The sequence below is a fragment of the Patiria miniata genome, unplaced genomic scaffold (assembly GCF_015706575.1).
Source record: "Patiria miniata isolate m_02_andy unplaced genomic scaffold, ASM1570657v1 HiC_scaffold_29, whole genome shotgun sequence".
In the NCBI taxonomy this organism is placed as follows: Eukaryota; Metazoa; Echinodermata; class Asteroidea; order Valvatida; family Asterinidae; genus Patiria; species Patiria miniata.
The window spans coordinates 7,183,004-7,327,182 of NW_024037068.1; the positions used below are offsets into that span (position 1 = coordinate 7,183,004).

Here is a 144,179-nt window from a genome sequence, read left to right on the forward strand (position 1 = left end):
AATGACAAACATAAAGCCTTGGTCCCGACTGTGCATTTGTATGTGCACAAGAATGGGACCAGCACTCCACCCAATTCAAACTTCTGATTAACGAACATTTTGGCGAGGTCCGGCTGAGTTTATATTAACGAGAGTCGACTTAAAAATCACTTCTCTGTTCGTTCTTTATTCACACTGTAACTGCGAGTGTTTATGTAAATTGATGTAAAATTTAGCATTCTACCTTGAAATTAAAAAATAAATATATTATAGCAGTGATGACTTGTCTCTGTGTTTATTTCCATATCAGAAATACAAAAATTGCATATCGGTAACATATGTGACCCGCTCTGCAAAAATGAGTCACATGTCTCCAAAGCCACTTTTGAGCTAAAGGTATTTGAAAGAATGTTGCACAGTGTTTAAGCAATTGGAATCCTCAACATTTTAAATTCTACACAATGTCCATTTTCATCAAACCAAACTGTTGAGGATTCCAATTGCTTAAACACTGTGCAACATTCTTTCAAAGATCTTTAGCTCAAAAGTGGCTTTGGAGACATGTGACTCATTTTTGCAGAGCGGGTCACATATTTTGCAAGATAAAGTTTATAGGTACACATAATCATCATAATTGAGTGTTTTTGAAGGATTACTACATCATACATTTACGTCAAATGTCTAGGCCACAAGTAACAAGTCCATATACATCAGTATTAGGTTTTGTGCCCTCCACTGACGTATAAACATTGTATACAAACATACTGGAATTTTTATCCTTGTGGAGTCATTTCTTTGTTCTCGTGTACTAAAATTTTAGAGTTTGAAAGTGTAATTTCAAAATGCTCTTATTTTAACCAGAATTAATTTCCTAGGCTGAAATTCGGACTTGATATCTCTTACATAAAATACTTCAATGCGCGACGGATCAACACACCTTATTAGAAATGCCTAGTTTTTGAGTAAAATCTATTTTGTGATAACCTTGTGGAGACGTATTCACCTATAGAAATTGCCCTGTGGAGACGTATACAATCTTTTGTTCCCTATTATGAACATGTCTCCACAGGGTACCGTGTACCAGATCTCAGTGTGTTACCTCCCAAGTGAAAGTTGGAGATAAAAGTCGGTGAAGGGCAAAACCTAATATTGATTTACATCACCCGGACGCAAATTCACAATATGAATAGTTTAATTGCGGTACCCGCTGCTATGTACATCAGATTCAAACCAGTCAACCAATCCCGCAAGCTCGGTGGTCGGGTGGCAAGACGTATGCATTACAAAGCAGGAGGTTGTGGGTTCGAGTCCCACCCGAGTGATTTTTTCCAACTTTCACTCGCGAGGTAACACACTGAGTATACAGAGCTTATGTGTCGGTGAAAGGCAAAACCTATTATTAATGTTGATTTAAATGCACATACACTTAGTGGGGAAAATGTTCCGAAGACCCTGTTCGTTTTACGTTGGACTCTGATTATCAGTGGTTATGCCTAACCCCCATGTAAAGCATAATCAGTTTACTAGTGCAGTACTTATCCTAACAGATTCCAACAAACCCTGGTGTTGGAGTTTGACTGGATGGGGATCGTTGGGGCTTATAACCAATGTTGTTTTTTAGGTGTTTGTACCCTTAGGCCAAAAAAAAAAAGTCTCCGGTTTCTGGTATGGAGCTTGCCCAAAAAGTGGTGCGGCGACGCGGCTTTTTTTTTTTTTTTACCTGATTTTTTTGCTTCATATGTCGGCTGATGACTGCAAATGGTGCCTGACTAAATTTAGTGCAAATACATGGGAGTCCAGAGAGGCCACATAAAGCTTATTCTCGACCATAACCCAATCTAAAAACACGTTAAAAATTGTGCAGCAGCAGGATTCCAGTCAAACCAGTGAGTTTGGCAGTTTTGAGACATCATCTTTCATTGAAAAAAAAACCTTTTTCATTTTGCCAACGCGCATGGCTACGGCGACGCGCGTTCATACCAGAAACCGGAGACTGTTTTTTTTTTGGCCTTAAAGTGACATTGTTACTTTCTCGCAAAAATATGGCCTTTTCACACAAGGAGAAATTAGGTCCAGCAAAAGAGCATGCATGTTATGTATGAAGCAACTTTTTGAAAAGGAAAAATATGTGACTTGAATCAAGGTTAGCATTCTAACTGCTCGATACTGAGGACTAAAAGTTTGTAACCCAAAGTTCCTTCACTTGATACAGCTGTAATTTATACAAAAACAAACGAAACCAACACATTTTTAAGGTATACATGTAGTTGTGTGCATGTTTACAGTCTACTTTTTCATGATCTTTCCAACAATTATCACTTGGTGGGAACTGCAGTACTCAAAAACAAAATATCAAATTTATAAAACTATTTAAAAACACCATACATGTAGTTGCACAGGATGAAAAACACCAACCAAAATGTACACACAATTTTCTCACATAGTTCCACATTCCAAAAACACATTAAAACATCCCATTCATAAAAAAAAAGTCACAAATTCTGAGATTTTCTTCATTGGATCCTTCCAATAAATTCATTTTTGATATCGTTTCATATTTAAGGCCCGTCTACATTCATATCTGGGACGAGTTCCGGACAAGTTGTGGGCAGAATCATTCACTTTGTTCGGAACAAGCTCAGCATTTGTCCTGGATGTGTTGCGGGAAATTTTCATCAGCAACTGCTCGACTCACAAATACTGATAACTTCATTACAGGAAGATTGCGGGGAAGTTGTTCAGAATCCTACAACTTATACCCGATTCAACGTCCACAACTGGTCCAGGACTACAGTCGAGTCTCGTTATAACAAACTCGTTCGGACCTAGCCAAATTGTTTGTTATATCAGAATTTTGTATTAAGAGGAACATCAGTCCCATTCATTGTGCACATAAACGCACAGTCGGGACCAAGGCTTTATATTTGTTATAACCAGAATTTTGTGTTACAGAGTTTGTACTAACGAGAGTCGACTGTATATGAATTGCTATGAATTGAGATGGGTCTTTCAGAAAAACAATCAACACCGCTACAAAAAAAAATCCAAACTCATTTGAGGGGTCATAATTTTGAATCTGATCGTCTTATGAGTGTTCATTCGTTTTGAACGTACGCAAGACGGGCATTTACGTTTCAGCCAATGGAGAGCTTTGCTTGCCACGCTCCACCCACAGTTACCGCCCACCGTGACCGTCCACAGCCTTACTTTTATTATTCAAATTGTTTGCTGCATGCAAGAGGATTCCAACTCGTTGAGCGGTACAAAAATCTAATTAACAAACGAGGATCTCTTACAAAGAAAGCTGTCTGACACAATACCTGCTGAATCTCTCTATCGAAGCAATTTTGCAAGTACATGTACGTTGTACATGATGTGTTTTGAACAAAATCTAGTCGGTAAAGCAAACAGAATTACGCACGTAATTAGTTTAGTGCAGGTATATGAATTCAAACTGCAGGGAGTCCTCTCAGCATTTAAGCCTACTATACATACTGCCTTTAGTCATGGATCCCGTGGCCACAATCATGTTCCTTTCTATGTTATTACTTTCTGATATTGATAAGTGTACCCCCTGTTGAATTTTTTCTCGACGAAGAGCTGGCTTTTCTTTGGAATTATTTCAACACTCTGTTTATGGGTTTTCTCTGCACGGGCATATTTTGTTTGCCTGCACCTTTACCAAGATTGCGCTACAATAGAAACTATTCTGAAGGCTTACGTAGGGTACAGCATACAGTCAGTATTCAGATTAACAATACACTTGGAATGTAAGGAAAGAAAAGGGCTAAGGCAGAGTACGAGTGCTATAGACACCATTATAAAGGCTTACGTAGGGTACAGTCAGTATTCAGATTAACAATACACTTGGAACGTAAGGAAATAATAAGGCTAAGGGTACGAGCGCTACAATAGAAACTATGTAGGATTAAAAAGGCTTACGCCGGGAACAGTCAGTATTCAGATTAACAATACACTCGGAACGCGAGGAAATAATAAGGCTAAGGCAGGGTACGAGCGCTACTTAGAAAAACAATAAAAACGGTACATAGGATTATAAATGTTACGCAGGGTACAGTCAGTATTCAGATTAACAAGACATATACATTCTATGCCTGTTAAAGCTAAAGGCCACGTACCTTCGGGTACTGTCACTCTGAAAGCAAGACGAAAGTGAGGCACGAAATGGGGGACGTTCGACAAATGTGCCCTTGTGAATATCAATGATGAGGAGAGGGCACCTGTTTTAAATGCATATCGCCATAAGTTTATAAACAAAGAAGAGGTTTAGGGAGTAAATCATTAGTTTATAGAGTCACAAATGTTTAACGACGCTGAAAAAAAAGTTTGGCTCATTACGTTTAAAATTAACCTTAACTGAATCTCCAATAAAAAGAAATATTTGTATGTACCGTATTTTTATCATATTCTTTTCATGACTAAAAACTAATAAAACTGCTTCAAACTGTTTAAAGAGTACATTGACCTGAAACTACAATCAACAAACTAAGCTGACCCATGTTTCGGCAAGTCCTTCAAATTTTTATTTATAATTATTTATTTATAATACATGTGATATAATTGATAACAAGTGTTTTATTTTGTTAATTTCAGTTTTTATTTATCGGAGATTATACGATAGAGCTTCAAAGAAGCAGAGATTTGTTTGTGTTTACTTTTATTGACAGGAAAAAGGGTTGACAAACTTTGTCGAAAGATTTCAACATGAGTTTGAGTTGTTCGTGCACTATAGTATCCTATATACGTATACGCGTACATGTACAACATTTCCAGTGCATTTCTTCATCACGTCATATGTCGCCTATAGGTACAGCACTATACAACTCCACTTTATGGTTCCCGATCCTGCCACTTAGAATGTTCTTTTGTTATGTTGAAATTTGTACCGCTCAACGACTTGGAATCCTCTTGCATTGTTATCGTGATTAATAGAAGCAGCGAACAATTTGAATAATAAAAGTAAGGCAGTGGACGGTCACGGTGGGCGGTAACTGTGGGTGGAGCGTGGCAAGCAAAGCTTTTCATTGGCTGAGACGTCAATGCCCGTCCTGCGTACGTTCAAAACGAATGAACACTAGTATGACGTCATTTATAGAAACCTTTGGGGAATGTTGTTAGCTACATTTTGATACCCCATTTCCTACCAAAGACTGTAAATCGTCCAACATTGACAACAGTTTATAAAAAAATGATGCAGTTCGAAATGTTGCAAATTTAAAGAGTATACGCGAGTAGAACTTGCTGCTTGACAATGTCACACTGCCCGAAACGAACGGCAGGGAATACTGATCGCACAGTGCTTGCACACATGGGAGCACGCAAAATTGAATTACCTGCGCTTTGTTCGGGCACTGTGCAGTCGATAGGAGCCAATTACGGGTGTGTGTGTTTGCGCTTAGCAATTTCTCCTCGCGTAATCTTTAAATTTACAACTTTTCAAGCTACATGTACATCGTTTTTTTATAAACCACTGAAAATCTTTGACAATTTACAGTCTTTGGTAGCAAACGGGGTATCAAAATGTAAGCTTACAAACTTCCTCAAAGTTCTATATAATGACGTCATCATAATACGATCAGATTCAAAATTATGACCCCTCTAATGAAAGTGGACCTTCTATTTGTTGCTGGCTTATCAAGGAATGCAATTAAATAACCTTTTAAGAAAACCCTCAGGCCAAAAAAAAAAATAGTTCTGCTTCCGGTTTCCCCTACCTACCCTATTCTGACAGCCCCTACCCTAAATTTGTTATTGGAAAAATGAGAAAAACCCCCAAACCATGATTTTCTACCTTTTACCTTTGACTACCCACAGACGCCTCCATATGATCGTACACAACAAAAATTTGCCCAAAAAAATTATTTACCTACCTACTTACCCTATGTTTAAATGCCATGTAATCGGAAGTAGAATTATTATTTTTTGTTGGCCTTACTTAGCCACGTTGTAATTGTGTCATTGTCAATCACAAGTGCAATCACATGTCAATCAAACAGTCAGTTGCAACAAGTCGAGTAACAAGTGATAGGGGATGCTCGATGACAAAGGCATGCTTTTGTCACAGTTCATTTGCATAACTTGTCACATGACTTGGGACTCTGCATGAGGTAAGCTGAAAGATCAAATTTTTCATCTTTAAAAGATTGTATTATATCCACGGCGCGGTATTTGTGTGCAAATGCATGCAGGTGTGCCTGTTGCGCGTAGAGCGTATTGTTCCAAAGAGAGCGCGCCGCAGAGTTGGGTTCAAACATTTTGTGAAGGGGTAGTTTGGAAGAGAGAAATATATTTTCCACCAATTTTGTATTGAATTGAAGTTTATTTCAACTGTGTTCAGATTTAAATAATTTAAAATATTAAAACCAAGCAGAATCTGTGGGTGAAATGTTATAAAACAAATATTGAATGCTTTATCTCGTGGTGAAGTAAATCTATGGTGATCCATGGACATTTTTTCGCCGAGGGAAAATAGAATGCTCCATGGATCACCGAGGGAGGCTAATTTTACTACACCACTCGAAGCATTCTATATTTGTATAAAACTTCACAATGCATTGTTTAATGAATGACTTGTGATGGACTTTTAATTGAACCTTGATTACAACTCAAAATGTGATTACCCTCAGAGAAAATTACTTTGTTTACTTCAGTCTCTCTCAAATTTTCTGGCTCCTGATTAAAGCCGGACAACGTGGCAAATCGGCAAACTCCTGGAGAGCCGCGATTGGTCTATTCTACAAACCTGCTCATTTTATGTCTTGCGTGTCTTGGGCTTCTTCTTGGGTCTGGTGTCTTGGTCGCCGGCCCCGCCCATGTCGCGCCCCTCCGCGCTGCCCGGGGAACGCAGGCCTTTCAAGTTTTGGCCCAGTTGTTGAAGTATGGGCAAAAGCTAGGAGACAACAAGAGAATCAAGACCATGTTACTCACTTTGGAATAAGATAGCGAATGACACAATATATCCACAGTTAGAATGTGGAATGGATACTCTGAAATTTGGAATTATGCGAGTCACAACAATAATTTAGTTCTATCTGCATCGATAACGTAGGCACCAAGAACCAGTCTACCCACAAGGCAGATCTATATGAGCGGAAAAATCAAACCAAAATAAAGGCCATTTTCAGAGGGTTGCAGATACCCCAGAATAGATTTTAAAAAATGGATGTTTGTGAAGCATTCACTGAACCTATTTTGGACATTCCACTGTACAATTTTAGGGGTGTCCTGGTACATCAGACACTTCCCCTGACTGTCACACCCATTGCCTAACCCCTCTCACACTTCATAAATCACACCTACCTTTGCGTGGTTCAGTCCAATGGCTATCAGTGCAGCTATGAGGGGTAATGCTAGATGTGAACCGCTGGAGACCTCCTGATCGACGGAACGTCTCTGTTAGGGAAAAAAAAAAAACACCCAAAAAACACTCATCACTACATTGCGAAGCCGAACAATCTCAGACAGTAAAAATGTTGAAATTGTCTCGCGTAAAACCAATAGGTCACAGGCCGTGCCTGCGTTGCCAAGTGTACACCAGGGTTCGACCTTAACTTTCATTTTTTCACTAGCCAGCCGGGCTATTGAAACAGACTCTTCACTAGCCCGCGGGCATTTTCACTAGGCCGCATGTTTTTCTTTTATAGAGTGTCTCATCAACAACAATGTGCAGCTATCCAAAACGTGTATCCTGAGGCAATCTTGTCAGTGTTTTTAATAAAACAAATCTAATAATTAAACCTTTACGGTCAATTAAATTAGACGCAGATTGATACAGGATTGCTTTCTAAATTTAATGATTTATTTCTTCCTGTCCTTTCATCTTTGCCGTATCCCAATAATTTTTGACTCGCCAGCTGGGCTACTTAAGGAAAAGTTTGACTAGCCCGCCACTGTTTTGACTGGCATTTGGCTAGCGGGCAACTGAGCTACAGTCCATCATTTGCAGCTATCCAAAATGTGACTGACGTAATTATTGTTGAAAAACACACTTGGTTGAAAGATAGTAAGGGGACTAAACTCCCTGTGAAATTATTCTTTCTGGCATGCTGTCATTTTGAAGAAATCAAGAAAAGAAGGCCTTTCCAACGGTGCGTCTTAAGACGCACCGTTGGAAATTCCGTTAGTAGTTCCTTGTTTTTTTATACGGCGAATGGCGCGCAAGCGCTGACACGGCGCACACGCGCCCTCTATAATTCATCGAATCAGTGCGCGACATCGCGTAGCTGCATTCAGCTCAGTGCGAATGTGTCTTGGACGCTGAATTCAGGCCCAATTCAAAACTTGATTCAGCAACTTTTGATTTGAAATCGAGATCCTAGAATGTTGTTTTTCTCGAAAAATACAGCTGAAGCTGAGCTGAAACTTCATCAGCTTGGTTGTTTATCACCCTTCTTTAGATTTTGAGAACGCTTGTTGCTTCAAAGGAACAAAATGCCCAAATTACAAATGATGGACTTTACCTTTAAGTCAAACCTTGGTACACACAGCTTAGGTAAATAGCTGGTTTGAACCCATTTTTCTCAGTTATGGTTTGTCCAAACAATCATTAGTATTGGCACAAAATTCCTGTCTTTATTGCAAATGACAGCATACTGGAGACTCGGGATACAAACCTCTGGGTTGAATTGTAAGGTGATATGCTTGAAGTAGCCCTCCGTGCTAAAGCTAGCTTCTGGTAGAGTGTATTCCCAACTGGATTTTAATAACGACGATTCTAGACGCATGACGTACCTCTGTTTTGGAAAAAGAACAATAGCAAATGGTAATAAAAGTTAATTATTTACAATAATGCGCATTTATAAAGCGTAGGTGTCCACCCTTATTGGTGCTCAAGTCGCTACATTATTATTACCCCTGCTCACTGGGCCAATGAAACATTCCAAATACCATCTCAGCTCCCTGGGGAGTATACAGCTCGATGCTGCCATTTTGGTGCAAAGCAGCTAAATCAACCACAATAACCATCTCAGCCCTGACCCATTTACTCCTGGGTGGGGAAAAACAATGAGTGACAAAGTGCCTTGCCCAAGGGCACACGCACCATAACCCCAGGCAGGACTGGAACCCACAACCTGCAGAATTATGTATAACACCCAAGCAAATTCTTGTCATTTGATTGGAGGATTGGCGGTCATGCGGCACTCATTAATCAAACCATTGCATGGCTATGTCATAAACCATGCATTTTTGGTTCCATTAACCGTGCGTTTTCGTTCCATCCCCTTGATTTATTGCACGTGCATGCTAGACCAAAGATCGCATAGTGCTGCGCATATGATCTTTGCCCATGACCCCATTCGTTATGCATTTTATACAGCAGTACAAAACTTAACTATAGAAGTGGATGCAGTTAACATACTGAAGTAGCCTTGCAGATATTTTTTTGCATTGTTTTATTAAAGAACTTACAGTGTTTTACTTTCATATTAATATTTTTTTTTCTTTAAACCTTTGCTAGCTTGAACCAAGGCCATGCTTAAACTCTGAACAAGCTGGGGAAAAAAAGTGGATGCTTTCAATTTTGTGTGAAGTACAACCTGCCTTAAGAGTGTAATGAGGTCAAATACAAGGGGGGGGGGGGCACATGCTAGTGAAACTCTCAACAGTTATTTATTAATCCTAACCCCCTAGAGCGATATATTATGAACCTGATCCCTCCTGCAAATTCCAACACCATATGGTAAACTGCACACAAAAACTGTTGGACACTGATTTTGAATTACTTGAGGCCCAACAATGTTTCCATCTCTTAGGATAGGCTGGTTCCGGCCCCACCATCAGTATCGATAATGTATACAGACTGGGAGCCAGTCTGCTCGCAAGGCGTATATTTTTGTGCCCTTAACCCTAACCCCCATCGGGTATTCTTGAGGTACCCTGCTAAATGCAATGATATCCAACACAACTGAAGTGAGAACCACGCTAAATGCAACAAACTGCAACAGTGGATTCCGTTGCATTGTGTAGTGAACCCAGTGCATACCAGCCTTGGCACCAAGTAGTTACCCTGCTAAATGCAACCAAATGCAACAGTGGATTCTGTTGTATTGCCTTGGCACTAAGAGCAGTAACCCTGCTAAATGCAACAAGATGCAACAAAGCATGGGGACTTGAGTTGCCTGCTAAATGCAACAGTGTGCAACAACTTTTTACCATTGTTGCTTTCTGTTGCATTTAGCATGGTCAGGGATAATATACAGCTTTTTTTGCCCCAGATGGTTGCAGACGCCCAATAGAGAACAAAAAGGACTTATTTTTGTGGTTGGAATAAAACATACAAGATGAAAATTTATCCAGGAGAAAAAATAATTCGAATTTCTTGAAGAGCATAGGGAAAGCAAATTTAACCGTAACTCCACAGGCAATTTTTGCTCGTTTCCAATACTCATTGTTTTCATCATCATTAACATTTTCACTCCTTACCGCTCCGTCGTTTGGTAGCGAGGGGAACTGGAAGAAACAGCTACTGCCTAGTGATAACGTATGCACTGGAGATACTAGATTATCTTCGCTGTATAATAGTACCTACAAAAAAAAAGTTGCAGAAAAAATATTAAAAAGAAAATATAAGTGCATGGTCAGCTGTGTTTCAGGCAAATTCAGATATACAGTATTTCATCTTCAAGCAAAGTTGACTTCTCAATAATGAATGTAGTACTGTGTATTTTTGAATAATTTACCGTTCCATTATTGTAACTTGGACTTGACTGAATATTTGAATATTCCATATTCGCTGATCAAGTTTTACATTGTATTGATTCAGACAATTACCTAGAATTTAAAGCATTTGTCATACCAAAAACAGACGCACTCAGTCAAATTGTGTACTGTAAATTGATGTACATTTTAATTAAATGCCATTGCACACCTCCTTGATCGTGTGTTGCACCAAACGATCGAGGAGGTGTGCAATGACATCAGGGGTGATCCTGCATTCCTTCAGAAGCTTTCAGCTGCAGCATGCGCCTTCTGCCAATTGGAGGAAGCCAAGTCGAAAGTGCTAGATTCTGAAAGTGAGTATTTTTTTTTCGTATGTTTAAATCTCACCCTCTTGCACAAAGCTGATGAAACTCGCTCCATAAAATTTGTAATGCCTTGTTTACATGATCTGAATTTTTGGTTTAATTCCATTGGTAAACCACAGAGTTATTGAGGATCAAAAGTAGGACATGTATTTTTTTGGAGCTGTAGTACTCCATCCAAAGTAACTGTGAAAGTTGTACGGAAGAGAAGATGTCGTAACTGATCAGTCAACAACTTTATCAATTTTTGTTGTGCCCTAATTGATGACTAGCAGCTCTGAATAATGACAAGCTGCAGCACTTACCTTAAGCGTTGCTAAATGTTCACTGGGCGTTATCACGTTCCCGCCTATCTCAAACTGGTTGAGGCGACGGAAGACAATGATATGAAGATCAGCTATGTCCTTCCCTTGCACCTAGGGAATAAAAAGAAGAATCAAACCAACGCAACTTGCATTTTTCAAAAAAGACCGTCAACATATTTCAATCGGTGCTCCAGCCGCACGGTTATCTGTGTCTTGGGAAACAGGTAAAAATTAGGGTGAAGTAGCTTGCTCAAGGACACAAACTACATGAACTATTGGCCAGCAGCTGGATACAAACCACTGACCTTTTGATCATGATTCACAAACCTTATCATAAGGACATACTCCACCAAAAATCTCCACCAAAAATAGAATAAGATTTGTACGCTAGCAATGAAAAATTTTTGAAACAAATAACATCGGAAACTGACTTGTTCTTCCAGTTCTTGAAAACAAACAGATAGTTTAAATTTAGAATAAAAAGATGAAAAGAGGCAAACTTAGTGAATCGCACGAATTCCATTCAACTGATTCAGAACAGCTATTGACTGGGAGTCCTTTCATGCATCTAAGATTGTGTACACAATGGGACAGCATGAGCCTATTCACAGGCGTTACGGATAATCAGATACAATAGCACTGCCCGGCTTACGGTGAGACTTAGACTGTTAGAGGGTACTGGGTTGGCCCTCTGAGACTAGCAAAAACAATAACACAAATTAAAGTTTGTGTTTAAACGCTACAGTGGAACGAGGCTATACCGAACACAGCTATACCAAACATTTGGCTATGCCGAACATCGTGATTGGCTCCCGATTTTTGTGTACAAAAGGTACCGAACATTGTTGTTCAAATTTGTCAACAGAAGAGCGACAAGTGGCTATTACTTCCCGAAGGAATAGAAGGGGAAAGCCCCCTATCGCTGTAGGTAGTAAGCTAAAAAACTGTGTAATGACATAAATCAATAGTCAGCACGTGTTCAAGTCGTCTTTCAGTAACTACCAGAGCATGCAGGGTGAAGTTCTAAAGGGCACTATTTATTGAAAAGTGAGTACCGGAGCACTTTGGCTATACCGAACGATCGCTACTACGAACAATTACTGTGGATCCCGCAATATTCGTTATAGCCGCATTCCACCATATCTACAAAATGGATTGATAAGATTTCATTTATATGAAAGAAATATATAATAATCTCATGCTGGAGTGTAATTACATTCCTCACCTTTATGATCTGTGTTTTGGGAGCGGCCCTCTCAATGTGACCGTTGGCCTCACCAGACTTCAGTCTCAGCTCGTAGGAGCATTCCGGCTGTAGATGGAAATCACACAATCTATTTAACCCCAAACTTCACAAAGATCCGTGACGATTATTTGATTATTAGATTAATCATTTATTGTGTCGTTTATTATTCAATCCCATTTTGGGCTTTTATTGACGGAAAAACTTGTAGGCCTCCTTTTAGACAATAGTGCACACGCCAAACAATTCTCGAGCCAAAACCACAAAATTCCAATATGGAAACTCTGTTCAAAAGCAGGTTTTACAACTGATAATGTAGCAACCAACGGATAATGTATCACCAACTGATAATGTCACACAAGTTGACCAATACTGTATCACTTACCGATAATGTAACAAAAATTGACCGATAGTGAAGTAAATGTTACTACACTATCGGTCAACATTTGCTACATTATCGGTTGAGACCGATAATGTAACAACAATCGACTGATAGTGTAGGACATTTTACTACACAATCGGTAAATTTTGGACGACTTTTTTCGATAAGAAAGTACCCCCTGCTGCTCACCATAGGCAACTTTAGTCGACCAGGAAACCACACACAGAACACCCTCAACACAGATATATTCACTACTTTTCAGAAAGGCGTCATGTTGATATGTTTGGCCGCCCATACATCATGCACATACCAGCTGAAAGAGTGTTTTCGGATCGTTCTAATGGTGTAGTTTATTCATCAGTGTACAATGTAGCCATTACAAAAAAATTAAGAAAAGTGCTTCAGAAGTATCCACGCACAGTTTGAGGTATGGAGTGCCATCTGGTGAAATGGCTTGCAGTTTGATAAATGGGACCAGACGAACAAACAGGAATAACATTCTTATATTTGCACATATTGACTTCCTTTGTACATCACATAAAAGAGTACGGTTCAAGAAACACACTTTACACACAACACCTATGATTTTAATCACTCCTTGGCAGTGAAAATCTTGGTTGAAAAGAGTGAGTTTCGACTTGTGGTAATTTTTTTCAGGCTTTAGTGATTTCCGCAAAACTGAGCAAACAATTTGGTCCTGGGGAGAGCCAAGTCAATAAACAATGTGGTAATGAAAGGGTTCAATACGTTGCGTTATAAAACAAAAGCCTCGACTCTGGTTGAGTAGTGGCGGGTGAACCTTTGAAGTTGGGGATTACACATACGCCTCTGGGAATCCAGGGCGAAAATGCCCTCCTTTGCTCCACAGTTGGACTGGTTGGCAAGAGGCCTATCATTTTAGAGGGCCCTAAATGCTAGAAAGAAAGTCCAAAACCATTTGGCTAATCGTTCATGGTAATTGGTGGCGAGCCGTTTGTATTGTCACCTCCGCCCTTCAGGGGTGTGAGAGACCACCGATAAAAATAGCTGAAAACAGCTGGAAAAGGTGTAAAAAAAAAGCTGAACTTTGGAAATCTCCTATACTTTTGTACACAGCAAGTGAGGGAAAAAAGCTGAAATCCAAAACAAAAAAAGCTGAAATCAGGTTCAAAGCTGAGATTTCACACCCCTGGCCCTTACCTGAAGTCCTCGGATCCTGAACTTTCCCTCCTGATCTGAGATGCCTTCCTCCACCACCTGACCGCAATCGCCCACCCCCTGGGCCTCCAGGGCTATGTCCTGCTCGGGCTCTCCGTTCAGTGATGCTACCACACCAAAGCAACTGCAATAGAATACCAAGAACCAAATACAAATAAAAAACAGCTCAAGAGTCCAAATTTGCTATTTTGACCCATTGATCGTAAAGTCGTCAGTGTTGTAGTCAAGTCCATCACAAGTCCAGTCACAAGTCAATAAGCCTTTTCGGAGTTCCAACTGCGCGCATTCGTAACCTGTGACAACGCACATTGTTTGTCTCAAATGCCCTTTGACAGTACCCACAATGCACAAACAGCCTTTTTGTAAAGTCAGTGGCGCGATGTTGTCAAAGGCCATTTGAGACAAATAATGCGCGTTGTCACAGGTTACGAATGCGCAGTTGGAACTCTGAAAAGGCTTATTACAAGTCCAGCCATGAGTCCATTCACCAGTCAATTCACAGGTCCATTCACAAGTAGCAGGGGATGAACGATAACAAAGAATGCCTTAGTCACAGTTCATTGGAATAGCTTGTGACTGGACTTGGGACTGGATGGCTTTCAAGGACTTGTGGAGACTTGGGATGGACTTGTGATGACTTGTGATGACTTGGGGGTGGACTTGTGATAGACTTGTGATGGACTTGTGATGGCTTGTGAGGACTTGTGAGGACTTGTGATGGACTTGTGATGGACTTGTGAGGACTTGTGATGACTTGTGAGGACTTGTGATGGACTTGTGAGGACTTGTGATGGACTTGTGATGGACTTGTGATGGACTTGTGATGGATTTGTGAGGACTTGTGATCGACTTGTGAAGACTTGTGAGGACTTGTGAGGACTTGTGATGACTTGTGAGGACTCGTGATGGACTTGTGATGGACTCGACTACAACACTAAGAAGGACAATCACCTGCATTATCTGTCCAGTTGGGATCAGTCCGACAGAATGTACATGCAAAAAGGCAACGATGTAAAATCCATGCAGCGCAGGTGGCGAAATACCCCTTAGATGGTGTCATGAATGGCAATGTGTGACAAGCTGCCCTGTACTGCATGGAGTGTGAGCCCTTGTATTGTCAATGGACTCCATCCACGAGTACCCTGTCAACGGTCACAAAAAGCTGGGGCAGACTGCCGGGAGGGGCACTCATCACACGTAGATGATGCAGATTCAGTATGCTAAAGTTGCGCGTACTTAGCGCCACTCTCACGCAATCCAGTACGCACATGCAGCGTGCCCCTCCAACTGCGGGTCTCGAAAGCAGTCACCAAATTCTATCTACTGTCCATGCATGTGGCCAATACACTCTGTTCTCACAGATTCCCATGATGGCCGAGTGCAAAGAGTTCAGGAATTAGTTGACATATCTTCTTTGGTGTCATAAGTAACAATACAAAATAATTTGTCAAGTCTTACCTAAATGCGACCCTGGAGCCCTTGATTTTGAGTTTGATGACCGAACCCTCCTCAACACTGATCATCTGTGAAACGCAAAAGTAAAAAATTCATTATCTGTTGGACAACAATAGACGGATTCAATGTATACTTAAATGTGCATGGCGTGTACTGCGCGATGTGGCGAAGAACGTGGCGGTGCCAGTGTAGTGTGAATGTAGGACTCTATAAAATAAAGACTCGCTGGTAGCATTGCGCATGCCTAAGTGAAGATTTTGAACGTCCAAGCAATAAAAGGGTAAAAGCAAGCAGATTTCATAGGAGTCCACATTTCCTTTGGGGAGTGTGTGGCCTAGTGGTTAGGATTCGTGACTCATGATCAGAGGGTCCGGGGTTTGAATCCAGCCGCTGGCCATATATTGTGTCCTTGGGCAAGGCACTTCACCCCCACTTGCCCCTCTCCACCCAGGAGTATAAATGGGTACCGGCATTAGCTGGGGAGTAACCTGTGATGGACTGGCATCCCATTCAGGGGGAGTAGAAATATTCTCAGTTGTTTCATGCCAAGGAAACCGGAGATAAACACCGGCCTGATGAGCCACATTGGCTCAGGACAGACTTTACTTTACTTTTTACCACATTTCATCTAACACCGGATTTCATGTAAAACCAGCCAGTCGGTGTTTTATCAACTGTTGAAAACCACCCACGAGACAGGCTTTCGACCAATAAGAATGGGTAAACTGTCTCAGGTATTTATGATTGTAATTAATTTGTATATACCCTTATAAAAAAAGGTGCAGCATAATGGGCCTCATATCATTGCGTCAGTGCAACTATGGCCAAGTTCGCGCAAGGACTATAGTTGACCAATGGTTAACTAACGTTTGCCCGAACTCTGTCTAGTCAACGGTGGTTGACTACGCTAGTCGACTATTTGGAACCAGCCTACTGGGGTTGGTTGCTTCGCTGGTAACCAATAGCCGCGCGCATTCATAACGCTAGCAGAGAGCCAGGATCCAGAAGTTTTGCGATGACATTTTGACCAGCGTTTGACTAGAGACGTTCGCACGTTGCTATCAGTGCGCAGGCATAAGGTACGTCACAAATCAACCACTAGTCGACTAATGGTCCTTGCCCGAACTTGGCCAAGGTCGTAACTCCATTCTGCAACAAAGTCGTATCTCGCACGAATACGCTCCGCGCAACAAGGTCGTATCTCGACGTCCATTGACTTTGCGTGTACATCCGGGTTATTTTAAGCGAGATACGTCCTTTTGACATTCCAAAACTCGCATTTTGCATCGTTCATGCCATTTTAGGAGATACGACCTTGTTGCACTTACGTGACGATATGTTCATATACTTCATTTACCCGTCTTTGGTTGCATTCTCCCCCAGCCGCTTTGCATCCTTTGCAAAAGGTGCTTTATAAATACGGTTATGCTACCAAATGGTACCTTTGGGAAAACACGTTATCGTAATTTTTTTGAACGGAGGGAGACACCGGTATTTTCATGTCTCCCTAATGTCACAGCCCCATTTTAGAGGCAAATTTTTACTATCACAATTAGGTTATATTTGTTGCTAATTAGTAAAAATATCCAAATTCGTGGAAAATGGATAAGGGAATATTGGGTTGGGCACATTTAAGTTTGAAAAATGTTGTGCACAAGTCTATGGGAATGTCTAACAAATGTCCAATCCAAGGTAATATTATTATTTTTATTGTTATTATTATTAACCATCAGTGTACTTTATAACGTTTGCGCGTTATAATAACTTTTTAAAGTTAATACCTGTGATCCTGGTTCAAATTTGTACTCCTTCATCAGAGCACGCAGGAAGTACTGGTCCGGGCCCAGACCCGTGAAGACCAGACTGCCACTGGCCTGCGTCAAGTTATTGCTGCGGAAGGTCCCGCCGCTGAGTGAGAGTAGCACCCCCTGGAGGGGGACATCCTCCTCATCTACAACCTGGAAAACAAAAATAATAAATATTTGTATAGTTTGTGCTTTACCATTAGTTTGCATGAGTGGCAAACAGCTGGAGGTCCAATGGTTACGGTGTTCGACTCGCATGTCGTCGTACGCGGGTTTGAATCCTGATGACGGGAACACGGTGCTTGCAAGCACCTTGTTCTTGGGCAAGACACTTTACTACAATTGCCTCTCTCCACCCAGGAGTATAAATGGGTACCTGTGAAGGTAGAGACTAGAATGCGCTGATCTTGAGCTGCTGCAAAAACTGGTCTCATGGCCTGACGAACAGGGGTAATAATTGTGAAGTAATAACTGTGGGTACCTGTGAGGGCAGAGATGGTTATTGTGATTGAATTAGCTTCCTTGCGCCTAACAGGCTGCATCGAGCTGTATACTCCCCAGGGAGCTGAGATGGTATTTGGAATGTTTCATGTGCCCAATGAGCAGGGGTAATAATGATGTAGCGCCTTGAGCACCAGTCCTGGTGGATACGTGCGCTTTATTAATATCCACTATTATTATTATTACTAAGCGCTTTGAGACCGTTGGTATAAAGCACTATACAAGTCTTAAGCTACTTGACAACAACTGTGATAAGAATGTTTTACCTGGATTGTAATTTCACCGAGTTTGGACGCCTTGAAATCGCCGACCGTCCCCTCAACTTTGGTTAGTACATACCCCTCCAGGGATGCTTGAACATCATATTCAGCTGTGTCTGGTAACGGACCAATCCTGTTGAATAAACAGAAAACGTCTGGTATTAAGAATTTACTAAGTCAAAGTTGGCCTTTAAAGTGGCCTTCAAATGAATATAAAAAGCTGTAGGGCAAAAGCCAGCTTAACCCATTAGCACCTGTAGTACATTCTATTACATTGTGTTTATCATTGATGAATCCATCAGAACCATTGAGAGCTTGGGCGATTTTTAGGCGTAATAGACAGGGCGGTTTGGGTGGTACAATGATGGGTTAATGGCCTATCTTTTACAAAAGACAGGCTGAGTATTGGAACTTTACTAAGTCAAAGTGGCCCCCAAAGTGGCTTTTTACTAACATAAAACGTTGTACAGCAAAAGCCAGAGTACTGGCCAAATGTATACAAAAGACAGGCTGAGCATCGGCTATTTGCTAAATTCAAAGTGAGCAAAAGCAAGATTACTGGCCACATTTATACAAAAGACAGGCTGAGCATCGGCTATTTGCTAAATTCAAAGTGAGCAAAAGCAAGATTACTGGCCACATTTTTACAAAAGACTGGCTGAGCATCGGCTATTTGCTAAATTCAAAGTGAGCAAAAGCAAGATTACTGGCCACATTTATACAAAAGACAGGCTGAGCATGGGCTATTTGCTAAATTCAAAGTGAGCAAAAGCAAGATTACTGGCCACATTTATACAAAAGACAGGCTGAGCATGGGCTATTTGCTAAATTCAAAGTGAGCAAAAGCAAGATTACTGGCCACATTTTTACAAAAGACAGGCTGAGCATGGGCTATTTGCTAAATTCAAAGTGAGCAAAAGCAAGATTACTGGCCACATTTATACAAAAGACAGGCTGAGCATCGGCTATTTGCTAAATTCAAAGTGAGCAAAAGCAAGATTACTGGCCACATTTTTACAAAAGACTGGCTGAGCATCGGCTATTTGCTAAATTCAAAGTGAGCAAAAGCAAGATTACTGGCCACATTTTTACAAAAGACAGGCTGAGCATCGGCTATTTGCTAAATTCTAAGTGGCCTTCATAGTGGCTTTTAACTGCCATAAAATGATGTAGAGCAAAAACCAGATCACTTGCCACATTTTTACAAAAGCCAGGCTGAGCATCGGCTATTTGCTAAATTCAAAGTGGCCTTCACAGTGGCTTGTAAATTAACATAAAGTGCTGTAGAACAAAAAACAGCTTTAATACTGACCACATTTGTGCAAAAGCAAGAGCATTGGCAATTTAGTAAATTCAAACTGGCCTCCAAAGTGGCTTTTAACTAACATAAAATGCAGTACAGCAAAAGCCAGATTACTGGCCACATTATTACAAAAGACAGGCGGAGAAGCGTGAAACAATCACCTGTATCGTCTGTCCTTCGCCTCCAAAGTGGCTTTTTACAAACATAAAATGCTGTAGAGCAAAAGTAAGCTAACTGGCCACATTTTTACAAAAGTCAGAATGAGTGGCGTGAAAAGTCACCTGTATCGTCCGTCCTTCGCCGTGTCAATGTTGATCGCCGGCCTGACCTCTTTGTCTTCTAGTGACCTCGAGGTCACCGATATCTTGACCCCTCCCAGACCCGGCTTGACCTGACCCGAGATGAAGACCCCGGCGCGACCCTCGAACTCTACGACCTTTCCAAGGCAGTCGTCACCTGCACAAAGCATACAAGTGTTGTGGATTGGTATTTTACTTGACAGTGCTGTAGTAAAGTCCTCACAAGTCTGCCAGTCTATGGGCTTCGTGCGCAGACAAAAGAGGGCGCCCTTTTACATAGCAATGACGTCCCATGGGCGGGACATTTCGCTGGTTGACGCGCACCATTCCTTGTGAGTGACACACGTACACCAGGGAATTTGTACTATGTACACGCAGTGGCCGCGCTTCGCAGCAAATGAATACTTGCAGTCAGGCAAGATGGCGTTGGTCGGTAATCCCCAACTGTACTCTCTTTGCCAGTGAGGGGGTACTTGTGAACAGAGCGGATAGTCACAAGCTATTGAAATGATCTGTGAGAAAAACAGTCTAATCATTCCCTGATACATGTGACTGGACTTGTGAAAGGACATGTGATTTTCTTTTGAACCGGGCTTGTAATGGACTTGACTACATTATACAAACATAACATGCTTTGGGGGTGGACAGTCGATATTAGCTCCCCGAGGTATTGGAAGTTGACAAACTAGTTCCTGAGGCGAAGCCAAGAAAACTAGTTTGTCAACTTCCAATAGCAAAGACGTTACGGGTTTCTGCATGTGCAGAATTACATTTGTTGTGCAGGCCAAACCAGTGCGCATGTGGTGTGTCTCTCCCATTGGAGATCAAGTGAGCATGTTGTTCAAAAAGCCAATAGGGAACTGATAACAACGGGGATGTATTAGAGGTTTTTGACATTTTTGCCTGAAATCTGAGGTATAAACTAATCTTGCAACAGCCATTTTCCGAGGGGGCACCAGGCTCATGCGAGTTGCACTCTTTTGACCAATACGGTTACCAAAATGCACACGTGCCTTATTTCTAAGAACGTGTGCAGCATGCGCGTGAGCATTGCACCACCGCAGTAATGGCTTCTAATTCTGGTCGCCGGATTTTGCTACAAAGGCAAAGTACACACATGTGTAAGGTACCTACCGTATATGTTATATACAATTTGAAGGGGGGGGGGGAAACCCTTAAAATCTGGCAATTGCCGGACTCACATCCCTGTAACAATTTCACAAATCATCAAACTCACCAGCCTGTATCGTGACCTGTGCCTTCGCTGGGTAGAAGAGGATGACTTTAGAGGAAGGAGTGATTTCAAGCCGCTCTCCGTTTCTTGACCCAAAAAAAAAAAACATCACAACAAAGAACTTATTCAACAAACAGCAGTAGCGGAGACGTCACACGCATAGCTTGTACATGTACAACAGAACCTCACTTTTAAATGAAGTCCAATTTACATGAAGGAAAGATTTTCAATACTGTAGCTCTAAACATAAACAAGAAATTCACTTATTTTTTGAGATAAAGTAGGATTTAAAATAAAAAGTTTAAGGAAAAAAGGATCTCAAAAGATCTTGGTGAGACCCCGACTTTGACAAAACTAAAAACAATTTTTACATTAAGTTGAATGTTGACTTGAAAATAAAGCATCAATATTATACAGGTATCATCAAATACTGACAATCTACAGGGTAATTATTACATTTAGACTCTCAAAATTCAAACAGTTGATGAAAAATACTGAGGACTCAAAATTTCTGGGAACAGTCTTGACAACAACAAAGAAGGATTTAAAGTACACAGAAAATCAAATTTTATCTGAAATCTCACCTGGCCCAATAGGTGAACTCATACACAGAGGGGCCTGTGTCCTCCACCACCTTAGTCTCTTCTTCAGCCGCTGTTGCTTTTCCTTTCTTTGTGGGTTTGGCCTTTGGTTTAGCCTCCTCCTCCAGCTCCTTCTGTGACTTCAGCGGTCCCAAGTGAACTAACGGTTCTGCTTCAATGGATGACCTGTGGTATATTATTGAGAAGATTGGCAATGGTTGCCTGATTAGCTTGCAAACTGTATACATGTACTGTGTAACTGGTGTTGTTCGAGGCTACTGAGAAAAAAATGCTCAAAGTTGCATGGGTGAAACTCAAGCCCATGACCTTAAAAGTGCAACCATCTAAAAAAATTGATGCATTAATCTTGGAGAGTGCATTTACGGGCAGTTCAGGAACCACGTACGCGATAGACAAAAACATGGGTACCCGTTAAAGAAACCCAATCCCAAAATTCAAATTTCAGAAGTTGCTACTGAGAATGTTCATAAAGGTCCGCACGATAATACTACCACATCGTGCATCAATACAGCAAGATACAAGTGTGTACAGTTGGCATTATAGCTTTACGGTTTAAATTAAACTGCAGCTTTGGCGAGCGTGAAATATGTTTTGTGTTCCAATGTAGCCTGGTTTTTATTTTTGAAAATTCCCAACAAATGACATTCAAAACCCTTTTTTTTTCATTGTTGGAGAAGGTAGCTAGTAATATGTGAAGTTGGTTACAGGTACCCCATCCCATAATCTGGAACCGGTAACTGACATCAGCAGTCCGATGCTCCGGTACCCGGTGTCGTGCCAAAAACCGTCCGGTGCCAAATAGTGTCCGCTGAGCATGCGCAATAGGCGCCAGACACTATTTGGCATGTAATACATGCCAAATAGTGTCCGGTGCCAAATAGTGTCCGGGCGCCGTCGATCGAGCGAGAACAAGGGCGCACGTACGTACGTCCTGCCGGACAGTATTTTGCAGAAAAAATCGGACAGTATTTTGCAGAAAAATCGGACAGTATTTTGCAAGGGGGAATCGGACAATATTTGGCAGGGCGGGGAATCGGACAGTATTTGTTGGCAGGAAAAATCGGACAATATTCAGTAGCAGGGGAATCAGACAATATTTGGCAGGGGGAATCGGACAGTATTTAGCAGGAAAAATCTGACATTTTTTTTCGCAGGGAAATCGGACACTATTTGGCAGGGGGAATCTGACACTGTTTAGCAGGAAAAATCGGACAGTATTCGGCTGGAAAAATTGGACAGTATTTGGCAGGGCGGAATCGGACAATATTTGGCAGGAGGAATCGGACAGTTTGGCAGGAAAAATCGGACAATATTTGGCAGGAAAAGTCGGACAGTATTAGGTGGGAAAAACCGTAAAATATAACGTTGGTTATAATGCTACACACAGCACAGTACGTACTACACACACTTCACACGGCGTTAGGCCAACGTACGTACTGCATGCCAAACAGGTGAACTGACGCGAAAAAAACACACAAACATTTTGCACAAATATAATATTAGGGAAACCAAGTCAGATAGTTATCACAGATAACAAGGAAAACGTTAAAACAGATTGTAAAAAGCAAATTCAGGTGAAAAGAGATCTTTTCTATACGAGTATTGACAGCTCGACAAGGCACGCAATAGGATGCACGCTAAGCGCGGACACTATTTGGCAAGCGTCCGTAAACAATGTGACGTCATAGACGCATGACCAATCAGATCGCATTATGCTAATTAGCGGACACTATTTGGCACCGGACGGTTTTTGGCACGACACCGGTTCCAATGCAAATCAGAGGTTGCACAATATACAAATATTGACTGCTTCAAGTGGTGTAGTAAAACTAGCCTCCCGAGGTGATCCATGAAGCATTCTATTTTTCCCGAGGTTAAAAATAGAATGCTCCATGGATCACCGAGGGAGGCTAGTTTTATACCACGAGACAAAGCAGTCAATATTTGTTGGATAACGCCTGTACCACAGATTCTGCTTGAGTAACTGATTAATTTAATCTAAATACAATAAAAGAGAGTATTTCAATTTGAATACAAAATTAGTTGAAAATTTACTTTGCCAAACTACCCCTTCACAAAATGTTTGAGCCCAGTTATGTAGCGTTAGCGCTTGGGAACAATACGCGCAAGGTGCAACGCGCACACCTGTATGCATTTGCACATAATACTGGTTCTTATGCATAGTACTCTGGTTGCTACGGGTAGAGTACTTTGATTGCTACGGGTATAGTACTTTGATTGCTACGGGTATGGTACTTTGGTTTCTACCAGTATAATACTTTTGGCCGTGCACTGCAAGATACATGTAGCAAATATAGCGAATGCCATGTGACTCGCTCGCGGCCAATCAAGATACAGAATCTGTGAGAGAGGCATTATAAAAACAGGAATGCCTGGCGTAATGCCCAGTATCTGAATTTTAAGCCCATTTAAGAATTCTGTCTCAAGTATGCACTTAGATGAGTGCAGGGCTTTGCTACTTTATGTTGTACTTTTGAAAGGGATGGTTACCAGACCTACATTCTGTAAGCAGTTGCCTGGGGATCAGGTCAGGGAACCAGACCGTTAAAACAAGTTTGCATGTTGCACTAAATCAGCCAGGTTTTTTTTAGTATGAAACTCATGCATTTGTTTCCGCAGAGTTATCTCTGTACCTGATGGAGACCGTGATGTCAGAGGACGGTTGCTTAGCAACGATGGCGCCAGTCATCAGGTGCTTGGTAGCCGTCAAAGCCAGCATGGCTGGAGATGAGCTATGACAAACAAACGAACAACAGCAAATGATTTAATTCAGAGAGCAAGTATTAGATTGTTTCCCAATATCGTTTTCTGTCTCTAGTTTTTGCTTCATCTTGGGTTCCAGAACAACAACAAAACATGGTTGAAGGAAAACAAATCATCACCGACACCACGAACTGACACTCATGCGCTAGGGGATGTCAGTTCGTGAAAACAGCCCAATCAACAATTTCAGTTCCTGGAACTGACGCAGATCTGTGTGTGCGCGCATGCATATCGGACACTGAAGCTTTTGATTTTCATTTTTACAAACTGATAGGCAAGCATGCTGCGGCAATACAATTCGGAGAAAAACACTTTGAAAGGTTTGACACGAATTTAATCCATCAGCGTACTCGTGGGATTACACAGAAATTTTATCGAAACCTTTTTTCACTGGTGAAATTAAGATCAGTGTCAGTTCGTGAAAACGAAAATGTACGGAGTGCGCGCAAGCAGTGCCGCACTGTGCTGGGTGTCAGTTCATGAAAACGAAAATGACGTGGCTCTGTAAAATACGCGCATGTGCCAGGCACTCACGCACAACTGAGTGTCAGTTGGTGGTGTGGGTGATGAAATATATGGGCAATACCACAGAATAATAAACCTCAATGCCAGAATTTCAAAATGGTCCCAATGCCACAAATGTGAGGCGTTCTGGCAAAAAGAGACAGAACTGGGAAAAATGAGGAGTTGAGGGTATCAGAAAAGAGAATAAAATTCTCCTCAAATTACTGTTTTTTTTTGTACCTCAAAAGGACATTCTGTTGACAAGTTATAGCTGTTTAAAGTTTGCACTTGTCATGCTTGTCAGGAACTTGTTGTTCAACTTGTCAAAAACGTAAAATACTGAGAAAATGAAAGATACCAATTTGTTTTATCCTGAAAACTCTTCTATTCCACAGATTTTATACTATTTCTGAAAAATATTGTGGTAGACGTATCAAAGATTACAAATATGAATAAATCTGAAAATCAAAAAAAAAAATCACCCCATTTGGTTTTTTGCATTTTTCTCCACTCTGGCCTGTGCCCAGTTCTGTCTCATTTTGCCAAAACGCCTCACAAATGAAACATGTACCGGTACATGTATATAATTTTGAAGCTTAAAGGGAAAATACAGCATTTGCAAACATCAGAAAATAAAACTACCAAATCATTTTGAAATACCTTGCTGGACTGTTAGTGAATGACAGTGTAAAGCATCCTGTAAAATCATTGCACCTGGTATACTGTCATTTTCAAGAAAAGTGGTATTTTTGTGTCAATTTCCAACGCTGATCGGCCGATCAGCGTTGGAAAAAACTGGCTTTTTTCAAATACTGGCCCCAATTGACCATCGCACTTGTTTGCAATCGATTACAAACCTATGAACGGGTACGAGCCAGCTAGACTGGTTCCCTGACCTTACAATTCCCCAATGTATGTAAACTGCTCTGTTTCTTCTTATATGGAGTCAGGGAACCAGACTACAGGAAAATGATTGTTTTTCTTGATTTTATAGCATTTTCGAACCCAAAACCTCAAAAAAGTCAGTGTAACTATATTTGCTATATATTTCCACACCCCAATTCCATCCATTTCTGAAAATTACAGTAAAAGCAAATGATGTATATTCCCTTTAATATCTGTATTTTATTGAAATATAGTTTATTTTTAACAATTTTCAACGGCTGTTAAACGTACTTGCAACTGAAAGTAAATTAATGGGTACACACAAAAAATCAATTTGTCTGAGTACGTCTGACACCATGGTGTTTCGCGCCGATTCCTACTGCAGCATTAAAGTCGCATGAACAATTTCTTTATTAAATCATTGTACTAACTGATACGTTTTTTACAGAATTGAAATCCACTTTATGAATATAACTATAATACACACACTCGTGAATTGCACAAAATGTGCGTTGGACACCGTGGAACTGCCAATATTCAGGAATCAGGCATGCAACTGGGAGGTCACAAAAACAACAGGATATTTTAAGTTTTACAAGACACCCTGCAATTTTATTTAAATTTAAAAGACAAACAAGAGAAGTAATATGGCTTCTGACCAGCACCCCTTGAACAAAGATATTGACTAAATGGGGAACCACCAACATAGAAATATGTTGGATAGCTCAGTTGGTAGAGCACTGGAACGGTAATCTGGAGGTCGCAGGTTTAAACCCCTCTCCAGTCAATTTCTTTATTCAACTTTTCAAATCGGAGAAGAAATAGAAGGAAACTTGCACGCCTGTTGATTTAAGTTCAACACAAGAAATCACTCCGCCAAAGAACGCTACCAGCAACAGTGCTTACGTGTCAAAGTTGTACGACTCTTGGTCAAACTTATGGCAGGATAGCGGCGTCAGCTGGTACGATCCGGATCTCTCCAGACAGAACTGGTTCAGTCCCTTGGCGAGATCTATCTCCTTGGACTGCTTGGGCGACTTGGTGTGATGGTACAACTATTGAGTGTAAGGAAACGGCAAACATTTTATTGGAATTTATGATAAACTATTATCTTTCTGGCCTACTGAGTTGCATTCCTAAACTTATGCTACCTGGCAACAGTGTATGCCTATCCCTTTCTAGTATTCATCGGTGCTTCCATTGCAGTGGTTAATCCATTCCTTACCATGGACGACATTTGTGACCTACTGAGGCAATATGAGGAATGTCCCCCAAAACCTTGTTTTGAGTTATCGACGCCTGAAGTCGGATATACTAGAAAAATGATGTGAAAATCGCTTATTATTGTTTTGGATTTTTAAGTAGCCAAGGTATCAAAGATTCACACTATGCATTTTTGTTGGGAAAAAATACCCACAAAAGTGGAAAAACTCAAAATTTTGAGATTCAAAAAAAAAAAAAAAGCACAAATAAATAATTATGTACTCTACCTTTTAAAGACCCCTTAAAATACCAATTTCTTTAGTTCTTCACAAACCTTTGTAGTTTAATGACACACCTTTGTGGTAAACTCTCAGGAATTCCAGATTTCAAAAAAGCCTCTTTTTTTTTTAATCCTGAAATCAAGAGAAAATTCCGACAATTCTCATCCCTGTTTCTTACCATAGCAATGGGATGGGAGACGTGGCACTGCAGCAGGTACCCAGTCTGGGTGAATTCTAAGGACGTCACGTCGCTGTCTGTCACCTGAATGTCCAGGGAGGGAGTCTCCCAGCACCAATGATTCTGAATCACGGACACTGCAACCACAAAAAACAACAAAATGAACATGACTTCATTCCATTTTCATGTCCATTTCCAAGAATGTTTCCGGCTTTTTTTCTTCTTAAAATTTTATTCCATGTATACTTTTGGAAGTAAAAAGACCCCCCCCAAAAAAAATTTAAATCTGGAATACTTGTATGTATGCAATAAAGTACCTTTTTTTCAAGTATGTATGTGTACATGTGTACATGTTCTACATAACCCCAAGGACCGACACACAAAGGGAGGACAACAGATCCTTTCAGTCCTCGGGAGTTGGGTCTTTTGTTGGAAACAGTCCTCTGTAGTAAGTTGTGTGCTTAGTCTATGGGAGAGTGTAATATTACAGGGACAAAGGGAAACACAAAGCATTGTCCTCGCGAGTATAGTAAATCAAGAGTATATGTGATCTGATATACCGTGCCCTCTAGAGACGTGCACACAATAGGGAACAAAAGATTGTATACGTCTCCACAGGGCAATTTCTATAGATGAATACGTCTCTACAAGGTTTTCACAAAATAGATATATGGATTTTACTCAAAAGCTAGGAATTTCCAAGGTTGGTTGATAAGTCGCAAATGGAAGAGTTTTAGGAAAGGGATATTAAGTCCGAATTTTAGCCAAGGAAATTAATTCTAATTGAAATAAGAACTTTTTAAAACTTCACTTTCAAACTCGAAAACTTTACTGCACGAGAACAAAGAAATGTCTCCACAAGGATACATATTTCAGTATGGGTGTGTAAGTACAGTGTACGTACGTGCATATGTAAACAAAAAACAAAACAAAAACCCAAAACCAAAAAAAAGTACCTGCCGACGACACTCCTTTGTTTTGACAATGTTACCAAAACCACAGCCTTAGGTTTTTGTTTTTTGGTCATATGATAATTTGAATACCTTTGTATTTTCCAGGCAGGACATCTTTGAGTTTGAAGGAGGCTTGTTTAGTCTGCTGGGATATCTGGGCCGGCGATCTCTCCTCCATCCCAGCCTCCGAATGAAGGGTGATCTGTAGCGTTCCGCAAACATCTGTAAAAAAAAACGCGTTTGTTCGGTCATGAATAGGGCTGTCATTTTACAAAATACAGTACTCAGTATGTTCAATTTTGCTATTAAATGTTTGAACAAAACCTTTAGGGAAAGGCACCTTTTACACTTAGTTCAGTGGAAAAGTACAAAAAAAGTGCAAGCACATATGGGGAGAACATGCTAAAACTTATTTAAGGGGTGATCAACCTAAAGAGAAGCGCTGTGCTGCAATGGTTTCAGTGACTCGCGTGCCACGGTACATTGATTCAAACCCTGATGGGAACATGGTGCTTGTGTTCTTGGGCAAGACACTTTAGTACGATTGCCTCTCTCCACCCAGGAGTGTAACTGGGTTACCTGAGAGGGGGATACCAGATTGTGCTGATCTCAAGCTGCTGCAAAAACTGGTCTCATGGCCTAGTGAACAGGGGTAATAATTGTAAAGCGCTTTGAAATTTTTGGTATAAAGCGTTATATTAGCACCACATTAGTATTATTATTTTATTAACTCAAGGTTTACATCAAGGTTTAACAGGGTTTAATGGGTTACCTCAGAATCGACCACGAGTTTACAGCTAGTTCAAGGGAAAATACAACATTTGCAAACATCAAAAAATAAAACAACCAAATCATTTTGAAATACCTTGCTGGACTGTTAGTGAATGACAGTGTAAAGCACCCTGTAAAATCATAGCACCAGGTATACTGTCATTTTCAAGAAAAGTGGTTTTTTGTATCAATTTCCAACGCTGATCGGCCGATCAGCGTTGGAAAAAACTGGCTTTTTTTTCAAATACTGGCCCCAGTTGACCATCGCACTTGTTTGCAATCGATTACACACCTATGAACGGGTACAAGCCAGCTAGACTGGTTCCCTGACCTTACAATTCCCCAATGTATGTAAACTGATCTGTTTCTTCTTATATGGAGTCAGGGAACCAGACTACAGGAAAATGATTGTTTTTCTTGGTTTTTATAGCATTTTCGAACCCAAAACCTCAAAAAAGTCAGTGTAACTATATTTGCTATATATTTCCAACCCCCCAATTCCATCCATTTCTGAAAATTACAGCAAAAGCAAATGATGTATATTCCCTTTAAATTTTGCATTCTCCCCTAAATATAGTCCAACATGATACATAAACCATATTGTAATCAACATTCTGTCATTCCACTGCATGCAACTAATAAATTGTTTTAGGTAACCCTAACCCTGCCAGACGCAACACAGTGCATCAGGTGGAAAAGTCTGGTGCACTTTGATGCATTCAGCTATCAACACCAGTGCATAAACGGCCGCTTCTGAGACAATGAGAGCTAGTCCCATAGAACAATGCCACAGTTGTATCCTGCTGCATTCGGTGACAACTGAAGCAGTTGTGGCCTTGAGACTTTTGACCTGATGGATCTTGCTACACTGGGCAGGCTTGTAACTTTAGACAAGTGTTGCATGTTGCTGCGTTTGGCAGGGTTTCTAGCCAAAATAGCCTGGAGGGTTAGGATTAAGGGGAGGAAATTGGTTGCCTGTTTATGGAGAAAAGAGTCCAATCAGAAGTTCAAAAATTTACAAATTTCACTCACCAATGCATTTAATGACTCCCCGTACGTCTGCTTTGAATTGCGAGAAGTTGATGCCGAAGACTGGCGCATTTTTCACCTGGACCTTCTGCTCTGACGGGATAATCTTCAGACCGGCCGCCATTTCCTCACTGCTGAGGGTCGGCTGAAACAGGCAAGAATACAAAGTATGAACATTGGATTTTTTTTTGACATCCTCTGGGTATGGAAAGAAACCAATCTGCAGTGTTTTAGTCAAGTCCACTAACCCCAACCCTGCAGGACGTCAGACGCCAATGTGGGATAATGTGGCCTAGTGGTTAGGGTTTGTTACTCATGATCAGAGGGTCAGGGGTTCGAATCCAGCAGATGGCCATATGTTGTGTCCTTGGGCCAGCCACTTTACCCTACTTGCCTCTCTCCGGGGGGGGGGGGGGGGGCATTCTGCCGCCCCCCCCCCAAGATCTCGGCCATCGAGTGACGAAAAATTCTGAAACTCGGTACATGCATAGAGCAACTCTTCATAAACATACCCAAGAAATTTCATGACCAAAGGTCAGAGAGTTTTGGAATTATGGCTAATTAATTATTCATATGTATGAATGGCAATTCTGGTCTGTGTACACGACGTATATGGGCAAATTCAGTTTTCACGGCGCATAGCGCCGGAAAACTTTTCGCTGCGCGACAACCCCTTGTCCGATTTTTATGTTTTTGGTGTCAAAAGATGCGTAAGGCTCGAGGCTAAAAAGTCATAAAAGCTTGGGTCGTGAAACATTTCTTTTAAAGGCTATCGCGGAAAAAGTCGAGGGGGGGGCGGATTACCCCCCCCCCCCCCCGGCCCTTTTAGGGTTAACTGCCAGATGCCACATGATGCATCAGGTGTAAAAGTCATCTGCATAAACTGCATAGACCTTATTCAGAATAAAAAAAAGAAACAGAAACAGAGAAACAGAAACAGAAATTGAAATTGAAATCGAAAACCAAATCAAAATCAAAATCAAATTGAATCGAATTACTATTATGCAAGGTATAGCTATTACACACCATAACACAATGCATCCTCACAAATCAAACGGGCACTTTACAGGTACAAAGGCTCAATCCTCCAAAATCGTCCAAAAGTGCCTGGTTGAATTTTGGAGAATTGAGGGGTAGGGTTAAAAATGCAGTCCCAAGCAAATCAAAAAATCTGTTCTAAGTCAAAAATTCCTTTGCAACTTTTTTTTTTTTTTTAAAGTAGTTATTTGACAGTGTTTCAACAACCAAAAAACGTACCTGCATGACATAACTGCCCGGTTTCACTTTAAAGCAGAAAGCGCCTTCACTATCCGTCGCTATGGAGACGGTGTCCTTAGCCGAGCCTCCTTCGGGTACGAGACTGACCCTCCTCTTGCCTCCAGAGGGCAGTGTTGGTGGCATCTTATCGATGACTAGGCGTCCACAGAGGCTAAATCTATGGAAGTCAAGATTAAAGGGAAAATACAACATTTGCAAACATCAAAAAATAAAACTACCAAATCATTTTGAAATACCTTGCTAGACTGTTAGTGAATGACAGTGTAAAGCATCCTGTAAAATCATGGCACATGGTATACTGTCATTTTCAAGAAAAGTGGTATTTTTGTATCAATTTCCAACGCTGATCGGCCGATCAGCGTTGGAAACAACTGGTTTTTTTTCTTCAAATACTGGCCCCAATTGACCATCGCACTTGTTTGCAATCGATTACAAACCTATGAACGGGTACGAGCCAGCTAGACTGGTTCCCTGACCTTACAATTCCCCAATGTATGTAAACTGCTCTGTTTCTTCTTATATGGAGTCAGGGAACCAGACTACAGGAAAATGATTGTTTTTCTTGGTTTTTAAAGCATTTTCGAACCCAAAACCTCAAAAAAGTCAGTGTAACTATATTTGCTATATATTTCCAACCCCCCCAATTCCATCCATTTCTGAAAATTACAGCAAAAGCAAATGATGTATATTCCCTTTAAACGGGATGTTTTTTGTAATGAAGGATTTGTCTGACAATATGAATCCAAAATATCTGAAATCTCTTTGTTTGGGGTGAATTGTTCAAACTTCGTACATGAAAGAGGCTACTGGCATTAGGAAGACCGAGACCATGAATAAGGACAAGGGGGGGGGGGTGATACATGCTTAGTCACGTGTAAGACCATTGTCTGGCTTGCACCACCTAACGACAAGACTATAACTTCTGATGAAGAGCAACAATATTGTTCAATACGTCAGGAAAAACCAGTAAAGTTTGATTTGTGTAAAAATAACGTACTTCTCACCAGTTATACTATCGTTCACAATAAAAAAAAAAGGTCACCAATACTGCCTGAGACTTTCTCTCTTTCTGGAAACTTTCTAATTTTGATGTGCCTGTATGAACATTGGATTATTCAGAACTCCCTGATCAACTTCAACACATGCCTGCTGCAACTGTTTGCCGCGCTGGTCAAAAATTGCATGCAAAGCGTTCCAGCTCAAATTTGTGTGCGGCAATTGATATATTACGGACAGCTCAAGTGTATTACAGTAAGTACCTTGTAAGTGTCTAGGGCTTTAAAGGGAATATATATCATTTGCTTTTGCTGTAATTTTCAGAAATGGATGGAATTGGGGGTCGGAAATATAAAAGCAAATATAGTTACACTGACTTTTTTGAGGTTTTGGGTTCGAAAATTGCTATAAAAACAAAGAAAAACAATCATTTTCCTGTAGTCTGGTTCCCTGACTCCATATAAGAAGAAACAGAGCAGTTTACATACATTGGGGAATTGTAAGGTCAGGGAACCAGTCTAGCTGGCTTGTACCCATTCATAGGTGTGTAATCGATTGCAAACAAGTGCGATGGTCAATTGGGATCATCTGATTGGTGGATCGTTGATCACATGTCATTGAATTATTCGTACCAATGCACGGCGCGCGCGTGGCGCGCAGCGCACAGTGCAATGGAAGTACTATTGCACTGTGATTAGAAGTACCATTGCACTGTCACTGCACATGTTGCCGATGGTGGCGCTGTGGTGTTTAAATTGGCAATACAAGTTCTGGACTTATTAAACTGTTTAAGTTCTAAACTTATGGAAAAGTTTTAAATTAAGATCAATTGAATATGATAGATCTCAACCTGTTGAACAGTTTGCATAAATTAAATATGATAACTCTGAACTTGTCAAACTTGTAAACAATTTTTAACTTGAATAAATTGGCTATTAAAAGTCAACCAATCAGATGACGAGGATTTATTCAGGTGTTATATAAAACAAATAATGAATGTTTCACGTTCGCGCAATAGAAAGAATAATTTCATGAGGTGACAGATGAGATGTTCCATTCCACTCGACTTCGCCTCGTGGAATGGAACATTTCATCAGTCACCTCATGAAATTATTCTTACCATTGCACTCACAAACATTCATTATTTGTATAATATCGAATGTACCTTGAAGCTATAATATCAGGCAGTCTGGGTGTATTGGGATTGATTTTCATCGTTTCCGGCTCGAAGAAGATATTGTCTTTGCTGGCCGTCAGCACATAGGTCCCCGACGTAATCTTGACCAGTTGGTACGTTCCGTCGACTTTGCTGGTGACCTCTGACCTGTCTTGAACTTTGACCTTGACTCCTGGTATGCCTTTCCCCTTTGTTCACAGAAATTACAAAGGCAAACGTATGCAAGATTAAGGAGAGAATTGTGATTTCAGTCAATCTCGTAGCGAATTGACCTCAACTCCCTAGGCACTTTTGCTCAGATGCTACCTCAATCCTGCAAACTCCTCCAACTGCCTCCATGTAAAAATTGCATACAGCCTCAATCCTTTAATCCTCCGATATTTTGTGAAAGTGGTCCTTAAAGGGGTGACCACTGCCTCAATCCTGCAAAATCCCCTAGCAATCACTGTCAATATGTTAAGACAGAGCCAGTGACATCCTGGAGCAGTGCGGAGGATTTCAAGTTTAATCTAGGCCTAAAGGTCAGAACTGCTAAGCATATACAACACAGAGTCTGACCTAAGACCTGGACACAGTGCATCCTCCAAAATCAGCCACACATTTTTGCCGTATAGCCTCAATCCTGCAAAATTCCTTCATTTTGTAAAGTTGATTTTTGAGGGTTTGGAAAGGTATCGGGTTAATATTATGAACAAAATCTCACCCCTTCAGAGTCCAAGACTTGTCCTGAGACAGAGAATCCTTCCACTTTGAACGTCGTCTGTTGACATAAATATCATTTCATTTCATTTCATTGATTTTTTATCGAACTCTTGCAGTCAAAAGACCGAATTGCGGTTCAATGTATAAAGATTAAAAGTTATCACTTATATAAAAACACCATTAAAACATTATTAATTAAAATTACACACACACAAATTTTGACCAAAAAGATGAACAATACATTTAAAAGCATACTTAACATTAAAATCACATTAACATTTTCAGATTGTGAAAACAAGAAAAAGAAAGAAAAAAAACAAACGGCACTATACAATAATAAAATAAAAATGGTCCAGCCTTTTTCAAAATCCAACCGGCAGTTGAAATTTAGGGGTGGTATATATCCTGGAGAGTTGTTTTTATATAATCATCATAAGAAGAAGTCAGTAATTTATATTTCTTTAGGTTTAAGAATGGTAGTCAACCAGCTATAATAATATTGTAAATGCATGCTTTTGGAGATAATATTTTCTTTAAACTGGTCGTAATTTGCAAAGTCTGAATGTGAATGTCTATTTTATCTGGGAAAATCGCATCTAAAGGTACGAGGGTGCATTTTAATATACATGTACTTTGCAACCAAACATTGACAGGTCTCATTTCAGTCTCTATCATTTGTCTTAAGGGGAATATACATCATTTGCTTTTGCTGTAATTTTCAGAAATGGATGGAATTGGGGGGTTGGAAATATATAGCAAATATAGTTACACTGACTTTTTGGAGGTTTTGGGTTCGAAAATGCTATAAAAACCAACAAAAAAACAATCATTTTCCTGTAGTCTGGTTCCCTGACTCCATATAAAAAGAAACAGAGACATTGTTGTAGTTCCTGCGTCATATCTTTGGAATAAATTAAGCTACAGGAATAAATGGTATCATGGGAAAGCCAATGATTTGCGCTGTAACATTATGTACATAACGTGAAAATTCAAAGGTGGGGGTTATTCCTCATTATGCTATGGCAGGTCACAAATGTCACAGATGTCACAAATGCCCCCATGCCCCCTCCAACTCAACTCAAATGAGAACCCTTCTAAATGCAACAAATTGGAAGGGTGGATTCTGTTGCATTGTGTAGTTACCCTGCTAAATGCAACCAAATGCAACAGAGGATTCTGTGTATTGCCTTGGCACCAAGCAGTTACCCTGCTAAATGCAACCAAATGCAACAGAGGATTCTGTGTATTGCCTTGGCACCAAGCAGTTACCCTGCTAAATGCAACCAAATGCAACAGAGGACTATGTTGTATTGCCTTGGCACTAAGAGCAGTGACCCTGCTAAATGCAACAAACTGCAACAGTGAATACTCTTGTATCGCCTTGGGTACTATGAGCAGTTACCCTGCTAAATGCAACAAACTGCAACAGTGAATACTCTTGTATCGCCTTAGGTACTATGAGCAGTTACCCTGCTAAATGCAACAAACTGCAACAGTGAATACTCTTGTATCGCCTTGGGTACTATGAGAAGTTACCCTGCTAAATGCAACAAACTGCAACAGTGAATACTCTTGTATCGCCTTGGGCACTATGAGCAGTTACCCTGCTAAATGCAACAAACTGCAACAGTGAATACTCTTGTATCGCCTTAGGTACTATGAGAAGTTACCCTGCTAAATGCAACCAACTGCAACAGCGGATACTCTTGTATCGCCTTGGGCACTATGAGCAGTTACCCTGCTAAATGCAACAAACTGCAACAGTGAATACTCTTGTATCGCCTTAGGTACTATGAGAAGTTACCCTGCTAAATGCAACAAACTGCAACAGTGAATACTCTTGTATCGCCTTGGGTACTATGAGCAGTTACCCTGCTAAATGCAACAAACTGCAACAGTGAATACTCTTGTATCGCCTTGGGTACTATGAGAAGTTACCCTGCTAAATGCAACAAACTGCAACAGTGAATACTCTTGTATCGCCTTGGGTACTATGAGCAGTTACCCTGCTAAATGCAACAAGATGCAACATCTTTTTACTGCTGTTGCATTCGTTGCATTTAGCAGGGTTAGGTGAACGTACCGGTAAAGTGACGCTGTCGTGAGCTACACTGAAATCCATGGATGTTGGCATGACATCAAAGGTGATGTGTTGACCCTGGTAGAATGGAACCTTCGACAAGATAAAAATGTTTTACATTGGATTAATTTGTATCTACACAATTCTATTGTGTACAGAACAACAAATGGCAAAAGTCTTCAGACTGGGTTGTACAGTTTTAAGTTCAAAGATGGTTGACATCTGTTTTTGCGGATCTGTGCCAAATTTTATGGCTTTGCTTACTATTAATGAAAAATACCCACTTACTGTAGCAGACAACTACGGGCTTACGGTAAGCATATTTCGCAGGTTAACAAGGAATTTTGGCCTGTGCACATGCCTGTGTCCCGTAACCAAAGATTTTGTGCCGTCAAGGGGCAAATTTCACGGCGCTGCTAAGCACAAAAATTTGCTTAGCACTAAAAAAGTCTGGCTTATAAAAGCAGGTTACCAGCCAAAACTCCATGTGATTTTCATGCTAAGCAAACAACAGCTTATTACCAATCACAAACAATATACATCACATGGAAATTTATAAGCCAACCTTTTTTTGTGCTAAGCAAATGTTTGTGCTGAGCAGCCCTGTGAAATTAGCACAGAATTTCTGCGCTGTTTAGCACAGAATGTTGATCCTAAGCTCGGAATTCTGCAGTTATTGCGGTTTATGAAACTGGGCCCTAGTTTGCTCTTGAAGCTTATAGTAAACAAAATTTGAAGGCGTTTTTGAGGTGAAGTTACGATTGCACAACTGTCACATGCATTCTTTAACCACTTCAGGCCGGAGGCTGATTCCACGCACTGGCTGTTTTTTGTATCCAGGCATGGTTGATGGATTAAGACGTCGAGATTACCTCGACTCGCCTCCGGGTGAGGCTAAACCCGGTTATCCCTCGTGCCTTTTGTACACCAAGTCTGTGCTTCGAAAAAAAAATGATGCCTTGTGGAGACCTGGGTATATGGCGGAACAAAAGATTGTAAAGGTCTCCACGAGGCAATTTCTAAAGGTGAATAGGTTTCACAAAATAGATTATATGGATTTTACTCAAAAATAGGAATTTCCAAGGTATACCTATCTGTCACAAATTAAAGTATTTTTGTAAGGTATGTTTGGTGGGAATTTCAACCCAGGAAAGTAAATCTGGTTAAAATAGGAGCATTTTGAAAATAGCTTTCGACCCTCTCACGACCAATTTTGTAAACAAGAACAAAGATATCTTTCAACGAGGACACAAATATGAGTGTGTAGTCTGTGCAGGCGTGTGCTGATCGTTGTGTGGGCCGTTGTTGTACAATTTATGCTCCAGTGCACACCCCGGAGTACTGAAACATATGAGATTTCAGCAGGAAATAGCTTACAAATACTGTTGAAACCACTCTTGTGAATCAGTATTAGTGGCGTTTGGCTGTATATCAGAAGTTTCCTTGAAAATTTTGCCTTTTGAAAATTTTGAAATTTTCTGCAAAAATAAAGCTGGCGCGAAGTGGTTAAGTCGAGGCGTGACTGCAGTCTGGTAACCCAATTGGTCGAAGGAACACCTGCACACGAGCCTGGTTCCATCTCAAAATGGATTCAAATTTTGACTTGCTCAATAAGCCTACCGTATACGCACTCCTAACTGACTACTTCAAGGTTTAACACAATTATCAATTCAAAATTTGATTGTTAGTACTACCATCGTATATTGGCCGCTGGGCAGACTTGGAAACGATATCTTCCCTTCCTCGGTGGATGTTACGCTGCACAGCGGCGTCTTGCCCTGCGCGTTGGTGTAGCCTTTAACTGGGGTTGTGTCGCACTGGGTAACATCCTTGAAGAAAGCAAACATTGGGAGTTAAAAAAGTTGATCTGGTCTGGGAAAATAATGAAAACAGATAGGTCTTACAGGCACGTGTCAGCCAACGTCGAAGTTAAATTCTTTTACATTTCTTGCATCTCTTGCTAAAAATATCTGTCCAAACACTCAAATAAAGAACCGGTACCAATTCACAGGCAACACATCCTTGGGAGTTACATTTGATTCAGGAATAAGCTTAACCCTCCTGCTGTCTGAACAGTCACAGACAGTCAAACAAATCAATCCTCTTTTTCTTCCATGCCTTCTACACAGACTTGTCACCAACAGTCAGATCAGATTTCAAGCAAGCACTGTGAACGGACAAAGTCAGTCAACAGACAAAAGCAAGCAACTGGTAAGCACAGCTATCTTATCAATCGTCTGTATGGTCAAAACATAGCTGGATCAAGTTGCATAAACAGTCACAGCCAGTCAATCCTGCTTTGTGTAGGCTGGGAGCTCGTAACTAATAAAACAGTCACTTGATTGATTTTGACTGAAAGGACAAAGTTGTACCGGATGCTTGCTTGCATTGGAGGGTTAAATTTATTATTATCAATACTGTTATAAAAATTGTATAGGCCCAATGATCATGGGTAATAGTAATGTAGCTCTTGGTATTGGTTTGAAGCATTCAATGGATCTTTACTTCACTCACTTCCTTAGATACAGTATCCGAGAACAGGAGGAAATGCACGTCCTTGATTGGCTCTCCCTCGCTCATCACATGACCTGTGACATCATAGCCGGAGATGATAATGGGCGGAGCCGGCAAACTACTGTCCCTGGCTATGGTGATTGGTATACTGGCCTGCAGAACAAGAACACATAATTGAAACGTATGATTGGCTTTCGCAATGCATCATGAATATGCATGGCCTGTGACATCATAGCCTGATATGGTGTGCTGAACTGACAAACTACTTTTGTCACTGACTATGGTGATAGGTACATTAACTGGCTTGTAGAACAACAAAACAGGATTAAGACATTTGATTTGATACCTATTTCTCTTAAAGTTGATGGTTCGGAGGAAAAACCTCTTTTGTCATTAATTGGGCCATCCTATTCAGCACAATTGATCCACTTGTGTTGAATTTAGACAAATAAACCAATGTTTTTCCTTTGGGTAAATTTTTTACTAGAATGTAGCCTCAATCCTGCAAATCATCCAATTATTGGCCTCATGCAAAAATAGCATATAGCCTCAATGGAGGAATTTGCAGGATTGAGGCTACATGGCAAACCATCGTTACTGATTTCGCAGGATACACTTGTGTCAAGGTCTTAGGCCATATTGTGTTGTTTTTGCTCAGCTGTGAAAAAAATTAGGCCCAGATTATACTTGAATTCCTCCGTACTGCTCCAGGATCTCACTGGCTCAGCCTCAACATATTGACTGTTATTACTGGAGGATTTTGCAGGATTGAGGCAGTGGTCACCCCTCCAAGGACCACAATCTAGAAATAAAGACGTATTTTGCAGGTTTGAGGCTTCATGCATTCATGGTGGCAGTTGGAGGATTTTGCAGGATTGAGGTTACATCCTAGCAAAAGGGTCTAGGAAGTTGGGGTTAAATGATTAGATTATTTTCTGAGGGCAGAATGGGCTGGTTTAAGGGATTAACCTTGACCGAACTCAACCCATCAAAGTTCAACAGCAGGTTTTGTTTGAATCTGTTGGGATAGGTACAGTACCCCTAAACTGATGGTATTTTACACTGGTGTTGGCATACCTCCAGAAACTAAGTCCAACCTTGTGGTGTTGGAATTTGCCAGAATGGGTATGGTTCCTAGTAAATTAGGCTGGGGAGTTAGGGTTAAGCGACTTCAGTAAGATCCATGTACAATACTGACCTTAACAAATGTCCATTTGGGATGGGTGGCTTCTAGGGTGTACTCTCCCGGCAAAACCTGCTTGAAGGTGTAGCTGCTCAAACAAATGAGAGGGAATTTGATAGTGACACATAAACCTTGCATATCAATAAGGAACACTGTAACATTGTAGTCTGAGGATACATCAGACATTCATGTGTGAAGAGCCAAACGATGAACGTCTAATTATATTCTAACATGCATATTTCATGCGACCCCGCGCACCAGCCAATCTGAGTCGAGTTTGAGAAACTGTGACGTCATTTCATTAAAAAATGTGGACTATTAAAGCTGTTGATTGGTTACATTAATTTACATGTTTTGTAATACAACAACGAGTTTCCATTAGAAGACCCGATAGATGGCGCCCGCTGAATGGTCAGAATCTCCAGATCAAGATGCAGTTTTGCATAATTAATCGCCGAATCTGCTCGCATATTATAGACTCTTGCTGTGCAAGGGATATTCAATTGACTAGAAACATTGGTGATATCCTCATAATCAAACATACTGGGTTAACGGGAAAATAGCATTGCTTAAAGTGCGGATAGGAACTGGTACATGTACCAAATACCCTGTGAAATTATTTGGCCTGATATGGTATCATTTGGAAGAAACCAATCATTGAAGGTGATTTTTTTAAAAGTGGGCCCACAGTACGTTCAAACTTTTGTATTTCAAGAATTTTTTTCAGATAAAACTCGGACGGAAAGGACATCTTTAAAATTGAGCCTGCATGCAATCAGTTTCCATCTATCATTTCTTTTATAAGAAGAGCACCGTTTGAACCCTGATGGGGATCATGGTGCTTGTGTTCTTGGGCAGGACACTTTACTACAACTGCCTCTCTCCATCGAGGAGTATAAATGGGTACCTGTGAAGGTACATGTACATATGTACAGACCAGAATGCGTGTATCTCGAGCTGCTGCAAAAACTGGTCTAATGGCCTGATGAACAGGGGTAATAATGAAGAACTTTGAGACCTTTGGTATAAAGTATACATGTAAGCACCACATACATGTACTTTTATTAAAAAAATGGGAGGGCAATGTAAAATATTCCTGAAAAAGTCACTAATTACCCTCCTCCTGCCGACGTCTGTGATTGGACCACGGCCGCGTCACCTCCCTTCCTTTGTAATGACACTGACACACCAGCCGGCCCCTCTGATTGGCCCTTGCTCAGCACCTGTTATGCAAATGAGATGCAGACAAAACAAGGTTGGTTAATCAAATACAAAATCAAGAAACCAGCGCAGACATAGGAATACCGCAAATCTCTGTTTCGAAAGTCTGCAATATAATAGGGGTGTATCGAATATCCGAAATAGTCAATCATTCACTGATAATCTGAGTAGCATTTTACCAAACAGAATTTTTGAAACATGTAAACTGTGCGGAGTGCTGTGGCCTCATGGTTAAGGGCATTGGATTCGTGGTCTGCGGGTAAAGCTGCAGGTTGTGGGTTTGAGTCCAGCCTGGGGTCATGGTGCGAGTGCCCTTGGGCAAGGCACTTTGTCACTCATTGCTTCTCTCCACCCAGGAGTAAATGGGTACCTGTGAGGGCAGAGATGGTTATTGTGATTGAATTAGCTTCATTGCGCCTAACAGGCTGCATTGAGCTGTATACTCCCCAGGGAGCTGAGATGGTATTTGGAATGTTTCATGTGCCCAATGAGCAGGGGTAATAATGATGTAGCGCCTTGAGCACCAGTCCTGGTGGATACATGCGCTTTACAAATACCCACTATTATTATTATTATTATTATTGAGAAGATATCGTATAAATCGTATAAGGCCAGCAATCCGCTTGGGTACCGGGCCCGGTAGGCCAATCCCTTTCACCCCGATCGGTATGAAGCCAGAAGCCACACGGTTACTGAAGCCTGATGCCCCCATCGGTCCAAACTGGTGACTCAGGGTTTGAACAATAGGCAACACAGATTGAAGTCTGGCCATTGTTGGAGGATTATAGTATTAGTAAACATTTTATTAGTACACAAAGGCAATGATATGCTGGATTACCAGCGGCAAACTCTTTGAAGCTCACAGTCACTGAGAGGATTAGCAAATTGGTTCCTTTGTGATGAGCCAGAGCAGGTGCAGAAGCCTGGTGGAGTTAATCCAGGCCAGATCTGTTCCATCCTTAGTCCCAATCCCTTCGACATACTGGGCGGGCTCAACCCCGAACGGTCCGGGGAGTGATTCTAATTTGAGGGCTGGCCTAAGTTACGCCTAAATCGTAAAGGTTGGCATCTCTGAACGGAGCCGTCTCTGACGCTTACCTTTCCGCTGAGCATGAAGCCCGTGAACTTGAAATTGATGTCTTCGCCCCGACTGCACTTGTCCGTTTCGCCGTCGATGTGCAGATCAACGCTGGTGGGCTCTGTACAAAATGAAAGGTCAAACGTCAAAACTGGCCGACAGTTTTACTTGGTGTGAGAGTTAATTTCTCAGGATGTTGTGGTGAGTTCGTCCGTTGGGAGAGACACAAAGGGAACAATCACTCAGATTAATCACCTTAGTGCAACTTTTGCATCACCGCTAATCGGACACAGGCCCGACCGCTTCAAAATCAGAACAGCAACTCACGAGTTCCTATCTTGTAAGGTGCATCTTTTTTTAAAACAGTATTTATAAATGGCATAAAAGAAAAAAAAAATAATTCTATCATAATAACTACAACATAATTCTGTAAATTAACCCTAACTGAACTCAACCCATCAAACCCCAACAGCATGTATTGTTGGAATCTGTCTGGATGGGTACAGTATCCCTAAACTGAGAGTCTTTTACATTGGGTTGGCACACCTCCAGAAACTAAGTCAGAAATATGTGTGTGCAGTTTCCCATGTGGGTGTTGGAATTTGCCAGGATGGGTGTGGTTCCTAGTAGATCATGCTGGGGAGTTATGGTTAAGGACGCTGGGATACTCTGATGAATTCACGCTCTAATTGGTTGGATTCTGCGTGACAAGTGACCTGCGCGTCATAAAGGTCATGACTCTGCAAGGTTTGAAACAGCCGTTAAGAACTGATTCATTACTCTTTTATTCCAGTTTAGAGATGTTTTTTTCCTCGTTGAAAAGCGTTAGACCTATAATGTAGGAAATTCTGTAAAACTTATCTGTGTTGTAAATTTACAATTCCCGTCACTCGCCTAGGCTCCGTTTCGAATCACGAACGGTCAGATTGCATTATGCGACGCTCAAAATGTTGTCCACATGGTCCGCAATGAAACCGAAATCACATCCGGTATGGAATGTGCGCGATTCTATGGGAAGTTTTCGGATAGCATTTGCGCACATTGTCTAACTGCGGTTTTGAACAGCTGCTGCTAGATGCTTATAGGTCATAGGCCACTTCCTTCACAAGATTCTGTGAAGCTCATCAGAGTATCCCAGCGTCCTGTTTGCAGGGCAAGGGGTACGAGCAAACATGTAGCGTGGCAAAGCATGTACGCTTCGCCAAAAGAGGGCGCTAGCATAATTAAACATGCTCGTGCGGTTGGCATGGCATTCTAAATCATGCACAGCATGTACATGTACGTTTGCGCACATCGTCGGTGCAGGTGCGCTGTGCTCAAAGCGCGCACGCACAAGTCATCGCTGCGTGCATGCATGTAATGTACACGTATAGAAGATTACAATAATCAATTAGCAATTAATCAATAATCGATAAGCAATATTAGGTCTGTGTAATTTCGCAACAATAGAAAAAAATCCACAATATAAATATGCAAAGAAAAGTTCTCACGGCAATATTACTAGCTTGCTACACTTGTGAACATTAATTTTATAAGCTTCTTGTCACATTCAAACATTTGCAACTCTGCCACTGGATCAATCTGCCATGTAGTGACCGCAGGTGTACAAAAATGTATTTTACAAATATTGACTGCTTATTTGGTCAAACTAGCCGGCCGAGGTGATCCATGGAGCGTTCTGTTGCGCAGCTGAGAGAATTGGAATGTTCCATGGATCACTGAGGAAGGCTACATGTAGTTTTACTACATTATTTTCAGTTAAAGCACTCAATATTTGTTTTATAATTGGGGGATGAACCTGTGTTCACAGGAACGGAGTGCCCATCTCTCATTGGTAGCGATTGGGCCAGACTCGAGTCCATGAAATGCTGCTGTGGGGGGATCGCCACACCTCCTCCACAGCGACGAGTCTGTTACCTTCCCAGCATTGAATAATGCCGGTACCCATTTAACAGCTGGGTCGAGAGGAGTAATTGAGGTAAAGCGCCTTACTCAAGGGCACAACACCCATGGCCACGGCGGGGCTTGTACCCACAATGTCCCGATCATGCATCCTGTGCCCTACCGCTAGACCACACGTGCCCACAAAATTGTACAATGCCTCACCCACAGATAGTGAAATCGGTTGTCGTTTTTTTTGAGAGAGAGAGAGGAAAAATAATTAATTAACACAAGGCAAGGCAAGGCTGTAATGCATTCAACACATAGTTAGAAAAAGGGGATTTCCATATTTTTTTGGGCAAAAGGCACCCCCCCCCTCCCGGTTTCTTACCAAAGCTCCACCCCTGCGGTGGTTCCACCTTCAGTGTGAAGTCTCCCTTGTCATAGATTGGGATCATGAAGTAGCCATTGTTGGGGGCGCAGTCCGTCTGATACTTCAGCGCTCCAGCTCGTGTGTACAGCTTGATCTGTTGCAAGCAATTATAGAAAGAAAACTGATTTTGTCTTGTTAGTTAGACTCGACAAAAGTTGCTCCTTTAGGCATACTTATGTCGTGCAAACCCGACCCAAAATTGCATTTGCGATTTACGGGTTGGGTCAGGTCAGTTAAGCCATCTTGCGGGGAAAAAAACCCTGAAAAAAAAAAAGCATCAAACCAAAACAGTTCAGAAAATCATGCGGTGCAATATTGGTAATCCTTACTTTTAGGACCCTGTTCCATATAAGAGAACGAAGGAGACACTTTATGTTTCAGGCCTTACCTCAATATTTTACAATGATACAAGCAGGAAAAGTCACTCTGTGTGCTGAAAATCATCTACATAGTTCGCTAAAATACCATGTTGAATATGAACAAGCTTAATTTGTGGAAAGAGGGCAGGGTTTTGATTTATGAGGGAAATTATGGGGTAAAACGGCAACGAAGACTACCCGCACGAGACGAAAACAACAAAATGGCGACCAATGCCACCAATGATTCTGATTGGCTAATTTTTGCTATGGAAAAATTGCTTGGCTTCGGATTGGCCATAACAGGGGGAGTAGGGTTTTGAGATGGAATAGCCGAAGCGCCAAAAAATGGATAGTTACATGTATGAATATTCATAAGTGTTGTATGAAAGAAGATTTTTGATCGGAGGATAAGAGTTTAAGTGTTTAAAGGGAATGTACATCATTGGCTTTTGCTGTAATTTTCAGAAATGAACTACTTGAAGGGTTAGTATAATAGATAAAAATATTGTAACACTGCCATGTTTGAAGTTTTGTGTTCGAAAATGCTGGAAAAACCAAGAAAAACGAAAAATGTTCAAGTAGTCTGGTTCCCTGACTCCACTAAGGATAAAATGGATCAATTTATAGATGCCGGAAAATTGTAAGGTAAGGGAACCAGTGTAGCTGGCCTGCACCCGTTCATGAACATGTTCCAATAGCAAACAAAATTTGGACTGAAAAATGGTAAATTTGAAGCAGAAGTTGAACAATAGTTAGGTTTTTCCAACGGTGATCGGCCGACCACTGTTGGAAATGTATACAAAAATACCAATTTCTTGAAAATGACTTCACACCAGGAGCCGTAATTTTACAGGATGCTTTTGACTGTCATTTACCAACATCCAAGTAAGGTATTTCGTAAAAACTTGATAGTTTTATTTTTCGATGTTAACAAATGTTGTATATTCCCTTTAAAGAGACGGTTTGTGATTGGTTTAAAGACCAATTCACCTGTAGCATAGGCCTACAGATCTATACTGACTGTAGCAAAGGGGGTGAGTCCACAACTGGGAACACCAGCCTCGCTATCGCGCACTCATCACAGCAGACGTCAAAGTGCAACGCGACAGTCACGGCACATTTCCCATGTTTTCGACTGCCAAAAAAGGTAGGAAAGTCACCTTTTCTGTGAAAGTGTGTTTCAAAAATTACAACAAACATGAGTTTATCTGTAGAAACAAGACTGCTTTAGTCTGGGAGAGTCATTTTGGTACTGAAAAGTCAACTCCAAAAGTTAGTTTCCAACGGAGCTCGTAATGTAAATAGAGGTGTTCTAAAAGTAAGGATTACCAAATATTAATGCACAGTTACTGTGCTCGGTACGACCAATGTCAATCCACAGCAAGAATACGCTTGTGGTTTGCTGTCCATCACGCACAGTCTATAATGTGTAGGCCAACCAGCAGGCCACGTGACGAGCCTGCACAGCACCAGACAGGGCCCGGATGCTCTGAAACGTGCAAAACCAAATCAGACCAACTTTACTCACTCTTTTCTATTTTTCGTGAAATTTCCAGATTTGTTTGCACACATTTGCGTATCAAAATTTCAACAAGAAATTTCACAAAAAATAGACATCTGAAAAAGGCAGCACTTTCTGATTAGCCTATAAAGAGGATGGGTATGCTTTTAAAGCAAAAATAAACTTTAAACAAAGCCTAAATGTGAAAATCAAAATTTGACAAAGTTCGACATGTTTTTGTACATGGTGAAAGTGTGGTCTTTATTTACGGAGGTAGTCCAGTAAATTGGCCACATTTATGGGGCTAACACGTGATGCATCTCATTTGCATACTTAGCAAAACAAGATGGACGACAGCCGTTGGAACTGGACGTTTTTTAAGGACACACCGCCGAAATCGTCAACATTTTCACATTTTACTTTAGGTTTTTTTTGGTTCTGTTTCAAGTCGATCATTAGCTTCGTGAACATGGTGACTGACTAACTGCTGAATCATGGTGTGAGGTATGTTTAATTCAATTCAATTCAAGAAAACATTTATTCCATACTCCTTTAGACATGTTAGAGAATACATCCATCAATAAAAAAGAAATCTGGTAAACAACAAGATAACAAAATCAATAAATATGTCTCAAAAAAAAGAAAATTAATACCAGTAAGATACGCTATGACGAAATGTTAAACTTATTTCGATTTATGTACAAAAGAACTAAGGAGTACGGGGCTGTTTAAGTTAGCCGAGGCTTGTAGGAAACAGCCCTTACAGACAACAATAACAACAGAAAAACAACATGATAACGACACACGGACGCGTGCGACAGACAAGACAAAAGACTTACACCACGATAGCTAACGGCAAAAAGAACCAAAAAAATAAGAACAAAAATTATCAATTCAAAAACCGATGACGACTTCAAATGTGAATAAACAAGGAGAGAAATAAAGGAGAGATATAAAGGAGAGAAATAAAACTATGTTACATAATGGGAGAGGAGGACTCGTTTAATAAGGGATCTTAAATCGACCCACGGACGACTCCATTCTTATATCATTGGGGATGGCATTCCATAAACGAGGACCGTAAAACCGAAGGGTGTTGATAGAATACAAGGTGCGAGTGAAGGGAACAAACAGATTGCGGGATCTTGTTGAATAATCATGAATTTCATGAACTGAGGTGAAGTATGAGGAGAATGTGCGAGGGAGAAGATTGTTAGTAAATTTGTACATAAAGATCCCAGTGTGCAATTTGTTGATGTCAGTAAGAGTGAGGATGCGTAGGTGTGCAAAGAGAGGTGCAGAGTGGTCCCGAGGATGTGATAGAGTGCAAATGCGAATGGCCCTTTTTTTGTGCGACAGCCAAAGCGTTCAGTTTCTTATTGCTGGTACGCGCCCACATTATATTACCGTAATTTAGATACGGGAGAATAAGTGTGTTAGAAAGTAAGATCAGAGAGGTGGCTGGAAGAAAGAAACGAAGTTTAGAAAGAACGCCAGTGTTTCGAGAGATGATTTTGGTGATTGAAGAAATGTATTCGGACCAGGAAAGGTTTTGATCGATGATGACACCCAGATTACAGAAACTTGGCTGAAGTCTTCAGTGAAGAGACCCTGTTGATTGGAATATTGTCAATTACATGTTGAGACAAGTTGATATCATGAGGACGAGCCGACTTGTAAATGGAATCTGGGGAGGTGAAAAAGGACAATTTTGGGGGGTCATTCTGGAAGGGTCTCTTAAGTCTTAAGTTAAGATCACACTCTCACGCCGTAGTTATGTCTCCCGGTCATACTAAACAGCGTCAACACAGCGTCAACACACTCCAAAGCGTCAACACAGCGTCAACACAGCGTCAACACATCCAAAATGCATTAAAATTGACAAAAGCAGTATGTAACCCATACAGTATGGACAGAAACAAGATTTGTGCTTAAAATCAATAGGTTAAACGTCTGAAAATCGCGATTTTTAGTTCAAAAAAATTGGCTCTCCGTGCCGCTCCGAAATCGGCTGCCGAACACCCGCCATGTTGCCTCAGTGGCAGCGCGGACCATACCATTATTCTAAAGGGTGATAGCGTTGTACAATAAACCAACAGAGAGGGATGCGGCCGGGGTCGCCAGTGTTAAAAATATCTGCAAAGACCAAAACATAAACACAACTCACAAAATAATGATCTACCACTCCTCCGATCCTTAGTCCTCACACAGATCTGGTATCCCTCTGTCTAGTCTGCATCAAGGCGCCCTCTGTTGTTTATGACAAGATAATGTCATTACCTACACACCCCTACTTGAAATGGTGTAGTCCAAGCTTTGTGCGAAGTCAAGATGGCGGACAACGGCCGTGCAAGTTAAGGTCATTTTTTTCGCGTGAAAATACGATATTTTTAACAACGAAATGGAAACTCAATCCAATGGAAATTCTCTTTTATTGTATGTTTCACAATTATATGCCCTTTTTGTCAATTCAGAATGTGTTTTGGATGTGTTGACGGTGTGTTGACGCTTCTGTCATGTGTTGACGCTGTGTTGACGCTGTGTTGACGCTGTTTAGTGCGACCCATGTCTCCAGCGTTCATGGCGGGTCGCACTAAACAGCGTCAACACAGCGTCAACACAGCGTCAACACATGACAGAAGCGTCAACACACCGTCAACACATCCAAAACACATTCTGAATTGACAAAAAGGGCATATAATTGTGAAACATACAATAAAAGAGAATTTCCATTGGATTGAGTTTCCATTTCGTTGTTAAAAATATCGTATTTTCACGCGAAAAAAATGACCTTAACTTGCACGGCCGTTGTCCGCCATCTTGACTTCGCACAAAGCTTGGACTACACCATTTCAAGTAGGGGTGTGAAGGTAATGACATTATCTTGTCATAAACAACAGAGGGCGCCTTGCTGCAGACTAGACAGAGGGATACCAGATCTGTGTGAGGACTAAGGATCGGAGGAGTGGTAGATCATTATTTTGTGAGTTGTGTTTATGTTTTGGTCTTTGCAGATATTTTTAACACTGGCGACCCCGGCCGCGTCCCTCTCTGTTGGTTTATTGTACAACGCTATCACCCTTTAGAATAATGGTATGGTCCGCGCTGCCACTGAGGCAACATGGCGGGTGTTCGGTAGCCGATTTCGGAGCGGCACGGAGAGCCAATTTTCTTGAACTAAAAATCGCGATTTTCAGACGTTTAACCTATTGATTTTAAGCAAAAATCTTGTTTCTGTCCATACTGTATGGGTTACATACTGCTTTTGTCAATTTTAATGCATTTTGGATGTGTTGACGCTGTGTTGACGCTTTGGAGTGTGTTGACGCTGTGTTGACGCTGTTTAGTATGACCGTTCATGGCGTTAGCTGGAGTTACTCAAACTTAGCCCGACTGCGTCTGGCCGTACAGTACTATCGCAAGCTCTGTAGTACGGCCAGACGCCCGATGCTTCCACAGAGACTGAATTTTGTTGGCCGCCGATGTAGCGATTTTGCTACATCTTTCGATCGCGATTATCTTTTCATCCAGGACACAAATTTCCAAAGTTAAGGTTCGTAGTCGTAGAGCAACTCATACCTTTTCGAAAAAACGTTGTTTGGTCTCAATATTTTCATCCATCTGGCCACAAGACGAATTTCAGTCATCAGATTCCACAAATATCGTCCCCCATGCGATCCCCCATGCGATTTCAAAATGGCGGCCGTGCTGTAATGTATGCAATATGCAGGCGCGCCCGCACAAACTCATGAATATGCATAAACAGTCTGTGACGTATGACCTCGTGTCTTTGGATGTACGGCCCCGCCGCAAACACGTCCAAAAACAGAGGTCATACGTCACAGACTGTTTATGCATATTCATGAGTTTGCGCGGGCGCGCCTGCATATTGCATACATTACAGCACGGCCGCCATTTTGAAATCGCATGGGGGATCGCATGGGGGACGATATTTGTGGAATCTGATGACTGAAATTCGTCTTGTGGCCAGATGGATGAAAATATTGAGACCAAACAACGTTTTTTCGAAAAGGTATGAGTTGCTCTACCACTACGAACCTCAACTTTGGAAATTTGTGTCCTGGATGAAAAGATAATCGCGATCGAAAGATGTAGCAAAATCGCTACATCGGCGGCCAACAAAATTCAGTCTCTGTGGAAGCATCGGGCGTCTGGCCGTACTACAGAGCTTGCGATAGTACTGTACGGCCAGACGCAGTCGGGCTAACTCAAACTATGCTCCCAGTCCCAGTACGGAAATTTTTCCCTCGTTCAACAACCTACCTCAATGCGGGAGAAATTTATCTCTACGTCCGATTTTACGAAGCCACCGCACCCAAGAAAGTCATCTGCCTTAGTGACTGAGCAGAAAGTGTAGATCGCCAAACAAAAAAGAGTGATTTCGTGCAAAAACCCCATGTTCTCGGCCCTGAATTACTGACTGTACAACAGAATCAGTACCCGTACATTTTACACAAACGAATTTTGTAGTCAGTTCACTCAGTTGAGAAATCGGTCCTGAATATCGAGTACGTAAATCGAGTTGTAGTATCGAAATACGCCCCAACCAAAATTTCATATCTATGAAGTAAAAAGAATCGATTTTAAGTACGACCGCTTTCATCACACAGAATCGCTTCAACCATATTTGTTGGTGAAAATGTCTAGTTCCCTGTAGACACTTCCACGATATACAACATTGATCACCAGGCTGATCTTGGCACGATTTTCGGCTAGGCACTATTTTTACGGCGGCGCACCGCCGTGAGGATTAATTGCCACTACGGTGGCCCTAAACAGTCATTGCAAATGCACATTAGGAGAAAACGAATTATAAAGGAAGTTCAACTTCTTATCACGGTGGATTACCTTAAATAACTGAAAATGTTGTTTATTCGACTCTAAAGTAAATCGTAATGAAGACTGTGGCAATTGTTTTTCACAATTGGGAATGTTAATGTTATAAATGTTAACGTTACTGAACTAAGGTTCTGCCTTATAGCCGATGAGAGGGCGCTATATCCGCCAGACTACTCCTTGAGCAGTGTTGCGTTGCGGGAAGGACCGGGTCACATGCATGAGTCCGGGGGGGGGGGGGTTGCCTGATTTCATATCTTTCTTTCCTGTTTTTGCAAAACTTTCCATTTTTTTCATAGAAATTAATACTCATAAGGCCTGGCCGTGATCATCTTTTCCCAAAATACATGGTTGTTTAGTGCCCTCTACGATACTTTTATGACACGTACGTACGCAGGTATTATAATAAATGTAAAATGATTTTGTACCCTCCTAAATGCCGGAAATTTCCCGTTCCAATTGCTTACACGGGTTCAGGGACATCCAAAGTGTATTCTATTCGCGCCCGGAATAAATCGGTATTGAAACAGAGTCAGCCCGATTGAATTAATCCAACGATTGATAATTAACGTACAAAACAGCCGTTTTCCAAAGAAAATACGGATATCCCATTTTGAAATGATTTTGTACCATCCTAAATGTCCGAAATGTCCCGTTCCAATTGCATACACGGGTTAAGGGACATCCAAAATGTATTCTATTCGCGCCCCGAATAAACCAGTATTGAAACAGAGTCAGCCCAATGAAATTAATCCGACAATTAATAATTACGATACAAAAGACCGGTTTTCCAAAGAAAATACGGATGTCCCATTTTGAAATGATTTTGTACCATCCTAAATGTCCGAAATGGCCCGTTCCAATTGCATACACGGGTTAAGGGACATCCCAAGTGTATTCTATTTTGCGCCCCGAATAAATCAGTATTGAAACAGAGTCATCCCAATTAAATTAATCCAACGATTGATAATTACGAAACAAAACAGCCGTTTTCCAAAGAAAATACGGATATCCCATTTTGAAATGATTTTGTACCATCCTAAATGTCCGAAATGTCCCGTTCCAATTGCATACACGGGTTAAGGGACATCCAAAGTGTTTTCTATTTGCGCCCGGAATAAATCAGTATTGAAACAGAGTCATCCCAATTAAATTAATCAGACGATTGATAATTAACGTACAAAACATTCGTTTTCCAAAGAAAATACGGATATCCCATTTTGAAATGATTTTGTACCATCCTAAATGTCCGAAATGTCCCGTTCCAATTGCATACACGGGTTAAGGGACTCTCAAATTGTATTCTATTCGCGCTTGGAATAAATCGGTATTGAAACAGAGTCAGCCCAATTAAATTAATCCGACGATTGATAATTAACGAACAAAACATTCGTTTTCCAAAGAAAATACGGATATCCCATTTTGAAATGATTTTGTACCATCCTAAATGTCCGAAATGTCCCGTTCCAATTGCATACACGGGTTAAGGGACATCCAAAGTGTTTTCTATTTGCGCCCAAAATAAATCAGTATTGAAACAGAGTCAGCCCAATTAAATTAATCAGACGATTGATAATTAACGTACAAAACATTCGTCTTCGAAAGAAAATACGGATATCCCATTTTGAAATGATTTTGTACCATCCTAAATGTCCGAATTGTGCCGTTCCAATGGCATACACGGGTTAAGGGACATCCAAAGTGTATTCTATTTGCGCCCCGAATAAATCGGTATTGAAACAGAGTCAGCCCAATTAAATTAATCCGATGATTGATAATTAACTTGCAAAACAGTCGTTTTCAAACGAAAATACGGGTATCCCATTTTGAAATGATTTTGTATTATCGTAAATGTCCGAAATGTCCCGTTCCAATTGCATACATGGGTTAAGGGACTCTCAAAGTGTATTCTATTTGCGCCCCGAATAAATCAGTATTGAAACAGAGTCAGCCCAATTAAATTAATCCGACGATTGATAATTAACTTGCAAAACAGTCGTTTTCAAACGAAAATACGGGTATCCCATTTTGAAATGATTTTGTATTATCGTAAATGTCCGAAATGTCCCGTTCCAATTGCATACATGGGTTAAGGGACTCTCAAAGTGTATTCTATTTGCGCCCCGAATAAATCAGTATTGAAACAGAGTCAGCCCAATTAAATTAATCCGACGATTGATAATTAACTTACAAAACAGTCGTTTTCCAACGAAAATACGGGTATCCCATTTTGAAATGATTTTGTACCATCGTAAATGTCCGAAATGTCCCGTTCCAATTGCATACATGGGTTAAGGGACTCTCAAAGCGTATTCTATTAGCGCCCAGAATAAATCAGTATTGAAACAGAGTCAGCCCAATCAAATTAATCCGACGATTGATAATTACGATACAAAACAGCCGTTTTCCAACGAAAATACGGATATCCCATTTTGAAATGATTTTGTACCATCCTAAATGTCCGCAATGTCCCGTTCCAATTACACACACGGGTTAAGGGACATCCAAAATGTATTCTATTCGCGCCCCGAATAAATCCGAACTGAAACAGTGTCAGCTCAATTAAATTAATCCGACGGTTGATAATTACGAAACAAAACAGCCGTTTTCCAAAGAAAATGCAGATATCCCATTTTGAAATGATTTCTGTACCATCCTAAATGTCCGAAATGTCCCGTTCCAATTACATACACGGGTTGAGGGACATCCAAAATGTATTCTATTCGCGCCCCGAATAAATTGGTATTAAAACTGAGTCAGCCCAGTTAAATTAATCCGACGATTGACAAATAATGTACAAAACAGCAGTTTTCCAAAGAAAATACGGATATCCCATTTTGAAATGATTTTGTACCATCCTAAATGTCTGTAATGTCCCGTTCCAATGGCGTACACGGGTTAAAGGACATCCAAAGTGTATTCTATTTGCGCCCCGAATAAATTGGTATTGAAACAGTGTCAACCCAGTTAAATTAATCCGACGATTGAATAACCTGGGCAGTTCTGCACAAACTATACCTTGTTCGGAAGCTTGCGATGAGGCCCACAAGCTGGCAAAAGGACAAGTCCTGAAACCCAGCAGTTGCGGAGAAAATTCAAGATTTAGCGCATCAATTCCAGTAGTACCCCTATGTGCAGTCAGTCTATACAGCAATGCCTGCAAGCGCCCGCGACACGAACTTCGTATATCGCGGTCTAAAGGAACCTTAACCTGGGCAGTTCTGTACAAACTATACCTTGTTCGGAAGGTTGTGATGACTCCAACAAGCTGGCAAAAGGACAGGTCCTGAAACCCAGCAGTTGCGGAGAAAATTCAAGATTTAGCGCATGAATGCCAGTAGTACCCCTATGTGCAGTCAGTCTATACAGCAATACCTGCAAGCGCCCGCGACACAAACTTCGTATATCGCGGTCTAAAGGAACCTTAACCTGGGCAGTTCTGTACAAACTATACCTTGTTCGGAAGGTTGTGATGACTCCAACAAGCTGGCAAAAGGACAGGTCCTGAAACCCAGCAGTTGCGAAGAAAATTTAAGATTTAGCGCATCAATGCCAGTAGTATCCCTATGTGCAGTCAGTCTATACAGCAATGCCTGCAAGCGCCAGCGACACGAACTTCGTATATCGCGGTCTAAAGGTACTTTAACCTGGGCAGTTCTGCACAAACTATACCTTGTTCGGAAGCTTGTGATGAGGCCCACAAGCAAGCAAAAGAACAGGTCCTGAAACCCAGCAGTTGCGGAGAAAATTTAAGATTGAGAGCATCAATGCCAGTAGTATCCCTATGTGCAGTCAGTCTATACAGCAATGCCTGCAAGCGCCCGCGACACGAACTTCGTATATCGCGGTCTAAAGGTACCTTTACCTGGGCAGTTCTGCACAAACTATAACTTGTTCGGAAGCTTGTGATGAGTCCCACAAGCTGGCAAAAGGACAGGTCCTGAAACCCAGCAGTTGCGGAGAAAATTCAAGATTTAGCGCATCAATGCCAGTAGTACCCCTATGTGCAGTCAGTCTATACAACAATGCCTGCAAGCGCCCGAGACACGAACTTCGTATATCGCGGTCTAAAGGTACCTTAACCTGGGCAGTTCTGCACTATACCTTGTTCGAAAGCTTGTGATGAGTCCCACAAGCTGGTGAAAGGACAGGTCCTGAAACAAAGCAGTTGCGGAGAACATTCAAGATTTAGCGCATCAATGCCAGTAGTACCCCTATGTGCAGCCAGTCTATACAGTAATGCCTGCAAGCGCCCGCGACACGAACTTCGTAAATCGCGGTCTAAAGGTACCTTAACCTGGGCAATTCTGCACAAACTCTACCTTGTTCGGAAGCTTGTGATGAGGCCCACAAGCTGGCAAAAGGACAGGTCCTGAAACCCAGCAGTTGCGGAGAAAATTTAAGATTTAGCGCATCAATGCCAGTAGTACCCCTATGTGGAGTCAGTCCATACAGCAATGCCTGCAAGCGCCCGCGATACGAACTTCGTAATTATACCTTGTTCGGAAGCTTTTGATGAGGCCCACATGCTGGCCAAAGGACAGGTCCTGAAACCCAGCAGTTGCGGAGAAAATTCAAGATTTAGCGCATGAATGCCAGTAGTACCCCTATATGCAGTCAGTCTATGCAGCAATGCCTGCAAGCGCCCGCGACACGAACTTCGTATATCGCGGTCTAAAGGTACCGTAACCTGGGCAGTTCTGCACAAACTATACCTTGTTCGGAAGCTTGTGATGAAGCCCACAAGCTGGCAAAAGGACAGGTCCTGAATCCCAGCAGTTGCGGAGAAAATTCAAGATTTAGCGCATCAATGCCTATAGTACCCCTATGTGCAGTCAGTCTATACAGCAATGCCTGCAAGCGCCCGCGACACAAACTTCGTTTATCGCGGTCTAAAGGTACCTTAACCTGGGCAGTTCTGCACAAACTATACCTTGTTCGGAAGCTTGTGATGAGGCCTACAAGCTGGCAAAAGGACAGGTCCTGAAACGCAGCAGTTGCGGAGAAAATTCAAGATTTAGCGCATCAATGCCAGTAGTACCCCTATGAGCAGTCAGTCTATACAGCAATGCCTGCAAGCGCCAGCGACACGAACTTCGTATATTGCGGTCTAAAGGTACCTTAACCTGGGCAGTTCTGCACAAACTATGCCTTGTTCGGAAGCTTGTGATGAGGCCCACAAGCTGGCAAAAGGACAGGTCCTGAAACCAAGCAGTTGCGGAGAAAATTCAAGATTTAGCGCATCAATGCCAGTAGTACCCCTATGTGCACTCAGTCTATACAGCAATACCTGCAAGCGCCAGCGACACGAACGTCGTATATCGCGGTTTAAAGGTACCTTTACCTAAGCAGTTCTGCACAAACTATACCTTGTTCGGAAGCTTGTGATGAGGCCCACAAGCTGGCAAAAGGACAGGTCCTGAAACCCAGCAGTTGCGAAGAAAATTTAAGATTTAGCGCATCAATGCCTATAGTACCCCTATGTGCAGTCAGTCTATAAAGCAATACCTGCAAGCGCCTGCGACACGAACTTCGTATATCGCGGTTTAAAGGTATCTTTAGCTGTGCAGTTCTGCACAAACTATACCTTGTTCGGAAGCTTGTGATAAGGCCCACAAGCTGGCAAAAGGACAGGTCCTGAAACCCAGCAGTTGCGGAGAAAATTTAAGATTTAGCGCATCAATGCCAGTAGTACCCCTATGTGCAGTCAGTCTATACAGCAATACCTGCAAGCGCCCGCGACACGAACTTCGTATATCGCGGTTTAAAGGTATCTTTACCTGTGCAGTTCTGCACAACTATACCTTGTTCGGAAGCTTGTGATGAGGCCCACAAGCTGGCAAAAGGAGAGGTCCTGAAACGCAGCAGTTGCGGAGAAAATTCAAGATTTAGCGCATCAATGCCAGTAGTACCCCTATGTGCAGTCAGTCTATACAGCAATGCCTGCAAGCGCCCGCGACACGAACTTCGTATATCGCGGTCTAAAGGAACCTTAACCTGGGCAGTTCTGTACAAACTATACCTTGTTCCGAAGGTTGTGATGACTCCAACAAGCTGGCAAAAGGACAGGTCCTGAAACCCAGCAGTTGCGGAGAAAATTCAAGATTTAGCGCATGAATGCCAGTAGTACCCCTATGTGCAGTCAGTCTATACAGCAATACCTGCAAGCGCCCGCGACACGAACTTCGTATATCGCGGTCTAAAGGAACCTTAACCTGGGCAGTTCTGTACAAACTATACCTTGTTCGGAAGGTTGTGATGACTCCAACAAGCTGGCAAAAGGACAGGTCCTGAAACCCAGCAGTTGCGAAGAAAATTTAAGATTTAGCGCATCAATGCCAGTAGTATCCCTATGTGCAGTCAGTCTATACAGCAATGCCTGCAAGCGCCAGCGACACGAACTTCGTATATCGCGGTCTAAAGGTACTTTAACCTGGGCAGTTCTGCACAAACTATACCTTGTTCGGAAGCTTGTGATGAGGCCCACAAGCAAGCAAAAGAACAGGTCCTGAAACCCAGCAGTTGCGGAGAAAATTTAAGATTGAGAGCATCAATGCCAGTAGTATCCCTATGTGCAGTCAGTCTATACAGCAATGCCTGCAAGCGCCCGCGACACGAACTTCGTATATCGCGGTCTAAAGGTACCTTAACCTGGGCAGTTCTGCACAAACTATAACTTGTTCGGAAGCTTGTGATGAGGCCCACAAGCTGGCAAAAGGACAGGTCCTGAAACCCAGCAGTTGCGGAGAAAATTCAAGATTTAGCGCATCAATGCCAGTAGTACCCCTATGTGCAGTCAGTCTATACAACAATGCCTGCAAGCGCCCGAGACACGAACTTCGTATATCGCGGTCTAAAGGTACCTTAACCTGGGCAGTTCTGCACTATACCTTGTTCGAAAGCTTGTGATGAGTCCCACAAGCTGGTGAAAGGACAGGTCCTGAAACAAAGCAGTTGCGGAGAACATTCAAGATTTAGCGCATCAATGCCAGTAGTACCCCTATGTGCAGCCAGTCTATACAGTAATGCCTGCAAGCGCCCGCGACACGAACTTCGTAAATCGCGGTCTAAAGGTACCTTAACCTGGGCAATTCTGCACAAACTCTACCTTGTTCGGAAGCTTGTGATGAGGCCCACAAGCTGGCAAAAGGACAGGTCCTGAAACCCAGCAGTTGCGGAGAAAATTTAAGATTTAGCGCATCAATGCCAGTAGTACCCCTATGTGGAGTCAGTCCATACAGCAATGCCTGCAAGCGCCCGCGATACGAACTTCGTAATTATACCTTGTTCGGAAGCTTTTGATGAGGCCCACATGCTGGCCAAAGGACAGGTCCTGAAACCCAGCAGTTGCGGAGAAAATTCAAGATTTAGCGCATGAATGCCAGTAGTACCCCTATATGCAGTCAGTCTATGCAGCAATGCCTGCAAGCGCCCGCGACACGAACTTCGTATATCGCGGTCTAAAGGTACCGTAACCTGGGCAGTTCTGCACAAACTATACCTTGTTCGGAAGCTTGTGATGAAGCCCACAAGCTGGCAAAAGAACAGGTCCTGAATCCCAGCAGTTGCGGAGAAAATTCAAGATTTAGCGCATCAATGCCTATAGTACCCCTATGTGCAGTCAGTCTATACAGCAATGCCTGCAAGCGCCCGCGACACAAACTTCGTTTATCGCGGTCTAAAGGTACCTTAACCTGGGCAGTTCTGCACAAACTATACCTTGTTCGGAAGCTTGTGATGAGGCCTACAAGCTGGCAAAAGGACAGGTCCTGAAACGCAGCAGTTGCGGAGAAAATTCAAGATTTAGCGCATCAATGCCTATAGTACCCCTATGTGCAGTCAGTCTATACAGCAATGCCTGCAAGCGCCCGCGACACAAACTTCGTTTATCGCGGTCTAAAGGTACCTTAACCTGGGCAGTTCTGCACAAACTATACCTTGTTCGGAAGCTTGTGATGAGGCCTACAAGCTGGCAAAAGGACAGGTCCTGAAACGCAGCAGTTGCGGAGAAAATTCAAGATTTAGCGCATCAATGCCAGTAGTACCCCTATGAGCAGTCAGTCTATACAGCAATGCCTGCAAGCGCCAGCGACACGAACTTCGTATATTGCGGTCTAAAGGTACCTTAACCTGGGCAGTTCTGCACAAACTATGCCTTGTTCGGAAGCTTGTGATGAGGCCCACAAGCTGGCAAAAGGACAGGTCCTGAAACCAAGCAGTTGCGGAAAAAATTCAAGATTTAGCGCATCAATGCCAGTAGTACCCCTATGTGCAGTCAGTCTATACAGCAATACCTGCAAGCGCCAGCGACACGAACGTCGTATATCGCGGTTTAAAGGTACCTTTACCTAAGCAGTTCTGCACAACCTATACCTTGTTCGGAAGCTTGTGATGAGGCCCACAAGCTGGCAAAAGGACAGGTCCTGAAACCCAGCAGTTGCGAAGAAAATTTAAGATTTAGCGCATCAATGCCTATAGTACCCCTATGTGCAGTCAGTCTATAAAGCAATACCTGCAAGCGCCTGCGACACGAACTTCGTATATCGCGGTTTAAAGGTATCTTTAGCTGTGCAGTTCTGCACAAACTATACCTTGTTCGGAAGCTTGTGATAAGGCCCACAAGCTGGCAAAAGGACAGGTCCTGAAACCCAGCAGTTGCGAAGAAAATTCAAGATTTAGCGCATCAATGCCAGTAGTATCCCTATGTGCAGTCAGTCTATACAGCAATGCCTGCAAGCGCCCGCGACACGAACTTCGTATATCGCGGTTTAAAGGTACGTTAACCTGGGCAGTTCTGCACAAACTATATCTTGTTCGGAAGCTTGTGATAAGGCCCACAAGCTGGCAAAAGGACAGGTCCTGAAACCCAGCAGTTGCGGAGAAAATTTAAGATTTAGCGCATCAATGCCAGTAGTACCCCTATGTGCAGTCAGTCTATACAGCAATACCTGCAAGCGCCCGCGACACGAACTTCGTATATCGCGGTTTAAAGGTATCTTTACCTGTGCAGTTCTGCACAAACTATACCTTGTTCGGAAGCTTGTGATGAGGCCCACAAGCTGGCAAAAGGACAGGTCCTGAAACGCAGCAGTTGCGGAGAAAATTCAAGATTTAGCGCATCAATTCCAGTAGTACCCCTATGTGCAGTCAGTCTATACAGCAATGCCTGCAAGCGCCCGCGACACGAACTTCGTATATCGCGGTCTAAAGGAACCTTAACCTGGGCAGTTCTGTACAAACTATACCTTGTTCGGAAGGTTGTGATGACTCCAACAAGCTGGCAAAAGGACAGGTCCTGAAACCCAGCAGTTGCGGAGAAAATTCAAGATTTAGCGCATGAATGCCAGTAGTACCCCTATGTGCAGTCAGTCTATACAGCAATGCCTGCAAGCGCCCGCGACACGAACTTCGTATATCGCGGTTTAAAGGTACGTTAACCTGGGCAGTTCTGCACAAACTATATCTTGTTCGGAAGCTTGTGATAAGGCCCACAAGCTGGCAAAAGGACAGGTCCTGAAACCCAGCAGTTGCGGAGAAAATTTAAGATTTAGCGCATCAATGCCAGTAGTACCCCTATGTGCAGTCAGTCTATACAGCAATACCTGCAAGCGCCTGCGACACGAACTTCGTATATCGCGGTTTAAAGGTATCTTTACCTGTGCAGTTCTGCACAACTATACCTTGTTCGGAAGCTTGTGATGAGGCCCACAAGCTGGCAAAAGGAGAGGTCCTGAAACGCAGCAGTTGCGGAGAAAATTCAAGATTTAGCGCATCAATGCCAGTAGTACCCCTATGTGCAGTCAGTCTATACAGCAATGCCTGCAAGCGCCCGCGACACGAACTTCGTATATCGCGGTCTAAAGGAACCTTAACCTGGGCAGTTCTGTACAAACTATACCTTGTTCGGAAGGTTGTGATGACTCCACAAGCTGGCAAAAGGACAGGTCCTGAAACCCAGCAGTTGCGGAGAAAATTCAAGATTTAGCGCATGAATGCCAGTAGTACCCCTATGTGCAGTCAGTCTATACAGCAATACCTGCAAGCGCCCGCGACACGAACTTCGTATATCGCGGTCTAAAGGTACCTTAACCTGGGCAGTTCTGTACAAACTATACCTTGTTCGGAAGGTTGTGATGACTCCAACAAGCTGGCAAAAGGACAGGTCCTGAAACCCAGCAGTTGCGAAGAAAATTTAAGATTTAGCGCATCAATGCCAGTAGTATCCCTATGTGCAGTCAGTCTATACAGCAATGCCTGCAAGCGCCAGCGACACGAACTTCGTATATCGCGGTCTAAAGGTACTTTAACCTGGGCAGTTCTGCACAAACTATACCTTGTTCGGAAGCTTGTGATGAGGCCCACAAGCAAGCAAAAGAACAGGTCCTGAAACCCAGCAGTTGCGGAGAAAATTTAAGATTGAGAGCATCAATGCCAGTAGTATCCCTATGTGCAGTCAGTCTATACAGCAATGCCTGCAAGCGCCCGCGACACGAACTTCGTATATCGCGGTCTAAAGGTACCTTTACCTGGGCAGTTCTGCACAAACTATAACTTGTTCGGAAGCTTGTGATGAGGCCCACAAGCTGGCAAAAGGACAGGTCCTGAAACCCAGCAGTTGCGGAGAAAATTCAAGATTTAGCGCATCAATGCCAGTAGTACCCCTATGTGCAGTCAGTCTATACAACAATGCCTGCAAGCGCCCGAGACACGAACTTCGTATATCGCGGTCTAAAGGTACCTTAACCTGGGCAGTTCTGCACTATACCTTGTTCGAAAGCTTGTGATGAGTCCCACAAGCTGGTGAAAGGACAGGTCCTGAAACAAAGCAGTTGCGGAGAACATTCAAGATTTAGCGCATCAATGCCAGTAGTACCCCTATGTGCAGTCAGTCTATACAGTAATGCCTGCAAGCGCCCGCGACACGAACTTCGTAAATCGCGGTCTAAAGGTACCTTAACCTGGGCAATTCTGCACAAACTCTACCTTGTTCGGAAGCTTGTGATGAGGCCCACAAGCTGGCAAAAGGACAGGTCCTGAAACCCAGCAGTTGCGGAGAAAATTTAAGATTTAGCGCATCAATGCCAGTAGTACCCCTATGTGGAGTCAGTCCATACAGCAATGCCTGCAAGCGCCCGCGATACGAACTTCGTAATTATACCTTGTTCGGAAGCTTTTGATGAGGCCCACATGCTGGCCAAAGGACAGGTCCTGAAACCCAGCAGTTGCGGAGAAAATTCAAGATTTAGCGCATGAATGCCAGTAGTACCCCTATATGCAGTCAGTCTATGCAGCAATGCCTGCAAGCGCCCGCGACACGAACTTCGTATATCGCGGTCTAAAGGTACCTTAACCTGGGCAGTTCTGCACAAACTATACCTTGTTCGGAAGCTTGTGATGAAGCCCACAAGCTGGCAAAAGGACAGGTCCTGAACCCAGCAGTTGCGGAGAAAATTCAAGATTTAGCGCATCAATGCCATAGTACCCCTATGTGCAGTCAGTCTATACAGCAATGCCTGCAAGCGCCCGCGACACGAACTTCGTTTATCGCGGTCTAAAGGTACCTTAACCTGGGCAGTTCTGCACAAACTATACCTTGTTCGGAAGCTTGTGATGAGGCCTACAAGCTGGCAAAAGGACAGGTCCTGAAACGCAGCAGTTGCGGAGAAAATTCAAGATTTAGCGCATCAATGCCAGTAGTACCCCTATGTGCAGTCAGTCTATACAGCAATGCCTGCAAGCGCCAGCGACACGAACTTCGTATATTGCGGTCTAAAGGTACCTTAACCTGGGCAGTTCTGCACAAACTATGCCTTGTTCGGAAGCTTGTGATGAGGCCCACAAGCTGGCAAAAGGACAGGTCCTGAAACCAAGCAGTTGCGGAGAAAATTCAAGATTTAGCGCATCAATGCCAGTAGTACCCCTATGTGCAGTCAGTCTATACAGCAATACCTGCAAGCGCCAGCGACACGAACGTCGTATATCGCGGTTTAAAGGTACCTTTACCTAAGCAGTTCTGCACAAACTATACCTTGTTCGGAAGCTTGTGATGAGGCCCACAAGCTGGCAAAAGGACAGGTCCTGAAACCCAGCAGTTGCGGAGAAAATTTAAGATTTAGCGCATCAATGCCAGTAGTACCCCTATGTGCAGTCAGTCTATAAAGCAATACCTGCAAGCGCCTGCGACACGAACTTCGTATATCGCGGTTTAAAGGTATCTTTAGCTGTGCAGTTCTGCACAAACTATACCTTGTTCGGAAGCTTGTGATAAGGCCCACAAGCTGGCAAAAGGACAGGTCCTGAAACCCAGCAGTTGCGAAGAAAATTCAAGATTTAGCGCATCAATGCCAGTAGTATCCCTATGTGCAGTCAGTCTATACAGCAATGCCTGCAAGCGCCCGCGACACGAACTTCGTATATCGCGGTTTAAAGGTACGTTAACCTGGGCAGTTCTGCACAAACTATACCTTGTTCGGAAGCTTGTGATAAGGCCCACAAGCTGGCAAAAGGACAGGTCCTGAAACCCAGCAGTTGCGGAGAAAATTTAAGATTTAGCGCATCAATGCCAGTAGTACCCCTATGTGCAGTCAGTCTATACAGCAATACCTGCAAGCGCCCGCGACACGAACTTCGTATATCGCGGTTTAAAGGTACCTTTACCTGTGCAGTTCTGCACAACTATACCTTGTTCGGAAGCTTGTGATGAGGCCCACAAGCTGGCAAAAGGACAGGTCCTGAAACGCAGCAGTTGCGGAGAAAATTCAAGATTTAGCGCATCAATGCCAGTAGTACCCCTATGTTCAGTCAGTCTATACAGCAATGCCTGCAAGCGCCCGCGACACGAACTTCGTATATTGCGGTCTAAAGGTACCTTAACCTGGGCAGTTCTGCACAAACTATGCCTTGTTCGGAAGCTTGTGATGAGGCCCACAAGCTGGCAAAAGGACAGGTCCTGAAACCCAGCAGTTGCGGAGAAAATTTAAGATTTAGCGCATCAATGCCAGTAGTACACCTATGTGCAGACAGTCTATACAGCAATACCTGCAAGCGCCCGCGACACGAAATTCGTATATCGCGGTCTAAAGGTACCTTTACCTGGGCAGTTCTGCACAAACTATACCTTTTTCGGAAGCTTGTGATGAGGCCCACAAGCTGGCAAAAGGACAGGTCCTGAAACCAGCAGCAGTTGCGGAGAAAATTTAAGATTTAGCGCATCAATGCCAGTAGTACCCCTATGTGCAGTCAGTCTATACAGCAATGCCTGCAAGCGCCCGCGATACGAACTTCGTAATTATACCTTGTTCGGAAGCTTTTGATGAGGCCCACATGCTGGCCAAAGGACAGGTCCTGAAACCCAGCAGTTGCGGAGAAAATTCAAGATTTAGCGCATCAATGCCAGTAGTACCCCTATGTGCAGTCAGTCTATACAGCAATGCCTGCAAGCGCCCGCGACACGAACTTCGTATATCGCGGTCTAAAGGTACCTTAACCTGGGCAGTTCTGCACAAACTATACCTTGTTCGGAAGCTTGTGATGAGCCCACAAGCTGGCAAAAGGACAGGTCCTGAATCCCAGCAGTTGCGGAGAAAATTCAAGATTTAGCGCATCAATGCCAGTAGTACCCCTATGTGCAGTCAGTCTATACAGCAATGCCTGCAAGCGCCCGCGACACGAACTTCGTATATCGCGGTCTAAAGGTACCTTAACCTGGGCAGTTCTGCACAAACTATACCTTGTTCGGAAGCTTGTGATGAGGCCCACAAGCTGGCAAAAGGACAGGTCCTGAAACCCAGCAGTTGCGGAGAAAATTTAAGATTTAGCGCATCAATGCCAGTAGTACCCCTATGTGCAGTCAGTCTATACAGCAATACCTGCAAGCGCCCGCGACACGAAATTCGTATATCGCGGTCTAAAGGTACCTTTACCTGGGCAGTTCTGCACAAACTATACCTTGTTCGGAAGCTTGTGATGAGGCCCACAAGCTGGCAAAAGGACAGGTCCTGAAACCCAGCAGTTGCGGAGAAAATTCAAGATTTAGCGCATCAATGCCAGTAGTACCCCTATGTGCAGTCAGTCTATACAGCAATACCTGCAAGCGCCCGCGACACGAACTTCGTATATCGCGGTTTAAAGGTACCTTTACCTGGGCAGTTCTGCACAAACTATACCTTGTTCGGAAGCTTGTGATGAGGCCCACAAGCTGGCAAAAGGACAGGTCCTGAAACCCAGCAGTTGCGGAGAAAATTCAAGATTTAGCGCATCAATGCCAGTAGTACCCCTATGTGCAGTCAGTCTATACAGCAATGCCTGCAAGCGCCCGCGACACGAACTTCGTATATCGCGGTTAAAGGTACCTTACCTGGGCAGTTCTGCACAAACTATACCTTGTTCGGAAGCTTGTGATGAGGCCCACAAGCTGGCAAAAGGACAGGTCCTGAAACCCAGCAGTTGCGAAGAAAATTCAAGATTTAGCGCATCAATGCCAGTAGTACCCCTATGTGCAGTCAGTCTATACAGCAATGCCTGCAAGCGCCCGCGACACGAACTTCGTATATCGCGGTTTAAAGGTACGTTAACCTGGGCAGTTCTGCACAAACTATACCTTGTTCGGAAGCTTGTGATGAGGCCCACAAGCTGGCAAAAGGACAGGTCCTGAAACCCAGCAGTTGCGGAGAAAATTTAAGATTTAGCGCATCAATGCCAGTAGTACCCCTATGTGCAGTCAGTCTATACAGCAATACCTGCAAGCGCCCGCGACACGAACTTCGTATATCGCGGTTTAAAGGTACCTTTACCTGTGCAGTTCTGCACAAACTATACCTTGTTCGGAAGCTTGTGATGAGGCCCACAAGCTGGCAAAAGGACAGGTCCTGAAACCCAGCAGTTGCGGAGAAAATTCAAGATTTAGCGCATCAATGCCAGTAGTACCCCTATGTGCAGTCAGTCTATACAGCAATGCCTGCAAGCGCCAGCGACACGAACTTCGTATATTGCGGTCTAAAGGTACCTTAACCTGGGCAGTTCTGCACAAACTATACCTTGTTCGGAAGCTTGTGATGAGGCCCACAAGCTGGCAAAAGGACAGGTCCTGAAACCCAGCAGTTGCGGAGAAAATTTAAGATTTAGCGCATCAATGCCAGTAGTACACCTATGTGCAGACAGTCTATACAGCAATACCTGCAAGCGCCCGCGACACGAAATTCGTATATCGCGGTCTAAAGGTACCTTTACCTGGGCAGTTCTGCACAAACTATACCTTGTTCGGAAGCTTGTGATGAGGCCCACAAGCTGGCAAAAGGACAGGTCCTGAAACCCAGCAGCAGTTGCGGAGAAAATTTAAGATTTAGCGCATCAATGCCAGTAGTACCCCTATGTGCAGTCAGTCTATACAGCAATGCCTGCAAGCGCCCGCGATACGAACTTCGTAATTATACCTTGTTCGGAAGCTTTGATGAGGCCCACAAGCTGGCAAAAGGACAGGTCCTGAAACCCAGCAGTTGCGGAGAAAATTCAAGATTTAGCGCATCAATGCCAGTAGTACCCCTATGTGCAGTCAGTCTATACAGCAATGCCTGCAAGCGCCCGCGACACGAACTTCGTATATCGCGGTCTAAAGGTACCTTAACCTGGGCAGTTCTGCACAAACTATACCTTGTTCGGAAGCTTGTGATGAGGCCCACAAGCTGGCAAAAGGACAGGTCCTGAATCCCAGCAGTTGCGGAGAAAATTCAAGATTTAGCGCATCAATGCCAGTAGTACCCCTATGTGCAGTCAGTCTATACAGCAATGCCTGCAAGCGCCCGCGACACGAACTTCGTATATCGCGGTCTAAAGGTACCTTAACCTGGGCAGTTCTGCACAAACTATACCTTGTTCGGAAGCTTGTGATGAGGCCCACAAGCTGGCAAAAGGACAGGTCCTGAAACCCAGCAGTTGCGGAGAAAATTAAGATTTAGCGCATCAATGCCAGTAGTACCCCTATGTGCAGTCAGTCTATACAGCAATACCTGCAAGCGCCCGCGACACGAAATTCGTATATCGCGGTCTAAAGGTACCTTTACCTGGGCAGTTCTGCACAAACTATACCTTGTTCGGAAGCTTGTGATGAGGCCCACAAGCTGGCAAAAGGACAGGTCCTGAAACCAGCAGTTGCGGAGAAAATTCAAGATTTAGCGCATCAATGCCAGTAGTACCCCTATGTGCAGTCAGTCTATACAGCAATACCTGCAAGCGCCCGCGACACGAACTTCGTATATCGCGGTTTAAAGGTACCTTTACCTGGGCAGTTCTGCACAAACTATACCTTGTTCGGAAGCTTGTGATGAGGCCCACAAGCTGGCAAAAGGACAGGTCCTGAAACCCAGCAGTTGCGGAGAAAATTCAAGATTTAGCGCATCAATGCCAGTAGTACCCCTATGTGCAGTCAGTCTATACAGCAATGCCTGCAAGCGCCCGCGACACGAACTTCGTATATCGCGGTCTAAAGGTACCTTAACCTGGGCAGTTCTGCACAAACTATACCTTGTTCGGAAGCTTGTGATGAGGCCCACAAGCTGGCAAAAGGACAGGTCCTGAAACGCAGCAGTTGCGGAGAAAATTTAAGATTTAGCGCATCAATGCCAGTAGTACCCCTATGTGCAGTCAGTCTATACAGCAATACCTGCAAGCGCCCGCGACACGAACTTCGTATATCGCGGTTTAAAGGTACCTTTACCTAGGCAGTTCTGCACAAACTATACCTTGTTCGGAAGCTTGTGATGAGGCCCACAAGCTGGCAAAAGGACAGGTCCTGAAACCCAGCAGTTGCGGAGAAAATTCAAGATTTAGCGCATCAATGCCAGTAGTACCCCTATGTGCAGTCAGTCTATACAGCAATACCTGCAAGCGCCCGCGACACGAAATTCGTATATCGCGGTCTAAAGGTACCTTTACCTGGGCAGTTCTGCACAAACTATACCTTTTTCGGAAGCTTGTGATGAGGCCCACAAGCTGGCAAAAGGACAGGTCCTGAAACCAAGCAGTTGCGGAGAAAATTCAAGATTTAGCGCATCAATGCCAGTAGTACCCCTATGTGCAGTCAGTCTATACAGCAATACCTGCAAGCGCCCGCGACACGAACTTCGTATATCGCGGTTAAAGGTACCTTTACCTAGGCAGTTCTGCACAAACTATACCTTGTTCGGAAGCTTGTGATGAGGCCCACAAGCTGGCAAAAGGACAGGTCCTGAAACCCAGCAGTTGCGGAGAAAATTCAAGATTTAGCGCATCAATGCCAGTAGTACCCCTATGTGCAGTCAGTCTATACAGCAATGCCTGCAAGCGCCCGCGACACGAACTTCGTATATCGCGGTCTAAAGGTACCTTAACCTGGGCAGTTCTGCACAAACTATACCTTGTTCGGAAGCTTGTGATGAGGCCCACAAGCTGGCAAAAGGACAGGTCCTGAAACCAGCAGTTGCGGAGAAAATTTAAGATTTAGCGCATCAATGCCAGTAGTACCCCTATGTGCAGTCAGTCTATACAGCAATACCTGCAAGCGCCCGCGACACGAACTTCGTATATCGCGGTTTAAAGGTACCTTTACCTGGCAGTTCTGCACAAACTATACCTTGTTCGGAAGCTTGTGATGAGGCCCACAAGCTGGCAAAAGGACAGGTCCTGAACCCAGCAGTTGCGAGAAAATTCAAGATTTAGCGCATCAATGCCAGTAGTACCCCTATGTGCAGTCAGTCTATACAGCAATGCCTGCAAGCGCCCGCGACACGAACTTCGTATATCGCGGTCTAAAGGTACCTTAACCTGGGCAGTTCTGCACAAACTATACCTTGTTCGGAAGCTTGTGATGAGGCCCACAAGCTGGCAAAAGGACAGGTCCTGAAACCCAGCAGTTGCGGAGAAAAATTTAAGATTTAGCGCATCAATGCCAGTAGTACACCTATGTGCAGTCAGTCCATACAGCAATGCCTGCAAGCGCCCGCGATACGAACTTCGTAATTATACCTTGTTCGGAAGCTTTTGATGAGGCCCACATGCTGGCCAAAGGACAGGTCCTGAAACCAAGCAGTTGCGGAGAAAATTCAAGATTTAGCGCATCAATGCCAGTAGTACCCCTATATGCAGTCAGTCTATGCAGCAATGCCTGCAAGCGCCCGCGACACGAACTTCGTGTATTGCGGTCTAAAGGTACCTTAACCTGGGCAGTTCTGCACAAACTATACCTTGTTCGGAAGCTTGTGATGAGGCCCACAAGCTGGCAAAAGGACAGGTCCTGAAACCCAGCAGTTGCAGAGAAAATTTAAGATTTAGCGCATCAGTGCCAGTAGTACCCCTATGTGCAGTCAGTCTATACAGCAATACCTGCAAGCGCCCGCGACACGAACTTCGTATATCGCGGTTTAAAGGTACCTTTACCTGGGCAGTTCTGCACAAACTATACCTTGTTCGGAAGCTTGTGATGAGGCCCACAAGCTGGCAAAAGGACAGGTCCTGAAACTCAGCAGTTGCGGAGAAAATTTAAGATTTAGCGCATCAATGCCAGTAGTACCCCTATGTGCAGTCAGTCTATACAGCAATACCTGCAAGCGTCCGCGACACGAACTTCGTATATCGCGGTTTAAGGTACCTTTACCTGGCAGTTCTGCACAAACTATACCTTGTTCGGAAGCTTGTGATGAGGCCCACAAGCTGGCAAAAGGAGAGGTCCTGAAACCCTGCAGTTGCGGAGAAAATTCAAGATTTAGCGCATCAATGCCATAGTACCCCTATGTGCAGTCAGTCTATACAGCAATACCTGCAAGCGCCCGCGACACGAACTTCGTATATCGCGGTTTATAGGTACCTTTACCTGGGCAGTTCTGCACAAACTATACCTTGTTCGGAAGCTTGTGATGAGGCCCACAAGCTGGCAAAAGGTGAGGTCCTGAATCTCAGCAGTTGCGGAGAAAATTCAAGATTTAGTGCATCAATGCCAGTAGTACCCCTTTGTGCAGTCAGTCTATACAGCAATACCTGCAAGCGCCCGCGACACGAACTTCGTATATCGCGGTCTAAAGGTACCTTACCATGGGTATTTCTACAAACTATACCTTGTTCGGAGGCATGTGATGAGGCCCACAAGCTGGCAAAAGGACAGGTCCTGAAACCCAGCAGCAGTTGCGGAGAAAATTTAAGATTTAGAGCATCAGTGCCAGTGGTACCCTATGTGCAATCAGTCTATACAGCAATGCCTGCAAGCGCCCGCGATACGAACTTCGTAATTATACCTTGTTCGGAAGCTTTTGATGAGGCCCACATGCTGGCCAAAGTACAGGTCCTGAAACCCAGCAGTTGCGGAGAAAATTCAAGATTTAGCGCATGAATGCCAGTAGTACCCCTATATGCAGTCAGTCTATGCAGCAATGCCTGCAAGCGCCCGCGACACGAACTTCGTATATCGCGGTCTAAAGGTACCGTAACCTGGGCAGTTCTGCACAAACTATACCTTGTTCGGAAGCTTGTGATGAAGCCCACAAGCTGGCAAAAGGACAGGTCCTGAATCCCAGCAGTTGCGGAGAAAATTCAAGATTTAGCGCATCAATGCCAGTAGTACCCCTATGTGCAGTCAGTCTATACAGCATTGCCTGCAAGCGCCCGCGACACAAACTTCGTTTGTCGCGGTCTAAAGGTACCTTAACCTGGGCAGTTCTGCACAAACTATACCTTGTTCGGAAGCTTGTGATGAGGCCCACAAGCTGGCAAAAGGACAGGTCCTGAAACCCAGCAGTTGCGGAGAAAATTTAAGATTTAGCGCATCAATGCCAGTAGTCCCTATGTGCAGTCAGTCTATACACAATGCCTGCAAGCGCCCGCGACACGAACTTCGTATATCGCGGTCTAAAGGTACCTTAACCTGGGCAGTTCTGCACAAACTCTACCTTGTTCGGAAGCTTGTGATGAGGCCCACAAGCTGGCAAAAGGACAGGTCCTGAAACCCAGCAGTTGCGGAGAAAATTTAAGATTTAGCGCATCAATGCCAGTAGTACACCTATGTGTAGTCAGTCATACAGCAATGCCTGCAAGCGCCCGCGATACGAACTTCGTAATTATACCTTGTTCGGAAGCTTTTGATGACGCCCACATGCTGGCCAAAGGACAGGTCCTGAAACCCAGCAGTTGCGGAGAAAATTCAAGATTTAGCGCATCAATGCCAGTAGTACCCCTATGTGCAGTCAGTCTATACAGCAATGCCTGCAAGCGCCCGCGACACGAACTTCGTGTATTGCGGTCTAAAGGTACCTTAACCTGGGCAGTTCTGCACAAACTATACCTTGTTCGGAAGCTTGTGATGAGGCCCACAAGCTGGCAAAAGGACAGGTCCTGAAACCCAGCAGTTGCGGAGAAAATTTAAGATTTAGCGCATCAGTGCCAGTAGTACCCCTATGTGCAGTCAGTCTATACAGCAATACCTGAAAGCTCCAGCGACACGAACTTCGTATATCGCGGTTTAAAGGTACCTTTACCTGGGTAGTTCTGCACAAACTATACCTTGTTCGGAAGCTTGTGATGAGGCCCACAAGCTGGCAAAAGGACAGGTCCTGAAACTCAGCAGTTGCGGAGAAAATTTAAGATTTAACGCATCAATGCCAGTAGTACCCCTATGTGCAGTCAGTCTATACAGCAATACCTGCAAGCGTCCGCGACACGAACTTCGTATATCGCGGTTTAAGGTACCTTTACCTGTGCAGTTCTGCACAAACTATACCTTGTTCGGAAGCTTGTGATGAGGCCCACAAGCTGGCAAAAGGACAGGTCCTGAAACCCAGCAGTTGCGGAGAAAATACAAGATTTAGCGCATCAATGCCAGTAGTACCCCTATGTGCAGTCAGTCTATACAGCAATACCTGCAAGCGCCCGCGACACGAACTTCGTATATCGCGGTCTAAAGGTACCTTAACCTGGGCAGTTCTGCACAAACTATACCTTGTTCGGAGGCATGTGATGAGGCCCACAAGCTGGCAAAAGGACAGGTCCTGAAACCAGCAGCAGTTGCGGAGAAAATTTAAGATTTAGAGCATCAGTGCCAGTGTACACCTATGTGCAATCAGTCTATACAGCAATGCCTGCAAGCGCCCGCGATACGAACTTCGTAATTATACCTTGTTCGGAAGCTTGTGATGAGGCCCACAAGCTGGCAAAAGGACAGGTCCTGAAACCCAGCAGTTGCGGAGAAAATTCAAGATTTAGCGCATCAATGCCTATAGTACCCCTATGTGCAGTCAGTCTATACAGCAATACCTGCAAGCGCCCGCGACACGAACTTCGTATATCGCGGTTTATAGGTACCTTTACCTGGGCAGTTCTGCACAAACTATACCTTGTTCGGAAGCTTGTGATGAGGCCCACAAGCTGGCAAAAGGACAGGTCCTGAAACTCAGCAGTTGCGGAGAAAATTCAAGATTTAGCGCATCAATGCCAGTAGTACCCCTATGTGCAGTCAGTCTATACAGCAATACCTGCAAGCGCCCGCGACACGAACTTCGTATATCGCGGTCTAAAGGTACCTTAACATGGGTATTTCTACACAAACTATACCTTGTTCGGAAGCTTGTGATGAGGCCCACAAGCTGGCAAAAGGACAGGTCCTGAAACCCAGCAGAGTTGCGGAGAAATTTAAGATTTAGCGCATCAATGCCAGTAGTACACCTATGTGCAGTCAGTCTATACAGCAATGCCTGCAAGCGCCCGCGATCGAACTTCGTAATTATACCTTGTTCGGAAGCTTTTGATGAGGCCCACAAGCTGGCCAAAGACAGGTCCTGAAACCCAGCAGTTGCGGAGAAAATTCAAGATTTAGCGCATCAATGCCAGTAGTACCCCTATGTGCAGTCAGTCTATACAGCAATGCCTGCAAGCGCCCGCGACACGAACTTCGTATATCGCGGTCTAAAGGTACCGTTAACCTGGGCAGTTCTGCACAAAACTATACCTTGTTCGGAAGCTTGTGATGAAGCCCACAAGCTGGCAAAAGGACAGGTCCTGAATCCCAGCAGTTGCGGAGAAAATTTCAACATTTAGCGCATCAATGCCAGTAGTACCCCTATGTGCAGTCAGTCTATAAAGCATTGCCTGCAAGCGCCCGCGACACAAACTTCGTATATCGCGGTCTAAAGGTACCTTAACCTGGGCAGTTCTGCACAAACTATACCTTGTTCGGAAGCTTGTGATGAGGCCCACAAGCTGGCAAAAGGACAGGTCCTGAAACCCAGCAGTTGCGGAGAAAATTTAAGATTCAGCGCATCAATGCCAGTAGTACCCCTATGTGCAGTCAGTCTATACCAACAATGCCTGCAAGCGCCCGCGACACGAACTTCGTATATCGCGGTCTAAAGGTACCTTAACCTGGGCAGTTCTGCACGAACTCTACCTTGTTCGGAAGCTTGTGATGAGGCCCACAAGCTGGCAAAAGGACAGGTCCTGAAACCCAGCAGTTGCGGAGAGAAAATTTAAGATTTAGCGCATCAATGCCAGTAGTACCCCTATGTGTAGTCAGTCCATACAGCAATGCCTGCAAGCGCCCGCGATACGAACTTCGTAATTATACCTTGTTCGGAAGCTTTTGATGAGGCCCACATGCTGGCCAAAGGACAGGTCCTGAAACCAAGCAGTTGCGGAGAAAATTCAAGATTTAGCGCATCAATGCCAGTAGTACCCCTATATGCAGTCAGTCTATGCAGCAATGCCTGCAAGCGCCCGCGACACAACTTCGTGTATTGCGGTCTAAAGGTACCTTAACCTGGGCAGTTCTGCACAAACCATACCTTGTTCGGAAGCTTGTGATGAGGCCCACAAGCTGGCAAAAGGACAGGTCCTGAAACCCAGCAGTTGCAGAGAAAATTAAGATTTAGCGCATCAGTGCCAGTAGTACCCCTATGTGCAGTCAGTCTATACAGCAATACTGCAAGCTCCAGCGACACGAACTTCGTATATCGCGGTTTAAAGGTACCTTTACCTGGGCAGTTCTGCACAAACTATACCTTGTTCGGAAGCTTGTGATGAGGCCCACAAGCTGGCAAAAGGACAGGTCCTGAAACTCAGCAGTTGCGGAGAAAATTTAAGATTTAACGCATCAATGCCAAGTAGTACCCCTATGTGCAGTCAGTCTATACAGCAATACCTGCAAGCGCCCGCGACACGAACTTCGTATATCGCGGTTTAAGGTACCTTTACCTGCGCAGTTCTGCACAAACTATACCTTGTTCGGAAGCTTGTGATGAGGCCCACAAGCTGGCAAAAGGACAGGTCCTGAAACCTGCAGTTGCGGAGAAAATACAAGATTTAGCGCATCAATGCCTATAGTACCCCTATGTGCAGTCAGTCTATACAGCAATACCTGCAAGCGCCCGCGACACGAACTTCGTATATCGCGGTCTAAAGGTACCTTAACATGGGTATTCTGCACAAACTATACCTTGTTCGGAAGCATGTGATGAGGCCCACAAGCTGGCAAAAGGACAGGTCCTGAAACCAGCAGTTGCGGAGAAAATTTAAGATTTAGCGCATCAGTGCCAGTAGTACCCTATGTGCAATCAGTCTATACAGCAATGCCTGCAAGCGCGCGCGATACGAACTTCGTAATTATACTTGTTCGGAAGCTTTGATGAGGACCCACAAGCTGGCCAAAGGACAGGTCCTGAAACCCAGCAGTTGCGGAGAAAATTCAAGATTGAGCGCATCAATGCCAGTAGTACCCCTATGTGCAGTCAGTCTATACAGCAATGCCTGCAAGCGCCCGCGACACGAACTTCGTATATCGCGGTCTAAAGGTACCTTAACCTGGGCAGTTCTGCACAAACTATACCTTGTTCGGAAGCTTGTGATGAGGCCCACAAGCTGGCAAAAGGACAGGTCCTGAAAACCCAGCAGTTGCGGAGAAAATTTAAGATTAGCGCATCAATGCCAGTAGTACCCCTATGTGCAGTCAGTCTATACAGCAATGCCTGCAAAGCGCCCGCGACACGAACTTCGTATATCGCGGTCTAAAGGTACCTTAACCTGGGCAGTTCTGCACAAACTATACCTTGTTCGGAAGCTTGTGATGAGGCCACAAGCTGGCAAAAGGACAGGTCCTGAAACCCAGCAGTTGCGGAGAAAATTCAAGATTTAGCGCATCAATGCCAGTAGTACCCCTATGTGCAGTCAGTCTATACAGCAATGCCTGCAAGCGCCCGCGACACGAACTTCGTATATCGCGGTCTAAAGGTACCTTAACCTGGGCAGTTCTGCACAAACTATACCTTGTTCGGAAGCTTGTGATGAGGCCCACAAGCTGGCAAAAGGACAGGTCCTGAAACCCAGCAGTTGCGGAGAAAATTCAAGATTTAGCGCATCAATGCAGTAGTACCCCTATGTGCAGTCAGTCTATACAGCAATGCCTGCAAGCGCCCGCGACACGAACTTCGTATATCGCGGTCTAAAGGTACCTTAACCTGGGCAGTTCTGCACAAACTATACCTTGTTCGGAAGCTTGTGATGAGGGCCACAAGCTGGCAAAAGGACAGGTCCAAACCCAGCAGTTGCGGAGAAAATTCAAGATTTAGCGCATCAATGCCAGTAGTACCCCTATGTGCAGTCAGTCTATACAGCAATGCCTGCAAGCGCCCGCGACACGAACTTCGTATATCGCGGTCTAAAGGTACCTTAACCTGGGCAGTTCTGCACAAACTATACCTTGTTCGGAAGCTTGTGATGAGGCCCACAAGCTGGCAAAAGGACAGGTCCTGAGAAACCAAGCAGTTGCGGAGAAAATTAAGATTTAGCGCATCAATGCCAGTAGTACCCCTATGTGCAGTCAGTCTATACAGCAATGCCTGCAAGCGCCCGCGACACGAACTTCGTATATCGCGGTCTAAAGGTACCTTAACCTGGGCAGTTCTGCACAAACTATACCTTGTTCGGAAGCTTGTGATGAGGCCCACAAGCTGGCAAAAGGACAGGTCCTGAAACCCAGCAGTTGCGGAGAAAATTCAAGATTAGCGCATCAATGCCAGTAGTACCCCTATGTGCAGTCAGTCTATACAGCAATGCCTGCAAGCGCCCGCGACACGAACTTCGTATATCGCGGTCTAAAGGTACCTTACCTGGGCAGTTCTGCACAAACTATACCTTGTTCGGAAGCTTGTGATGAGGCCCACAAGCTGGCAAAAGGACAGGTCCTGAAACCCAGCAGTTGCGGAGAAAATTCAAGATTTAGCGCATCAATGCCAGTAGTACCCTATGTGCAGTCAGTCTATACAGCAATGCCTGCAAGCGCCCGCGACACGAACTTCGTATATCGCGGTCTTAAGGTACCTTAACCTGGGCAGTTCTGCACAAACTATACCTTGTTCGGAAGCTTGTGATGAGGCCACAAGCTGGCAAAAGGACAGGTCCTGAAACCAGCAGTTGCGGAGAAAATTCAAGATTTAGCGCATCAATGCCAGTAGTACCCCTATGTGCAGTCAGTCTATACAGCAATGCCTGCAAGCGCCCGCGACACGAACTTCGTATATCGCGGTCTAAAGGTACCTTAACCTGGGCAGTTCTGCACAAACTATACCTTGTTCGGAAGCTTGTGATGAGGGCCACAAGCTGGCAAAAGGACAGGTCCTGAAACCCAGCAGTTGCGGAGAAAATTCAAGATTTAGCGCATCAATGCCAGTAGTACCCCTATGTGCAGTCAGTCTATACAGCAATGCCTGCAAGCGCCCGCGACACGAACTTCGTATATCGCGGTCTAAAGGTACCTTAACCTGGGCAGTTCTGCACAAACTATACCTTGTTCGGAAGCTTGTGATGAGGCCCACAAGCTGGCAAAAGGACAGGTCCTGAAAACCAGCAGTTGCGGAGAAAATCAAGATTAGCGCATCAATGCCAGTAGTACCCCTATGTGCAGTCAGTCTATACAGCAATGCCTGCAAGCGCCCGCGACACGAACTTCGTATATCGCGGTCTAAAGGTACCTTAACCTGGGCAGTTCTGCACAAACTATACCTTGTTCGGAAGCTTGTGATGAGGCCCACAAGCTGGCAAAAGGACAGGTCCTGAAACCCAGCAGTTGCGGAGAAAATTTAAGATTTAGCGCATCAATGCCAGTAGTACCCCTATGTGCAGTCAGTCTATACAGCAATGCCTGCAAGCGCCCGCGACACGAACTTCGTATATCGCGGTCTAAAGGTACCTTAACCTGGGCAGTTCTGCACAAACTATACCTTGTTCGGAAGCTTGTGATGAGGCCACAAGCTGGCAAAAGGACAGGTCCTGAAACCCAGCAGTTGCGGAGAAAATTCAAGATTTAGCGCATCAATGCCAGTAGTACCCCTATGTGCAGTCAGTCTATACAGCAATGCCTGCAAGCGCCCGCGACACGAACTTCGTATATCGCGGTCTAAAGGTACCTTAACCTGGGCAGTTCTGCACAAACTATACCTTGTTCGGAAGCTTGTGATGAGGCCCACAAGCTGGCAAAAGGACAGGTCCTGAAACCAGCAGTTGCGGAGAAATTCAAGATTAGCGCATCAATGCCAGTAGTACCCCTATGTGCAGTCAGTCTATACAGCAATGCCTGCAAGCGCCCGCGACACGAACTTCGTATATCGCGGTCTAAAGGTACCTTACCTGGGCAGTTCTGCACAAACTATACCTTGTTCGGAAGCTTGTGATGAGGCCCACAAGCTGGCAAAAGGACAGGTCCTGAAAACCAGCAGTTGCGGAGAAAATTCAAGATTTAGCGCATCAATGCCAGTAGTACCCCTATGTGCAGTCAGTCTATACAGCAATGCCTGCAAGCGCCCGCGACACGAACTTCGTATATCGCGGTCTAAAGGTACCTTAACCTGGGCAGTTCTGCACAAACTATACCTTGTTCGGAAGCTTGTGATGAGGCCCACAAGCTGGCAAAAGGACAGGTCCTGAAACCCAGCAGTTGCGGAGAAAATTTAAGATTTAGCGCATCAATGCCAGTAGTACCCCTATGTGCAGTCAGTCTATACAGCAATGCCTGCAAGCGCCCGCGACACGAACTTCGTATATCGCGGTCTAAAGGTACCTTAACCTGGGCAGTTCTGCACAAACTATACCTTGTTCGGAAGCTTGTGATGAGGCCCACAAGCTGGCAAAAGGACAGGTCCTGAAACCAGCAGTTGCGGAGAAAATCAAGATTTAGCGCATCAATGCCAGTAGTACCCCTATGTGCAGTCAGTCTATACAGCAATGCCTGCAAGCGCCCGCGACACGAACTTCGTATATCGCGGTCTAAAGGTACCTTAACCTGGGCAGTTCTGCACAAACTATACCTTGTTCGGAAGCTTGTGATGAGGCCCACAAGCTGGCAAAAGGACAGGTCCTGAAACCCAGCAGTTGCGGAAAAAAATTAAGATTTAGCGCATCAATGCCAGTAGTACCCCTATGTGCAGTCAGTCTATACAGCAATGCCTGCAAGCGCCCGCGACACGAACTTCGTATATCGCGGTCTAAAGGTACCTTAACCTGGGCAGTTCTGCACAAACTATACCTTGTTCGGAAGCTTGTGATGAGGCCCACAAGCTGGCAAAAGGACAGGTCCTGAAAACCAGCAGTTGCGGAGAAAATTCAAGATTTAGCGCATCAATGCCAGTAGTACCCCTATGTGCAGTCAGTCTATACAGCAATGGCTGCAAGCGCCCGCGACACGAACTTCGTATATTGCGGTCTAAAGGTACCTTAACCTGGGCAGTTCTGGACAAAACTATACCTTGTTCGGAAGCTTGTGATAAGCGCCACAAGCTGGCAAAAGGACAGGTCCTGAAACCCAGCAGTTGCGGAGAAAATTCAAGATTTAGCGCATCAATGCCAGTAGTACACCTATGTGCAGTCAGTCTATACAGCAATGCCTGCAAGCGCCCGCGACACGAACTTCGTATATTGCGGTCTAAAGGTACCTTAACCTGGGCAGTTCTGCACAAACTATACCTTGTTCGGAAGCTTGTGATGAGGCCCACAAGCTGGCAAAAGGACAGGTCCTGAAACCCAGCAGTTGCGGAGAAAATTTAAGATTTAGCGCATCAATGCCAGTAGTACCCCTATGTGCAGTCAGTCTATACAGCAATGCCTGCAAGCGCCCGCGACACGAACTTCGTATATCGCGGTCTAAAGGTACCTTAACCTGGGCAGTTCTGCACAAACTATACCTTGTTCGGAAGCTTGTGATGAGGCCCACAAGCTGGCAAAAGGACAGGTCCTGAAACCCAGCAGTTGCGGAGAAAATTCAAGATTTAGCGCATCAATGCCAGTAGTACCCCTATGTGCAGTCAGTCTATACAGCAATGCCTGCAAGCGCCCGAACACGAACTTCGTATATCGCGGTCTAAAGGTACCTTAACCTGGGCAGTTCTGCACAAACTATACCTTGTTCGGAAGCTTGTGATGAGGCCCACAAGCTGGCAAAAGGACAGGTCCTGAAACCAGCAGTTGCGGAGAAAATTTAAGATTTAGCGCATCAATGCCAGTAGTACCCCTATGTGCAGTCAGTCTATACAGCAATGCCTGCAAGCGCCCGCGACACGAACTTCGTATATCGCGGTCTAAAGGTACCTTAACCTGGGCAGTTCTGCACAAACTATACCTTGTTCGGAAGCTTGTGATGAGGCCCACAAGCTGGCAAAAGGACAGGTCCTGAAACCCAGCAGTTGCGGAGAAAATTAAGATTTAGCGCATCAATGCCAGTAGTAGTACCCTATGTGCAGTCAGTCTATACAGCAATGCCTGCAAGCGCCCGCGACACGAACTTCGTATATCGCGGTCTAAAGGTACTTAACCTTGGCAGTTCTGCACAAACTATACCTTGTTCGGAAGCTTGTGATGAGGCCCACAAGCTGGCAAAAGGACAGGTCCTGAAACCCAGCAGTTGCGGAGAAAATTCAAGATTTAGCGCATCAATGCCAGTAGTACCCCTATGTGCAGTCAGTCTATACAGCAATGCCTGCAAGCGCCCGCGACACGAACTTCGTATATCGCGGTCTAAAGGTACCTTAACTGGGCAGTTCTGCACAAACTATACCTTGTTCGGAAGCTTGTGATAAGGGCCACAAGCTGGCAAAAGGACAGGTCCTGAACCCAGCAGTTGCGGAGAAAATTCAAGATTTAGCGCATCAATGCCAGTAGTACCCCTATGTGCAGTCAGTCTATACAGCAATGCCTGCAAGCGCCCGCGACACGAACTTCGTATATCGCGGTCTAAAGGTACCTTAACCTGGGCAGTTCTGCACAAACTATACCTTGTTCGGAAGCTTGTGATGAGGCCCACAAGCTGGCAAAAGGACAGGTCCTGAAACCCAGCAGTTGCGGAGAAAATTAAAGATTTAGCACATCAATGCCAGTAGTACCCCTATGTGCAGTCAGTCTATAGCCTGCAAGCGCCCGCGACACGAACTTCGTATATCGCGGTCTAAAGGCACTTAACCTGGGCAGTTCTGCACAAACTATACCTCGGAAGCTTGTGATGAGGCCCAAGAGCTGGCAAAAGGACAGGTCCTGAAACCCAGCAGTTGCGGAGAAAATTCAAGATTTAGCGCATCAATGCCAGTAGTACCCCTATGTGCAGTCAGTCTATACAGCAATGCCTGCAAGCGCCCGCGACACGAACTTCGTATATCGCGGTCTAAAGGTACCTTACCTGGGCAGTTCTGCACAAACTATACCTTGTTCGGAAGCTTGTGATGAGGCCCACAAGCTGGCAAAAGGACAGGTCCTGAAACCAGCAGCAGTTGCGGAGAAAATTTAAGATTTAGCGCATCAATGCCAGTAGTACCCCTATGTGCAGTCAGTCTATACAGCAATGCCTGCAAGCGCCCGCGACACGAACTTCGTATATCGCGGTCTAAAGGTACCTTAACCTGGGCAGTTCTGCACAAACTATACCTTGTTTGAAGCTTGTGATGAGGCCACAAGCTGGCAAAAGGACAGGTCCTGAAACCCAGCAGTTGCGGAGAAAATTCAAGATTTAGCGCATCAATGCCAGTAGTACCCCTATGTGCAGTCAGTCTATACAGCAATGCCTGCAAGCGCCCGCGACACGAACTTCGTATATCGCGGTCTAAAGGTACCTTAACCTGGCAGTTCTGCACAAACTATACCTTGTTCGGAAGCTTGTGATGAGGCCCACAAGCTGGCAAAAGGACAGGTCCTAAACCCAGCAGTTGCGGAGAAAATTCAAGATTTAGCGCATCAATGCCAGTAGTACCACTATGTGCAGTCAGTCTATACAGCAATGCCTGCAAGCGCCCGCGACACGAACTTCGTATATCGCGGTCTAAAGGTACCTTAACCTGGGCAGTTCTGCACAAACTATACCTTGTTCGGAAGCTTGTGATAAGGCCCACAAGCTGGCAAAAGGACAGGTCCTGAAACCTAGCAGTTGCGGAGAAAATTCAAGATTTAGCGCATCAATGCCAGTAGTACCCCTATGTGCAGTCAGTCTAAACAGCAATGCCTGCAAGCGCCCGCGACACGAACTTCGTATATCGCGGTCTAAAGGTACCTTTACCTGGGCAGTTCTGCACAAACTATACCTTGTTCGGAAGCTTGTGATGAGGCCACAAGCTGGCAAAAGGACAGGTCCTGAAACCAAGCAGTTGCGGAGAAAATTCAAGATTTAGCGCATCAATGCCAGTAGTACCCCTATGTGCAGTCAGTCTAACAGCAATGCCTGCAAGCGCCCGCGACACGAACTTCGTATATCGCGGTCTAAAGGTACCTTAACTGGGCAGTTCTGCACAAACTATACCTTGTTCGGAAGCTTGTGATGAGGCCACAAGCTGGCAAAAGGACAGGTCCTGAAACCCAGCAGTTGCGGAGAAAATTCAAGATTTAGCGCATCAATGCCAGTAGTACCCCTATGTGCAGTCAGTCTATACAGCAATGCCTGCAAGCGCCCGCGACACGAACTTCGTATATCGCGGTCTAAAGGTACCTTAACCTGGGCAGTTCTGCACAAACTATACCTTGTTCGGAAGCTTGTGATGAGGCCCACAAGCTGGCAAAAGGACAGGTCCTGAAACCCAGCAGTTGCGGAGAAAATTTAAGATTTAGCGCATCAATGCCAGTAGTACCCCTATGTGCAGTCAGTCTATACAGCAATGCCTGCAAGCGCCCGCGACACGAACTTCGTATATCGCGGTCTAAAGGTACCTTAACCTGGGCAGTTCTGCACAAACTATACCTTGTTCGGAAGCTTGTGATGAGGCCCCAAGCTGGCAAAAGGACAGGTCCTGAAACCCAGCAGTTGCGGAGACAATTCAAGATTTAGCGCATCAATGCCAGTAGTACCCCTATGTGCAGTCAGTCTATACAGCAATGCCTGCAAGCGCCGCGACACGAACTTCGTATATCGCGTATTGGGCAAAAGGACAGGTCCTGATACCCAGTAAGTTGCGGAGAAAATTTAAGATTTAGCGCATCAATGCCAGTAGTACCCCTATGTGCAGTCAGTCTAACAGCAATGCCTGCAAGCGCCCGCGACACGAACTTCGTATATCGCGGTCTAAAGGTACCTTAACCTGGGCAGTTCTGCACAAACTATACCTTGTTCGGAAGCTTGTGATAAGGCCCACAAGCTGGCAAAAGGACAGGTCCTGAAACCAGCAGTTGCGGAGAAAATTCAAGATTTAGCGCATCAATGCCAGTAGTACCCTATGTGCAGTCAGTCTTAACAGCAATGCCTGCAAGCGCCCGCGACACGAACTTCGTATATCGCGGTCTAAAGGTACCTTAACCTGGGCAGTTCTGCACAAACTATACCTTGTTCGGAAGCTTGTGATGAGGCCCACAAGCTGGCAAAAGGACAGGTCCTGAAACCCAGCAGTTGCGGAGACAATTCAAGATTTAGCGCATCAATGCCAGTAGTACCCCTATGTGCAGTCAGTCTATACAGCAATGCCTGCAAGCGCCGCGACACGAACTTCGTATATCGCGGTCTAAAGGTACCTTAACCTGGGCAGTTCTGCACAAACTATACCTTGTTCGGAAGCTTGTGATGAGGCCCACAAGCTGGCAAAAGGACAGGTCCTAAAAACCAGCAGTTGCGGAGAAAATTCAAGATTTAGCGCATCAATGCCAGTAGTACCCCTATGTGCAGTCAGTCTATACAGCAATGCCTGCAAGCGCCCGCGACACGAACTTCGTATATCGCGGTCTAAAGGTACCTTAACCTGGGCAGTTCTGCACAAACTATACCTTGTTCGGAAGCTTGTGATGAGGCCCACAAGCTGGCAAAAGGACAGTCCTGAAACCCAGCAGTTGCGGAGAAAATTCAAGATTTAGCGCATCAATGCCAGTAGTACCCCTATGTGCAGTCAGTCTATACAGCAATGCCTGCAAGCGCCCGCGACACGAACTTCGTATATCGCGGTCTAAAGGTACCTTAACCTGGGCAGTTCTGCACAAACTATACCTTGTTCGGAAGCTTGTGATGAGGCCCACAAGCTGGCAAAAGGACAGGTCCTGAAACCCAGCAGTTGCGGAGAAAATTTAAGATTTAGCGCATCAATGCCAGTAGTACCCCTATGTGCAGTCAGTCTATACAGCAATGCCTGCAAGCGCCCGCGACACGAACTTCGTATATCGCGGTCTAAAGGTACCTTAACCTGGGCAGTTCTGCACAAACTATACCTTGTTCGGAAGCTTGTGATGAGGCCCACAAGCTGGCAAAAGGACAGGTCCTGATACCCAGCAGTTGCGGAGAAAATTCAAGATTTAGCGCATCAATCCAGTAGTACCCCTATGTGCAGTCAGTCTATACAGCAATGCCTGCAAGCGCCCGCGACACGAACTTCGTATATCGCGGTCTAAAGGTACCTTAACCTGGGCAGTTCTGCACAAACTATACCTTGTTCGGAAGCTTGTGATGAGGCCCACAAGCTGGCAAAAGGACAGGTCCTGAAACCCAGCAGTTGCGGAGAAAATTCAAGATTTAGCGCATCAATGCCAGTAGTACCCCTATGTGCAGTCAGTCTATACAGCAATGCCTGCAAGCGCCCGCGACACGAACTTCGTATATCGCGGTCTAAAGGTACCTTAACCTGGGCAGTTCTGCAAAAACTATACCTTGTTCGGAAGCTTGTGATAAGGCCCACAAGCTGGCAAAAGGACAGGTCCTGAAACCCAGCAGTTGCGGAGAAAATTTAAGATTTAGCGCATCAATGCCAGTAGTACCCCTATGTGCAGTCAGTCTATACAGCAACTATACTTTGTTCGGAAGCGTGTCATGAGGCCCACAAGCTCGCAAAAGGACAGGTCCTGAAACCAGCAGTTGCGGAGAAAATTCAAGATTTAGCGCATCAATGCCAGTAGTACCCCTATGTGCAGTCAGTCTATACAGCAATGCCTGCAAGCGCCCGCGACACGAACTTCGTATATCGCGGTCTAAAGGTACCTTAACCTGGGCAGTTCTGCACAAACTATACCTTGTTCGGAAGCTTGTGATGAGGCCCACAAGCTGGCAAAAGGACAGGTCCTGAAACCCAGCAGTTGCGGAGAAAATTCAAGATTTAGCGCATCAATGCAGTAGTACCCCTATGTGCAGTCAGTCTATACAGCAATGCCTGCAAGCGCCCGCGACACGAACTTCGTATATCGCGGTCTAAAGGTACCTTAACCTGGGCAGTTCTGCAAAAACTATACCTTGTTCGGAAGCTTGTGTAGTTGCGGAGAAAAATTTAAGATTTAGCGCATCAATGCCAGTAGTACCCCTATGTGCAGTCAGTCTATACAGCAATGCCTGCAAGCGCCCGCGACACGAACTTCGTATATCGCGGTCTAAAGGTACCTTAACCTGGGCAGTTCTGCACAAACTATACCTTGTTCGGAAGCTTGTGATGAGGCCCACAAGCTGGCAAAAGGACAGGTCCTGAAACCAGCAGTTGCGGAGACAATTTAAGATTTAGCGCATCAATGCCAGTAGTACACCTATGTGCAGTCAGTCTATACAGCAATGCCTGCAAGCGCCCGCGACACGAACTTCGTATATCGCGGTCTAAAGGTACCTTAACCTGGGCAGTTCTGCACAAACTATACCTTGTTCGGAAGCTTGTGATGAGGCCCACAAGCTGGCAAAAGGACAGGTCCTGAAACCCAGCAGTTGCGGAGAAAATTCAAGATTTAGCGCATCAATGCCAGTAGTACCCCTATGTGCAGTCAGTCTATACAGCAATGCCTGCAAGCGCCCGCGACACGAACTTCGTATATCGCGGTCTAAAGGTACCTTAACCTGGGCAGTTCTGCACAAACTATACCTTGTTCGGAAGCTTGTGATGAGGCCCACAAGCTGGCAAAAGGACAGGTCCTGAAACCCAGCAGTTGCGGAGAAAATTCAAGATTTAGCGCATCAATGCCAGTAGTACCCCTATGTGCAGTCAGTCTATACAGCAATGCCTGCAAGCGCCCGCGACACGAACTTCGTATATCGCGGTCTAAAGGTACCTTAACCTGGGCAGTTCTGCACAAACTATACCTTGTTCGGAAGCTTGTGATGAGGCCACAAGCTGGCAAAAGGACAGGTCCTGAAACCCAGCAGTTGCGGAGACAATTCAAGATTTAGCGCATCAATGCCAGTAGTACCCCTATGTGCAGTCAGTCTATACAGCAATGGCTGCAAGCGCCCGCGACACGAACTTCGTATATCGCGGTCTAAAGGTACCTTAACCTGGGCAGTTCTGCACAAACTATACCTTGTTCGGAAGCTTGTGATGAGGCCCACAAGCTGGCAAAAGGACAGGTCCTGAAACCCAGCAGTTGCGGAGAAATTCAAGATTTAGCGCATCAATGCCAGTAGTACCCTATGTGCAGTCAGTCTATACAGCAATGCCTGCAAGCGCCCGCGACACGAACTTCGTATATCGCGGTCTAAAGGTACCTTAACCTGGGCAGTTCTGCACAAACTATACCTTGTTCGGAAGCTTGTGATGAGGCCCACAAGCTGGCAAAAGGACAGGTCCTGAAACCCAGCAGTTGCGGAGAAAATTTAAGATTTAGCGCATCAATGCCAGTAGTACCCCTATGTGCAGTCAGTCTATACAGCAATGCCTGCAAGCGCCCGCGACACGAACTTCGTATATCGCGGTCTAAAGGTACCTTAACCTGGGCAGTTCTGCACAAACTATACCTTGTTCGGAAGCTTGTGATGAGGCCCACAAGCTGGCAAAAGGACAGGTCCTGAAACCCAGCAGTTGCGGAGAAAATTCAAGATTTAGCGCATCAATGCCAGTAGTACACCTATGTGCAGTCAGTCTATACAGCAATGCCTGCAAGCGCCCGCGACACGAACTTCGTATATCGCGGTCTAAAGGTACCTTAACCTGGGCAGTTCTGCACAAACTATACCTTGTTCGGAAGCTTGTGATGAGGCCCACAAGCTGGCAAAAGGACAGGTCCTGAAACCCAGCAGTTGCGGAGAAAATTTAAGATTTAGCGCATCAATGCCAGTAGTACCCCTATGTGCAGTCAGTCTATACAGCAATGCCTGCAAGCGCCCGCGACACGAACTTCGTATATCGCGGTCTAAAGGTACCTTATCCTGGGCAGTTCTGCACAAACTATACCTTGTTCGGAAGCTTGTGATGAGGCCCACAAGCTGGCAAAAGGACAGGTCCTGAAACCCAGCAGTTGCGGAGAAAATTCAAGATTTAGCGCATCAATGCCAGTAGTACCCCTATGTGCAGTCAGTCTATACAGCAATGCCTGCAAGCGCCCGCGACACGAACTTCGTATATCGCGGTCTAAAGGTACCTTAACCTGGGCAGTTCTGCACAAACTATACCTTGTTCGGAAGCGTGATGAGGCCCACAAGCTGGCAAAAGGACAGGTCCTGAAACCCAGCAGTTGCGGAGAAAATTCAAGATTTAGCGCATCAATGCCAGTAGTACCCCTATGTGCAGTCAGTCTATACAGCAATGCCTGCAAGCGCCCGCGACACGAACTTCGTATATCGCGGTCTAAAGGTACCTTAACCTGGGCAGTTCTGCACAAACTATACCTTGTTCGGAAGCTTGTGATGAGGCCCACAAGCTGGCAAAAGGACAGGTCCTGAAACCCAGCAGTTGCGGAGAAAATTCAAGATTTAGCGCATCAATGCCAGTAGTACCCCATGTGCAGTCAGTCTATACAGCAATGCCTGCAAGCGCCCGCGACACGAACTTCGTATATCGCGGTCTAAAGGTACCTTAACCTGGGCAGTTCTGCACAAACTATACCTTGTTCGGAAGCTTGTGATGAGGCCCACAAGCTGGCAAAAGGACAGGTCCTGATACCCAGCAGTTGCGGAGAAAATTCAAGATTTAGCGCATCAATGCCAGTAGTACCCCTATGTGCAGTCAGTCTATACAGCAATGCCTGCAAGCGCCCGCGACACGAACTTCGTATATCGCGGTCTAAAGGTACCTTAACCTGGGCAGTTCTGCACAAACTATACCTTGTTCGGAAGCTTGTGATGAGGCCCACAAGCTGGCAAAAGGACAGGTCCTGAAACCCAGCAGTTGCGGAGACAATTCAAGATTTAGCGCATCAATGCCAGTAGTACCCCTATGTGCAGTCAGTCTATACAGCAATGGCTGCAAGCGCCCGCGACACGAACTTCGTATATCGCGGTCTAAAGGTACCTTAACCTGGGCAGTTCTGCACAAACTATACCTTGTTCGGAAGCTTGTGATGAGGCCCACAAGCTGGCAAAAGGACAGGTCCTGAAACCCAGCAGTTGCGGAGAAAATTCAAGATTTAGCGCATCAATGCCAGTAGTACACCTATGTGCAGTCAGTCTATACAGCAATGCCTGCAAGCGCCCGCGACACGAACTTCGTATATCGCGGTCTAAAGGTACCTTAACCTGGGCAGTTCTGCACAAACTATACCTTGTTCGGAAGCTTGTGATGAGGCCCACAAGCTGGCAAAAGGACAGGTCCTGAAACCCAGCAGTTGCGGAGAAAATTTAAGATTTAGCGCATCAATGCCAGTAGTACCCCTATGTGCAGTCAGTCTATACAGCAATGCCTGCAAGCGCCCGCGACACGAACTTCGTATATCGCGGTCTAAAGGTACCTTAACCTGGGCAGTTCTGCACAAACTATACCTTGTTCGGAAGCTTGCGATGAGGCCCACAAGCTGGCAAAAGGACAGGTCCTGAAACCCAGCAGTTGCGGAGAAAATTCAAGATTTAGCGCATCAATGCCAGTAGTACCCCTATGTGCAGTCAGTCTATACAGCAATGCCTGCAAGCGCCCGCGACACGAACTTCGTATATCGCGGTCTAAAGGTACCTTAACCTGGGCAGTTCTGCACAAACTATACCTTGTTCGGAAGCTTGTGATGAGGCCCACAAGCTGGCAAAAGGACAGGTCCTGAAACCCAGCAGTTGCGGAGAAAATTTAAGATTTAGCGCATCAATGCCAGTAGTACCCCTATGTGCAGTCAGTCTATACAGCAATGCCTGCAAGCGCCCGCGACACGAACTTCGTATATCGCGGTCTAAAGGTACCTTAACCTGGGCAGTTCTGCACAAACTATACCTTGTTCGGAAGCTTGTGATGAGGCCCACAAGCTGGCAAAAGGACAGGTCCTGAAACCCAGCAGTTGCGGAGAAAATTCAAGATTTAGCGCATCAATCCAGTAGTACCCCTATGTGCAGTCAGTCTATACAGCAATGCCTGCAAGCGCCCGCGACACGAACTTCGTATATCGCGGTCTAAAGGTACCTTAACCTGGGCAGTTCTGCACAAACTATACCTTGTTCGGAAGCTTGTGATGAGGCCCACAAGCTGGCAAAAGGACAGGTCCTGAAACCCAGCAGTTGCGGAGAAAATTCAAGATTTAGCGCATCAATGCCAGTAGTACCCCTATGTGCAGTCAGTCTATACAGCAATGCTGCAAGCGCCCGCGACACGAACTTCGTATATCGCGGTCTAAAGGTACCTTAACCTGGGCAGTTCTGCAAAAACTATACCTTGTTCGGAAGCTTGTGATAAGGCCCACAAGCTGGCAAAAGGACAGGTCCTGAAACCCAGCAGTTGCGGAGAAAATTTAAGATTTAGCGCATCAATGCCAGTAGTACCCCTATGTGCAGTCAGTCTATACAGCAACTATACTTGTTCGGGAAGCGTGTCATGAGGCCCACAAGCTGCAAAAGGACAGGTCCTGATACCCAGCAGGTTGCGGAGACAATTCAAGATTTAGCGCATCAATTCCAGTAGTACCCCTATGTGCAGTCAGTCTATACAGCAATGCCTGCAAGCGCCCGCGACACGAACTTCGTATATCGCGGTCTAAAGGTACCTTAACCTGGGCAGTTCTGCACAAACTATACCTTGTTCGGAAGCGTGTGATGAGGCCCACAAGCTGGCAAAAGGACAGGTCCTGAAACCCAGCAGTTGCGGAGAAAATTCAAGATTTAGCGCATCCATGGCAGTAGTACCCCTATGTGCAGTCAGTCTATACAGCAATGCCTGCAAGCGCCCGCGACACGAACTTCGTATATCGCGGTCTAAAGGTACCTTAACCTGGGCAGTTCTGCAAAAACTATACCTTGTTCGGAAGCTTGTGATAAGGCCCACAAGCTGGCAAAAGGACAGGTCCTGAAACCCAGTAGTTGCGGAGAAAATTTAAGATTTAGCGCATCAATGCCAGTAGTACCCCTATGTGCAGTCAGTCTATACAGCAATGGCTGCAAGCTCCCGCGACACGAACTTCGTATATCGCGGTCTAAAGGTACCTTAACCTGGGCAGTTCTGCACAAACTATACCTTGTTCGGAAGCTTGTGATGAGGCCCACAAGCTGGCAAAAGGACAGGTCCTGAAACCCAGCAGTTGCGGAGACAATTTAAGATTTAGCGCATCAATGCCAGTAGTACACCTATGTGCAGTCAGTCTATACAGCAATGCCTGCAAGCGCCCGCGACACGAACTTCGTATATCGCGGTCTAAAGGTACCTTAACCTGGGCAGTTCTGCACAAACTATACCTTGTTCGGAAGCTTGTGATGAGGCCCACAAGCTGGCAAAAGGACAGGTCCTGAAACGAAGCAGTTGCGGAGAAAATTCAAGATTTAGCGCATCAATGCCAGTAGTACCCCTATGTGCAGTCAGTCTATACAGCAATGCCTGCAAGCGCCCGCGACACGAACTTCGTATATCGCGGTCTAAAGGTACCTTAACCTGGACAGTTCTGCACAAACTATACCTTGTTCGGAAGCTTGTGATGAGGCCCACAAGCTGGCAAAAGGACAGGTCCTGAAACCCAGCAGTTGCGGAGAAAATTCAAGATTTAGCGCATCAATGCCAGTAGTACCCCTATGTGCAGTCAGTCTATACAGCAATGCCTGCAAGCGCCCGCGACACGAACTTCGTATATCGCGGTCTAAAGGTACCTTAACCTGGGCAGTTCTGCACAAACTATACCTTGTTCGGAAGCTTGCGATGAGGTTCACAAGCTGGCGAAAGGACAGGTCCTGATACCCAGCAGTTGCGGAGAAAATTCAAGATTTAGCGCTCAATTCCAGTAGTACCCCTATGTGCAGTCTGTCTTTACAGCAATGTCTGCAAGCGCCCGAGACACGAACTTCGTATATCGCGGTCTAAAGGTACAATTACCTGGGCAGTTCTGCACAAACTATACCTTGTTCGGAAGCTTGTGATGAGGCCCACCAGCTGGGGAAAAGGACAGGTCCTGATACCCAGCAGTTGCGGAGACAATTCAAGATTTAGCGCATCAATGCCAGTAGTACCCCTATGTGCAGTCAGTCTATACAGCAATGGCTGCAAGCTCCCGCGACACGAACTTCGTATATCGCGGTCTAAAGGTACCTTAACCTGGGCAGTTCTGCACAAACTATACCTTGTTCGGAAGCTTGTGATGAGGCCCACAAGCTGGCAAAAGGACAGGTCCTGAAACCCAGCAGTTGCGGAGAAATTCAAGATTTAGCGCATCAATGCCAGTAGTACACCTATGTGCAGTCAGTCTATACAGCAATGCCTGCAAGCGCCCACGACACGAACTTCGTATATCGCGGTCTAAAGGTACCTTAACCTGGGCAGTTCTGCACAAACTATACCTTGTTCGGAAGCTTGTGATGAGGCCCACAAGCTGGCAAAAGGACAGGTCCTGAAACCCAGCAGTTGCGGAGAAAATTTAAGATTTAGCGCATCAATGCCAGTAGTACCCCTATGTGCAGTCAGTCTATACAGCAATGCCTGCAAGCGCCCGCGACACGAACTTCGTATATCGCAGTCTAAAGGTACCTTAACCTGGGCAGTTCTGCACAAACTATACCTTGTTCGGAAGCTTGTGATGAGGCCCACAAGCTGGCAAAAGGACAGGTCCTGATACCCAGCAGTTGCGGAGAAAATTCAAGATTTAGCGCATCAATGCCAGTAGTACACCTATGTGCAGTCAGTCTATACAGCAATGCCTGCAAGCGCCCGCGACACGAACTTCGTATATCGCGGTCTAAAGGTACCTTAACCTGGGCAGTTCTGCACAAACTATACCTTGTTCGGAAGCTTGTGATGAGGCCCACAAGCTGGCAAAAGGACAGGTCCTGAAACCCAGCAGTTGCGGAGAAAATTTAAGATTTAGCGCATCAATGCCAGTAGTACCCCTATGTGCAGTCAGTCTATACAGCAATGCCTGCAAGCGCCCGCGACACGAACTTCGTATATCGCGGTCTAAAGGCACCCAATATCCTGGGCAGTTCTGCACAAACTATACCTTGTTCGGAAGCTTGCGATGAGGCCCACAAGCTGGCAAAAGGACAGGTCCTGATACCCAGCAGGTTGCGGAGAAAATTCAAGATTTAGCGCATCAATTCCAGTAGTACCCCTATGTGCAGTCAGTCTATACAGCAATGCCTGCAAGCGCCCGCGACACGAACTTCGTATATCGCGGTCTAAAGGTACCTTAACCTGGGCAGTTCTGCACAAACTATACCTTGTTCGGAAGCTTGTGATGAGGCCCACAAGCTGGCAAAAGGACAGGTCCTGAAACCCAGCAGTTGTGGAGAAAATTTAAGATTTAGCGCATCAATGCCAGTAGTACCCCTATGTGCAGTCAGTCTATACAGCAATGCCTGCAAGCGCCCGCTACACAAACTTCGTATATCGCAGTCTAAAGGTACCTTAACCTGGGCAGTTCTGCACAAACTATACCTTGTTCGGAAGCTTGCGATGAGGCCCACAAGCTGGCAAAAGGACAGGTCCTGATACCCAGCAGGTTGCGGAGAAAATTCAAGATTTAGCGCATCAATGCCAGTAGTACACCTATGTGCAGTCAGTCTATACAGCAATGCCTGCAAGCGCCCGCGACACGAACTTCGTGTATCGCGGTCTAAAGGTACCTTAACCTGGGCAGTTCTGCACAAACTATACCTTGTTCGGAAGCTTGTGATGAGGCCCACAAGCTGGCAAAAGGACAGGTCCTGAAACCCAGCAGTTGCGGAGAAAATTTAAGATTTAGCGCATCAATGCCAGTAGTACCCCTATGTGCAGTCAGTCTATACAGCAATGCCTGCAAGCGCCCGCGACACGAACTTCGTATATCGCGGTCTAAAGGCACCTTATCCTGGGCAGTTCTGCACAAACTATACCTTGTTCGGAAGCTTGCGATGAGGCCCACAAGCTGGCAAAAGGACAGGTCCTGAAACCCAGCAGTTGCGGAGAAAATTCAAGATTTAGCGCATCAATGCCAGTAGTACCCCTATGTGCAGTCAGTCTATACAGCAATGCCTGCAAGCGCCCGCGACACGAACTTCGTATATCGCGGTCTAAAGGTACCTTATCCTGGGCAGTTCTGCACAAACTATACTTTGTTCGGAAGCGTGTCATGAGGCCCACAAGCTGGCAAAAGGACAGGTCCTGAAACCCAGCAGTTGCGAAGAAAATTCAAGATTTAGCGCATCAATGCCAGTATTTCCTCTATGTGCAGTCAGTCTATACAGCAATGCCTGCAAGCGCCCGCGACACGAACTTCGTATATCGCGGTCTAAAGGTACCTTAACCTGGGCAGTTCTGCACAAACTATACCTTGTTCGGAAGCTTGTCATGAGGCCACAGGTGGCAAAAGGACAGGTCCTGAAACCCAGCAGTTGCGGAGAAAATTCAAGATTTAGCGCATCCATGGCAGTAGTACCCCATGTGCAGTCAGTCTTTACAGCAATGCCTGCAAGCGCCCGCGACACGAACTTCGTATATCGCGGTCTAAAGGTACCTTAACCTGGGCAGTTCTGCACAAACTATACCTTGTTCGGAAGCTTGCGATGAGGTTCACAAGCTGGCGAAAGGACAGGTCCTGATACCCAGCAGTTGCGGAGAAAATTCAAGATTTTGCGCCTCAATTCCAGTAGTACCCCCATGTGCAGTCTGTCTTTACAGCAATGTCTGCAAGCGCCCGAGACACGAACTTCGTATATTGCGGTCTAAAGGTACAATAACCTGGGAAGTTCTGCACAAACTATACCTTGTTCGGAAGCTTGTGATGAGGCCCACCAGCTGGGAAAAGGACAGGTCCTGATACCCAGCAGTTGCGGAGACAATTCAAGATTTAGCGCATCAATGACAGTAGTACCCCTAGGTGCAGTCAGTCTATACAGCAATGGCTGCAAGCTCCCGCGACACGAACTTCGTATATTGCGGTCTAAAGGTACCTTAACCTGGGCAGTTCTGCACAAACTATACCTTGTTCGGAAGCTTGTGATGAGGCCCACAAGCTGGCAAAAGGACAGGTCCTGAAACCCAGCAGTTGCGGAGAAAGTTCAAGATTTAGCGCATCAATGCCAGTAGTACACCTATGTGCAGTCAGTCTATACAGCAATGCCTGCAAGCGCCCACGACACGAACTTCGTATATCGCGGTCTAAAGGTACCTTAACCTGGGCAGTTCTGCACAAACTATACCTTGTTCGGAAGCTTGTGATGAGGCCCACAAGCTGGCAAAATGACAGGTCCTGAAACCCAGCAGTTGTGGAGAAAATTTAAGATTTAGCGCATCAATGCCAGTAGTACCCCTATGTGCAGTCAGTCTATACAGCAATGCCTGCAAGCGCCCGCTACACAAACTTCGTATATCTCAGTCTAAAGGTACCTTAACCTGGGCAGTTCTGCACAAACTATACCTTGTTCGGAAGCTTGCGATGAGGCCCACAAGCTGGCAAAAGGACAGGTCCTGATACCCAGCAGGTTGCGGAGAAAATTCAAGATTTAGCGCATCAATGCCAGTAGTACACCTATGTGCAGTCAGTCTATACAGCAATGCCTGCAAGCGCCCACGACACGAACTTCGTATATCGCGGTCTAAAGGTACCTTAACCTGGGCAGTTCTGCACAAACTATACCTTGTTCGGAAGCTTGTGATGAGGCCCACAAGCTGGCAAAATGACAGGTCCTGAAACCCAGCAGTTGCGGAGAAAATTTAAGATTTAGCGCATCAATGCCAGTAGTACCCCTATGTGCAGTCAGTCTATACAGCAATGCCTGCAAGCGCCCGCGACACGAACTTCGTATATCGCGGTCTAAAGGCACCAATAACCTGGGCAGTTCTGCACAAACTATACCTTGTTCGGAAGCTTGCGATGAGGCCCACAAGCTGGCAAAAGGACAGGTCCTGATACCCAGCAGGTTGCGGAGAAAATTCAAGATTTAGCGCCTCAATTCCAGTAGTACCCCTATGTGCAGTCAGTCTATACAGCAATGCCTGCAAGCGCCCGCGACACGAACTTCGTGTATCGCGGTCTAAAGGTACCTTATCCTGGGCAGTTCTGCACGAACTATACTTTGTTCGGAAGCGTGTCATGAGGCCCACAAGCTCGCAAAAGGACAGGTCCTGAAACCCAGCAGTTGCGAAGAAAATTCAAGATTTAACGCATCCATGGCAGTAGTACCCCTATTTGCAGTCAGTCTATACAGCAATGCTTGCAAGCGCCCGCGACACGAACTTCGTATATCGCGGTCTCAAGGTACCTTAACCTGGGCAGTTCTGCAAAAACTATACCTTGTTCGGAAGCTTGTGATAAGGCCCACAAGCTGGCAAAAGGACAGGTCCTGAAACCCAGTAGTTGCGGAGAAAATTTAAGATTTAGCGCATCAATGCCAGTAGTACCCCTATGTGCAGTCAGTCTATACAGCAACTATACTTTGTTCGGAAGCGTGTCATGAGGCCCACAAGCTCGCAAAAGGACAGGTCCTGATACCCAGCAGGTTGCGGAGAAAATTCAAGATTTAGCGCCTCAATTCCAGTAGTACCCCTATGTGCAGTCAGTCTATACAGCAATGCCTGCAAGCGCCCGCGACACGAACTTCGTGTATCGCGGTCTAAAGGTACCTTATCCTGGGCAGTTCTGCACGAACTATACTTTGTTCGGAAGCGTGTCATGAGGCCCACAAGCTCGCAAAAGGACAGGACCTGAAACCCAGCAGTTGCGAAGAAAATTCAAGATTTAACGCATCCATGGCAGTAGTACCCCTATTTGCAGTCAGTCTATACAGCAATGCTTGCAAGCGCCCGCGACACGAACTTCGTATATCGCGGTCTCAAGGTACCTTAACCTGGGCAGTTCTGCAAAAACTATACCTTGTTCGGAAGCTTGTGATAAGGCCCACAAGCTGGCAAAAGGACAGGTCCTGAAACCCAGTAGTTGCGGAGAAAATTTAAGATTTAGCGCATCAATGCCAGTAGTACCCCTATGTGCAGTCAGTCTATACAGCAACTATACTTTGTTCGGAAGCGTGTCATGAGGCCCACAAGCTCGCAAAAGGACAGGTCCTGATACCCAGCAGGTTGCGGAGAAAATTCAAGATTTAGCGCCTCAATTCCAGTAGTACCCCTATGTGCAGTCAGTCTATACAGCAATGCCTGCAAGCGCCCGCGACACGAACTTCGTGTATCGCGGTCTAAAGGTACCTTATCCTGGGCAGTTCTGCACGAACTATACTTTGTTCGGAAGCGTGTCATGAGGCCCACAAGCTCGCAAAAGGACAGGTCCTGAAACCCAGCAGTTGCGAAGAAAATTCAAGATTTAACGCATCCATGGCAGTAGTACCCCTATTTGCAGTCAGTCTATACAGCAATGCTTGCAAGCGCCCGCGACACGAACTTCGTATATCGCGGTCTCAAGGTACCTTAACCTGGGCAGTTCTGCAAAAACTATACCTTGTTCGGAATCTTGTGATAAGGCCCACAAGCTGGCAAAAGGACAGGTCCTGAAACCCAGTAGTTGCGGAGAAAATTTAAGATTTAGCGCATCAATGCCAGTAGTACCCCTATGTGCAGTCAGTCTATACAGCAACGGCTGCAAGCTCCCGCGACACGAACTTCGTATATTGCGGTCTAAAGGTACCTTAACCTTAGCAGTTCTGCACAAACTATACCTTGTTCGAAAGCTTGTGATGAGGCCCACAAGCTGGCAAAAGGACAGGTCCTGAAACCCTGCAGTTGCGGAGACAATTTAAGATTTAGCGCATCAATGCCAGTGGTTCACCTATGTGCAGTCAGTCTATACAGCAATGCCTACAAGCGCCCGCGACACGAACTTCGTATATCGCGGTCTAAAGGTACCTTAACCTGGGCAGTTCTGCACAAACTATACCTTGTTCGGAAGCTTGTGATGAGGCCCACAAGCTGGCAAAAGGACAGGTCCTGAAACGAAGCAGTTGCGGAGAAAATTCAAGATTTAGCGCATCAATGCCAGTATTTCCTCTATGTGCAGTCAGTCTATACAGCAATGCCTGCAAGCGCCCGCGACACGAACTTCGTATATCGCGGTCTAAAGGTACCTTAACCTGGGCAGTTCTGCACAAACTATACCTTGTTCGGAAGCGTGTCATGAGGCCCACAGGGTGGCAAAAGGACAGGTCCTGAAACCCAGCAGTTGCGGAGAAAATTCAAGATTTAGCGCATCCATGGCAGTAGTACCCCCATGTGCAGTCAGTCTTTACAGCAATGCCTGCAAGCGCCCGCGACACGAACTTCGTATATCGCGGTCTAAAGGTACCTTAACCTGGGCAGTTCTGCACAAACTATACCTCGTTCGGAAGCTTGCGATGAGTTTCACAAGCTGGCGAAAGGACAGGTCCTGATACCCAGCAGTTGCGGAGAAAATTCAAGATTTTGCGCCTCAATTCCAGTAGTACCCCTATGTGCAGTCTGTCTTTACAGCAATGTCTGCAAGCGCCCGAGACACGAACTTCGTATATTGCGGTCTAAAGGTACAATAACCTGGGCAGTTCTGCACAAACTATACCTTGTTCGGAAGCTTGTGATGAGGCCCACCAGCTGGGGAAAAGGACAGGTCCTGATACCCAGCAGTTGCGGAGACAATTCAAGATTTAGCGCATCAATGCCAGTAGTACCCCTATGTGCAGTCAATCTATACAGCAATGCCTGCAAGCGCCCGCTACACAAACTTCGTATATCTCAGTCTAAAGGTACCTTAACCTGGGCAGTTCTGCACAAACTCTACCTTGTTCGGAAGCTTGCGATGAGGCCCACAAGCTGGCAAAAGGACAGGTCCTGATACCCAGCAGGTTGCGGAGAAAATTCAAGATTTAGCGCCTCAATTCCAGTAGTACCCCTATGTGCAGTCTGTCTTAACAGCAATGTCTGCAAGCGCCTGAGACACGAACTTCGTATATCGCGGTCTAAAGGTACCTTAACCTGGGCAGTTCTTCACAAACTATACCTTGTTCGGAAGCTTGTGATGAGGCCCACCAGCTGGAAAAAAGAACAGGTCCTGAAACCCAGCAGTTGCGGAGACAATTCAAGATTTAGCGCATCAATGCCAGTAGTACCCCTATGTGCAGTCAGTCTATACAGCAATGGCTGCAAGCTCCCGCGACACGAACTTCTTATATCGCGGTCTAAAGGTACTATAACCTGGGCAGTTCTGCACAAACTCTACCTTGTTCGGAAGCTTGTAATGAGGCCCACAAGCTGGCAAAAGGACAGGTCCTGAAACCAAGCAGTTGCGGAGAAAATTCAAGATTTAGCGCATCAATGCCAGTAGTACCCCTATGTGCAGTCAGTCTATACAGCAATGCCTTCAAGCGCCCGCGACACGAACTTCGTATATCGCGGTCTAAAGGTACCTTAACCTGGGCAGTTCTGCACAAACTATACCCTGTTCGGAAGCTTGTGATGAGGCCCACAAGCTGGCAAAAGGACAGGTCCTGAAACCCAGCAGTTGCGGAGAAAATTTAAGATTTAGCGCATCAATTCCAGTAGTACCTCTATGTGTAGTCTGTCTATATACAGCAATGCCTGCAAGCGCCGACCACCGTTGGAAAAACCTAACTATTTTCAACTACTGCTCCAAATTTACGAATTTTTTTTCAGTCCAAATTTTGTTTGCTATTGGTTACATGATCATGAACGGGTGCAGGCCAGTTAGACCCTGGTTAGACTGGTTCCATTACCTTACAATTTTCCGGCATCTATAAATTTATCCATTTCATCTTTAGTGGAGTCAAGGAACCAGACTGCTTGAACATTTTTGTTTTTCTTGGTTTTTCCAGTATTTTCGAACACAAAAACTTCAAACATGTCAGTGTAATAATATTTGATCTGTTATACTAACCCCTCAAATAGTTCATTTCTGAAAATTACAGCAAAAGCCAATGATGTACATTCCCTTTAACGATGGAACAAATTCATTCCAATAAATCCTAAGCCGGAAATTCCTATTTCTGATGAAAAATGTTTGTTTTGCCTGAATTTTAGCCTCGGTATGAAATTAATTGGGCTGAGACTGTTTCAATACCAATTTATTCGGGGCGCTTATAAAATAAACTTTGAAAGTCATTTCACCCTCCTATCCATTCAGATCTGAATACTTTTGTAATTAACGATGGAACAATATCGTTTGAAAATACGGCTTTCCGTTTCAATCAATGTCAATGGCTGGCAAAAAGCATGATCTCCGTCTTATTATTAAATTAATTGGGCTGTGCTTTTTAACGAACAGATTTTCTCGGTTCGCTTATAAAATCTTTGTTGAAATTTCTGTCATTAACGATGGAACAAATTCATTCCAAAGCCGGAAATCCGTATTTCTGATGAAAAATGTTTGTGTTGCCTCAATTTTAGCCTCAGTATGAAATTAATTGGGCTGACACTGTTTCAGTTCGGATTTATTCGGGGCACGATTACAATACACTTTGGATGTCCCTTAACCCGTGTATGTAATTGGAACGGGACATTTCGGACATTTAGGATGGTACAAAATCCTTTCAAAATGGGATATCCGTATTTTCATTGGAAAACCGTTGTTTTGTATCGTAATTATCAATCGTCGGATCAATTTAATTGGGCTGACACTGTTTCAATGCCGATTTATTCGGGGCGCGAATAGAATACACTTTGGATGTCCCTTAACCCCTGTATGCAATTGGAACGGGATATTTCGGACATTTAGGATGGTACAGAATCATTTCAAAATGGGATATCCGTATTTTCTTTGGAAAACTGCTGTTTTGTTTCGTAATTATCAATCGTTGAATTAATTTAATTGGGCTGACTCTGTTTCAATACCAATTTATTCGGGGCGCAAATGGAATACACTTTGGATGTCCCTTAACCCGTGTATGCAATTGGAACGGGACATTTCGGACATGTAGGATGGTACAAAATCATTTCAAAATGGGATACCCGTATTTTCTTTGGAAAACCGTTGTTTTGTATCGTAATTATCAATCGTCGGATCAATTTAATTGGGCTGACACTGTTTCAATGCCGATTTATTCGGGGCGCGAATAGAATACACTTTGGATGTCCCTTAACCCGTGTATGTAATTGGAACGGGAAATTTCGGACATTTAGGAATTAGAATGAAACAAAATCATTTCAAAATGGGATATCCGTATGTTATTTGGAAAACCGGTCTTTTGTATCGTAATTATCAATTGTCGGATTAATTTAATTGGGCTTACTCTGTTTCAATACCGATTTATTCGGGGCGCGAATAGAATACACTTTGAGAGTCACTCAACCCGTGTATACAATTGGAACGGGACATTTCGGACATTTAGGATGGTACAAAATCATTTCCAAATGGGATACCCGTATTTTCTTTGGAAAACGGCTGTTTTGTAAGTTAATTATCAATCGTCGGATTAATTTAATTGGGCTGACTCTGTTTCAATACCGATTTATTCGGGGCTCAAATAGAATACACTTTGGATGTCCTTTCACCCGTGTATGCCATTGGAACGGGACATTTCAGATATTTAGGAAGGTACAAAATCATTTGAAAATAGGATATCCGTATTTTCTTTGGAAAACGGCTGTTTTGTACGTTAATTATCAATCGTCGGATTAAATTAATTGGGCTGACACTGTTTCAATACCGATTTATTCGGGGCGCAAATAGAATACACTTGGGATGTCCCTTAACCCGTGTATGCCATTGGAACGGGACATTTCAGACATTTAGGAAGGTACAAAATCATTTCAAAATAGGTACCCGTATTTTCTTTGGAAAACGGCTGTTTTGTACGTTAATTATCAATCGTTGGATTAATTTAATTGGGCTGACTCTGTTTCAATACCGATTTATTCGGGGCGCAAATAGAATACACTTCGGATGTCCTTTAACCCGTGTATGCCATTGGAACGGGACATTTCGGACATTTAGGATGGTACAAAATCATTTCAAAATGGGATATTCGTATTTTCTTTGGAAAACGGCTGTTTTGTACGTTAATTATCAATCGTTGGATTAATTTAATTGGGCTGACTCTGTTTCAATACCGATTTATTCGGGGCGCGAATAGAATACACTTTGGATGTCCCTTAACCCGTGTATGCAATTGGAACGGGACATTTCTGGCATTTAGGAGGGTACAAAATCATTTTACATTTATTATAATACCTGCGTACGTACGTGTCATAAAAGTATCGTAGAGGGCGCTAAACAACCATGTAGTTTGGGAAGAGAAAATCGCGGCCGGTTCCTGTTTAAACAGGATTCTCATGCCTGGGACCCGGTCCTTTCCGCAACGCAACACTACTCATTACAAGGAGTAGTCTGGCGGATATAGCGCCCTCTCATCGGCTATAAGGCAGAACCTTAATTAAGTAACGTTAACATTTATAACATTAACATTCCCGATTCTGAAAATATATTGCCACAGTCTTCATTACAATTTACTTGTCGAAGTCGAATAAACAACAGTTTCAGTTATTTAAGGTAATCCACCGTGATAAGAAGTTGAACTTCCTTTATAATTCGTTTTCTCCTAAGGTATATTTGCAATGACTGTTTAGGGCCACCGTAGTGGCAATCTTCGCGGCGGCGCGCTACCGTAAAAATAGTGCCTAGCCGAAAATCCGGCCCGATTTTCGTGCCAAGATCAGCCTGGTCATTGATCTCCATATACACAGATACAACCACACAACACGTGTAATAAAAGCAAGTAGGACGCCCTCTTTTGCGAAAAGTGCTCAACAGGGTGACCGTTTTAGCCGATTTAACTTTGACAGCATTTTTATTAAAAAACGAGTTTAACAGAAAATTTGACAGAATGGATTGTTTTGGCAGATTTCTGGTTCATTTCTGGGAGAATTCTGCAAAAATGGTTATTTGACCAAAAAACCCAGCAAATTTGAACAAAAAAGTGTACATTTGTTCAAAAAAGCTTCAATCCTTTCAAACAAACCTCAAGGGCGGATCCAGGGGGGGGGGGCAAGGGGGCCATGCCCCCCCCCCCAAAAAAAAAAAAAAAAAAAAAACCGAAACCAATTTTTTTTTTATGTGACATCGCAATAACGAAACCAATTTTTTTTTTTTTTTATGTGACATCGCAATAAAGGCAGGCAATGAGTACCCCACCATCTTTTCCTCAAAAAAACATTGGTTAAAGTGGTCAGAAATTGCCTCGGATCGCACCACAGAGCATCTAGAATCCAAAAAATTTTCGGGGCCCTTACGGGCCCCGAACCCCACGCCGTAATTTTTTTACCCACTTTTTGGGGGGGACCAAATTTTTTTTTGGCCCCCCCAAAAAATTGTGTTCTGGATCCGCCCTTGTGGATGGACAGGGAAGGAGGTGTGGTGGGCCGGGTACCGAGTCCCAGAAGAGTTCTATATGGAAGTCGGTAAGGGGCTCAGTGAGTTAGGGTCATAAGTCCGACTCCTGAAGACTTGGCCATCGCCACATAACTTTTTGTTTTATTTTCTTTCTTTTCTATCGGAGGACAATAATTGCATGAACGATTAATTTGTTATATTGAGAGCTTGTACATCGTTCAAAATTAATTTCTAAAATTGCTGGAAAATACAAAATTCAGTCCAGCTATAATATTCTTATTTTATTGTCGCAAAACTGCATGTACATGCCCAGCACTTTTGCGCATATACCTTGTTCAGGCCTGTTCCCTGATCCCAGACTGCAGGGGGGGGGGGGGGAAGGGCGTCTTTAAATCCTATAGTGGTAATTTTTATATTTTTAGTATTTCTTTTTATATGCACAGCTGTATCTGTCAATCCCCGTATGTGAAGCGACTTTGCGCGGCAGCTTGTGCCGACATGACAGAATGTACACTATTTTGACAAAGGTTTCAGAACCGGATTTTAGTTTCGCGGAGTTTTGAGCAGCGGTGTTTATTATTTACATTCTCGACTTTGTTTTTATTCCCTCTTCCTTTCCCCTTCCTTCTCCATTCTTCGGAACACTGGTGCCTAGGGCCTGAGAAACACTTAATCCGGGCCTGCCACTGAAGAATGATTTACGTATCTTGATCAATTTTTGGAAAGTGCCCTGATTACTGGGGGCATTTATCATTGGGGTCCATGGCAGTTTATTTACTGGTCTGCAACCTAGACTTGCCGTCTGTGGGTGCAGACCGGTAAATAGGCCGAAACCCATCAGCTGAGCTCATGAATGCAAGTTATAGCGGCCCTCAAAATGCTTTATGTTAGAGAGTTGTGAGAGCCATATAATTGAGGAATTGAAAAGATATGGCAATGAACCTGTTGTCCGGATTTAGGGCTTCCGATTTTGAACATTTTGGAATATAAGAAAGTCGCTCGATACTGACTGTTCGTCACGCTGTACATCAGAGTATTGATGGAGCTGTTAATGAGGCGAGCGATTCCTAAGCAGACGTCCACGTCGAGACTGATCCAGTAGATATCGCTGAAAGTGCAAGGAGAACTGGAGTATCAGGCTGATGAGAGTAGAGAGTGTAAGCGATGTCCATGGAATTGAGCACGTAGAAGACAGCAGTGTTGATGACTAGCATGCGGACGACGGGGTAAACTCGACGGGTTTGGCCTGCTTGACGTTCTCGGTCACTGTGGCACAACTTAATAACAATGTAAATATACGAGGATATAGTGATGGTAAACGTTGCCAGGTAAGCAAGTAGAAGGATGACAACACCTACTTGTGAGAAAACCTCATTCTTCACATAATTTTCATCAATTTGTTGTGAGTCCACTCACAACGCTCGTGACCACTGCCTCAACCCGGACGCCTGCTGATACCTTGGCTGCTCGTGACTTGCTCGCTTGCGCTCTCTGGGTTAGCGGTTGGCGTACGGCGGAGAATCTTTCAACCGCTATGACAGTCACGAAGCAGTACGAAGCAATCTGCATTGTTCCAAAAGCTAGGCATACAGCTAGGGAAGCACCTGAAGCTATGTGTGTATATTCTATTGCCCATGCTGCTGACATGGCTAGGATCATAAAGGCAGCGCCAGCCACTGCTAGATTCTGGTCAGGGAACCAAACTACAAGAGCAGCATTTTGGGTTTTTTCCTAGCATCTGTGAACACAAAATCTTTAAACATAATTATCAGTTGAACATTGTTTGCCATAAAATGCCAACCCCAAATCCATCAATTTTAAAATTACAGGAAAAACAAATGTTAATATCGCCTTTAAGTATCATCCTTGATCCAACTTTTGGAATCAGTTTAACTTCCTGAACGTCAGAATTTTACATTGACTTGTTTTTTTTTTTCTCCCAGCATATTATAATACAAACTTTTGGTTTGCTTGAGACAATAATACTGGTGATACCAAAAGTTCAATATCAAAGCACGATTGTGTTTCCTCGTTCGTATACACTAGTCCCAGTTACACGTTGAACGATTTATTATCGGGAAGGTATTATAGCTACAAAGTCATCACGTGAACTCATTACTGTAATATTTTAAATATGATTTTGGGGTTTATTTGTGACACTGCAGCACAAAACCATTCACCTCGACACGTATTGAAAACTGGGATTTGGGCTAATTGGTAAGGACATTGAATATGCTTATATTCTGAGATTAAGGGGGGGGGGAGAGTGTTGATCGTAGATGGATGCAGGGGCTGATCCAGCTTCGACTCAAGGGAAGGTTAGCTGTTAAGGAGGGGTAGGGCAGGGTGACCGTAAGGCCATGGCCAAATTCAGCTAAATGCACTTTAAAAATCTGTCAGATTTATCAAAAATCTGCCAAATTCCCAACAATTACTCGAAATACACTATTAACACTTAAAATCACATGCAAATGTTGTAGTATTGCCTTAATTAAAGTTCAAATTATATTATAAACAATCTATGTTCGCATAAAAATGTAATGACATTGCGTAAATTTCAGGAAAAATGCGGTTGCATCACGACGGGCGGGTTCCCAGTGAACCTCAGCACCTAGACCACAGCCAACCTGTCCATTATGCAAGGGTACCATTTTTTTTTCAAATTTGCTTTGTTTTTCTGTCAAATAACCATTTGTGCAGAATTCTGCCAGAAATCTGCCCAAAAATCCATTCTGTCAAATTTTCTGTCAAACACTATTTTTACCAAAAAATCTGTCAAAGTTAGCCAAAAATCGGCTAAAACGGTCACAATGGGTAAGGGTTGCAGACATGCTCTACTTTTTCCTGCAATATTTTGTATTACCATTGATTACGATGTGTATCGGGTGAATATTTTCCTTTCTCTTGCGGCCCAGGGGAGTAGACCGTCTACCACCCGCCCCCCTCGTGGATCCACCACTGGGGTGAACTGGGCAAGAATTGGTTTTGCTACTTTTACCACTAAAATGTCAAGAACATCCAATAAATCTTAGACAAAGATCCGTACTTGTAAGGAACTATATATACGCACATTAAAACTTGCGTTGAAAAGAAAATATTTATAGTCGCATATAAGTATTTTTAAACGGCACATATTAACTGCAAACTTTTTCGTTGTTTTTACTTGACCTAATTTATGTACGAAAATATTCATAAAATTGTATTACGAACAGCGCCACCTACTGTACAATTGTGTCCAGTCCCTCAAACCCCCCCCCCGAAAAAAAATCCACTACTTTTTTTTTTACAACGTCCGATGTGGTGCCAGGATTTTGCAAGCATGATGCCCCAGTTGTTGACACGAATGTACGCCTCTGGTTATGATTTCAAATTAAGGTAGGCGTACCCAAATGTAGGAACGTAACGAAGTTGGTAACGTAAAGAATGTCAGATGCGTCATCCAGTTCAAAACAATCCAAATGGACTTAATGGGTCCATGAGATGAATTTTTCGGAGGAACACATTTTGTACAACTTTCTACTCCTCTTAAAAGTATGAAAACGATTTAACATTTTTTGGGTTTGTTTAATTGAAAGGTGCACTTCTTTAAACATTTCGAATTGTCCATGCTTCTCCGGACAACAGCGGGCGCTGTTGCTGTTTTTTTTTTTTTAGGAAGACACTATTCGGTTTTGGGGGTTTTGAGTTTAACTTGTGACCCAAAAATGTGTTCATTGAAACGTTAATGTGAGAAAAGTGTGCTTATTGGCTTACTGCCATGTACTTACACAACAACGAATCACCAAAGAAAAGAACATTTACACCTTACATTCAAAATCCTGGTAACTTTTTTGTGCTGAAATTATTGTAACAGTGAGGTTTCTGCCTGAAATGATATCAAACATTCGCTCATAAATATTGAGAATTATATCAGCGTAAAAACCAAAAAGGCCCCAAAATACCATTGAAAATGGCGAAACGAAATAGAAAGTTAGGTTAAATGGGACACAAACGTGCATTTTCAAGGATTGAATAAAACAAAAACAAATCTGGCCTTTTAAGGAGAATCTTCAATCCAGTTACCGTTAAGCGTTGCGTCACAGGATATTTCATCGATGTGTGACGTTTAGTCAAGACCTCACAAAATCCTCACATAAGTCAGTCGCAATTAAATGCTTCGATCTAAATCACTCACAAGCTATTCAAAGTTAACTATGATTGGGGTTTCTTATGCATATTTGCCCTGAACAAGACTTCAAGCAACTCAATGTACAGGGCTACAGGAGAATAATAAAAAGAAGAGCAAATACTCAGGAAAACTGAAGGTATGAATTGACATTCCTCTTGAAACAGAGCAGAGCATAGGTTGGAGGGAAACAAGCACCAGGCAAGGAATTCCAAAGAGATGCAGCACGTGGGAAAAACTATTGGAATATTCCTTTGTTCTACATCTAGGTAAAGCACCAGTATATGGATGAGAACAGGCAGAAAGTCGAGTTTCTCTCTCAAACACTCTGATTGGAGGAACCAGGTTGGATAGTCTCCATCCTTGATGTTTGTGGACTTACTTGTATCTAACTTGGGACTTGACTTGTGATTGACTCGACCAAAAGTCTGGATTGGCGTCGACGTTCAGTGCGCTTGGGCCGGTGATTCTTGAGCGGCCTTCGCTGGTGGAATCGCTCGAAGTTCTATCTGCTCCGTCTGCTGCGGTCGGCGGCAGCGGCGGCACTGTCGAAGGAGCTTTGCCAGCGGGGGGGAAGCCTCCAAGAAAGCCGCTCGATACTGTCTGTTCGTCACGCTGTACACCAGAGTATTGATGGAGCTGTTGATGACGCGAACCATTCCTAAGCAGACCTTCACGTCGAGATAGGTCCAGTAGATATCGATGAAAGCTTCTGCTTCTGAATGCATGGAGAACTCGAGTATAATGACCATGACATTGTAAGCGATGTCCATTGAATTGAGAACGAAGAAGACAGCAGTGTTGATAACTAGCATGCGAACGACGGGGTAAACTCGACGGCTTTGGCCTTCTTGACGCTCTCTGTCACTGTGGCATAACTTAATAACGATGTAAATATAAGAGAAAACAGTTATGGTAAACGTTCCAAGGTAAATCAGGAGAAGGCTGACAACATATACTTGAGAGAAAACCACATTCTTGACATAATTGTTATCGAGTCCACCCAACACGCCCGGGACCACTGCCACAACCCAGACGCCTGCTGATACCTTGGCTGCTCGTGACTTGCTCGCTCGCGCTCTCTGGGTTAGCGGTTGACGTACGGCGGAGAACCTTTCAACGGCTATGACAGTCACGAAGAAGTACGAAGCATTCTGCATTGTTACAGAAGCTATGCGTACAGCTAGGTAAGCACCTGAAGCTATGTGTGTATGTTCGGTTGCCCATGCTCCTGACATGTTTATGATCATATAGGTAGCGTCAGCCACTGCTAAATTCGACAGATAGACGTTGATGATCGTGCGCATGGACTTCACTCGAATTACTACGAAGAGAAAAATAGAATTCAGCAGGATTCCGATGGGGGCGATGATGTTGCCGAAGTGACGGATTATGTTGTCATAGTCTTGCTCATGAGCGTCGACATCATGGAAAAGCTGCCTCTCATGGGCTGTCAGTCCGTCGCTATGTTCTATTGTTCCATTCATGTTCTATTGTTCCATTCATATGTTCTATTGTTCCATTCGTTTTCTCAGTAGAGACGTCTAGACAGGCCTGATTCACAAGTCGAAATGTATCTTCATTTATAGCCAGATTACTCGTGTTGGCACCAAGCAATATGAAATCAGAAAAGAAAGCGAGAAACACTGGACATGCATTATATCACTCCTCGCGTCTTAAATGGCAATGTCAGAAAAGTTAGTTTCCATTTCGATCAGCAGATCCAATGGAGTTAAAGGCGCTATCTCGTGAATTGTGTATTTCTAAACTCGCCCCAAGGGTGAGCTCCACCCTCTGGAGCGTGGGTTCGTGCAATTCAAATTACCCCTATGGGATTTCGTTCAGTAGCATGAGAGACAATAACAATGCCCTGCAATCTTAGTCATCTGATTTGAACCTATAATTACACCCTGCATTCCCACGCTGCCCCATCACACCCCCACCCGATCCCACCCACCACCAAAGTTTGGCCAAAGTTATGCACACATTTCCAAGGCCAAAAAAAGTCACCGGTTTCTGGTATTGAGCTTGCCCAAAAAGTGGTGCGGCGACGCGGCTTTTTCTTTTTTACCTGATTTTTTTTGCTTCAAATGTCGGCTGATGACTGCAAATGGTGCCCGACTAAACTAAGTGCAAATAATTATATGGGAGTCCAGAGAGGCCACATAAAGCTGATTCTCAACCATAACCCAATCTAAAAACAAGTTAAAATTGTGCAGCAGCAGGATTCCAGTCAAACCAGTGAGTTTGGCGGTTTTGAGACATCATCTTTCATTGAAAAAAAAATCATTTTGCCGACGCGCATAGCTACGGCGACGCGCGCGCATACCAGAAACCGGAGACTTTTTTGGGGGCATAATTAACCTAACCTCCCGAGTGTTAGCTCTATAGACCATGCTACATTTACAAATTTGATGTTGTAGTCACGTGATGTCAACTTTAAGCAAACTGATCTCTTCCGCACTGCATGTGTATCCCTTGAAATATGATTGGTGTAAAAGTGGTGACGTAAACTGTTTAATGTTGACAGAATAACATGCATAAGATGCGTAAATGTTTGGTTGTCTGTCGGTTGCCCGTTGGTATGACGTCACAGGTCACATGATTTATAGAACTAAGCCAATATTTGTTTCCCATTCTAATGTTGTTCTGTCCCAATTTACAAACACCTTGAAATAAGTTGGGATGCGACGTTATAAATGTTTGCCAAAGTTTTAATTGAATTTGATTTGAACAATGATAGCACGCATTTTCTTATAAATTGTACACGACTTCAAAAATGTATTGGCCCCATTTAAGTTTAAAATCATCCTTGATCCAACTTTACGAAATCCATTGAATATCCTTAACGTCAAACGTTTCAATGTCCTCTATCATAATCTCATACAGTTTCTGGTTTGCTTGAGCCAATAGTAGTGATACCACAAGTTCATTATCAAAACACGATCTGGTTTCCTTGTTCGCACGCTAGTCACAGTCACAAGTTGAACTATTTATTCTAGAAAATTTATAACAACTACAAAGTAATCATGTCAACTCATTACTGTCACATTTAGGCCATGATGGGGGGGGGGGGATTGTGACACTGAACTTTGTAAACTAGGTTAATTGAAAATGACATTGAATTCTCTTTTCAATTGATGTTGGTTTACATAATATTCTCTGTGCGTCTTTGATATTCGTGCAGATTCGGCGATTAATTATTAACAAATATCTTTTAGGCACACCATGAATCAAACCACCCCAACCCACCCACCCCACCAATCGACCTAATCCACCCAATCCTGCCCCAAACTTTTGTTTCAATGATGAAACATGTCCTTGCAACTTGTGTGACAATAAAAAAATATGTTGCCTGAAGTCAATATTAACATCATCCCTAATCCACCTTACTGAGTTCTTTAATTTCCTGAACGTCAGGAGTTTGAATTTGCTTGCGCATTTCCCCTAGCATATTCTTAATAAGCTCCTGGTTTGCTTGAAACAATAGTGGTGATACCAAAAGTTCATTATCAAATTACGATTGTATTTCTTCGTTCGTGCACTAGTCACAGTCACATGTTGAACGATTTATTCTCGGAGTAGGTATTATATAGCCACAAAGTCATAACGTGAACTCATAGTTTGGCCATTGCCCTCCCAACCGGCACAAAACCTAGTCTATGGAATATCCCCTTGCACAGCGAGGGTCTATGATATGCGAGCAGATTTGGCGATTAATTATGCAAAACAAGACTGCGTCTTGACGTCGAGATTCTGACCATTCAGCGGGCGCCTTCTATCGGGTCTTCGATAACCAGTTGTTCTGTTGCAAAAACATGGCATCCCAATTGACCAATCAACATCTTAGTCCGAATTTCTGATCGAAATGACGTCACACTTTTTAAAGTCGACTCTGATTGTCTGCCGCGCGGATTCGCATGCATGTTGGGATATATCAGACGTTCGCAGATGGCTCTGCACATGAAAATACCTGATCCTCAGACTAATAAAACACTGTACAGACAAAAATTATCGAACGTAAGATCTAGGCGTTAAAAGCTAGAACGACGAAAATATCTCACTTTCAATGAAGTTGATTTTTAAATTTAGAAGGCGCACGATGAATGGTCAGAATCTTGAGGTCAAGACGCAGTCTTGTTTTGCATAATTAATTTCCTACTGTGCACGCATAATCATAGACGTTTGTTTTGCAAGCGGCTACCCCACCAACCATATTCTGTGGGCCTTCATTATTGGGAAGCTTATCCCAGTTTTCAAAAGTTGTCCACATGACTGGTTTTGTGCTAGAGTGTCACAAATAGACCCCATATATTGGTCAAAATATTACAGTAATGAGTTCACGTGATGACTTTGTAGCTATAAATACCTTTCTGAGAATAAATAATTGAACATCTGACTGTGACTAGCGTGCGAACGAGGAAACACAATCGTAATTTGATAATGACTTTTGGTATCACTACTATTGTCTCAAGCAAACCAAATACTTTCATTATAATAATCTGGCAGAAAAAAAAAACAAGTAAAGTGAAACTCCTGACGTTCAGGAAATTTAAATGAATCCGAAAGTTGGATCAAGGATGATACTTAGAGGTATACAAAACATTTGCTTTTGCTGCAGAAATGAATGGGAATTTGGGGACTGGTATTTTATAGCAAATATTGTTAGATGGATAATTATGCTTAAAGATTTGTATTTATAGATGCTGAAAAAAACCAAGAGAACAATTTTGTTCTTGTAGTTCGATTCCCAGACCCTACATCAGACGAAACGGAGCAATCTATAGGAATTGTCAGGTCAGGGAACCAGACTGGCTGGCTTGCAATTGTTATCGGATGTGTAACCAATGCAAACACATGTGGACTAAATAGATTTTTTAAATTGGGGGCAGTGTTTGAAATTGTCAGTTTTTTCCCTAACGAAGGTCAGCCAACCATCTTTGGAAATTGATACCAAAATTTCATATCCAGTGCCATGATTTCACAGGCTGATTCATTTACAGTCAAGTAAGGTATTTCATAATTATTTTGTAGTTTTGTTTTATAATGTTTGCACATTTTGTGTATTACCTTTACATTGACTGCAGGCACTTCATTTTTGTAGCACGCAATGTTCAAGAAAAACAATCAAATTTGATAGAGAAACAAAACGAAATTTCATTACGTTGCGCCCAAAGGTTTTTCCAGGTGTTTGTAAAGTGGGACAGAACAAAATTAGAATGGGAGACATTTCGTCTTTAATGGCTTAGTTCTATAGACCGTGTTACCTGTGACGTCATACCAACGGGCAACGACAGGCAACCCAAACATTTACGCATCTTATGCATGTTATTTTGCCCATAATAAACAGTTTATGACACCACTTTTACACTAATCACATTTCAAGGGATAGACATGCAGTGCAAAAGAGATCAGTTTGCTTAAAGTTGACGTGACTACAACATCCAATTTGTAAATAATGTTACACGGTCTATAGAGCTAACACTCGGGAGTTTAGGTTAATTAGAAATGTGTGCATAACTTTGGCCAAACGTTGGGGATGGGGTGGGATCGGGTGGGGTGTGATGGGATAGCGTGAGTGATCCAGGGTGTTATAAGGTTCAAACCATAAGATTGCAAAACATTGCTATTGTTTCTCATGCTATAAAACAAAATCCAATACGGGTAATTTGAACTGCAAGAACCCATGCTCCGGAGGTTCGAGCTCACCCTTGGAGCGAGTTGAGAAATACACAATTCACGAGATAGCACCTTTAACTCCATTGGATCTGCTGATCGAATTGGAAACTAAGTTTTCTGACATTCCCATTTAAGGCGCGAAGATCAAGAGTGAGTTGGTTATCATGCGAGCCCCGTGTTTCTCGTTTTTTTTTCTTATTTCATATTGCTCGGTCCCAAGACGAGTTATAATCTGGCTATCAATGTACATACATTTCGACTTGTGAATCAGGCCTGTCAAGACGTCATCCTGTAAGAAAGATGAATGGAACAATCAGACATATAAACGACGAACTGACAACCCACGAGAGGCAGCTTTTTCGTGGTGCCGAAGCTCATGAGCAAGACTACGTCGACATAATCGGTCAGTTCGCCAAAATCATCACCCCCATCGGAATCCTGCTGAATGCTATTCTCTTCGTAGTAATTCGAGTGAAGTCCATGCGCACCATAATCAACGTCCATCTGTCGAATTTAGCAGTGGCTGACGCTACCCATCTGATCCTAATCATGTCAACAGCATGGGCAATAGAATATACACACACTGATTCAGGCGCTTACCTAGCCTTAATCATAGCTTCTTCAACGGTGCATTTGGCTTCGTACTGCTTCGTGTCTGTCATAGCGGTTGAAAGATTCTCCGCCGTACGCCAACCGCTAACCCAGAGAGCGCGAGCGAGCAAATCACGAGCAGCCAAGGTATCAGCAGGCGTCTGGGTAGTGGCCGTGGTCACGGGCGTTTTGGGCGGACTCGCATTCAATACCAATTATGTCACGAACGTTGTTTTTTCTCAAGTGTGCGTTGCCATCCTTCTCCTGATTCACCTGGCAACGTTTACCATAACTGTTTCCTCGTATATTTACATAGTTGTTAAGCTATGCCACAGTGACCGAAAGCGTCAAGCTGGCCAAACCCGTCGAGTTTACCCCGTCGTCCGCATGCTGATCATCAACACTGCTGTCTTCTTCGTTCTCAATTCAATGGACATTGCTTTCACTGTCATCAACCTTATACTCCTGTTCTCCTTGCACTCAGGAGCTGAAGCTGTCTTGGATATCTTCTGGACCAGTCTCGACCTGTCGTTCTGCATAGCGATCTTTCGCCCCATCAACTGCTCCATCAATACTCTGGTGTACAGCGTGACAAGCAGTCAGTATCGAGCGGCTTTCTTGGAGGCTTTTCCCCCGCTGGCAAAGCTCCTTCGACAGCGCCGCCGCTGCTGCCGACCGCAGCAGACGGAGCAGATAGAACTTCGAACGATTCCACCAGCGAAGGCCGCTCAAGAATCCCCGGTCCAAGCGATCTGAACATCGACGCCAATCCAAACTTTTAGTCGAGTTAATCACAAGTCAAGTCCCAAGTCAGACACAAGTAAGACCACAAATATCAAGGATGGAGACTATCCAACTGGTTCTTCCAATCAGAGTGTTCGAGAGAGAAACCCGACGTCGCCTGTTCTCATCCATATACTGTTACTATTATCTAGATGTAGAATTACAAAAGGATATTCCAATAGCGCCCCACGTGCTGTATCTCTTTGGAATTCCTTGCCCGGTGCTTGTTTCCATCCAACCTATGCTCTGCTCTGTTTCAAGAGGAACGTCAATTCCTACCTTCAGTTTTCCTGAGTATTTACTCTTCTGTTTATTTGTCACTCGTAGCCCTGTTTATTTGTCACTCGTAGCACATATGCATAAACACGTAAGCACAGTTAATTTCAAATAGCTTGTATTAGTGATTAAGATTGAAGGACTTAATGCGACTGACTTATGTGAGGATTTTGTGAGGTTTTGACTAAAAGTCACACTTCTATGATATATCCCGTGACGGTAACTGGATTGAAGATTCTCCTGAGGCCCATTTCTAAAAAAATTCATTCACTCCCTTTAAAATGCACGTTTGTTTCCCATTGGACTTTTTCAATTCTCGTTTTTCCATTTTCAAGGGTGTTTTGGTGCCTTTTTGATTTGATGCAGAAGCGAAATTCCATATTCGTGAGTAAATCTGTAATGTCATTCTGGGCAGAAACCTTAACCCTACCAGGACCGGGCTTTTTTTTGGGACCTACGGGGACCGGGGGGGGGGGCACATAGTGCCCCCCTTCTATATCTTCTATATTTTCAAAATAAATGACCGATTTTTTTTTAAAACTTGGTAGAAATTAACCTTTGACCAAATCCTATAGGTTGCCATTAAAAAAAAATCCGTCTATAGAGGGCGTTTTTTGGACATTTTTGCCCGTTTTTGGTCAAAACTAGTTTTTCCCCCCGTATTTTCCGTTTTCCTTAATGGCCAAATGTCCTAAAATTTGGGAAACATGTTTGTCACGTGACACTCCTCAATCACCTTTCTGATAAATAAATAAATAACAATATGACAATCAGTTTTACACTGTAGAAATTAATATTTGAACATTTAGTTTATTAAAATTACGTGAAAAACTGGGAACCTATGTAAAACAGACGTTTGCTATGGCAACAACGAACCATCACTTGATTTCTTTTTTTATTATGACCCTAGATAATGTTTAGAAAAAGTCACCAAATTTGGTGGCGATCGGCTGCACCGTTAAAAAGTTATGAGCAAAAATATGGGGGGGGGGGGCACATTGTGCCCCCGGTCCTGATAGGGTTAATCTTAATTGTTAAGCTATTTCAGCACAACAATTTTCCAGAATTTTGGATATGTTGCTGTCCTATAATATTATTTTCTTTTCTTGTGTGATTCGTTGTTTGTAAGCGCATGGCAGAAGCCAATATCCATCCATTTCTCACAAATATTTTCAATGAGAAAATTTGGGTTCACTATTTGAACAGAAAACCCTCTAAAACTGAACCGTGTCTTCCTGAAATGACATCACAATAACAGCGCCCTGAGTTGTCTTGAAAAGCAAGGACAATTTTTAATTGTTTAAAGAAGTGCACTTTTCAATATATTAAAATATTTGGTGTTGATGCTGATGCAAATTTCCTTATTCTTGAGCAAATTTCCATAAACACAATAAGCGGGTCATTTTTTGAATTGTTTAACATAGCAAATCGTTTTCTACGCATTTTTCTGATCTAAAGTCGTCAATTAGAAGTTAATTTCCGAGGGTGCACGATAACCCCTTCTTCCCACTAAACTATATTACCTTTCTGATAATAAATCTTTGAACATGTGACTGTGACTAGTGTACAAAAACGAGGCAACACAATCATGTTTTGATAATGAACTTTTGGTATCACCAGTATTATTGTCTCAAGTAAACCAGAATGTTTTTATTATAATATGCTGAGAGAAAAAAAACAGTAATATACACTTCTGACGTTCAAAAGGTTAAACAGATTCCCGAAAGTTGGATCAAGGATGATGCTGAAAGGTAATAACAACATTTGTTTTCCTGGAATTTACATTAATTTATGGATTTGGAGGTTTTGTATTTTATAGCAAACATTGTTCAACTGATAATTGTATTCAAAGATTTGTGTTCACAGATGCCGGAAACAAAAACAATAAAAAATGCTGCTCTTGTAGTTTGGTTCCCTGACCCTATACTTCAGGCGAAACGGAGCAATTTATAGACGTCGGGGAATTGTCAGCTCAGGAAACCAGACTAGCTGGCTTGCAACTGTTACCAACGGGCAACCAACAGGCAACCCAAATATTTAAGCATCTTTTGGATGTTATTTTGCCCACATTAAACAGTTGACGTCACCACTTTTACCCCAATCAAATTTCAAGGGATAGACATTCAGTGCGGAAAAGATCAGTTTGCTGAAAGTTGACATCACGTGACAACATCATCCAATTTGTAAATGTAACATGGTCTATAGAGCTAACACTCGGGAGTTTAGGTTAATTCGAAATGTGTGCATAACTTCGGCCAACCTTTGGTGGTGGGTGGGATCGGGTGGGGGTGTGATGGGGCAGCGTGGGGGATCCAGGGTGTAATTAGGTTCAAATCAGATGACTAAGATTGCAGGACATTGTTATTGTTTCTCATGCCATAAAACAAAATCCAAAAGCGGAAATTTGAACTGCACGAACCCATGCTCCAGAGGTTCAAGCTCACCCTTGGAGCGAGTTTAGAAATACACAGTTCACGAGATAGCGCCTTTAACTCCATTGGATCTGCTGATCGAAATGAAACTAAGCTTTCCGACATTGCCATTTAAGACGAGAAGATTGAGTTATTTATAATCCATGCCCAGTGTTTTTCCTTTTCTTTTCTACTTCCTCGGTCCCAAGACGAGTTATAATCTGGCTACAAATGTAGCTACATTTCGACTTGTGAATAACGCCTGTCAAGACGTCTCTTATAAGAAAGATGAATGGAACAATAGAACATAGCGACGGACTGACAGCCCATGAGAGGCAGCTTTTTCGTGATGCCATTGCTCATACCCAAGATTACAACGACATAATCGCGGTCAGTTTAGCAAAATCATCGCCCCCATCAGAATCCTGCTGAACTCTATTTTTCTATTCGTAGTGATTCGAGTGAAGTCCATGCGCACGATCATCAACGTCTATCTGTCGTATATTTTAGCAGTGGCTGACGCTGCTTATCTGATCCTAATCATGTCATCAGCATGGGCAACAGACAATTGTTGCTTGCCTTGTCTGTATCATTTTAGAAGCTTTATTTCTCACAAAAAAACAAGATGTTTGGGAACAGCGAACAGATTTTAATATAGGCTCGAATTTGAGATATCGCGGAAAGACGATAGATGCAGTATTGGCAAACCAATTTTAACAAACTATGTATATTTTTATTTTTTTTATTTTTATAGTAGAACGGTAGTTGAAGACGGAGATGAGAATCTATATGATCGTGTCCAGATACAAAGCGCAATTGCAGTGTTCATTGTTGCGTAATGATCCGCCTAGCACACGTCTGTTTCGCACATGGCTGCGGTATACAACTTCCTACAAATCAAACACACTGGACTCATTATTCCACAAAGATGTCGACTTCTTTTCGTCCATGGAGATAAAGCGAATGGACCTAGTGTTCTTGCCGGCGCGCTCCCTTGCTTATAAAGACAATATTTTTTTCCAAGAGAACTAAGGTAACGAAATGGCCGAGTAATGACGATTCGTCGTCTACACTAGTGGGGCCCCGGCCGGGTTCGAATCCCGCTTGTGTCTTTTTCGTTTTTATTGTACGCGTTCACTCATTGACTACAAGAAATTTAGTTTCCCGTGAAAATAAAAGTACCAACAGTAACTAGTACCTTAGCTTAATCGCCAAACTCTACTGCTGGGACTGTCTGCGAAATCCAGGTTGTGCATCTTCGTACAGGTTCAGGGCATTTAGTCCACTCGGGGGATCAGGGCTTCGTGTGCCGCCTTGTTCCTCCCTTAGCTCTTTGCTTTTACATGGTGCCTGGCCCTCCCAGGTTATATGGACGGACAGGGAAGGAAGTGTGTATTGGCCGGGACCTCCGAGATCTCAGAAGAGTCCTATAAGGGGTTGGCATGGGGCATTGTTATGGCCCATCCGACCCCTGACTGCTCGGTTAGCACATTAACTTTTTTGTTTTTTGAGCCTTTATTTGTTTTAATTTGAAAATCACATCTGCTCGACTAGGATATGGTATATGTTTCCCGGCTATTTTAAAAGATTTTTCATTCGAATGCAACAACAGCACTCTATCATTCAATTTCGTCCTCTAAAATTTACACACGCCTTGAGAAAACCAGTTTAGTGATTTACCGTTCAGTTTCAAAGCTTAGTCCAGGCGCGGTTCTACGGGGGGAAGGGGGGGGGGGGGGCTAGGGGGGGGGCTTTAGCCCCCCAAAATTTTTGTCTAGCCCCCCCAAAATAAATTCCGTAAAAAAAAAATTGCATTAGCAAAAAGAAGGATTGTGATGTACATGCGAACGGTCTCCCTAAAAAAAATAGTCTTGACAAGGGTGCATTAGTTAATATAGTGTCAATGATGTTAGGATTTTATTGGCGCTCCCCATTGAAAATATGGCATGAGGCCCCCCCCCCCCCCGCCCCCCTCTTGATTTTCGGAGGCCTAAGTGTCTGGAAAAAAATAACCGGTCTACATTTCAGCATGCCTCCCTGAAAAAAATTCTGGATCCACCCTGCTAGCCCCCCCCCCCAAAAAAAAAAAATATTGGTTCTAGAACCGCGCCTGGCTTAGTCATCCTCTTTAGTCACCGGGTTGAGAATATTCGTCATTACAGATCGAATTCGTCCAAGCTGTTGCCGAATAACAGCTTTCAGAAATCGGATTCGTCTTATATCAATCAGAGACGAAATTGAATGCTCTAGGAGGAAAACGTGTCGTGTGCTCATTGTTTGAATTTGCTTGATCTGAATTTAAAAGTGTCCGACAAAAGACGAATTTAAACAACTTAACAGCACTAAAGCGATATTAATGGACGAACTTGATAATTAGAAACTGCTCGAATAATCATAACGTTGTAAAATCGCCAGGAAAACCTATAATAAAACTATATTAAAACGAGACAAAAGTCCACTTCTTGAAATAATTTCAATACAGAGGCACATACTTATTAATGTGACCATATCGAAACAAAGTTTTGTTCAAATTATTAATTAACGTTGATTATGACTACCATTATTCTAGGCGCATTTTAAGATAATACACAATTTTGAAAATAAAGTCAAATGGGACTCAATAATGCACTTCATGGATTGATTAAAACTCGTTACATAACACGGATCTTTAGGAGATCCAGCATAAACTTGCCCTTTACTGCATGTGACATAAACTGGCAAATAACTATGAATTGCGATTAAAAAAAGGGGAAATATGGGCTTCATTATTTATGACCATTGCAACTCAATGAAGCGTCAGGTTTTGTTCCCAACTGAAGAATGAATTACGTAATCATGCATTTTTCTTTATCCCCGACGATGGTACTGTGGTGTTTTTTGAGAGGGATGTCCTGGATGAATTGACCGAAGTTGTCCATCCAGAGAAACCTCTGGTTGAGTTATCTCAGATGAGCAAGTCAGCACAGAGGGACTTGACACATAACTACACTGGACTGATTTCATCTTGAGGGTAATTCACACTCACAGATATGGTTGCGTTATTGTGAATTGGACTGCCAACTTCTCTCCCTGAGAAGAATCCACAAATGAACTTTCTGTTGTCTTCTATTGTACTGGTACCAATTGCCAATGTCAGCGTTGCTTCGTTCCTACTACTTTTTTTCGTATCGGATTCTTCCTCGATTGTCAGCTGTATGTGCTACACAAACAGTCATTTGAGCACAAGCTGTTGAAACATCGATTTTACCGGGTTTTTTTTATTGGATATGCCTGCCTGTACCATAGAACCCCTATGTACCATCTTCATACAAGACATGCGCAGCCGAAACTGTTAAAGACGTTGCCATGGTTGCCATCCCGGTAACCAGGAAGGAGACAAATACTGCTTGGGTTGCCATGTTGCTTTGTTACTGTGCTTTCAGATAATGAAACTTTATCTCCGGAGTTATGACAGTGTTCATCAGAGACAACGCGTAAAATGGAAAGCGAATCGTACTCATGTGATACACATAATGTCTGTTAAACGAAATTCATTCTTGTCGATTCTTGGGGAGTCAGGTTGGTGCAGCGGTACTTTCCTCGTCTTCTTCCACCGCTGTGACCCAGGTTCGAATCCCGCCTGGGCCAATATGTGGAATGGGTTTTCAGTCCCTACCTGATTCCGTGGATTGGGTTTTCAGTCCCTACCTGATTCCGTGGGTTTTCCCCAAAATATTCTTCAGGGCTTTTCCTCCCACCTCTAAAACTGTAATATCTTCTCTTCGTCTACTCTCTACTGGTTTCGTCAGGCTTTCGGGCTACAATGCCTAGGACACTTTTGAGGAATCCTTGGTTTCATTATCAAAAAAAAATAAAAAAAAAATAAATAAATATACGTTTCCCCAATACTGTCCCAAGACCGCTTACTAAAACAGGATTGCATAAACAATAACTATAATCAATCTCCCTATGAATACAACCTGCAATCGTGTGAAAAAAATCCCAGCAGTTTAAACCACTTCCTTGTTGTGTATCCAAACCAGACTTTTTTTCTGTTTGAAAAGCGTAGTATTCTTATTTCAACAAAAAATATTCCGAAACAAATTCTTCACATATTTTAAAAGCAGAAAATCTACCTAGAACCAAGCCCAATTGATGTTGGTGACTGTATTGGGAGGGGTAAGAAATCCACATAGTTCCTTTTGTTTGGTTGGTGGCGCAGTGGAATGTTTTGCTTTTTTTTCACTGGAATATTTTACCCATGAATTTAGCTTTAACGTGAAGTGAGATTGCAATATTTTATTTCCTGTTCGAGAAACTACAGCACTTTGTTGTAATACTTTCACGTTTGACACAGCGCGTGACAAGTAATCTTTACTTTCAAAGTAAACTCGTATATGCTTTTATTTTATTTCATTGTGGTGTATTGTATTGGTAATGTATTGTATTTGTACATGTGTGTATAAACATCAGTAGTGCATGCAGGGTCCCAATGGAAACCAGTTTTAAACTGTTTGGGCATACCCTGGGTAAAGAAATGTAGTAAGTAAATAAAACATTATCCATCTTCCGGAAAGTGGGAAAGTTTGAACGCATCAAAGCCATATCCTTGTTATGGTATTAAAACAGGTGTGGTCGCTGTAATAATCCGAAACATGCGATTGTAATTTTATTTTTCGAATTTAAGAACAACAAGAGCCAGGTGGGACGCGTCCCGCTTTTATAGGAAAGCGCACATGTAAAACAAAGCGTGACGTCATTAGCTCTTAGGTCTATTAATTAGGATTTCATCGTATAAGTAAACCTGTTCATAAAAAGTTGACTTTTTCTTTTAATTAAATGATTCACGTTTTAAGTTCAAGCATAAAAACAAATTTTAAAACATTTACAATGAAGCATGTACACTGTTGTAAGTAACAAGAAAAGTCCTCTGATTAACCACTATATCTTAGAAACGAGATCTGAGAACACACCTGCATTTTACATTATATACATCCGACACTCAAAACACTTTCAGTCAACCAATATTATTTGCTTTAGAATGGGTCAAGTCTGGGTTTCCCTTTGACCTTCTTTTGAGAGGTGACGTCACGACTACCAAATCTTTGCTCGTTGATGATGGCATTTTCTGAGGACGCCACGTACAGGATGTTATCCACAAACTCACTGTCACATTTGTCGTCGTCGTTGTCTTTGTCGTGATTGACACTGTCGTCGCTAAGAGGGATCCCCAAAGAATCTCCTGCACTGACTGGCGTGACCTCTGCGTAGTAATTTTTGGTTGTCGCTTGGTCTCCGGACTCAATGGGGTCTTCAACTATTAAAAAAGTACACAAGTGAAGTGAAGTAGGTTAGGGGAGTCGTGTTTGCGCAGTTGTACTTTCGTCGCCTTCCATGTTCTGACTCTGGTTCGACCTCCTACTTTGTAATGTCATGGTTTTCCCCGGCTGGATGGGGTGGTTCTCTCTGCTTTAAAACTGAACATCGTCGCGTTATCGTCGTGTTAACTCTGTTAGTTGGTCTTGCGCTACGGAAGGCGTGGTTTTGTCAGATGGACTTGAGGTGCTTGTGTTTGGTAAACCTGTAGAAGTTGAACCCTCTGTCGGATGGTAATTCTCTGTCGTCGTTTGAAGGATGGGTGTGGGGTGGAGCGGATTTGCCATCTACTGTTCTTACACAGAGTCCAGTGCAGTGGTACAACTGTTTTAATTTATAACTTCCCTTTTGAAAAAAAAAAAAGTTCTGTGAAGTCTCAATTCAAAATAGATTAAAAAAATAGTAAGAATTGGTTTGGACTCACCTCTTTCAACATCCCGTTCGATGGTTCCTCCATGACCCAACGCCGCATCCTTACCCAAGTCTTGTTTTCTCATCGCCTGCTGAGTGGTAGGCCTTAGATGAGCGTACGCGTATGCGTACTCCTCGCAGGGTACTTCTTCCGATGGGGTGTCGGGATCCAGCACGGCGTACTCCGGGGGCGGTGGCTGGTGGGGGCTAGTCCCTGGAATCACGGCGTAGGCGTAGGCGGACTGGCTGGGTGGCTGTGGCGGGCCTGTCAACGCGATGCTCCCCATGGCACGTTCCTCGTAGTCATTGGTCGTTTGATTACTGCCATCGATGTTCGATGCTGTGGCGTTTGAAAGGCGGAAGGATATGTTTCTGTCCTCACGCCTCTCAGGTTTCTTTCTCGAGACAAGACAAACGATGATGGCAAAGAGACTGATAATGATGAAGCCACCAGCGCTCACCGTGACTGCAATGACGATAGTGCTGACTGGGAAGGGGGTGGGGTCGGGCGCCAGTACGGAAGGCGTGGTTTTGTCAGATGGACTTGAGGTGCTTGTGTTTGGTAAACCTGTTGAAGTTGAACCCTCTGCCGGATGGTAATTCTCTGTTGTGGTTTGAAGGATGGGTGTGGGGTGGAGCGGATTTGCTGTTGGAGATGGTTCAGATGGTTCCTTGCTTTGCGTGGTAGGACTGGCTGGGATAAGGATTTGTGGTCCAATGGAGCAGTTTCTGCTGATGCCAGGATAGGCCACACTCCTCATGTAACAGGTGAATACCGAATTACTGTAGGAAGTGTTTACAAGCAAAGTGTTTTCGACGTGATCCCCGACGATGACTGTATCGCTTAAGAGTGATACTCTCTGTGAATTAACCAGGATTGTCCACTCAAGAGAAACCACTGGTAGTGCTTTCTCTGAGGAGCAATTCAGCACAGCACTTGAGATGTCGGTGGGGAGCAACGACAAAGTGCATGTTGGATAAGCCATTGGTGGAAGGTAGAAGATTGTCACCAATATGCCTGCGGCATTTTGATGGCCCCCTATTTCCACAAACGTACATTCAAAACGAGTGTTGTCATCAAGTGTGTTGCTATGGATGGTCAATACCAGTGTTGCAACGTTGTTGATAATATCATATTTGATCAATCCACGGTAGTCGGTAGTGTTTCCTACAAGACATGGAAATCCTTGTACTCCACAACCACCTGAAACATCAATCGCGCCATACGGCTCTACCTCTGTACCTCGGTACCATTGAACCTCCGATAAAGAAACATGAGCTTCAAGTTGAATGTCACAAACCAAGTTCAACTCTTCACCTCTGCGTACTGATACCATTGGTTGAGTCATGATGTCTAACGATACTGCGATGTTTACAAGTAGTGCAGTTAACAGTGTGACACTAACTTTGGCAGCCATCTTTCCAATAACAAACTGCATCATCAGATATATGTTAAGATGGAAACAGTGCAACCGTCATTGAGTCACAGCTGGACGCAAAAAGTCATCTGGAATCCTTCCGTGTTTAACATCAACCATTTCGACCGACACTAGCGCAATTCACACGCAAGGTCTTTACACGGACGACTATTTGTGCCACATCTAAACGTATTACCACGCCAATTGACACAGTGGACAATTTCCTGAATGACAGTCATTTCCAACTGTTCTGTGCCATCGAGACGAACGTTATGGTACTGCCTTGTGACTGTGCCCCTGGCCAGTTCACACAGAAACTGAACTAAGCATAATAATGTTCATAAAATACGCGTTAGTAAAAAACAAACACTTTTAATAATAACACTACTTCCTCGTTCTGCACACATTTCGCACGCCACTGACTCTTAACAACAGAGGAGTAAATACACATACAATTAACAGGGAAAGCTATTGAATTGCAATTGTCGAGTGAGGAATCATTCAAGGAAGGGTTGATCGAGGGGGGAAAAGGGATTTCCCGTGACCTCGTTTGGATTTCCATGACCTCGTTCAATCGCCTTTAAAGGGAATATACATTATTTGCTTTTGCTGTAATTTTCAGAAATGGATGGAATTGAGGGGTTGGAAATATATAGCAAATATAGTTACACTGACTTTTTTGAGGTTTTGGGTTCAAAAATGCTATAAGAAAAACCAATCATTTTCCTGTAGTCTGGTTCCCTGACTCAATATAAAAAGAAACAGAGCAGTTTACATACATTGGGAAATTGTAAGGTCAGGGAACCAGTCTAGCTGGCTTGTACCCGTTCATAGATGTGTAATCGATTGCAAACAAGTGCGATGGTCAATTGGGGCCAGTATTTGACAGTATACCAGGTGCCATGATTTTACAGGATGCTTTACACTGTCATTCACTAACAGTCCAGCAAGGTATTTCAAAATGATTTGGTAGTTTTTTTTTTGATGTTTACAAATGTTGTATTTTCCCTTAAAACTCTGAACTCCACAGACAGAAATGCACACCAGCTGATTGAAGTTAAAGTCAGAGTTGAAGCGTTTTCTTTTTATTTACGCATAAATCTGTGTACTACAAAAAAAAATTAAAAAATCATCTAGAACGTACATCACATAATGTGAAAGCTGCTCATGACATTCAGATAGGATCTTGACCTGCACTCGCCTTGAGGGCGCACTTCAAAGGAAAACATTTTGGAAAACTTTTATACAAAAACATAGTAAAGTGGTGTATGACCTTTATGTGTATGGTATGGACTCCTTGCATTAGTACACCCTCAGCGGTAACAATGCAAATCATCAACGTCATTGACGGACTCAGCTATCGGAGTTTTAAGATTTGCTACTTCCATCATTAGTTGAAGTAGATTAGGCCTGTATTGATTTATTGTTTTACGGGTACCGACCGTACAAAGTACTATTATTATATTTAAGCTTCCAAAATATCCTTATCTAATACAGCTTTATACAGCGGAAAATATGTTCACTATATGCTAACCAATTTTTTTTAACAACAGTTTCGATTTTTCGAAATCCCAGCGTAATTATAGCCCCAAACTATCTTTAAAAATACATGGTACTCTAAATAATATCAAGTGTAAGTATAGTGGTGGCTACACAGTGCTTTACACGTTGCTGCATCGTGATAATTAACATCCCGGATTGCAGCAGTCATAGTACAGACCAAGTTACATGTATTACAAAATTTGATGTTGTCGTCAAGTGATGCAAAGTTTCAGCAAATCGTTCTCATCTGCACTGAATGTATCTCATGATATGTGACTGCTGGTGTAAAATTGTTGACATAAACTGTTTAATGTGGGAAAAATAACATGCAAAAGCTGCTTAAATGTTTGCGTTGGCTGTCGGTTGGTGTGACCAGGCCCGGATTAAGTGTCTTGCATGGGCCCTACGCACCAGTGTTCCGAAGAATGGAGAAGGAAGGGGAAAGGAAGTTGGAATAAGAACAAATATACTTTTTTGTTTGGGCCTTAACAAAGTGCCCACTAGATTTCGTTCCACACGAATACCTGATATCACGCAGGCCACGACACTTCATTGTTCTCAGCCTAGCTTTCTTTTTGCATCAAATGTGACGTTTAGTTGGAACTGACATCGTCTGTGAGTGGGGAGCTTCATTGTTAATGTATCAAAATTTCCTAGATCACGAAGATCCAGGTCTGGTGGAATTCACTGTCCGTTGGGATGTTCATAGTCACATGGTTCTGCATGGCCAACTCTTAAAAGAGAAAAAGAGAACCATTGGTTGAACATTTTCATTACTCGGACACTCTCGATAGAAGTGACATTTAATTGAATGTACACGAACCATCGGTACCGATGGTTCGTGTACAAACCAGAATGAGCCAATAAGACAACAGCGCCGATGGTTTGTGCACTGACAGATACAACCAATGAGAGAGCATACAATCACTGGTGGTCATCGGCCCAGTGACCTTGCCTAGCTCAGCTATCAGTGAGATTTACGTAACGTTGCGTAACAAAGTGTATGTGGGGAAACTGTGGTCAGGGGCCTGGCCCTGCACAAGGCCATGCATGTGCATGCTATCTTAATATGTTAATGTAACGTACACTTTGTACAGTTGAAACCTTATATTAATTGCTTCTATTTCCAGACATTAAGGTTTGCTGCCTACACTATAATATATTACTTGGACATGGTTGTATAGCAAGGACCTATAGTTGTACCATGGAGGAAGGAATAGAAAAATACAACTTGGAAAACGAAAATCTAAACGAGAATATGCTGAAATGTAGTAGCGCCCACTGAGAAAGAGAACTGGAGTTATAATACATGTACATGCATGTCACCCGTGCAGACAAGTTCTGGGAGAGAATATTCAACCGACAGCGAGATTACTTACACCATGGAGGAAGGAACACCTCCATGCTTACACAAGCTAAAACTGTAAAATATTTAATGTTTTCATATTCCTTGCTCTATGGTTATTCCAAATGGTCCGGCCGTGATTATTTTAATTAATCTGTTATTACTGATCATTAATTTTTGTCAAACCTGTTTTATAAACCAACAAACAATCAATTGTTGTTCTATGCATTTTAACTGGACTGGTGTTATTACCATTAAATCCCATATTCAAGGCATAAATAGATATTTGTTGATGTATGATGTAACATAGCATGGCGCCGCCACTGACGTGGTGTACTTTGCTTGTTCGTCTGTCGCGCTATCTAGAGCAACAGTTTTGTACTGAACTTTCACAAAAACTGGTATAATTTCATCGAGTTCTAAACACTCCCGTTCCTAAATCACGAGTTAATCCGATTCCTGTTACAAAGTTACAACAAAACATTATTTCGACATGATTTTCCTATTTTATTGCAAAGTGCATGGGTAAACCCTTTGAAAATATCCCCCCAAAATGAGGAAATAATTTTCTGACAAACTTCTAGTTGGGTATATAATAATGGTTTATCAGATTTTATCAACTTTACAGAATTCTTCAATGGAATTTTCCGATATTTATTTAAGTGCGCCACGTTAGGGAACATTCAGCCGTTTGTGTGCCCAATTTCCGGATGCCACCGTTTTTGAATTTCGGAATATAATCTCATGACACCGAAATAGTTTACAGAGGTTTAAACGGCCGCAGTAATAAGGTGTAAGTACCAGTATTTCACGGACTGAATTTGAAGTTTATCAACAAATAAGTTTGGCAACACTACATGAGGAAAGTCAAGGTAAACGTCGAAGTGTGCCAAGTTAGGAAACACCACTATGTAATATATTAAGGAATTGATAGGGTACTGGTTTTAAGAAATATATTTATAGACTTTGAGCGCATTATTTTTAAATTAGAGATGAAGGAAGGGTATTTCCAAAAAGTAGAGCTTGTCGAGTAGGAATCCCCTTTAACATGAATTAATACATACATTTAATGAAAAAAGCAATTGCAAACAATTAAACATGTAAGCTGTACATGCCCCCCCCCCCTCCACCAAAAGCAGTTCCTTTGCGCCACCATATTCCACGGAGCACACTTTCATGATATAATTTTAGAAATGTTGATACTGATTTCCGGGGTGGGGCAGATACGTGTTCCCTCACGTCCCCCTCATTTTGGCGACGGATAAACCTAACTGAGCGTAGTTTTTTACTTTTGATGGAACGAAGGAGAAATAAAAAATGTGGGGTTTTTTACCCCAAAAGAGCCGGGGCGGAATTCGCCACCCCCTCGACTTTTTCCGCGATAGCCTTTAAAATTTTTTTTTCGCAACCTGAGCTGTTATGACTTTTTAGCCTCGAGCCTTGTGCATCATTTGACAACAGAAAAATATAAAAATCAGACCAGGGGTTGTTGCGCAGCGAACAATTTTCCGGTGCCATGCGAATTTTCCCATATACGCAGCGTACACAAACCAGAATAATCATTCGTACATATGAATAATTAATTAGCCATAATTCCAGAACCCTTTGCCCTATAATCATGAAATTTCTTGGGTATATTTATGAAGAGTTGCTCTATGCATTTTCTTCGTCACTCGGGGGAGGGGCGTGAATTTGCAGCACGTTAGTGCAAAGAGAGGAAAGGGGTGCGGGAAGGCAAAATAGGGGTGCGGGCGTGAATTTGAAGCATGTTAGTGCCAAGAGAAGAATAATCATTCGTACATATAAATATTAATTAGCCATAATTCCAGAACCCTTTGCCCTATAATCATGAAATTTCTTGTGTATATTCATGAAGAGTTGCTCTATGCATTTTCTTCGTCACTCGGGGGAGGGGGCGTGAATTTGCAGCATATTAGTGCAAAGAGAGGAAAGGGGTGCAGGAAGGCAAAATAGGGGTGCGGGCGTGAATTTGAAGCATGTTAGTGCCAAGAGAAGAATAATCATTCGTACATATGAATATTAATTAGCCATAATTCCAGAACCCTTTGCCCTATAATCATGAAATTTCTTGGGTATATTCATGAAGAGTTGCTCTATGCATTTTCTTCGTCACTCAGGGGGGGGGGGGGGAGGGGGCGTGAATTTGCAGCATGTTAGTGCCAAAAGAAGAAAAGGGTGCGGGAAGGCAAAATAGGGGTGCGGGCGTGAATTTGCAGCATGTTAGTGCCAAGAGAAGAATAATCATTCGTACATATGAATAACTAATTAGCCATAATTCCAGAACCCTTTGCCCTATAATCATGAAATTTCTTGGGTATATTCATTAAAAGTTGTTCTATGCATTTTCTTCGTCACTCGGGGGAGGTGGCGTGAATTTGCAGCATGTTAGTGCAAAGAGAGGAAAGGGATGCGGAAAGGCCAAATAGGGGTGCGGGCGTGAATTTGCAGCATGTTAGTGCCAAGAGAAGAATAATCATTCGTACATATGAATAGTAATTAGCCATAATTCCAGAACCCTTTGCCCTATAATCATGAAATTTCTTGGGTATATTTATGAAGAGTCGTTCTATGCATTTTCTTCGTCACTCGGGGGAGGGGGCGTGAATTTGCAGCATGTTAGTGCCAAGAGAGGAAAGGGATGCGGAAAGGCCAAATAGGGGTGCGGGCGTGAATTTGCAGCATGTTAGTGCCAAGAGAAGAATAATCATTCGTACATATGAATAGTAATTAGCCATAATTCCAGAACCCTTTGCCCTATAATCATGAAATTTCTTTGGTATATTCATTAAAAGTTGTTCTATGCATTTTCTTCGTCACTCGGGGGAGGTGGCGTGAATTTGCAGCATGTTAGTGCAAAGAGAGGAAAGGGATGCGGAAAGGCCAAATAGGGGTGCGGGCGTGAATTTGCAGCATGTTAGTGCCAAGAGAAGAATAATCATTCGTACATATGAATAGTAATTAGCCATAATTCCAGAACCCTTTGCCCTATAATCATGAAATTTCTTGGGTATATTTATGAAGAGTCGTTCTATGCATTTTCTTCGTCACTCGGGGGAGGGGGCGTGAATTTGCAGCATGTTAGTGCCAAGAGAGGAAAGGGATGCGGAAAGGCCAAATAGGGGTGCGGGCGTGAATTTGCAGCATGTTAGTGCCAAGAGAAGAATAATCATTCGTACATATGAATAGTAATTAGCCATAATTCCAGAACCCTTTGCCCTATAATCATGAAATTTCTTGGGTATATTCATGAAAAGTTGTTCTATGCATTTTCTTAGTCACTCGGGGGAGGTGGCGTGAATTTGCAGCATGTTAGTGCAAAGAGAGGAAAGGGATGCGGAAAGGCAAAATAGGGGTGCGGGCGTGAATTTGCAGCATGTTAGTGCCAAGAGAAGAATAATCATTCGTACATATGAATAATTAATTAGCCATAATTCCAGAACCCTTTGCCCTATAATCATGAAATTTCTTGGGTATATTCATGAAGAGTTGCTCTATGCATATTTTCGTCACTCGGGGGAGGGGGCGTGAATTTGCAGCATGTTAGTGCCAAGAGAAGAAAGGGGTGCGGGAAGGCAAAATAGGGGTGCGGGCGTGAATTTGCAGCATGTTAGTGCCAAGGGAAAAATAACCATTCGTACATATGAATAACTAACTAGCCATAACTCCAGAACCCTTTGCCTTATAATCATGAAATTTCTTGGGTATATTCATGAAGAGTTGCTCTTTGCATTTTCTTCGTCACTCGGGGGAGGGGGCGTGAATTTGCAGCATGTTAGTGCCAAGAGAAGAAAGGGGTGCGGGAAGGCAAAATAGGGGTGCGGGCGTGAATTTGCAGCAAGTTAGTGCCAAGAGAAAAATAACATTCGTACATATGAATAACTAATTAGCCATAATTCCAGAACCCTTTGCCCATGATCATGAAATTTCTAGGGTTTATTTATGAAGAGTTGCTCTATGTAGTTTTTTCGTCACTCGGGGGGGGGGGAGGGGCGTGAATTTGCAGCATGTTAGTGCCAAGAGAAGAAAGGGGAATCCACCCCGGCTGTGAGGTGGTCAAAATAACCCGGCAACAATGTTACCAAGTGGGCAAATAATTGTTATTTAAAGATTTGGTCAATTCAATAAAAGTGTCAGTCATGCGTAATGCGCTTGTATGTATTTAGTGTATTTTGTACACTCCATGTTCCAACCTTTAATCATCTTAAAGTTACAATTATTCCTTAAAATATAGCATAAACAGTCATTTTACTCTTCTCTTCTCTGTATTCTTTTAGTGTTAATTTGTTGTTAACAGGTATAATGAATCTAATGCGTAATGTCATCCACGGTAATGTCAGTCACAGACGTTTATTTGCATATTAAAAGAAATCATGACAGTTTTGCTCATTTACTACATGTGTTGGTTACCCTATAAGCTAAAATGCTCGCATGATTTAAATACGTAGAAATTTTAACTTGAAAAGAAATTTGAAAAACACGTTTGACATTTTTGGTTGCATCGCTTTTTGTAATGTCAGTCACGACAGTAAACTACCACTCTAATTGGAAAAACTGAACATGAAATTTTCAATTTTCAATACCGTATTGTGTATTCAGGTCCCAGTAACTCCCATGCCAAACAATGGTTCAGTTGGCTTTAATTGTTTACACATAAGAGCTGAATTGATATTCAAAATTAGTAAAAATGTAATGTCAGTGACGGTCTTAGGCTTAGTGTAATGTCAGTCACCAAAAAACGATGCTTTTTTCCATAAAAGCATTCAGGATAGCAATAAAAATCTGCCCTTCATTGTTTTCTTAGCGCGGGGTCTAGGTATATCAACTTCTATTGTTGACAGACGAGGCTATTTTAATTGGGTGTTAATTTGTTTTACATTAACAGGCATATTCATTCAAAAATTCATGATTCCCCCCCCCCCCCATCTTACTACATGCGTTAGTAACCCTATTAGCTCTAATGTTTTAATGGATTTTGATCTGCAGCACTTTTAACCTGAAAAGACATTTTCAAAACATGTTTGATACTTTTGGGTTGCATCGCTTTTTTTAATGTCAGTCACAGCACCAATCAGGGCTCTGGAGTGCTCTGAAACGTGCAAAACTAAATCAGGCCCACTTTATTACTCACAGTTTAGCCAGCAAATTTCTCCAAAAATTCCACTGGTGCAAAGAAAAATGTCCTCAGTATTTCACCAACCAAGTTTGCAGACTCAATTCAATTTTTAAAGGAGACTTTTCTTTAATATTTTGCACATGAGAGGGAAGTCAAGTGATTTCAAAATCGGGCTAAATACTAGACTGGTACATGTTCAACCATGGTCCAACTTTTTGAAAAGACTGACCTCATTTCATTCAAAGTCAATAGTCTGGTGGCTTGACTACGGAGAAATGTGTAGTAAATTGAGACTAGTTCCCGCTAGTTCCTGTTTTGGGACTCTCATACACAGTATTGAGAGTCCCAAATTTTCGGACTATCACGGCACTAAACAACCCCCCCCCCCCCCCCGGCCATATATAAAAGTTAACCATGAAATATCAAAGATTCAATACTGTATTGTGTATGTAGGTCCTAGTAACCCCTTTGCCAAACATGGTTCAGTTGGCTGTAATTGTTTAGACATTAGAGCTGATTTGATACATGTAATGTCAATCACGGTGGAATTGCCCAGATAATGAAGACATTAAATCCTGTAGCTTGTGTTGGTAATCTCGCCGTCGGTTGAATATTCTCTCCCAGAACTTGTCTGCACGGTTGACATGTACATGTGAACTCCAGTTCTCTTTCTCAGTGAGCGCTACATTTCAGCATATTCCTGTTTAGATTTTCGTTCTCCAAGTTTCCGTACAACCATGTCCATTAAAGTGCAAGCAGCAAACCTTTGTCCAGAAATAGAAGCAAAGAATTATAAGGTTTCAACTGTACAGTGTACGTTACATTAACATATTAAGACAGCATGCACATGCATGGCCTTGTGCAGGGCCAGGGCCCTGGCCACAGTTTTCCCACATACACTTTGTTACGCAACGTTACGTAAATCTCACTGATAGCTGAGCGAGGCAAGGTCACTGGGCCGATGACCACCAGTGATTGTATGCTCTCTCATTGGTTGTATCTGTCAGTGCACAAACCATCGGCGCTGTTGTCTTATTGGCTCATTCTGGTTTGTACACGAACCATCGGTACCGATGGTTCGTGTACATTCAATTAAATGTCACTTCTATCGAGAGTGTCCGAGTAATGTTGCTGTTATAATGCATATAGTATACACGACCATTAAGAAGAGTGCGACAGAAGATGTTTCAAATTATATCCACGATGACTCAGACATTTTGAGTTAAATGAGCTCAATCCCAGTGTCAATTTGAAAGCAATACAAATGTTTGTTGATCCGCAACATGAACTTACGCGTGAAAACTTGATTTATGACGCATTCATTGCTCTTTAACCTTTGTTGGACTTCCGGTAAATGTACCTAACTGCAACTTTATACAAAACAAAAAAAAGAAAAAAGAAACCAGTCATTACCTTCTTCATAAGCTTAGAGTGGCGTGTAGTCTGTACTGGATGTAGTCTGGTTCCCGTTGTTACCCTCCACGATGTACTGTGTATATCCATCCTCCGTATACTGGGGCTGCAGTCGATCGACCGTGGGGCCAGTCGCCGAGGGTTTGCCTTGCCGTCTCTGGTCTGGTTCCCGTGGGTGCAGCTCTGCTACAGTCAATCCAATTCTGGTTTCGTAGGAGCGTGAGGAGTCGGCACTGTCCCTTGTATCGCTGGGTAGAGGGTGCATTGAGATGCGCTGAGGTTCCACGAAGTCGTGACCATCTGAGCTCCTTGTTTTAGATGGATTGACAGTTGCAAGTTGCTGGCGTAAATCGTTACATTGTTTCTGCAGCTTTCTCCTGGATGCAGTCAGATATGCAACAAGGAGGAGGAGAACAAAGGCAACGGAAGTACTTGCTGCTGACACTGCTGTAAACACGGATGAGTTGACTGGGATAGGGGCAACGATATCGACAGTCGCGGTCGGTGAAGTTGTATCTTGATCCGACCGAACCCTTGATGTCTGGTGATACCCATCAGTAACATCTATGCCCGGAGTCTTAGATGTGACACCGTGTTCCTGAGAAGTTGTTATTAGTGATGCCAGGGATGTCTTGGTGTCAGGAGATGTCGAAATAGTGGTTGGAATGAAAGAGGTACGGACGGAGCAGTTTCTGCTGATGTCAGGATAGGCCACACTCTTCATGTAACAGGTGAATACCGAATTACTGTAGGAAGCATCCAGAGTATTTAGATGCAGAGTGTTTTCAACTTGATCCCCGACGATGACTGTATCGCTTAAGAGTGATACTCTGGATGAGATAACAAGGGTTGTCCACTCCAGAGAAACCACTGGTTGAGCTTTTTCTGAGGAGCAATTCAGCACAGCACTTGAGTTGTCGGTGGGGAGCAACGACAAAGTGCATGTTGGATAAGCCATTTGTGGAAGGTAGAAGACTGTCACCAATATGCCTGCGGCATTTCGATGGCCCCCTATTTCCACAAACGCACATTCAAAATGAGTGTTGTCATCAAGTGTGGTGTTATGTATGGTCAATACCAGTGTTGCAACGTTGTTGTTAATATCATATTGGACCAATCCACGGTAGTCGGTAGTGTTTCCTACAAGACATGGAAATCCTTGTACTCCACAACCACCTGAAACATCAATCGCGCCATACTGCTCTGCCTCTGTACCTCGGTACCATCGAACCTCCGATAAAGAAACATTAGCTTCAAGTTGACTGTCACAAACCAAGTACAACTTTTCACCTCGGCGTACTGATACCTCTGGTTGAGTCATGATATCTAACGATACTGCGATAGTGCAGTAAACAGTGTGACACTAATTTTGGAAGCCATCTTTCCAATGACAAACTGCATCATCAGATATATGTTAAAATGGAAACAGTGCAACCGTCACTGAGTCACAGCTGAACGCAAAAAGTCATCTGGAATCCTTCCGTGTTTTACATCAACCATGTCGACTGACACTAGTGCAATTCACACGCAAGGTCTTCACACGGACGAATATTCGTGCCGCATCTACACGTATTATCGCGCCAATTTCCACGGTGGACAATTTCTTGAATGAGAGTCATTTCCAACTGTTCTGTGCCATCGCGACGAACGTTATGGTATTGCATTGTGGCTGTGCCCCTGGCCAGTTCACACAGAAACTGAACTAAGCATAATAATGTTCATAAAATACGCGTCAGTAAGGCCAAAAAAAAAATTTAGTCGGTCTCTGGTCAGCGCGCGCGTTGATTTTAATCATGCGCGTGGATCTTTTTTTTTTCCAAAATGTTCCGCGGTAGCTCCATCAGCGCCCTCTATTTCCGCACCTCCTCAATTTTTTTTTAACCAAAGAGCACCAAGGAATGGGAAATTGCACCAAGGCAAATGATCGAAAGCACCAAGGCAAATTATGGAGGACACCAATGTACACGAGGACAGCAAACAAGCCAAATTGTACCCCACCTTGTCTGTACAATCCAAGCTTGAAGAAAAAAAAAAGCACAAAAGTAAAAAACAAAGCCGCGTGGCCGCGTCAATTCCGGAACTTGGGTCTGACCAGAGACTGAATTTTTTTTTTTTTGGCCTAAAAACAATTTTTTTAAAAATAATAACACTACTTCCTCTTTCTGCACACATTTCGCACGTCACTGACTCTTAACAAGAGAGGATTAAAATACACATACAATTTACAGGGAAAGCTATTGAATTGCAATTGTTGAGTGAGGGATATCATTCGAGGAAGGGTTGATCGAGGGGGAAAAAGGGGGATTCCCTGTGACCTCGTTCGGATTCCTCAAGACCTCGTGCAATCTCCTTTAAACTCTGAACTCCAAAGACAGAAATGCACGCAAACTGATTGAAATGAATGTCAGAGTTGAAGCGTTTTCTTCACATAGTGTGAAATCTGCTCATGACATTCAGATGGGATCTAGACCAGCACTCGCCTTTAGGGCGCACTTCAAAGGAAAACATTTTGGAAAACTTATATACAAAAACATAGTAAAGTGGTGCATGGACCTTTGTGTCTATGGTATAGACTCCTTGCCTTAGTACGCCCTCAGCGGTAACAATGCAAATCATCAACGTCATTGACGGACACAGCTATCGGAATTTTAAGATTAAGATATGCTACTTCCATCATTAGTTGAAGTAGATTGGGCCTATATTGATTTATTGTTTTACGGGTACCCACCGTACAAATTACTAGTATTATATTTAAGCTTCAAAAAGATCTTTATCTAATACAGCTTTATACAGCGGAAATTATGTTCACCATATGCTAACCATGTTTTTTTTACAAGAGTTTCGATTTTTCGAAATCCCAGCGTAATCATAGCCCCAAACTATCTTTAAAAAATACATGCAAAATAACATGCAAAAGCTGCTGAAACGTTTGCTGTCGGTTGGTGTGACCAGGCCCGGATTAAGTGTTTCGTAGGCCCTAGGCACCTCTGTTCCTGAGAATAGAGAAGGAATTGGGAAAGGAAAAGGGAATAAGAACAACGTGGAGAATGTAAACAATAAACACCGCTGCTCAAAACTCCGCGACGCTAAAATCCGGTTCTGAAACCCATGTCAAAGATTGTACATTATGTCATGCCGGCACAAGCTGCTGCGCGAAGTCGCTTCATATACGGGGGTTGACAGCTACAGCTGTGCATATAAAAATATAAAAAAAATATTTAAAAAAAATCCACTATAGGATTTAACCCCCCCCCCCTGCAGTCTGGGATCAGGAAACAGGCCTGAACAAGATATGCGCAAAGGTACTGAGCATGTACATGTACATACAGTTTTGCGACAATGAAATAAAAACATTATAGCTGGATTAAATTTTGTATTTTCGAGCAATTTCGAAACGATTATAGTACAAGCTTTCAATATAACAAATTAATCATTCTTGCAAGTGTCCTCCGATAGAAAATAATTAAAGAACATAAAACAAAAAGTTATGTGGCGATGGCCAAGTCTTCAGGAGTCGGACTTATGACCCTAACTCAATGAGCCCCTTACCGACTTCCATATAGAACTCTTCTGGGACTCGGTACCCGGCCCACCACACCTCCTTCCCTGTCCATCCATGTAACTCGAAAGTCAGGCACCATAAAGGGAGGAAACGAGGTGGCACCCTAAGCCTTGCTGCCGAGTCAGCAAAAGAACCCCGTACCTATACGCAGATGCCAACCTGGACTTCGCAGACAGTCCCAACTTGTGAGTCAGCTTACCGACCGACCGAGCTAACTGCTGTTGGTAAATGACGACGGGAAATTAATACTCTTAAATGACAGAACCGCGGGCATTGAAAACCAAAAAATGACACCAAGCGGGTTCGAACCCGTAACCCTTGGTCCGCTGTCAGACAGCTTAACAACTAGGCTGTTTCAGTAGGTGTTTTTCTCTTTGCGTTTAAAAAACATAATCCTTATTTTGGCAGTGGGAGAGTTACTTTGTGTTGCATAGCAGCACGAAAGATGCATCAGCATCGTGCTATACACATGAATGCTGTTACGTAACTCTTTTCTACAATCATTCTTTTGTACCGAGTAGTTGACTATTCAGAGTCACTACGAGCAATTAACCTTACCAAGGTCGTCCTTATTCTGTCTCATCAATTATTGTTTGGCATTGCGCGTCTTTCGAGCGGCACTGACATGTCGCTTTGACCACGCAGGTGCAATGACAGCCAGTGGCGTAAATCTGGGGGAATGATCAAAATCATACAATTCGGGGATTCACAATGCAGTGCACCACCAAGAGTTTGCCATGGAGAGTCATTTTTCCAAATTACGGTCGACAAAACAAGGCCCATTTGAACGAGTGTCATTTAAACAACTTTAGCTAGGTGGTTATAAATTCGGGTATAGCGTTCTGCCGCCTTACTAAAAACAGCATATTGAAACAAAGAAAAGGAAAAGTCAAATTTATACTCAAATCATGCGCTTACGAAACCATTGACCGGAAAAAAAACTAACAAATTCAAATGTCCGGGCCAATGCGAATTTGTCGACCATCTCCCACAATGCACTAGGAAAATGAACTTTCCGTGGCAATCTCTTGGTAGCACAGGAAACGCCCGAATTGCCCGGCCGTGGACATTCGAAAAGACCGGGGGGGGGGGGGATGGACACCACTTTATACTGGGACGCTCTTTATCATTTATGTATATACTCGCGCTTACATTTTTAAAAGCTTTTGTACTTTGTTTCCCCACTTTCCAGTGCTATTGAATACATTTTATTTGCTGGAACGTTCGGAAAATACCTTACAATTTTCATTTATTTTCTCATCACATACAAGTGGGGGATGATTCAAAAGCCCATCCCATGGTCAAAAAGTGTGGGGGTATACCCCCAAGGCACCTCACCCCAGGAATTACGCCCCTGATGACGGCGCACGGAGCCAACGAGCCTGCCACTTGCATGGTCTTTTTTTGTGACCGGGTTGCCATACGCCTTGACTCAAGTCTACGGTCATGAAAAGGCCTTTGAGATGAAACATCTTAATTGGGGTCGTATTGTGTACTTAACAAGCGAGTATAATTTTTTACTAACATCTGAACATGTAATACGCCAATCGGCGGCGGCGAAACGTTTTTAAAACTGGGGGCATCACCAAAAAGGGGCATTTGCTCAGGAAAACGGCACCTTCCGTCTGTGTGAAAGAGGAGAAAATTATGAAACTATTTTCGTTCACATTGCAAGGAATGCATGTTACCCAGAGCAAAATTTACTACCAACGTACCCTTTTTTAAATGTTTGCATTACGTTTTAAAAGCGTCAGGAGCATTTCTTTACAGGCCAGTTTTCCATTTTGAGAGGGGTACAATTTTTTTTTATTGCGAGAGGGGTCATTCGTGCTTTCGAGGGATAGTTTTCCATCACAAGAAGGTTCACAATCTTGTTAATGCGCAAGGGGTACTCGTGTATTTGAGGGGCATTTTTGCATTACAAGAGAGGAGATCATTTTTAAACGCGATCATAATGCTTCCATGTGCGTTTGAGGGCAAATTTATTTTTATCTCGAGGGGGCATATTTGTGACCTAATGTGGCAAAATGAGGAATGTCCCCCCAAAACCATGTTATGAGTAATCAACGCCTGAAGTTGGATACACGAGAAAAATCATGTAATAAGAACCAGAAAATGGCCCTGTCTTAAAAAAAACCACAAAATAAAAATCTGTGGCTATAGATTAGGCCTATATATTGGGAGTGGGGGGTTCATAGAACGGATCCAGAACACACCTTTTTTGGGGGGGGGGGGGCTGTACAAAATAATCAAGCCAGGCTAGGCCAAACTGGTATAGGTCCTTTCTCTAACAGCCTGTTGGGCACCGATTCTGGAGGGCGTCATTCGCGTCTCAAAGTGGGGATGGCACATACATGTGTATCTTGATCAGTACTAATTGTGTCAGTGCGAAGCCTTACCGGCGCGGGGTTCGGGGCCCGCTGAAGGGCCCCTGAAATAAATGGATACTAGGCGCCCTGTGGTGCGATCTGAGGCAATTTCTGACGTCTGCCAAAGTTTTAGCTCAAGATCATCATTTAAACATCTATTTTTTTGCGTTTGGAGTCATTAAAGCAGCTGTTCTGAGCTATATAATCAAATGTAGGCTTCATATTTTTATTCCGGGACGAAAGTCGTTGGGGAACGACATCGGTCCCCCCCCCCCGTTCCCCACCGATCGACGCCCATGGTTTCAGGTTTCAGGTTTATTTCCATACTATAAGGTAATTAAATTGAATAATATACATCAGGTAAACATTTTAACGAAACTTTGAAATAATAGTATGGGGAGGCCAGACAAGAAGCCGAAGCTTGTACTAGGTCTGCCCCCTTCACAAAGAATACATGTAGTTATACAATTCATGAATAATCATAGGATATATCAATAACATGTGATTAAATTACATTAAATTCACGAGATCATGCAAAACTTTACAAAAAAAGAATAAGTTACTTGAAGTAAATTTACCATCCTTGGCTTTACATGTGTTGTTAATAATTTTACTTGGCAATAAAGTAATAATTTTGCTCTTAATCACCATTGATATTAGCCGTAGTGAGAAGTAGTTTTTTATAATACAATTTACATGCTCTAATTGAGATCATTGGGCAGAGAGATCGAATTTTATTCCAAAGGAGGGGCCCCTGGTGTCGTACAGTTGAGAGGTGTAGGGATGTTCTAACTTTATTAAGATGAAGCTTATTTGACGATCTTGTGTCGTAATTATGAATATCTGTGTTCATTACAAAAAACGATTTAATATTCAAAGGCAGTATGTTTTTTTCAAAATTATACATCAGAGCACACAATTTATATTTATAAAGATCATATACAGATAAGGTGTTGAACTTAACAAATAGCGGGGCAGAGTGATCCTTAAAACTAGAACCATTAATCAGTCTTAAAGATTTCTTCTGTAAAACGAGCAATTTATCAAGGTAGGTTTTATGAGTATTTCAAGGTAGGTTTTGGTTGGCACCGTGCTTCAGAACGACCGACTTTACTCGTACATTTTATACGTAGGGCCAATGCATACATGCGGTACAGCATCAGTTAGTGAAATCAAAAAATCTGAGAGAGACCCACAAACTTTTTTGAAAACTTTTCTCTGCGCGTGTGGGTGTGGGTATAGGCCTATATGTTTTATGGCACACTGCGGTATTTTCGTAGGCCCTCCCCCACGTTTTCGTAGGCCCCCAAGTTGTTCGTAGGCACAGTGCCTACTGTGCCTATTGGGTAATCCGGGCCTGGGTGTGACAACGTCACAAGTGCCATTGTCTTAACTGTGATGCCAAGGGTCAAGGAGTGAATACAACCGCACGAATTGCCTTGCGTTGGTCTTGTTTTATACATCTATACACTGTCTGTGCGGAACATTCAAGACAATCATGTGGTTATTAATCCATCAGACAACGTCAAGAACGCTCCGCAGACTTTCACACATTTTCCTCACAGTCTCCTTTTCTCAATTGAGTCTGAATAAGTAAATGTCTTAGTTATGTCGGGAGCCGCGAGGTGCGATCCCGGGATGGTGGTTAGGGTTGCTCGCCACCGGGGGCCGAAGAATAGCTTCTTCTCGGGAACAGACTTCAAATTTCCAAACGATTTATTCCCAGACTCGATTGATTGATGTGGCAGCACAAATAAAATATAACAAAAAACAAACCCCTAGAGAAAAAGTTTTCTCTAATAACAAAGTTTGAGTAATCTTACTCCCTATATTGTGAATTAAGGTAAGTTCAAAACTTATTTCAAGTTATCAACAATCAATTATAGCTCTTTTAAAATAAAGATAGGTATACAAAGCTGACATGAAATGCGTTTGTTTTTTCCTTGCTTTAAATATGGTTTGACTCACCCAATGCAGTTAAGAAATAAAGCCATGTTTCTGTGATTAAGCCCATACACTCCAGCCATACATAGGTTGAGGCCTGGTACTACTACTAGAAATGTACCGGGTGAAGCCCTGTTAATTAAGTTAACAAGCAAAGAAAAACTTCATAGGCTAATATTGAATCATGTAATGCCTACATATAGTACATGTACATGCATGTCGCGTACTGCGTACTGAAGTACAAAACTCAATAAAATCAATACAGCAACAGACTACGCAGGGCAATGAAAACTGCTTGCGTGACGCAGCGCGTACTGACCATGGACGTCTAGCGTAAGTACAGCACATATGCACACATTGTATGATTTGATAAAACAAGCCTGACCCAACCTCTCACTAGAAAGCTTTGTATTTCTCCATCCCAATGCACATATCAAACTAAGACATACGAAAGGTCTTTTGAAAAGTTCTCCTTTTGCATCACATGTGGTTGAGCGCGGGATGGCCGTGCGAAACACACAAAAGCTATTAAACTTACGTCCAAAATTTGCGGCCGCCCGCCTGTTCGGATTGAGCATTCCAACTTGTTGTTACACTAAGTAAACAGAACAGCTTGTTTACATATTAATACGCTGTGGGAAAATTCCTCATAAAATAATATCTAAATAACCTACATTAATTACAGTTGTAAGTCGAAACATCCGAATGATACAATTATTAAAGTTTCGACCAGGGTTCAAAAGCCTTATACGTGTATATTGACTTTTGTAAAATAAAGTTGGCACTTATTATTTATCGGAGGTATACACGCAGTGATCCGTCCGTGCGCGGGAGTCACGGAGGTCAAGGGTTCCTATGTTTCATATGACAATATGTAGATTACAGAACATATGCAAATGACTACGTATAGCCATATTTGCATATAAATGAATAATACATATCCAACTGTCTGAGAACAAAACATAGAGGTCGCACTCTTCAATCCACGGTCTCCGACATCTACAATTATACCTTAGGCCAAAAAAGTATCCGGTTTCTGGTATGCGCGCGCATCGCCGTAGCCATGCGCGTCGGCAAAATTATTATTTTTTTTTCAGTGTAAGGTGATGTCTCAAAACCGCCAAACTCACTGGTTAGACTGGAATCCTGCGGTTGCACAAGTTTAACGTGTTTTTAGATGGGGTTACGATCGAGTAAAAGCTTTATGTGGCCGCTCTGTGCTCCCATATATTTTGCACTAAATTTAGTCGGGCACCATTTGCAGACGGTGTTGTAATTTTGTAATTGTGGGTCTAGAAGCCAGACTGACGGAGCGATGGTCGTGTATCTGGAACCTGTAAACGCTTTTTAATTAGCTCAATATACTTCTCAAGCCTTATGGCCTTACTTGATCACCTCAAGCTGCACTCTGAAGGATATTTTGAGAGTTTTAAGGGGATCGAAGCGTCATCTGCAACGTCAGTCGACATTTGAGGAGAAAAAAAAACAGTTGGGTAAAAAAAAACCGCGTCGCCGCACCACTTTTGGGGCAAGCTCCATACCAGAAATCGGAGACTTTTTTTTGTTTGGGCCTGAGCAAAGTGCACAAGAGTTTTCGTTCAACACTTTAATGACGAAGAGAATGCAAGCTGATATCGCACATATCAGAATGCAAGCTGATATCGCTGATGTCAGAATGCAAGCTGATAACACTCCATTGTTCTGAGCCTAGCTTTCTTTTTGAATTAAATGTCAAGTTTAGTTGGAACTGACAGCGTCTGTGAGTGGGGAGCTTCATTCTTATATATCAGAATTTCCCGGATCACGAAGATCGAGGTCTGGTAGAATTCACTGTCTGTTGGGATATTCATAGTCACACAGTGCTGCATGGCCAACTGTGAAAGAGAAAAAGAGAACCATTGGTTGAACATGTTGCTGTTATGATGCAGGTAGCATACACGACCATTAAGGAGAATGCGACGGAAGATGTTTAAAATTATATCCACGATGATTCAGACATTTTTAGTCAATCCCAGTGTCAATTTGAAGGCGAAACAAATGTCTGTTGATCCGCAACATCAACTAACTCGTGAATACTTGATTTATGACGCATTCATTGCTCTTTAACCTTTGTTGGACTTCCGGTAAATGTACCTAACTGCAACTTTATACAAAACACATTGGTTTTGAGACACCAAAAAAAAAAGGAAACCAGTCATTACCTTCTTCATAAGCTGAGAGTGGCGTGTAGTCTGTACTGGATGTAGTCTGGTTCCCTTTGTTACCCTCCACGATGTACTGTGTGTATCCATCCGCCGTGTACTGGGGCCGCAGTCGATCGACCGTGGGGCCAGTCGCCGGGGTATTGCCTTGCCGTCTCTGGTCTGGTTCCTGTGGGTGCTGCTCTGCTACAGTATATCCAATTCTGTTTTTGTAGGAGTGTGAGGAGTTGGCACTGTCCCTTGTATCGCTGGGTAGAGTGTGCAGTGAGATGCGCTGAGGTTCCACGAGGTCGTGACCATCTGAGCTCCTTGTGTTAGATGGATTGACAGTTTCAAGTTGCTGGCGTAAATCGTTACATTGTTTCTGCAGCTTTCTCCTGGATGCAGCCAGATATGCAACAAGGAGGAGGAGAACAAAGGCAACGGAAGCACTTGCTGCTGATAGGGACACTTGCTGCGGGATAGGGACAAGGATATCGACAGTCGCAGTCGGCGAAGTTGTATCTTGATCCGACCGAACCCTTGATGTCTGGTGATACCCATCAGCAACATCTATGCCCGGAGTCTTAGATGTGACACCGTGTTCCTGAGAAGTTGTTATTAATGATGCCAGGGATGTATTGGTGTCCGGAGATGTCGAAATAGTGGTTGGAATGAAAGTGGTACATGTACTTGGTCGGACGGAGCAGTTCCTGCTGATGTCAGGATAGGCCTCACTCCTCATGTAACAGGTGAATACCAAATTACTGTAGGAAGCATCCAGAGTGTTTAGATGCAGAGTGTTTTCAACGTGGTCCCCGACGATGACTGTATCGCTTAAGAGTGATACTCTGGATGAGATAACAAGGGTTGTCCACTCAAGAGAAACCACTGGTTGAGCTTTCTCGGAGGAGCAATTCAGCACAGCGCCTGAGGTCTCGGTGATGTCCAACAACAAAGTACATGTTGGATAGGCCATTTGTGGTAAGTAGTAGACTGTCACCATTACACTTGCGGAATGTTGAATTCCCCCTACCAGAAACGCACAATCAAAACGAGTGTTGTCATCTAGAGTGGTGTCATGAATTGTTAATGCTAATGTTGCATCGT

At 43.5% G+C, this 144,179-nt stretch overlaps 3 protein-coding genes across 4 annotated transcripts; 1 reads left to right on the forward strand and 2 right to left on the reverse strand.

Annotated features, from left to right (window-relative positions):
• Nucleotides 1-6,623: 6,623 nt before the first annotated feature.
• Nucleotides 6,624-51,017, reverse strand: LOC119735620 (nodal modulator 1-like). 2 transcript variants are annotated; one of them, XM_038209403.1, is made up of 29 exons: nucleotides 50,883-51,017; nucleotides 44,697-44,832; nucleotides 42,445-42,545; nucleotides 41,242-41,348; nucleotides 40,141-40,213; nucleotides 38,943-39,095; nucleotides 38,123-38,257; nucleotides 36,432-36,521; nucleotides 34,350-34,406; nucleotides 33,635-33,834; nucleotides 31,453-31,630; nucleotides 30,199-30,340; nucleotides 28,486-28,617; nucleotides 27,443-27,579; nucleotides 26,687-26,835; nucleotides 24,262-24,360; nucleotides 21,590-21,772; nucleotides 21,009-21,091; nucleotides 19,754-19,928; nucleotides 18,176-18,302; nucleotides 17,385-17,561; nucleotides 15,607-15,671; nucleotides 14,131-14,272; nucleotides 12,552-12,638; nucleotides 11,327-11,437; nucleotides 10,423-10,524; nucleotides 8,613-8,732; nucleotides 7,300-7,392; nucleotides 6,624-6,889 (listed from the first exon to the last, which is right to left on the reverse strand). In XM_038209403.1, exons 1-29 carry the CDS (start codon nucleotides 51,015-51,017, stop codon nucleotides 6,752-6,754), a joined length of 3,627 nt encoding a protein of 1,208 aa, XP_038065331.1. In that variant the 3' UTR covers nucleotides 6,624-6,751. The 2 variants fall into 2 exon arrangements, with proteins under 2 accessions (XP_038065331.1, XP_038065332.1); XM_038209404.1 differs by lacking the exon at nucleotides 50,883-51,017 and adding an exon at nucleotides 48,766-48,854.
• A 56,085-nt stretch (nucleotides 51,018-107,102) lies between these two features.
• On the reverse strand, nucleotides 107,103-108,143 carry LOC119735912 (somatostatin receptor type 3-like). Its single transcript, XM_038209860.1, has one exon. The coding sequence runs from the start codon at nucleotides 108,141-108,143 to the stop codon at nucleotides 107,103-107,105; it is 1,041 nt and encodes a 346-aa protein (XP_038065788.1).
• Nucleotides 108,144-112,635: 4,492 nt separating this feature from the next.
• LOC119735913 (G-protein coupled receptor 35-like) lies at nucleotides 112,636-113,682 on the forward strand. The gene has a single exon (XM_038209861.1). It carries the CDS (start codon nucleotides 112,636-112,638, stop codon nucleotides 113,680-113,682), a length of 1,047 nt encoding a protein of 348 aa, XP_038065789.1.
• Nucleotides 113,683-144,179: the final 30,497 nt, after the last annotated feature.

Excerpts from the sequence above, each read along its gene's own strand:
- LOC119735912 (XM_038209860.1), bottom strand. The coding sequence starts at position 108,143 with ATGAATGGAACAATAGAACATAGCGACGGACTGACAGCCCATGAGAGG.
- LOC119735913 (XM_038209861.1), top strand. The coding sequence starts at position 112,636 with ATGAATGGAACAATCAGACATATAAACGACGAACTGACAACCCACGAG.
- LOC119735620 (XM_038209403.1), bottom strand. The coding sequence starts at position 51,017 with ATGGGGTTTTTGCACGAAATCACTCTTTTTTGTTTGGCGATCTACACT. Across the intron at positions 34,407-36,431 it reads ACGACAGCGTCACTTTACCG|ACGACGTTCAAAGTGGAAGG; the intron begins GTACGTTCACCT and ends TTATGTCAACAG. Across the intron at positions 27,580-28,485 it reads CCTGCCTGGAAAATACAAAG|TGTCCGTGATTCAGAATCAT; the intron begins GTATTCAAATTA and ends TTGTGGTTGCAG.